General features: G+C 41.7%; 1 protein-coding gene across 1 annotated transcript; it reads right to left on the bottom strand.

Moving 5' to 3' along the window:
- Positions 1–13,949: 13,949 nt before the first annotated feature.
- On the bottom strand, positions 13,950–69,814 carry col13a1 (collagen, type XIII, alpha 1). Its single transcript, XM_069658950.1, has 40 exons — positions 69,794–69,814; positions 65,514–65,549; positions 62,824–62,850; positions 59,285–59,335; positions 57,380–57,415; positions 56,026–56,052; positions 55,723–55,749; positions 53,020–53,046; positions 52,901–52,927; positions 52,607–52,633; positions 49,959–50,000; positions 47,287–47,370; positions 45,490–45,531; positions 45,360–45,377; positions 44,800–44,826; positions 44,379–44,423; positions 40,562–40,588; positions 40,021–40,065; positions 34,920–34,955; positions 34,776–34,829; positions 32,689–32,775; positions 32,536–32,562; positions 32,384–32,419; positions 32,210–32,266; positions 32,100–32,123; positions 31,969–32,013; positions 30,589–30,633; positions 30,354–30,488; positions 28,920–28,991; positions 28,710–28,757; positions 28,541–28,591; positions 27,666–27,692; positions 27,446–27,532; positions 26,210–26,245; positions 24,862–24,915; positions 24,662–24,715; positions 23,567–23,602; positions 19,351–19,437; positions 15,934–15,972; positions 13,950–15,795 (listed from the first exon to the last, which is right to left on the bottom strand). The coding sequence occupies exons 2-40, from the start codon at positions 65,532–65,534 to the stop codon at positions 15,793–15,795; spliced, it is 1,740 nt and encodes a 579-aa protein (XP_069515051.1). The 5' UTR covers positions 65,535–65,549; positions 69,794–69,814; the 3' UTR covers positions 13,950–15,792.
- Between the last annotated feature and the right edge of the window lie 74,365 nt (positions 69,815–144,179).

The following is a 144,179-nucleotide window of genomic DNA, read 5'->3' on the forward strand; positions in this document are numbered from 1 at the left end:
AATGGGCAAATCTTTATTTGAACATGGTGGTCCTACTTATCTGACATTATTGTGATTATAATCCTGTTGCTAACATATTTGGTAAACAAAATATACCTATAGAGGCTCGAAGTTTAGCCAATATTATCTAAACTAACTTACTGATGCTATACTTCTTTTAAACCATCTTTTAAACTGATTATAAAATAAGTGTTGCTTTTTGCTATGCAATTCTTTCGTTCATTCTTATGTAAGGTCAGTCTCGCTAATTCTCTTTTCAGATGCCTGAAAACCCATTTCAATTTTTCAAGTCCAACGTTCAAATGCTAACGTAACCTAGTAACCATAGCTAGCGAGCCAGGCAGTAGCGCAGATTCTTCCTTTGTGACATTTAGTTACTATGTCAAGGAAGAAAGTCAAAAGACAAAAAATGAATGAGTTTTACAGGCGGCCAACAACTGGAAGGCATGAAAAAGAGATTGCCATCATTCACATCTCCATCCAGTAAACAACGTTAGCCCAGCCTCTGTTCAAGTAGGCACAGCAGTTGAGAACCTTGTCCGCGGTACAGTCAACACCCTTGTGTGCGGTTAAATTGGGCCAGGGCTATCCACGGTTAAGCCAAAGCTCTTCTGTGTCATCAGAGATTTCACGTGTTAATATTGCAAACAAAGATGCTACAACACATTTTCCTCATAGCTTTAGAGACTTGTTGGTCAGTCTGATAGCAAAGATGAAAGAGGGAGCGAAGAGTGAAGAGCATGGTAAATCGCTTAGCCAACAGGAGACTTAAAATCCGAACCAATAATTAATTGTAGTATGAACTTAAGCTGTAATGCATTGGATTGTGAGAAATCGAAAGCAGAAGGCTAAACAAGTCTTGACAAGAGACAGCTTATTTTGGGAACAGCAGCCATTGTGGTCAACTATTCATCAGCACAAATGGAGGTGAGATTTATGTGGCAAAAATAGTATGCTAGCTAATGTTAGCTTCAGGGGCTAGAATGTTTAGTACAAAGTACACCATGACTATGTTATTGAGGCAGTTTTATAGCTTAAACATTATTAAAATGAAAACACACATAAGTCTTTTTCATAGGAACAAGGCCTTGTTTAATTTTGGTTTATTAAGTGTTTTGACACTCACGTCAAAAGTTTAATTTTAAATTTAAACCCAGGACAAAGAAGCTTGAAGACTCTCCGAGAAAGTAAATCAGTCATCACTTCTGATACAGCTTACATAGATTTTACTGTCAGTAGCTGCAGTTTTGTAAACTGCTGACAGTATAGAATGATTTTGATTAGCACTTTAGTGTTCAGAGCAATGCTCTCTCGGCTTGTTATATTTTCAATTTTTGTACAGTTTGACAAAGTATCAATCAGATTTCCATAGTCTTTGTGCACACATGCACCCATGGCCACTCTAAACCCCCCATACATATACACATACACAACACATGACACACACATCTAACAAATACAAATTTAACTCCTGCTTGTTGCAACAAGTCTCACATTAAATAATTAGAAATAGAAAATTGTCCAATATTTACTTACAGAGCCGCTGAGAAATATGTCGAAAATGAATATCTCGATTGTCTGAAAGACTGAGTATATTACCATTGTTTTATCCTCCTTCTAGAAAAATCCACTGAGTCTTATTTGGTTGCTGTCTGCAGCAAAATGCCACTCATCTCTGCTGGGAGAGCTCTTTAACATTTCCACTTGTGTAAACAATAAGTGGCTCTGCTGATGAAATGGAAGTATCTGGCAACCCCTGGTGGCCTTGTGGTGTATGACATGATGAGAGACAGAGAGACAAAGAGAGAGACAGAAAGACTATCTTTAAGCTCCAATAATTCTAATAAACCTCAACTGCAAGGAGCAATGGTCAGTTTGCTTCTTAATGTTGGCTGAGGGATTTCCTAGACCTGCTTAACATTAGGAGAGTTTCACTGAAAGACTCTGATAAGGGTCTTATTTGGCACTGGGACGTTATCAGGAGAACATCCAGCTAAGGGGTGCATGCATATGATTATGTGCAAATGCAAGTGCATATGGTAGAATACAAGTGTTTGTATGGACATCAGTTCTTGGACATTAGTTCTTTGTTTGTGAAATAATTTACATATGAACGCATCCATGCATGTGGATGTAGTTGTGTAGTTGTGCATATGTCCATTTTACCAAGTCCAAGTTTTTGACAAGTATCCAACCATTCATGCACCACAAGCCTGCTCCCACAAATGCAAAACCTTGTCCTTGAAGAGATGTGATTTAAGCATTTGTAGGTCAGAGTGATGAAGTGGTATTTGGGACTTGAAGGGTGATTGGAGTCTGCATCCTATTCAAAGGCCTGTGATAAACGTTCACATTGTTCCTAACTGTAATGGAATTCATTCACCCTATACAAAAACACAAATGTATAAACTGACATTCACACACCTATGACCTGCACCTGAAGGAGCCAGGGATTGTACCACAAATCAGTTGATTAGAGGACGACCCACTCTACCGCCTAGCCAAAAGCGCCTATTAATGACATTCACTTGTCCCTCAGTGTCATCCTTTTTCTTTCATCTTTTTTTAGAAATATCAGCACTGATTTTGGTGGCCCACAACTGTTAAGATTTATTATTCTGTGTATCGGTGCGCATAAAGCTAAGGACCACAGGACCAAAGCCAAGGACCACAGGACTAAATGAACACAGACCCGTTGCCCTGACCTCTGTGGTAATGAAGTCTTTTGAGCGCCTTGTACTCTCAATCCTCAAGGACATCACAGACCCCCTCCTGGACCCCCTGCAGTTTCCCTACAGAGCCAACAGGTCTGTAGACGACACAGTCAACATGGCCCTCCACTTCATCCTCCAGCATCTGGACTGAGCAGGAACCTATGCCAAGATCCTATTTGTGGATTTCAGCTCTGACTTCAACATGATCGTCCCGGCTCTGCTTCAGGACAAGCTCTGACTTCCTGTCTGACAGAAGGCAACACATGAAGCTGGGGAAACACTTCTTTGACTCCAGGACCATCAACACTGGCTCCTCAAGGCTGTGTTCTTTCCCCACTGCTCTTCTCCCTGTACCAACAGCTGCACCTCCAGTCATCAGTCCGTTAAGCTTCTGAAGTTCGTGGATGACACCACCCTCATTGGACTAATTTCTGGTGGGGATTAGTCCACCTACAGATGGGAGATTGACCATCTGGTGACCTGGTGTGGTGAGAACAACCTGGAGCTTAATGCTCTAAAGACAGTGGAGATGGTTGTAGATTTTAAAAGGAGGAACGCAGCCACACTCGCCCACATCACCATCAGTGACTCCACTGTTTCCACTGTGGAGTCTTTCCGCTTCCTGGGGACCATCAACAGCCAGGACCTCAAGTGGGAGCTGAACATCGGCTCCCTCATCCAAAAGGGACAGCAGAGGATGTACTTCCTGCGGCAGCTGAAGAAGTTCAACCTGCTAAAGATAATGATGGTGCACTTCTACACCGCCATCATTGAGTCCATCCTCACTTGCTTCATCACCGTCCGGTGCCACTGCCAAGAATAAGGGCAGGCTGCAGCCTATCACCTATCTCTCCAGGACCTGTACACCTCCAGGATCCTGAGGCGCGCAGGTAAGATTGTGGGCGACCTCTCTCACCCCGCACTTGTTGGTAACAGAGAGCAGAGAGATGCTAAATAGGTAAAGTTTCCCAGAACTCAAGTCAATGCTTCAGTCTTAAATTCATTCTGTATCCATAAGCAAAACCACTCACTGGGGAGCACCGTCTTTGATGCAACTAGAAAGCTCCTGTTGCACACTTTCAGGAGCTAAAGCACACGCGAGAAAGGTATAAAATGCGCTGCTATGCAGTGTTCATTTTGGCAGCTGTTTTTGATTTAGTCTTAGTCTTCAGATGAAAATGCTTATTAGTTTTAGTCACTTTTTAGTCATTTCTATCCTTTATAGTTTTAGTCGATGAAAACATTTTAGTCCTGTTTTAGTCAATAAAAGTCATCACAATTTAGTCATTACTTTAAGTGAAAAAGTTTTCTCTCTTGTGCTCTTGTGTTCCTCTTCTCGTTTTTACCTGTTTGCTTCATGTAAAATTAAGACTTTAAATTCATTAAAGATCATCCATACAGTAAAGGAATGATGAGGACACAGCTTCTAAAGACAACTTTTCATCACCGCTGCTTAAACAGTCTGACTGAAGCAGACGGCCAACGATTGCGATGACATGTAAAACGCCCCTTTTTTCTGTGAGCGTGCACAGAGCCTGAAGCAGAAAGCCTGGGTTCCCTACCAGCTTCGTGATACCCGTAAGCCAGTGACAGGAATGAATTGCTTGTATTTTGACAGACTTATTAGACGCACACTGGGGGATAATATGCATGATAAATGTCTGACAAGCACACCAGTGTTGTTTTTATTATCAGCAATCTATTTTTAGCTCGTAAATGTCTCATCTTCATCATGGAAAAAAGATCGTGGACGAATATTTTTCGTCATTATTTTTGTTCACGAAATTAACACTGCTGCTATGAAACGGTTACCATAGTGACCAAGCGTAAACACTTAGCCTTGCAGCAATAAACTGAAAAGAAGACCCAAAAACAGGCTCTACTGAAATGATTAACTTACAATACCTGTTTTATCTTATCCATAATGTCTTTACATTATGTTTTGTTATATTGCGTAGAGAATTAAGAGTCTAGCGGTGAGTGTCTTATCGCAACCTTTTAGCAGAAGTAAGAAAAGCAATTCTTCATCACAACTACATTAAAAAGTGAGAAAGACACCACGTGTATCAATGGGATTACCTTTCTAAATAAAGGCTAAATCATACTCATAAAAAAATCTAACAACATAAAAGACACAAAAAAACAATTCCATTGAAAATAAGTTTCTTTATTTTGAGTCAGTGGCAAATTGTTTAAAAATGTTACTTATACTGAACAATGAATCTGTTTGGCAATCAGTGACGACAGCTGCCATTGGTAGATTATAAAAAGTAAAAATAAATTCTTTTGGAAAACAAAAACAATATTATAACTTTATAAACATTCAGTTCTGACACCCCACAAAACTCGCAGGTACTCAAGTGTAGATTGCAGTGAATACCTCACCTGTGGTTGGAAGTCACATTGAGTCTTGGAAAACAAACTTATACATCTCGGTTCAATTCTGTCATTGCACAGAAATCTGCAAGATGGTCACTCAGCTGGCAGATTTCTTTGTGCAGAAAAAAAACATCAAATGCATCTAATGTTCCATCACCAATTCAGGAAAAGAAGATAAAAACAAATACAAGTAGTGCTTTATAAGGCTAAACAATACCATGCAAATTCTGTATAATGCCCTCCTGTTCATTCTCAGATATTGCTCTAATCTGACAAGTACAGAATTTCAAACCAAACAAATTATACAAAATATACATCAATACCTCTACTTTGATCAAAATAAACAGGATAACTGTGTTTATGGACAGTTTTACTTCGTCTTCTTTATGTTCCAAATTGAAATAAAGACAATCCAAAGAAAAGACTGTGCAACTGTTGCTGTAAATAAAAAGCAGAAGATCTTAACACTTTACTTGTAGAACTCTGTTAGGCACGAGTACATCTGGTATTTTCCCCAGCTTGGAGAAATAATTAAATAAAACTTGGGTAATGGTTAGATTATTTTCTACCTGTTTATACATGGTGCTACAGTGAGGTCTGTTACCTAGTCTGACTCAGAGGATGCACACTGAACACAGTTATTTAGACAGAACTTTCCTGCCTGCTTTCTGCATGTTTCAGTTACAACATTTCTGTGTCTGTGTGAAAAAACAAAAACAAAAACTTTAGAGCTAGCAACCTAAACATGGTAAGTTTAAGGGAAAATTTGAATCTTGCAATAAAGCCACGTTTCCACCAAAAGTACCAGGGACTTTAGTCCTAGGAGCCTGTGCAAACACAAGAATGACTCTTATGAATACTGTGAGTACTCCAAATTCCCTGTATTTTCAGAAAGTACAGCCCCTCTGGCAGGAACCTTTTGGGGAGTTAAATAAAGTCCAAGGACTTTATGCATTTAAAGCTAAGTCCCTGCAGTCGAAACCCACTGAGTACGAACTAAAGTCCCCAGTCCTGTGGGAAAGTTTCTGTGGTGGAAACGCAGCTGAATAATTTTATTATTTTGTATCACACAGACAACATAAAACGTTTAATGTTTTATTCAGTTCAATGTTCCATGTGCACAACTCAAGATGGCTCTGATGAGACTGAAACTTTTACGTATGTAATTGACCCAGAGTCATATTGTTATTTTGCAACGTGGGAATTCAGACCGACAGGTCCAAGTATATATATATATATATATGTATATATACCTGTTTGAAAACACACATATATTAGCATCCTGAAGCTACATTAAAATGACAGAAAACTGAATAATCCTTCCAAATAAAAACCAACATAAAGTTGATGTCAAATTGAATTAAGAGAAACAAAAACACTGATGTATTATCAGGCTAATGGACTCAACCTCAGCGATTACATTAAAAATTGGAGTGCTTTTTGGCTAACCTGGAGAGCTCACAAGTAAAGGAAATAAAACATAGTTCACAGACTGGCATAAAAAGTCTGTCACATCTGCCAAATGTTGCACAGTTACGTTACAAAATCAAAGAATATATGCATACTCTGATGTAAAATGATTCAAATAATGCCTTTATGAGTTCACACAGATAGCTGATCAAAAGTAACATTCATTTATATTAACATCAAACTAAGATTCTGTTACCCAAATTCATGCAAAGTACGTTTTGTGATTTCTGCTTTGTTTGCAGTGTATAAATAAAGAGTCTAAAAGTAAATATAGTAAATGAACAAGTTGCTGTCTTTATAAAACTGTATACTTTCATTTTGTGCAAAATGGAAATGTGACGCAGAAACTACATAGAAACTTTCAGATAAAAAATGTTGCATTCTGTTAAAAAAACAAAACAATTATTTTGTGAATGCTTAAATGCCGGACAGGAAAACTGCTTCAACAAATCTTTCTTCAATGTTTCAATAAAATTTGATGTTCTAAATTAGGAATTTTGATCCTCTTTGCATGCTGACTGAGAGAGCTCAGGGCTGTGGAAATATACAAGTAGAAAGACAGATACAGGCAGATAGACAATCTAATTCAATATGAAACACCATATTACAAGACCAAAACATTACCTAATACACAAAACACAATCACACAGGGAAAACTGTGCTTTGTCTTTCTGCTTGTGTTTTCTGATCCTGCAGTCCTTTGAGCTCCTCTGACTACTCTACTTTTGCTATTGAGAGGTTTCTTTCACAAAGCTGATTGATTTAAAAAAACCCAAAACGTTTTAATAATAAACTTTTGTTGAGATGATGTAGTTTCCAGGCTATTTTCATTCACACATACGTTTCATCTCATATTTTAAAATGAACAGTAAGGGCAGCTAACCCAATACATACATAGTTACTGCACCTGTTGAAAAAATAAAACTTCATTGTTCTCTTTTTCCATTTCAAACTAAACTCAAACACTGGAAAAACAACAAATAAATAAAAGTGAAACACCATTTTGACCCAGGTCTGTTTACAAGGCAGCTGTCAAAATGACTTAAGGAATGCTTTTTGATTTTCAGTGAAACAGGAAAGGTTTGTCTTGTGTTTGTACAACGCGCAAACAGGCTTTTTTTTTTTTTTTTTTTCTTTTTTAGATTAGAATGACAATGCTGTAATTAATTTGAAAATCGCCTTTGTTGACGTTTTAGAAATCAAAAATTAGAAATACTTTATTTCCATGCAACAAACTTATTGCATGTGGTGGATATTTGATATATGGTGCATGCAAATGTGAAAATTACAATGCCGATATCGAGAAACAATAGTCAATCATCTGTATATAATGAGAGTGTGAATCCTGCTTTATGAGAATTGTGGTGCTCATTCCGCATGTAAAATCATGTTTCATCAAAGCAATCTATTTACAAAGACCTAGTACTTTTATACATACAATCCTTTGTCTTATATGATACAATAATTACAATTACAGCATTGAATCTGGTGTCATTTAACACCTCAATACAAAAATGCATTATCATAGAATCTCATACTGTATATGTGAACAGGCACGATGTGAGATGCTGGGTTTTTCCGACACAGCACAATCATGAAAAACATATGTCATAGCTGCAGGTAAAGGGATTTCTGAAATGGCAGTGAGTCAGATATTATCAAGAAGGAATCATCAAAAGGGTCTCCCTTTGTTTTTTGGTTTTTCATGGAAACACATGGCATCTATCTGCTCCTTGAGCTGCTCTGAATTCTTAATCACAGTAACAGTATTGATGTCACATCAAACACAACAAATAGCAAGTGCTAAAGTGTCCATGTCTCGCTTTCACTCTTTGACTTTGAGTTGAATAGATCACAGTCAACAGACACATCAGCGGGTTCAGGGTCTCCCTGTTTGTCCTGTCCAGAGAGCCTTCAATGACAAACTAAAGGATGGTTCATGTCTCTACTTTCCAGTCTTATTGGAGTTAATGTGCTCACTGCTGTCGACATTACTGGCCCTGTGTCCAGCCTCCTGGGAAAACGTTGAAATACCAACTCCAGGTTTGGATAAAAACTTAAAGATTTCTCCAAATGTCTTCAAGTTTCCTAACTGTGGCTTCATGGAGACGGCCTCTGGTAGCCCTACTTCTTAGCCAGTTGGAAAGGATGTTGACCCTTTAAACATGTGTGAATACATTTTAATTACTTCAGAAACATAAGCACAAGAAATCAGTCAACTACATTGTCATTAGACTTGGCATTAGAAAGATGCAGGTTACAGGCAATACTGCTTTTGAAACCAAGAGGCTACATCCACTCATGATAATGCCTTTTAAAGCAACAAATATTGCATTTTAAGTCATTAAAAGGTGCACACAAAATATTGTCATTCCATGCTGTGATGCACACACAAATTAATCTGAGATATGGTTAGCCTTCCATTTTAAAATTAAACCTACACTTGTTTACATAACATGTACAGTATATTCCTTATATATATATTGGTGTTACAACACAATTTTCTCTTGGACTTGTAGCTGTAGGTGAGTTCAGTGCACTTCTTTAATTTGTAATACAGAAAGAGAGGTTTATATAGTAGATCACAGATAGATGTAAATTACAAAGATATGGTGGCTTTTGGTGACTGTTGGGCTACTTGATTTTCAGGCCTGCTACCATTCCTATAGGCTCATAGTCACACTGCCATAGCTAACCTTAAAAAGGAGACTTTAATAGTAGCCATTTTAATGTTATTACCTCTGATTGTTTTTTCAGAATATTCCAAAATGTTTTTTGAGTCCAAAATAAAGTATGGCAGATGTGACACCCACCAAATCTTATTTGACAGATACATTAGTTTGAAACCTGAAAAGTATTGTCTTAGAAATCATACACACTAAAACACTTCTTCTTGGTGAAGACATCTGTCATAATACTATCCTCTGACATTTAGCTTCAGTTAAACCAAGTCTAAAGTGGTTTTCACTTACTATGGAAAAGGCCCCCCGTCCAACCCCTATTAATGGTAGAGCCCGCATTTCCCCTCTTCACCTGCCAATCAAGCACCCTACTTGCTCTGATGACCGATCACGTCTCACCGTGAATCCAGTGAATCAGATCATGAGGACTGTCCATGCTCTAGTGAACCCATTAGCCAGCCTTTGAGCCCTCCACGCTGGGCGGTAGTAGATCAGTGGGATCCCATCAAAGAAAAAGAATCAGAGGACAAATCCCTACGTCATCAAAACCAGAATCACCTCCTCGCAATTCAACGGTTGTCCAGGGATAGAGAAGACCTCTATAGAAGTGAGGATAAGATGAGGAGAGAGCGGATGGAACTGTGACTCAAAGCACATCAGTTGCCTTAGGTAATGAAAGCATTTAGATAGATGGAGCAGAAGATGAAGCAGCTGAAAGTTTCAAGGCAAGCACAGCAAGATTTCGATCCAGCCCAGATTCCTGTTCCGTAGCCACGGCACCGCACACAACAGAGAGCTAGAATGGGAGAAGAAGAAACCGACCTCTTAGTACCTATGTCACGGAGTGCGTCATCGGCCCCAGCTAGTAAGCAGGGTGTGCAACAGCCAGATCTGGAACCTGCAACTGTGTAGGATGAATGTTTTAAACAGAAGCAAAGGCCACTGTAACATATCCAAGCTCCAGTTGCAGTACCAAGGTGACCAACTACTGCCAGGTACTTGAGAGAAGATCTAGCAGACAAATATGATGAAGGTATGAACACCAGCCCAAAGCCAGCTATCAGCCCAACCAAAAGCAAGCTGATTTGAGGTCTGTCAGTTCGGCAGATGGTTACCTCAGCCCAGTGAGACGAGAACATCACTCACCTGAGTGTCATTATACCAGACTTGATTCAAGCCCCCACCTGTTTCAACCATCCCTGACTTAGTGCATCCAGATCCCAGGGAATATTCCTGGTTACGCGTTGCTCTTGACAATATTCTGCCTTCTGAGGCCACTGAACGCTTTAAGTTCCAGGTCGTCACCGACCACCTAAAGCTAGAGGAGGCTCAGCTTATTGTAGACTTGTACAGCAACTACCCTCCTCCGACACCATGGATGCTCTACACAAGCAGTATGGACAACTACTCCAACTCACCCTTGCAAGAATAGCAAAGCTCATGGATGGACCAAACATTCACAGTGGTGATGATAAAGCATTTCTGATGTTTGCTCTGCGATTGTGCTCATTGGTTGGCATGTTAGAGCAATCGGGCAGGGAAGGGAGTGTTGGGTTGCAATTTGGGTCACATGTCTCTTGACTGATTGGTAAGCTCTCACATAACCTAAGAAGCAGTTTCAGGAGAAGAGTGCATCCATTGAAGGTACCTATCCCTACACTACTTGACCTTTGCGACTGGTTGGCGTTCGAGATGCAAGCCCATGAGGATACCACCACGTTTGCTACAGCCAGGAAGGATGACACAATGAAAAGGGAGCAGTGGAAGGACAAGGGCAGCCAGTCAAGATGACATCTCTATATCTTGGGGCAGAGCAGTCCAAGGACATTAGGAGAGCTTAAGCATCATTACCATCCAGCAATGCCATATTTAAGGAAAAGGCAAGACCTTACAGTTCTCACTGTGACAACACCAACCATTTCCTGAATGGTTGTGTGAACTTCCAACAGCTCACCAGAGACCAGAAAGGAAGCTGGATAAAGAGCAACAACCGCTCTGTGGCCGAAGCCATCAGGCAGCAAAATGTAATCTGAAGGCGACCTGCAAGATGTGTGGCCATAGGCACCTCCTCATCTTACATGAGCTGAATGACAAGTTGCCGAAGATAGACAAGCTGTCTGAGAAACCAAATCCACCAGACCAATTGAGTCATGGTGAACTCTACACTCTATGGAAGGATGTCTGGACAGTTCATGAGGCTACGGTGTCCTTTGCCATCTCCCCGATGTCTCAGCCTACAAAGGTATACTGGTTTGAGGGAGCCTTCATGGCCAAGCCACTGGATGTAGCGGAGTACACGCAGCCCATCAGTACTCTTCAACTGATGTATAATCACCTACAAGGTCTCCCATTGCAGAAAATTGACACAGCGTGTCCTGTTTCGCTGATTGGATCAGACTTCCCTCATCTGATCACGCCGACAGAGTCTGTCTACCTAGGACCACCTGAGGCTAAGATGGTGAGAGTTTACATCAATGGAGTATCCCATTATGCCACTCCCCTCCTGCGAGTCAAGAACATGACCCACTTACTAGCCCCTAAGAAAACGACTCTGCCACTGCTCAGAAGCACAGAGAAACAGTTAACAAAGGATCTCACTCGCATGGCAGCGTATCCTCCTCCTACCAGGACCTATGCGCCTATGCACCGCTACAAAGTATTCGTGGGCACCAGAGTGTCCGAAATCCAGGAGTTGACAAACCCTGAGGACTGGTCCTACGTGGATGCGAATAGTAACCCTGCCCTGCCGATGCCGGCAAGACTCTGGTGGAGATGGCAAATCCAAGAAGAAGGGTGCATGGTCCACAAATCCTTTGGCTACCACCTTCAGAGTGGCCAGTGAGGCCCACCGATTTTCCTGCAGATAAGGAAGAGTAGATCAAGCGATCTACCTTCAGTGGTTTTACTGTCCAGTTTTAAAACATTGCTTTACCTGATGTAGGTCAATACCAGACATTGAGTAAACTCCTGGATGCAACTGCTACATCTCTTAATGGGGTGGCTGGGTCCACTGATAACCCTACAACTGTTGACTATCGACAGGCCGAAATGGTTATGCTTCATCAGGCTCTGCAGGATAGCTTCGCCACTGAGATCACCCAATTGAAGTCAGGCCAACAGATACACATCAGCAGTCGCCTGTGCACCTGCTCCACAATATCACTCTCACCTTCTCAAACAGGATACCATCCACCCTATAGTCCTTGACTCATGCCATTCAATCACCCAGTTGATCATCCAGGACTTTGATGAGCATCTACACCATCCAAGCCCAGAGATTGTGTTTGTCGAAGTGAGGCGCACATACTGGATTTTAAGTGGAAGAGAGGCTATTCATTGTCACTTTGTGAATGTGCCAATTGCAAGCGATGAAGAGGAAAATCTGATGTCCCAAGGATGGTGGACCTGCCTCCATCTTGTACTACTACACTGGAGTGGATTGTTTTGGATCGTACGTCATCAAGGTCACCGGATGGAATGAGAAGAGATTGGGTATCATGTTTAAATGCATGACCACTCAGGCAGTGCATGTGGATCTGCTAACTAACATCAATACTGACTCATTCCTGATGGGGCTGAGGCGCTTCATCCCTCGCTGAGGAACCTCTGCAACCTGAGCTCCAGGACCAGTTGGCCAGCCAACAGATTTGCTTTGAGTTTAACCCCCTGAGTTCGACCCACTTTGGAGGATGCTGGGAAAGGGAGATCAAGTCCCTCCAGTCAGCCCTTAATGTCACTCTGGGAGCTCAAGTCATTGCAGAGGAAGTCCTTTGGACTGTACTCGTGGAGGTGGAAGGGATACTTAACTCAAAACCTCTTGGGTACATCTTATCAGAGTCTGACCTCATATGCAGAAGGAGCTGGTGACAGTCAAGTATTGGCTAATCACTTCTGGAAGCACTTTGTCCGGTTTTACCAACCGGACTCCAGGCCCGCCAGAAGTGAGGCTGAAAACTTGCTAGTTGGAACCATCGTCATGATAGTCGACCCTCAGCTACCTCGAGCCCAGTGGCTGGTTGGACAAATCACTCTCGTCCCCCGGGTCTGATGCTAGGACCTGAACCACTAGGTGAAGGTGAATGACCGTCTGCTCTCCTAGACTGAATCTGTAGGGTTCTACTCTACACCCACAAAGGCTTCCCCCTCAATCCCTCTTATAGCCTTTCTATATACACATTTCCAAAGGAAAAGGAAATTTCCAAAGGAAATTTGGGGGAAGCTATGGAAAAGGCCCCCTGTCCAACCCCTATTGATAGAGCTTGGTAGAGCCCGTATTTCCCCTATGCTGATTGCCCCGTTCATCTGCCAATCAAGCACCCTACTCGCCCTGATGACCAATCACATCTCTACATTTTTGGGACTAATAGTCTTTCCAACTCTCTCCACTCGATGCCTGAAGAGTGAAGACCGGAGATCGTCAGAGAACTAGAGAAAACTTGACTACAGTATAAAACCACATTTACATAACAACAAGTGGAGTGGAGTAAGTTTACTGGTGGTGGCAATTTCTCAGACTTAACATGATACAATCAATTTATATTTGTTTATTTGATTTCTAAAATGTAGTTTCTTGTATCAAAAGGGATTTAACAATTATTAATAATAGAAAAGGTGTATAATTCTGTAATTTGTTGTGCTCTCTAGCCTCCAAATACGAGTAGGTTTAAAACATGTATTATGAGAACAAAACCAAAATCTTCAGAAATGTATATTTATTAATGATTGTCACTTTGAACACAATCAACATTTTGAACATTTCAGAACATACCTGTACATAAGTATTTATGATCAGTATGACAGCAAAATGAAGGCCAGCTAGTGACTAAGGCATGAGTTATTGTGAGGTACTGTGCAGCGACACGATGAATATTTTATTGCTGGCAGGGATCCAACAACAATCTCTCATGGCAACATCAAATCCAGGCGAGCAAAACACAAACAAAGCTTTGTCACAGAGCAGCAGCATAATGGACGAAGCTCCACTCCAACCAGTCCGTCCATTTCTTCAACACTGAGGCACTCGGTAGAGTTAATGAGGTTAGCTTAATGAGCACAGCAACTCCATAAAAATGCTTGTAGACTAAATATTTTATAGTTCTGGATTAAAAAATCTCCACTGTCCAGGCAGCTTAAATCTTTCTTCATAAAATGGACGAGACAATTTGACGATTGCAGCAGCATGCCTTAAGGGTGAGCAGCAATATTTCCATTCAACAATATGAGCTGTATACTGTGCCACAGATTAGAAGACAGACAAACAATCTACAAACACTACAGTTAATACACAGAGCCTGACAGCCATTAAGCAGGAAGTGGCTGCCTGTAAAATTTGGCATCAATATTTACAAAGAACTGAAACCAGAAGCTACAACATACAAGAAGCTAAAACATAGTGCTGTTGCTTTCCTGCCGTACAACTAAACATTTGGTTTTCAGGATCTTTCATGCCTGAACTTTAAAGCTTCAAATGGTTAAGAGATCTTGGTTGACGCTCTCCTCCAGGACAAAAGTGTTGGGTTTTAAGGATTAAATGTTTCCTCATGAACAATGAAAAATCAGACCTTAAAAACTGAATTTAAAAAACAATACTAATTGGGGCGCAGGTTTAGCTCAGTGGGTAGAGCTGGTGCCCCACATACAGAGGCGACAGTCCTCAACACAGCGGCCGCAGGTTTGACTCCCGCCCTCGGCCCTTTGCTGAATGTCACCCCCTACTCTCTTCTCCCCATACAATCTTTCTTTCTTCTGCTGTCCTATGTAATAAAGGCAAAATGGCCAAAAAAGAGAAATCTAAGGAATACCAATTAAAACCTGATATTACCTGTGTAGCATAAAATGTCAGTTTGTTCTGAGGATTGCACAAGCTCATCGATCATCCTCAGACAGTTTCTTCCTCTGTGGAGCATAACATGCTCATCAAAATTCAATCTGTTTATTAGCATATTTCTGCAGCATTAATTGGCAAAAATAAAATAAAATAAAAATCTCTCACTCTGGTCAGCCTTTAATCTGATCTTTTAGGTCTGCTCTGTTTGCCATGATCACATGACCAAAAATCCAAAGTAAAGACTTTACATAGCTTTCTGTCACCATGTGAACATTAAGTATAATTGAAACTAGTGTATGTGCAGTGCTTGTCCATGTCTAATTTGTAACACTTTATCCCAAAGAGAAGAGTTCAACCAAGACATTCCAAATGTTAACACATAATCTTTCCAGCCCCACAACTCAGTGCAGCATGGTCAATTACACAAGAACACAACAACATATTACAATAAGTTAATAGCCATTATCCACTTCACATTATGCACAAATATCATGCATATGTAGCCACATTATAATTTTTACTTATCTGATCATATTAAAATAATGCATAGATATAAAAATCCAATACATAAACACTATCATACGTATTAAAATAAACAATCTGTACAAACATTTTGCCATACATTTTTGAGAGTTTTTCATTTTTTTTCCACATATAACAGAGGTGAAGTAAAAAAATAAATATCCTATGTACAATCACACAAGCCATTCCAAAGTTATCGTCACTGCAAGGATAAAGCAAAAAGGCAAAATATTAAATGTTAGTTCAAACAAAATAATTCATGGTGACGTTAGCGTACAATCTGTGAGCTGCTGACAGCGGTGAGCAACAACACAACACGGGTTCAAACTCTCAAACTTACTTTATTCCAACATCCTGGTACAGGTAAGCCGTCGTCTCCCTGGAAGAAGAAAAACAAGATGTTTTGTGAAAAATGCTGTATGCTGCAGGTTTGAACAAAACTATCAGGCAAGTGTGAATCAACTAGATATGCAAAAGCAATTTACAATGACTTGGATGGATGTAGCCATTCAGGGTTCTGGAAGTAAAAATCCTGTACAATTTATTTGTTTTTTTTAATACTCAATATTATATTAGTTGGTTTGAATTTATATATATAACATCACTTACAGAAACTAAATGTTACTAAAAACAAGATGCTTTTTGTGAATGAATAGTGCAACAGGTCAAGCAGCTAAATCAACGTCTAAGCTGAGAGATATTTAGGGTTTGGTTTGGCTATTTTGAGAAACATTTCTAGCCCTGTGATTGACTGGCAATCAGTCCATGGTGTACCCCGCCTCTCACCCAATGACAGGTTGGATAGGCTCCATTCCCCTGCGACCCTGACCAGGATAAGTGGTATAGATAATGGATGGATGGATGGATGGATGGTTGACCTTTCTGCCAATCAGGAGTTACAGTCTGTGATTTGTTTGTTGAATAAGAGGTTGTATTGTTGAGCAATATGTAAATGTAACGCCTTCCATCATATCTCCCTTTTGAAAGGTTTACCTTTACAATAGATGTAATCCAACTTTGTTGTGAAAAATGTGAATCCACAAATAGTTTTTTATTAGTGTTATCGATGCCAGAATTGACACTGTGAGCATGCTCTGCTCATTGATAAAACTAATTGTAAAAACTGCATAGCACATTCATAGCACATAGTCATTAGTTCTGTTCACTTTCAAGAGTTTTGTTCACCATTGGAGTCGTGTTTTAAAATCAATTACAAAGACTTCTAAATTCGAGCGACTAACTGGCCTCATAAACATTGCCACAATCATGAGTATTGTAATATTTACAGCCATTTGCCATAAGAAATGACAGAATTTAAACTTGATTATCAATTCATCCAGGATTGTACCATGTTCTTATGTTATAGAACAAGTAAGATATTGTAAAAAACAGTTGGAAGTCGTTAAACTTCCAGAACCAGCTGATGTCCCAAATCTGCTCCATGCCGTATTTTAAAAATTCTGAATTTCAGTGAGAACATGCCCAAAAAGATTAGCAGTCTCTGTATTTAGAGAAGAACATATTTTCATTCATTTCAACAATCTTGCCGAAGTTTCATGCTTAAAGTTACATACATATTTTGCCAAAACTGTAAGATAAAACATTGCCCATGAAGAAGAAATCCAAAAATGAAAGTGTACTACACAATCAAAACTTTAACAATACCTGATTTAAGAACCATGACAAATCTGGAATGGACATGGTACTTACCAACACTAAATCTAACCACTTGCAAAGCTAGACTACATCTCACTTGTTGTTATTAATTTGGAAAATTCCAAGAAATTGACATTGGACCAAGAAGCAGCTTAGGGCTGGTGTTTTGAAAATTAAGTTACAGCAGTAACTGAAATGTGCCTTGAGTAGGGTCCATATTTATCTCTAGCCGCTCATTGCCAAAGCAAGCAGAGGACAGTGGAAACAAACAAACAAAAAGAATCATGCAGCGACGATGATATCCATGCTAATACTGGGACTTGCTTTGACCAGATACATGAATAGAGTTCCTATTGCCATTCATCCCATGTGGTATTTTGACCCCTTGAAGATGAAAATTGGTGCTCCATGCAAAAGATGGCTTAGTAAACAAGAGATTATGAATAAAGACTCGTATTCTTACAAACCAAACAATTTACATTTTAGATTATTTCTGTAATTAGTGGTATTAGACTCCATCATAGATCTATATGTGGACTTAACTTTGAAAGTTTTAGTAGTTGTAATGAAAAAGGTTGAATTAAACAAGAATTAGTTTTCAGAGGGAAAGACTTGTATAAGTTACTTCTAAGTGAGGTCAGTTTGAGAAGTTCTGGTCTTATTACTGGTTGAGTCAGCTACAGTAGTGATAGTAAGTTTTACTTCCATGCAAACATGCATGTTTTTGTTAATGCCAAGTAAGTTGTAAGTGTCCATTGTCAGGCATGTAGTTAAGGATAGCTTGAGGCATGCTGGGAAAAATGAAGGGAAAGAAAGAGCACCATACCACAGGGCAAGGGGCATCCAGCCCATCAAGGCCTGGCAAGCCTGGTTCACCTTTTTCCCCTTTAAAGCCTCGGAAACCCTGTTCATGAAATCAACCATTTAAAAAACAGGTTGCAGCTCGCGTGGAGCCGAGGAGTTCTTGTCCTCCTCTGCTGGACAGCAGGAGGTTCTCCACTTCCGTCCACTGGGGGACTTCAGGCAGGTTTCCTAGACATGCAGGCGACCTGGGACGGACAGGAACTGGGCCAACTGAGTTAAGTTAAAAGTTACACAAAGCTTTCAGGTGTTGATTTGAAATTATTTCTTTGATAACAAAGCAGAGGTTGGATCTGTACAGGTATGGATTTTATCTGGAGCTCTGCTACCAATCTGAACCCGAGGACTCTCAGATCTAAAGTTTTCGGTTTCGGATCAGGCTTGGGCCAGTTTTGGGTTAGGAGCAAGGTTGGGACATTGCTTCTTTGGGTCAAAAGGAACCAGCTGGGATTGTCCATCCAGAACTTCCTTTCAGAGGACAGGAGACTTTATGGAGGACCAATAACACGCTAGAATTACATAGGTGGCCTGGGAACATTTTGGAATCTCAGGATTGGACAATTTCAAGTATTATCAACTTTTTCCTTCTGCTCAGCACCCAGTGCCCAATGGGTAGAAGGTACGTAGACAATGATTGGCATTATCAATGGATGAACTAAGCTATAAGTTTTCAGGTCTGGTGTAGGTCCTACATTTGGAAGAGTCCATCGAATTTATTTGGGCTGGGTACTAAAGGCATGCTTTCAAGCAGGGTTTGGGTCAGTTTTTGGCCTGTGCAGATTGTCTCCAATTTGTTCATGGCAAAGGACTGCAAAAATGCAGGAAGGAGAAGGGTAATCGAGACAAAATAATTTGGTATCTGTCGAAACTCATCAGCAGTGGGTGCCTGGTTCCTGTCCGCCTGCTACCTGGAAAAAAGAAGTTCCTCAGGCAGAGTTGTGGTCTTTGGTCCATTCAAGTAATTTTTCACTTGTTCAACCTGTTTTCATCTGTTACTTCAACTGCTTCTTTGCGGTTTTGGATTTTTTTTTAGTTTAGGATCACGCCCATTCAATCAAATATGCTCTCATATCTCTGACAGGCTGCTGTGAACACTTGGACCAAACCCTTCCTGAGGTTGATTAGAACCACTTAATACCAGAGCCAAAAGGAAGCTGACTATCTTCTATCAGATTGTGTAGCTCTCTTAGATAGTGCTCCTTCCCTTTGCCTCTGGTTACACATCAGACTACTGACATACCAACGGACAGGGGGCATCTAATCCAGGTGCTCCTTGGTCTCCCTTATCCCCTTTGGCCCCCCTGTTGCCTTTCTTGCCCCTCTCTCCCTGCAAACAACAGCGTATTAAAAAGACAAACTTTAGTCCTCCTTATTAAGCCACACAAGAAGCAAATGTTTGTTTTTGTAGATTTCAAACTGTCAAATATACCGGTAGCCTATATAAGAAATACGTTATTAGACCTACTTATGTGTTCGGTTTGCCTTTTGCTTTTTTCAAAAGACAATATGATTCTTAAATGTACATTTAGTGGAAAGGGAAGGTAAGTAGAGGGAGTTAGGGAGAAGAGATTAAATCCAGTGCTGTTGGTGAGCAGGTTTCTTGAACTATATATGGAGGACTACCTACAAGCTACAGTTCAATAACAGTCGGTTTTGGAAGACTTGTTAGCAAGAAGTGAGATAGCTTGGTGAAACTGACAGCTTCCCAAAAGTGAAGCCAAAACACTTCCTTAATCTCCATCGCCCCCTGCTGACTGGCTGCAGTATAGGTCATAAAGCCCGCCTCCTCCATTCTACCAGACGGGAAATGAGTCAAAGTATAAATTCAACATACAGGTCAAATAATTTTTTCTCAAACATGGCATGACATCTGTCATTACAGCTAGTTATTATCATGCTGATTAGTGTCCAGGTGTTCATTTTTTTTATTCAATTAGTTATTTAATGCTATAAAATGGGATCTGACGCCATGATTGACAGCCCTAAAAATGTGTCTCCAGCAGTGTTCTGTTTCGGTGTTAGCAGAGTAGTGGAGGGAAGACAAGAGAAAACGTAACTAAAACAATAACTACAATAATTAAACTATTCATAAAAAGGGATTGTTCGGATTTTTTGAAGTGGGGTTGTATATGGTACTTTACTATAGTAAGTGTACTATGTACAGTAGATAACTGGCCGGAGTTCCTACATGGAAGCTAAGCTAAGCACCGCTGACGACGGGGTCAGGAGTACCACGTACGTTAGTCACTTAAAAGAGTCCTACATATAAACAAAGATTTCAGTTTAAGTGTACGCTGTATTTAACTTTTTGTCACCGCTTCACATTGACGTCAGACAGCCCTTTCCCTCGGCACTATGTCTTACTCTGCACAACGGCACTGTATACCTACGCATGCAACGCACGGTATCGGATCAGCTGCTCGGGTCAGCGGTTTGTAGAAGAGACAACAATAAAAGAAAATACAATATTATGGAAACGACGAAGTGCCGTTCAAGGTGGGGAGTAGAGGACATTGTTTTCCTATACCTGTCGTGACGTGTATTTTGTCGTATGTCAGCTGTTCGGGTCAGCTAGCACAGACTGAAATCAAACTTTGTTATTGTTTTCACTTGTTTTTTTCCGGACTGTAACCTAACCTAACCAAGTAGTTTTGGTGCCTTTAAACTTACTAAACCTGAACCATAGTGGCAGTTGGTCAAACTGATTGGGACATCAAATGATGCTGAATGCTAAATTTAAAAGGCAATGACAAATGAATAAAATATTTTCGTACTCCAATGGGAGGTGACTTGGTGTCACTTGGGGCTGAGGCCCGAGAGTTTAACAAAGACAATAATCTTAGGATGTAGAGTTTATTAAAGTCAGCTTATCAGACCTCTACTTGCTGTTTCCAGCATAATGTGCCCAAATCTGTTTGTGGAGTTACTCAACGGTTTGTGAACACCCCCTTTCGAAGCCTTGAGTTCTGCATTCTGGCTGCCGCCATCTTGGTTATTTGGAACCAGAAGTAACCGAATTTGAAAGATGGAGTAGATATGGATCACTACTCACATATCCTGGTTGGCTGGTCACCGTGTTAGCGGCTTATCAATCATAGGTAGCCACGCCCTAAAGCATACCCTGCTGTATCATCTATTTTACTCTCAATGGGACCATAAGTCATGAAATGAACATCATGCTGTAGTGAATACTTGAAGACAAGAGGTTTATTACAGAGACTTTACTGAGTTAGACATAGGTCATTTTGCCATCTGGTTTCGCATCATCAGACTCGATTTTGCAACCAGTTGAGTCTTCCCCCTGCTGGCCATTAGAAAGAATGCAGGTTAAGGCACTTCTGCATTGGCTTCACTTTTGAAACCGGAAATCAAGTTGCATTGTAGGTAATGTAGGCACCAGGTTTGAGCAGGGAAGAGCAACACATGAAGTAAAAAGACAACACCTCTCGTCAGCATTAATCCTTTTTGCTTTGAACCGTCTGTCATGAGTGTTAAAGGAGTGCAATGCTAAATTGGTGTAGCGCACTTTTCAGTTTGAAGTAGAGCAGATACAAACGGGTAAAACTGAACCATAGCTTCATCACTATATTAACAGAAGACCTGCTCACCAAGATAAAAGGCTGTAAGCGATAATAAACATTATTTTTAGGGACTGCAGTAACAGGAACAATAATATGCTGCCTTCCTGCAGTGTTCTCCCATGACTGCTTTAGCATCACCGACTAAACTGCGTCTGTTTTCATTTATTTTCTTCTGGTTATCTCCTGTCTTGAATGACTTAAATGCTTTTGACTTGAACACAAAGCCCCCTGTGAGTGCTGCTAACAGAAGAGGCTCAGAGTCAGAAAAACGATTAACACAGTCAGCGCTATAGCTAATAAATAAGGCAAATAATTATTGACACCTGACTCTAACAAACCAAACTCTCATAGGAATGATTCACTCTGAAGTGAGCACAATGCTAGATGCTCTACAATCTCAATATAACGTACATTTTTACAGTTATGGGAGAGCACTGCGTAAAAACTTGGGCATGAATAAGGAGTCAGGGGTTGGAGGGAGTGCATGAAGGCTTGCAAGAATGAGGTTCTGTTAAATAGGAAGGTAGTAGCAGGTGAATAAGGTGAATTAGAAAGGAGGTGTAAGAGGAGGAAGATTAACCCAGGACTACATTAGAATGCAGGAGGAAGAGGAGGAGCAGGAGGCCAAAGTTTGTGAGAGGGAGAGAGGGCAACCCCGGCAATAAAAAGAGCCACAGGTCACAGAGCAAGGTGGAGGGAGGTAAAAGGGGATAGGAAGACCTGCGGAAACAAAGGAACAAAGGAACAAAGAGTAAAAAAACACCAACACTATCCCATAGCTTTGTCTTCAGCACCTTTAACTGGACAGCCACATTCAGGTCTGCTTATCACAGCTGTATTGATTTGGTTTCTGTGGCTGTAAATATATCTTCTTTTGACTAGAAGCCAGTTGAAAGTGCTGAGAGAGCTTATGAAATGTGAAGACTGAAAAGATGGGAGTGGAAATATTACAGGAGGCACAGGTTAATGGGAGGGAAACATTCTCTTAGAGGAAGGGTGTGTGGACATTACAAACAGAGTGTCTGATACACTTTAACCTTTAACACAGTATCGTTTTGCAGGGCTGTTTTGATACTCAGGCCAATTAATGAATTCATACTTTTTTTTTTCTTATTTCAGAGAGAGCAGAAGTCAGGACGTGGAAAATATATCTGGCTTTTTGCTAACTCCTTCCTGTCTGCTGGGCGGGTCGTGTAAAGTGTTTTTTTCAGTAAAAAAAAAAGCTCCTACTTTTGCCAGAAAGAAAGCTATAAGAGCGGAGAAAGTGGGCCAAGACATTAAAGTTGAGACTGTAAACAACAACAAGCTGAAAGATAAAAATGTTCTATGGAAGGTGGAGATACTGTTTTTATCCATTTCCAAACTGAATCATCATTATATGTTACAGAATAGACAATGAATCAAAAGACAAATGGATGTCTCCAAGGTCACTTATGAACATTAGCATCTTATTACTTTTATAAAAATGCATCTGTGACCCGAAGATTCAAAACAAAGCCTATGCAAAACAAAGACACCTCGATGTGAATTATTCAGGATTATTAAGAAGAAATCAAAGCAAACTATGTGACTCATCTGGCCCTCTTTTAATGTCCGATATCAAAGAGAACATCCCATTTATTAATATTCAGCTCTTTAATTCTCGTCTCCTCCTTGAGAGTCTTTGAAGTGGTCACAAGTCTGCTCAGGTGACCTGTTAAGGCCCCACAAAGAGGTTGAATAAGGATGCGGAGGTGGCGAATTTAATGAGCATAGACGTGACCTTGTCTGATGTGTGTATTCATATTAAATCTAACGTGTCGTGTAGCCAGAAACGTTTTCTTTCTTTTCTTCTGTTCTCTTAATAACTGGAAAACATTACAGGTGGCAGCTTACCCGGTTCCCTTTGAATCCTTGTGGTCCTACTAAACCCTGTAAAAAGAAAGAAGAAGTAAAATTAGTGGACGTGAACATTTGTCCAACTTTAATCAGACAAACATTTTGAGGAATATGCTGTTTTGTTTGTATGCATTTTGGGCCGTGGTGACTTAGCACTGTGAAAAAAAAGGCAGTTTTGCCTGAATAACAACATATTCAACAACCTTTATGTGGATGACTTTGTGATGTGAGTAAAATAAAGTTTAACTTGATTTGTGTCTCCTGAACATGGGGCCGCTGGTGAGGTATCCCTTATTGTTGTATATATATTTCGTAACAGGGCTGCATGGTGGTGCAGCGGTTAGCACCGTCGCCTCACATCTAGAAGGCTTTAAATCCCTGTTCGGACGAAGTGGGCCTTTCTGTGTGCACTTTGCAAATTCTCCCCGTGCCTGCATCCCACAGTCTAAAGATATGCTTGTTAACAGGTGACTCTAGATTGCCTGTAATTGTGAAAGTGAGCCAGTCAGCCCTGCGAGTGTACCCTGCCTCTCGCCCAATGACAGCTGGGATAGGCTGCAGGATAAGCGGTACACTGTAGATAATGGATGGATGGATGTTTGTGCAAGAGCCTCTCATGGTTGCGTTGCTTAACTTTTGCAGTAATTCTAAACATGCTTTTGGTCCACTAAAGTTAGACACAATGACAGATGAATTAACCCCAGCTTTGTTTATCTTGACTGCCATCTTGTCTGTACGGCAACTGGGAGGGACAATTGAGTGAGTTAACACGTTTTGTAATCGTCTTTGTAGTTGCAGAGAAATAAAGGCATTACCTGCACTGTCTGATTAAACCAGTGCTGACTTTACTGAATTTATGCAATTTTGGGTTAGGGTTAGAAACCAACAATGTCGTATCTGTTAGACGCCCTAGTTTTGCAATAATTTAATGACAGAATTCTGGCCTCTCTTATGAGTATTATTATCAGCCTGTCATCATGCCAAACTGAATTCCGGTTTATATGCTATAAATAGCTTATATGGCCATACACAGTCTGGTTTTATTGATGTTCCCAGTCGTAAGGAATATCTAACGTGGACTGCAAGACTTACTGGGATGCCTTGAGGCCCAGTTGGTCCTGGTAGTCCTGCGTCTCCTTTTTCACCCTGCAGTGATGAGACAACATGTGAATGGTATAGTCTCTAAAGCTTTATGTAAATGTGTTTGTGTATTTTCATTATTGGAATACAAATTGGAGACACACACACACAAACACACACACACACACACACACACACACAACCATACTTACTCTCTCTCCCTTTGGTCCTGCTGGCCCTGAAACACCTGCTGGTCCTATTAGACCCTTTACAGAACAGAGACAGTAAACAGCTGTTAGCTGACACAAACAGAGAATAGTACTATTCAACACTTCATCATGAAATACCTAAAATCAGTAAATCAACAAGCTTTCTGGTGGACATGAATAGATGCAACAAAAAGTCATTTTTATTGATTGAATGACAAACTTTCAGTTTAATTTTCTGTTTCAACATCTGTCACTGACACACCAAGCTTGTTGACCTACTGTCCAAACCGTTAAAAAGGAGGGAAAGAGAATAAGATGTCATAAACAGCTGCAGATCTCTGTCTGATTAGCAGTCAGGCTTGGAGAGGATGACCTTGCATCTCAGGCATATTCAGTATGTATTGTGCTGTATGAATAACAGATGTCCAGATGCACTGTATGACATGTCAACATGCAGCGTGGGCACCTCTGCATGCTGCTTTAGGATAGATTTTAGCAAAGGCTACTTCACAGCCCGCTGCTGGTACACGATCATGAGGCAGGAGACTGTTGAGGCAGGATTGAGGACTGAGGATTTACACTGTTGTGGCATGGAATATAAGAAGCCGTAGACAACTTTGCACTTTAGTGAATTAGCCTGAAGTAATAACACTTACATGTACAAACCAAAGTTGCTTATATTTTGCATTGTGTACATGTCCAAGGCATTAACTGTTATTATTACGACAAAGTCACAATTTTGTTATTTTGAGTTTTTCTTAAAACAGAAATATTGTGTGCCGCTTTAGCACCGATGCTACAGCCCTCGATGTGGCGGCCCCAGGCTCAACTCTCACCCTTGGCCCCTCGCCACGTATAATCACCCACTCTCTTCCCCTGTTTCCGACACTATCCACTGTCCTCTCACTTACTAAAGGCATAAAAGGCCAAAAAAATGATCTTCGAAATGACCTTTTATTTATTTATTTATTTTTAAAAATTTTTTAGTACTACCATAAATATATATTTCCTACACATACAAGCTTAAATGGCTGTGGTCTTTACATGAGTCATTTAACCCTGGTGGCACAGGGGTGATAAACACTGCAGAGTTGCCACGTTTGCCATCAAAAGGAGGTTCTTCATGCCTGTGCCTCCTCAGAACCCAACCCTGAACAGTCCTGTCCTCACACAGCTAATTCAGGAGGAAAAAAAGAGACAGGACGAGCATGGGAAGCAGAAAAGCAAGCGGACATGACAAGCAGACATGGCAGACATCAAGCAAGCTGTAGCAAGGGGGGGTGGAGGAGGAGGAGGAGGAGAAAGAGGAGGAGAAGGGTGAGGGGACCGGAACAGGACTTGCACCACTCACCACAGGACCCGGTCTGCCGTCTAACCCATGAGCCCCCTGTATAGCGTTGTACATAGTTAGAGAGCAGAGATGATGGGGGAGATGGTGGGAGGAAGGTGGGGGAGGGGTGGAGGGGGTGGGTGGGGGAGTGAGTGAAGCTGTGACTCAAGTGACATATAAAACATATTCAGATGATGACAAATGAAGGGTGATGGAAGTGGCGGAGGGAGAGTTAAAGTAAGTGACAGTAATTGTGAGTAACTCCTTCTACTGGTCATAGCGTTTGGGGCCATGTTGTTGCTCACAGTCTTTGCCATTATATAGTATTATATTTATAGATGTAGGAATACTATACATACTGAACCAGCTGCGACGGGTGGAAGTAAAAGAAAACAATGTAGAATTGGCGGGATGGCCTAAAAATACTTAAGTTCAGTTAGTTCCAATCAATTCATCTTACTGGACAAGAGGCTTTGATAAGTGCTGATACAGAGTATAAAAATGTCCCAGTTGGGAATATAATATGAAAATTGATGTAGTTGGTGTCTTGCAACAACCAAAGGCTATTTTAAATTGGATGTATAGTCTCTGTCCTTGCCTAAATTGCAAACTAGCTACAAAACTATGCTACAAACACAAAGGGATGAGGCATCGGAATGAGTTCTCTTTTACACCTTATATTTAATTGAGTTGTGTTTACTCTTTCCACTGGTGGTCAGCTGGTTAGTATGTACTTCTTCAGTCTTGTCCAAAATGAAATATAACTGTATTATAGTTCTAATACAATGTAGCATTCAACATGATCCATAGTTCGACATAAAAAGACTGTCATTCAAGATGCAACACGTATCTCTATCCAGTAGCTTTGGAGTGGCTATACCAAGTTTGCCATACCTTGGTCCTTTGATAGATTTCAAAGCCCAAGGGACAAATGTATGGCCAGAAAAGCATGGTTTTTACCTTATATTGATAATAAATAATAAATTGATAATGATTTTAAATGTGAGAGTAATTTTAATACGATAAAGACGACATAAATGCATCATCTTTGACATGAAAAATCAGTCAGCAACGAAGGCCTAAACTGAGGTTAAAGCAATGTGTTTTTTTCAGCAAATGCGGTTTAATGCTAATAATTCTGTGGAGGCTGTGATAGAAATAAATAGAAGTAATGAGATTGGGTAAAAGAGATGGACAAAAGATAGCAGTCAAAGAATTCTAAAGTCGGGGAATAGACAGGAAGTCCGGTGTACTTACAGGGAGTCCAAGATGGCCTCTATCTCCTTTGTCACCCTTCAGACCTGTTGCTCCCTTCTCTCCTCTGATGCCTATGCCTGGTTCTCCCTGAGTCAGGTTAAAATAGAACCACATTTTTACATATTCTCATATATAGAATGGCTATGACTGAGTAAAATATACATAGGGGCAAATTAAATATAACAAGTGGTGGTTTGATATTATTCTAAAACATTCTTACCTTAGGCCCTGAAGGTCCTTGAGATCCCTGCAGGAAACAAAAACAGTGGGACATTACTGACACAATCCATCTGGAATCCATATTGTTGCCCGGAAACACCTCCAGTGTGTATGAGTAGCAGCAAGGGTTACATAGTACAAATACAATATTGGCATGTTTAGCAACTTGTATTAGAGGGCTTCAGTTAATGAGCAATTTATTATTTATAATGTGTTTTATTTATTTTGATTACATCTTTGTTTTCTACAAACAGAGATGACTGCTAATTGTTGAAAACCCTTTAAACACTTTGTGGTAGTATGTGGTGTAAGGTATATATAATTATAATATAAAATACAAAATGTCATTATACGCAGACGATGGTACTCTATTCGTGTCGAATGACAAGTATGATCTAGGATTAATTAAAGGGGGGGTGGTATTGTGCAAATTTCAAGCTTCATATTTCACTCTGTGATACCAGTGGAGTAGCTTAGCATAATTTACAGTTAAAAAAATGCATCATTTTTCTCACAATGGTGCTCTGTGCAGGCCCTCATATAGCCTCTGCCTGAAACAACTCAGTCAGCTCTGTTCCTTTAATAAACCCCACCTCTACAAGCCCACTTTCTCTTGATTGCCCTGGTGAGGCTGCACTTTGTGACGTCACAAAGTGCAGCGTGTAGAAAAAACTGTGTGAAACCTGGCGTTCACAGCAGCCTGCAGACTGAGTTGAGAAGACTGGGGATTACTCCAACATACTTTTACATAACTTTTACATTCTCATTGCACACAATGATACATCAGTTTCTACATTAATGGCCTCTTTGGGGCTCAAAGTTTCTAAGCCTGACCTGATCTTGACATTCTGTTGTTTGATGGAATATTTGACTTACTGCTGGGCCAACTGGTCCTGGAGGTCCCTGAGGCCCTGGAGGACCATATATCTAAATAGACACACACAAACAAAAGCAACAATTCAATTTAAACATGTTGCTCATACAACATGCTGTTCTTTATTTCACTATAAAGAACAATAATCAGTCCGAGGGGTTTATGACTGACCCTTACCATCTCTGACCTTCCTCCTTCTCCAGGTGCACCTTTATGACCCTGTGACACAGATGGACACAAAGTTCACGGTATATATTTCCATCCGAAAAATGATTAAGTGAATATAAAATGAAACAACGCAACACTTTCACAGTGCACTGCATTCCAGTGCCCCCCCTTGCCAGGTCAGAGAGATGCAGCCTGAGGGGCACCATTGCGTACCATTGAACCAGGTAATCCAATAGAGCCAGGGGCCCCGTTAGCCCCCTTTTCACCAGTAGGGCCATCTAAACCCTACGGGACAAGGAAGGGGAGATAGACATCACAATAACGGCAGAGTGTTTCAATTTAGGGACTGATGCATTGATCTTCATGCCAATCAAAGAAAAAAGGATATTGGGAAAGTTTTATTTTTATCCAGTCTTAGTATTCATGATTTAATCTTTAAACCAATCAGCACCAGGCGCAGAATAGCTCCAATTATTGGTCTCTTTTTCTGTATTTGAAAGAAAAAATGAAACATGATTATATTTTTTGCTTTTGTGTCAGCAATGGCAAAAGGTTCCCAATGCTGTTAAGCAAAAGCCTTCACTTTTACCTGTACCATGTGGTTTCAAATTTTGTTTCTCCACTTTGATCTGTTTCCAAGGCCCATCCCATACGGCCCCACCATGCCCATTATGCCCATTTCATGTTTTACTTGTGTGGGTAACTGGTTTCTGGGGTTAAGTCCAAATGTGGAGGAGAGTACACCAACTGTATCCAAGCACCAGGCTATGCCCAGCCCCTCCCCTGCACAGCTGCTGCCTTGGACCAAGGTCCATTAATAGACCTCCATCACTGATGACTTGTTCTGTTAGACTCTATTAGACAAATAATAGGTGCTTGTACTTTACTACAGTATTTCTGTTTGCCCTACATAAAAAAATGTATTGTTCTACTTCTGAATGTAGAATGGATGGAGTATTTTTATATCGTTGTGTATGTACTTTTTAACTAGGTATCACACTTTAGTAATACATGATAAGACCATATGAGGTTGGCCTTTGAATACATTTCCAAATAAAACCGAGCATCAAACTGTCATTATAGAGCATTCACTTCACATTTTAAACATATGGTGCAAGTATGTACAAATGCTAATTTGTTTTGTCAGTTTTTTTCATTTCAAATACAAAAACCAATTACACAATTGTTGCCAACCACTGCTACCTAATGACGGTCCTTTTTCAACAGCTCAAGCTTCAATTTCTTCGCTCTATGGAGATGCTGCATTCAGGGACGCAATGCTGCCCATCCTATCTCATACACAAACAAGCGAAGTAAGATGTATAAGTCGATTTCTCTTTCAATAGTTAATAGTTAGCTGTCACACATACACAGTATTTACTAAAGGCTCTCCCAAGTAACACTGGGCTACAAATAACTTAAACTGGGGAACATTTGGGACCCACACCACACAGAATTAAAAGTTAAACTCAGTGTCAGTCCTGGGTCTTGTCCAATCTACAGAGTCTCTAATTAGATAATAAGAGGGAAGCTGGGAAACCAAGGTCTTCCTTCTGCATAATTACAGATGGTGAACTCTGCTCGTGGTTGCAGAGCCCCACGCAGTGATGTCATGTGGTGTGGTTTGGACTGCAAACAGTCACTTACAGGTGATCCAGATTGACCCGTGTCTCCCTTGTCTCCTTTGGGTCCTGGGAAGCCCATTACACCGCCCTCTCCTCTGGGACCTTCAGGGCCGGCTGGGCCTGCGGGACCTTGCTCTCCAGGCTTCCCTCGAGGCCCCTGAAAACACAAGAGGTCAGTGTCACCATTTAGCATCACAATTAACCAAATGTTATCATAATATATGAAACATTTAAAGTGCCTGGTAACTGATTATTACCTTCTCTCCGTCCAGTCCAGGGGGACCTGGTAGACCAACTTCACCCTGAGGACACAGCGAGGCCGGATTACTTAACAGGTTCCTACCACAGGGTTTCAGACCCGAGCATGTTTTTACACTTTCAAATCTACTTTATGTAAATACAGAGAATGTATGTTAGAGTCCTCAGCTGGTCATGAATGGTCATAAACCCCAGGGCTTCCAGAATGCTACTTAACTACAACTCACTTCCGGGCCTAAATAAATGGTAAATGGACTGTACTTATATAGCGCTTTTCTTGTCTTTGCGACCACTCACGATGCTTTTACACTACATGTCACATTCACCCATTCACACACACATTCACACACTGATGGCAGAGGCTGCTACGTAAAGTGCCCAACACATTATCACATTCATACCCGTTGGCTATGCCACCGGGAGCAATTTGGGGTTCAGTGTCTTGCCAGAGGACACTTCGACATGTGACAGTAGCAGTCAGGGATCGAACCCCCAACCTTCCGATCGAAAGACAACCGACTCTACCCCAGATGCATCTGTTGTAGACACACATTGAGCACTAAGGCCCCGATCAGACAGAGCACATTTTGCAGGTTGTAGAACGCGAGGCGCACCGCACTGCCTTTTCTGTTGAAGCCTACGGTTAAAAAAAGCTTGTTGTGCCTTTTTTTTTTTACTGTTGTTAAGGCAACAACCAAATCATTAGCTGTCAATAACCTAACCGTTATTTTGTAAACTGACAGAAGGCCCGCCTCTCCTTTCATCCGATTGGACAATGAGAAAAAACGGCAATGACGTCGGGCGCTTTTCTGCTTTGAGTTGAAGTTTTTTCTCCTCGAGGCGCTCAGAGCGTTTCCTCAAAAATGCGAGTGGAAAAACGCGCGCACAAAAAGTGTCCCTCTCATTGAAAACAATGACAGAAAAGCCGCCCCCAGCTGCTAAAACACGCTCTGTCTAATCGGGCCCTAAAGCTGCTGCTCTGCTGAACTGCCGCTCACTCTGTGCAGACCTGGTGCTGGGAAATTTGCACCACTAAAGAACAGTATGAACTCATTTAACCCCTATTAATAACAATATCTGTTATCTCCATAACTTGAGATATGGACCTCTGTGGAGTCAAGTCTTGTTTTAACACCATCATTTCAGTTTTTATACTCAAACTGAGCATAATCCTGAATACATCTCAACCAAATGATCATTTAAAGCTTCCGGCCATTATATCCAGCATTGGGAATAGATGTCCAACAGCTATGTTTTGCCTCCCACAGACCCTAACAGGTAAATCTGGCTGTGGGATACACATAGCATTAAGGCAAAAACGAACTGTATGTTTGTTTTCTGAATGTGGGGATGGTCATTTATTCTAAAATGCCTCCTACCTTGGTACCAGAAGGCCCTGGAGGTCCAGGTAATCCAGGGGGGCCCTAAGAGGAGAAGAGTTTCATCATTCAATCGAATGTCTTAAAGCACTGTGTTTTCTCATGTCCTGATAATACTGGCAAGTACTTACCATCAGGGGTATGTTGCGGATATCCTGTGGAGGATTATCGTATATTAGCAATCGATGTATTTTAGTCTTCAGGTTTCTACATCTGAGAAGAGTGAACAACAATAACTTACATTTTCATTGTTTTGGATTTCAGCCTTCCCTGGTTCCCCGGTTGGGCCTGGAGGACCCTATAAGGAGAAAAAGACCATTTGTAAACTTCATCACGAACAGAATGTACTATGTGTACATCATAAGTATGTTAATAGTTGCAATATGTTGTTATGAGTCTACAGGTCATGACTTACTCTTGGTCCAGCTGCCCCTTCAGGGCCTACTTCCCCCTAGAGGTTAAATAAAAGTTAGTATCAAACCCTTTGTATCACTATACATATCCTCATCTTGTGTTTGTATTTGGAGAGTTGTCTTCTCTTTAAAATAAATTTAGCTTTTTTCTTACCGTGTCTCCCTGGTCACCTTTGTCCCCCTGTAAGTAGAATATCATACAGTGATTTCTGTGAGCACAAGCTTTCCTTGAAGTCTTTGTATAATCTTGATGTAGGCATCGCTTTAAGTGCAGATATCTATTCACTAATCAAACTACTTCCTATACCTTATGTCCCATGAGGCCCGGCAGTCCTGGCGATCCCGGTTCTCCTTTAATTCCCTGGGCTGTTGTGGTCGGCTGTCCCTTCTCACCCTGCATACAAAGAGATTCAAGTCTTAGCTGAATTGAGTGCAACTTATTACTCTTAACCAGATAGAAAATTAACAAAAAGGTCTTGACTGATGAATGCAGATTGTCAATGTCAAATATAATAATGTTCATCTACTGGCTATTGATGTTTTCAAGTTGCCATTGAGTGGTATTTTTGTGTCAGTAGTCTTTATATCTCAATTTTCAATCCCTAAGATAAAAAACATTTTGGGACAAAACAACTCTGATAAATGGGCTACCTTTAAATCAGGTATTTACTGACCACACATTACTGAACAATGCAATGCATGAATAAATATGAAAGGAAAAAACACGATTATAGAAGTCATAAGCAGGAAACAGTTGTATTAAAGAAATGATACAACTTGCTAGTATTTTCTGCAACTTTCACCTGCATCTCACGGTCTTCATCAGCAATTTAAGTTTGCTCAGTTGTCATGGAGACAGCTCAGTTGTCATCATGTATCATATGGTTGAAATTTGGTTGGGGGTTGTATAGTATAATTATAAGGGGGGAGATTGTGACTGTTTCTGTATAAGAGGTGTTCTGCTGAATGTCATCCAAGACCTATCTCCACAGCCTGATAGTTGATGACCTATGACCTCTTCCCATTGGATGCTGTGAGTGGTTTTGTCCTTGTTATTTTACTAATGCTTTGAACGTCACACGGTCAAATGTGATGTCATAACCCTCGACTGGGTAGCTTCTTGTGATCCCTGATGAGTTAGCAGTTGCTCTCTTGGTCTAAAGTCACATGGGATTTCATCAACCAATCAATGTATGATTATTGATGGCCTGGAGTGACCCCCTTGACCTGCTGTACCTCCAATCTCCTATCTTTCTCCTCACTGATAGCAGGTTTTGCTCAAAGTAGAAGTGTATTCACAATTTACCATATTCACACTGCAGCAGTTTTTTTCTCTTACCACACGCTCAGGGTGGGAAGCTCAAGTGCTTTTATAATGTTGTAGGCTAATGCTGCTGGAAAGATAGTGAGTACTGAAAATCACGACGGACAGTGAGCCATATTTCAAGGTAAAATAACATTTGGTAACTCATTAGATAATGAGAGCTAAGTCACAACAGCTGATGTTAGCTTAAACCAATTGCGAACAAAGATCAGCTTTAGCTAACTAGCAATACTGCTAGCTAACATTACGGTTTATAAGCTGTCCTATTATATCCAGTTACACCATCACACAATAATGTTAGCTAGATAGTCATTGAATGCTAATCTTAGCTATTGTCTGATGCCTGCTAAAGGTTTTACATAATACTTTAAATATGGCCTGATGTCCCTCTTGATTTTAGCTTTATCATTTTATCTGCTAATCAATTGAGAAGTGGTAAAATGATTTGTCAGGTCCTCTGTATTTGTGAACCTGGAACAACTCAGTACAACATTATAAGAGCATTTTAGCTTCCAATCCCGAGTGCGACGTCAGAGGAGAGTGGCCTGAGTGAACACGGTGACTGGACAAGAGAAGTTATCTTGTCATTTTCTTGATAACTGAGCACACTCAATCTGCTGATGGAGACTATGATATTGAGTTGAAAGGTCTAGAACAAAGTAAGTCAGTCAGTGGTTAGATTAGGCCTTTTTTTGTACAGTACCACAGATCTCACAGCACATCTAAGAATGAGTTCTGGCAATCCATTATTCTTTGATTCAGAAAGAATCAAAGGATGCATGTATGAGTGTTGTTAGCGATGACAAATGGTGTGACAGAGTTTGCACTGGGCAATATGAGTCATTAGAGCTGGGTACTGACCACTATAAAGACCACAGCACTCCAACAAACGCCAAGTACAGCACAGCTAACATCACACTGAGACGTATTTGGAGCTGATGCAACTCACAAACATAAAACACTGATGTAATGAATATCGGACTTGACAGATGACCAGTTTCTATAGTAAGACACATGACTGACAGAAGCACAACCAATCAGTTAAGATGCTCAGTCCATTCCAGGCCTACCCTGTAGCCCCTCTTGCCAGGGATGCCAGGGGTACCAGGGACGCCAGCCTGGCCCTTATGGTGGATGAAAGACATTCATGACCAGCTGATTTCATTGGGTTTGTAATACAGGCCACACACACACTGATCGGAAAATGACTTTACCTTAAACCCAGGAGTGCCTGGGAAACCTGGTTCTCCCTACAATGTCAGAATGACACAAAAGAAGAAAAGGAAAACTATTGATGTAAATCGCTTCGTCAAGATGTTAAAAATGCATGCCGACACATCTGGAAGGAAATTATTCATGCAGTTACATGGGTAGATAGCTGAATGGGCTTACTCAGCACACGCCAAGGGCCCAAGTCATTGTGAGACTTTGGACTGTAATTTCTTGTCGAAAACTCAACTATTAGACCTAAAAGACCAGAAACGCACGCAGAATGACCATGAAGAGATGCAAAACTCTACATAGGGCATCTCTCTCCTTGTGGGTGTCCTTCCTGTGTAGGATGGATAGGGGTCAGGGCATATGGTCTAAAAACTCTGTCCATGTAAAGGCATACAGAGCAATTAAAATCTGTGACAGATTAGCATCTGACAAGTGCTCGCCGCAGCATGGTGAACCCTCTGAAATTGCTTGTTAAAAATAGAAAGGAAGCATGCATGAGTCATTAGTTCATCTGTGTTGTTGCTCCTCCTTTCAGATTAATGAGTAGAGGGTTTGAAGATGATCTACAATCACAGCTGTGACCACACGAGCACAGACATAGCGGGCTGGTAAAGGGAGTTCCTACAATCTCGTTTCCCCCAGCGGAATAGGCATGATAGTTGTAGATAGAGAATAACAAGTAACCTTTGAAGGTTTAATCCTAGAGGACTCTGAAATGCTCTGCATAGCAACATGCAAACGGGAAACGGGTGATGCAGAAGTCTTTTCAACAAGCTGCTTCAAATACACTTCAAAAGAGTTAAAAAAGAAAAGTTAAATATGTTATTATTTTGGGTGCTCTAATCAAAACCATCCTTGTCTTGCCACGCCAGGCTGTGGCTGGGCAGATAAAAATCATTAATATCTAAGGGTTCCCCACATAATTATACATTGTGAATCACCCATAAACCCTGTGCAGAAAAGGACCGTTTGTGTTGTCAGAGGGATATATGGATGTAAATTGCTTAATTACAGAATACAAACTATCTAGAACATATAAACAAAAAATTACCCAACGAAAAACCAATAACCCACTACTTAGTGGAAATTGTTGTAGTGACAGATAAAGAATTCAAGAACCAGAGAGACCAGAGAGCATATGAGCGTATTTGAACCAAACTTCTGCCAGGAAGTTGCATCAGGAAGCTTGTTTGGCATGTAGATTTACATGACAATACAATTTACAGTACAATTCTCCAGGTACAGCTACTGAAACAAATCCAAACCCTGCTACTACCTGCCTCCAACCAACCCAGCAACTGTTCAGACAATATAACAACCATCCATTCTCTGGTATTAACCTTAAGGTGTCACTAGGACTGCTCTCTTCAAACCCATGGGTCAGTTGGGCAGGGGGAGATGTGAGGGACCGCATAAAGACAGAGTGTCTGCTAGCGCTAGAGTTTGTGGTCAGATGAAAGCATTGCTGGACCTCCATCATCCCTGCTGCCCTCAGGAGTACCCTGGTGGTGACGGCTCTAAATGCACAGAGGGGTTCATAACAGACACTCCCCAACAACCGACTGCCCCCAACAGGAAACAACATCTTCCTTTGATGTCTGAATGCTCCAATCAGCTTTGAGCATTCCCTGGGTTGCCTCAAAAGTTTGTCCATCATCCACCACCTTGTTTCTATTTTAACATCTTTCTTTGAAATACGTCAGTGTAGTTCCGCATGGATTTGTCACATTGGCATGCCGTCTCATGATTTATCGATATGCTAATCTCTTCGTTAAAGCCGTCCAGCCACAGGCTTTCCACTTCAGAGAAGTTCAAGGAAGGGATGAGTTCAGACCAATCAGTCACCAGCACATTAAAAAGGAAATGCAATAATCTTCCAATGAGGCTGTAGGATCACTTGTGTTCATTCTGTTTGTGCCATAGCCAAGTCATCCTGTCACACTCCGTTTCAGAGGAAGGACATGGACACGCACATACCCACTGCCAGGGTTTCCCTAATGACTTGCGAGTGCACTATCCATGTGTACTCTAAACAGTAAAGCTTGGTAACAGATGGACAGGATTAGGCTTAGACTATGATATCAGCGTGCTGGTGCAGTGCTTTAATAATATTAAGACCTCTTAATCTTACCAGTGTCCAATTCATTAGCTTGCGAATGAGTGTTAACTGTATTTTCAACAGAATGAGATTCTATTTGGGATGACTTAAGAAGCAAAGAGAGAGCCAAGCAGACCCTCTGTTGGATGGCTACACACTACAAGATAATCAGGCCGATTTTGGGCCTGATTACCCCCTTCCAACAAAAGACCTGATTTTTTGATGGTTCTAAAGATGATCTTGCTTTCCTGTGGTGTGAGGTTTGTTAAGAATGATTTGACTTCCCCCGATCTGCTCGGATAACCTGTTGTTTGGGAGGAACCCCGAGGACAGCCGGGCATGAACTCTGTGGATTGTCACATGGAACAAAACGATAGCCAATTGGGAAGCAAGCTGACTGAAGAAGGAAGCACAACTCCAGCTTTAACATGTACAGATTGCAATTTTTTCTTTTTCCTTGGTGTCTTTCAATTAAAAAGTAGTCCAAAAAGTCAATTCTTCCTGCCTTTCATCCGCCATGTTTGTTTACTCTAAAGTCACGTTTGATTGCGAGAGGGTGTCAGTGAATGAAATCTGTCAGTGTGTGGTGTGCTGTTTTGGTCATATCGTTGCTCTCCACACACTATAGGAACAAAACTACTATATCGATCATTATTTAGCGTCATGTGTGGCGTCTCTCACATTTTCAACATCTGTTAAGAATGTGGCAGTGTGGGCCAGGCCTTACATTTCTGTAGGGAGAGCAAGAGGCAGGTAAACGGCACATGACACATGGCACATTAAGATTGCCGTCTACTCATTACTAAAGGCAGCTTTGCTCTGTGCAGGGAAAAGCAGCTTTTAGCCTTAATATAATTTAAACAGGCGAGTAATAAAAAGATAACCCCTGTAAAGTTTTCATGATAACAGAAATGAACTATTGTAAACTGTTTTTTAAAACCAGGCTGTAAACGTGTTTAATTCTGCTGTTAAGTCAGGTATTTTAATAAGGGGCCTAATGGGGATTGACTCGCTTTTGGAGCCAGCCTCAAGTGGCCACTTGAGGAACTGCAATTTTTGGCACCTACAAGTTGACTTAATTTCTACATCCCCGAGGTTGAGACTGCCTCTTAATCTCCCCCTTATACAGTTCTTTAACGGATTATCAGTGTTTCTTTACCATTATACTAGCCGTTCCTGCATTTGTCATAGTTACTGCAGCCACTAGAGGTCGCCACACATCAATAAACGTAAATATGAGTCATTATCAACCGATTGAACAGACAGCCTGCACTGTGTAATTGTGGAGAATAATAGAATGAGGTGGATGATTGGGAAATTGAATGGCTGTCTTCCTCTCTGCTCATAAGATTTCCTCCAGCTGGGCAGCTCATTGCTTCTTGTTTTCAGTGAAAGGAAAAAGGGCAGGGACCTTTTTCTTCAGTCAAAGACGTGCGACTGTTGGCATACACTCTCCTTTGTCATGAAATCCAATCTCTCTGCCCCTCTCAGTTCCCACACTTAAAGTAAAATCAAAGCTGCTTTAAAAGACAGGGATTATTGGATCGGTCTGACGCAAAGTAGTATTTCATCACAGTGACAGACGGGACAAGGTCCTGCAGTGGTAGCTGTGTCTGCTTCCTCTATGGCTAGACGTGGGGCTGTTGCCTGCTGAGATCCCTGGAACGGAAGCTGTTGAGTCTACTGGAGACGTCATTTGTGGTAAGCACCATGCAGATAATGGCGGTTATTGTATACACCACAAAATCTCTGCAATGGCATATTTGATTCCACTCAGCCAAGATTACACCTGAGACAGATTCCCCCTGGGAAGATGGAAGCCTCAACCACTCTGACATTCACTTTCCTTTTATTTTTAAGCAGTATAAGCCGCTCCAGATAGCTGCTTCCTGTCAGTACCAATGGATATGCACTTTGCTTGAAGTATTCTGCTTTTTACCTTTCCCCCATCTGTCTATCTTTGAGGCTTAATGTGGAAAACACACATGCTGTGACTGCTACTGCCTTGCTAGCATGGCCAAAGAAGAGCTACGGCAAGTGCGGGTCATGGAGGACTTCTGGGGTGCTGGAGTCCATCGGAGAAGGAGTGCAGAAATAAAGGAAATAAGGTCACTAATAGATTTAGAGACTAATATTTTTACTGACTTTGAGACTGTTGTCAACAGTTGTTTGGTACTGTTGTGGAAACATGAGAAACGTATCCTACCAATAAATCACTAAAAACAACTTCAAAAGTCTAGATAATCGATGGCCCAGTTGTTTCCCCAACATAAAACCATTAAGCTCTGTGATTGACTGGTGATCAGTCCAGGGTGTACCGTGTCTCTCGCCCAATGACAGCTGGGATAGGCTCCAAACCTCTGTGACCCTGAAAAGGATACGTGGAACAGATAATGGGGGCGGCTGTGGCTCAGTGGTAGAGTCGGTCGTCTTTCAATCGGAAGGTCGGGCGTTCGATCCCCAGCTCCCTCAGGCTACATGTGTAAGTGTCCTTGGGCAAGACACTGAACCCCAAATTGGTATGAATGTGATAACCGGTTGACAGTTGGGCACTTTATGTAGCAGCCTCTGCCATCAGTGTATGAATGTGATATGTAGTGTAAAAGCAGCTTTGAGTGGTCGCAAAGACTAGAAAAGCGCTATATAAGTACAGTCCATTTACCATTTACCATAATGGATGGATGGAACCATTGAGGGGAGCACACAACAATAAGTAAATTAATAAGAAGATCCTGAGTTGGTCTCTCTTGGCATATAGTACAACTGACCACCATTGCAGTATAACCCCATGTCCTCACAAACTGATTTATGTTCATGATGAATTTCATGACTTTTGTGTTGAACCGCGAACAGCAGCTTCCCCCAATAAAAGTAAAATGAAATGCCCTTGAACTTCAATCATCCAGACTCTGGCGACTACGTCTGTGATCCCACCATGCATAAATTCACCTCGACATGCCACACACACGCAGCTCCATGCTAGCCTGTCACTCTACCTTCTCTCCCCTCTCTCCTGGGAAACCACGTTTTCCTTCATCTCCCTACAGAGTGGATGGAAACATCAGCTCAGAGAAGCAGTGGGACAGTAAACATTTCAACCGAAGGAACATCAAAAGATGAGCAAGGCTCAGAGGAAAAAGGGAGAGCTCCTTCTTTAAGTGGACCTGACAGGAGAGGATCTAAATCAGTGGAGATGAAACCAGGGGCCTTCTATCATGATGGTCCCTGGACACATATGCATAGCAAGTGGTTTCTATATAAACAAACAGAAGCGGGCCAGAGCTACAACTGATGACAACAAGGCAGGGCCTGTCTGGAGGGTGGCATCAACACTCTTCATATTTGCCTTATTTGCACACCACTCACTAACTTTGACACAGTGATGTCCTGCTTTTGTGCGTGAAAAGAGTCTATGGTGGGGTCAGGATAGAGGGTTCTAAGAGGGTTCTCAGGAGGGTCTAGAACAGCTCTATGTAATGGAAGCTGTTCCCCAAAGTTTTTGACACTTCAGAAATATGAGATGATAAAATATCTTACCTTAATTCCTTGGTCTCCCATGCCTCCCTGTAAAAACAAACACAGATATTGTAAATGTAGGAACTATCACTCCAGTCCACTAGATGGTGCACAAGATCCTCTATGAGCATGACAATTAGCGCTGAAGACTGGGTCCAGGGCCTCACAGAAAACTGAAAAACAGTTTGTATTTCATCTAAGAAGTTATCTAATCCCTGCTGTGCATCCTCTGGGAAACAAAATCCAGATACAGGCCCTGTGAAGGCCTCTCCTCTGACCTCTTAGTGACCTTTAACTCAGAAGCCTGATGTGCTCAAAGAGCTAATGCCAGAAAACAGAAACAGGATTTGGGGACGATTTCATGTGAAAACAAAGTGAGATGAAAGAAAGGTCGAAGTGGAAGTTTACAAGGCAGTAATCTGCACAGAGGCTCAGAGCAACACAGTGAATCCAGCGATCTCAGCCTCAGTAAAGCTGCAGTATAAAGTTCAGAGGGACGCCATGTTTTCAATGTGACCCTTATAGTCAGAGTGAAAACACAGTGGCATCAGGAGAAATCACTTTCACAGATGGCCATGTTAGATATCTGCTGAGGTTTTGTTGTGACAGCAGCTGCCAAACTGTTTGATTACACCCAGACCTTTTAGCATTACAATGAAATCATGGGATGAGCCTTTAAAGCTCCACGCGTCCTTGTTTTACTTTACATCAACAACCAAATTAAACAACTTTCACTCTAGGTGTCACTATTGTAATGATGAAACCAAAAAGGTTCATAATAATAGTGTTGCATGTGGCAGTAGACACATTTCACCCGTCACTGCTGGATGACATGTTACATGTCCATTTTTTGATGACTACAGTTCGGTTTGGACGGCACGGGAAAATCAAACAAACACTCCGACGGAACGGCAGGACGGCCAAACGAAACATGCGTGACGAGATGTTGCTATGGTAATGACAAAGTTATGTCATTGTTATGTTGAATAAACTACATAATTTATTTATTTATTTTGTATCATCATTCCATGTAATTATTCTTATATATGTTGCCATAAATGCAGCTTTCTCTTGATATTCTATGACAAACATAAAATTATTGTTAGATTTCGCTCAAAATGTAAGCTCATTCATTAGTTTCCAGTATGGATAATGAAAGGAGAACTGCATTTGGTGTATCCGCTGTTTCTTCATCTTTTCGTGTGATGTCTGTGTAGGAGTTTTCTTGTTGTGTGAGGGAGGTACATAACATCCGGTTGTAAGTTCCGTTGTGGAGGACGGCAAAACGTTGTTTTAGATGGCAGTGCCATCTACCGTTACCGTTGCTGGTAGGGCAAGGTTTAAAAAAACAAATTTTCCCTTTGAATTGATTCTCATTTGAATAACCCAATATCAATTAATAAATCCCGAGATCGATCTTTAAAATTATGTATAAAAATGTGTCTCATCACTCACGTTTCTGAGTGCTTCTGAGCACGACTCAACGCATCCCCCCGAAACACGGCAGTGAGGGAGTCATGCCCGGACTCGTTTACTGCACCTACTACAGAAACATCAGTGATCGCTGTCGGACTCTTTTTATCGTGTGTGCGTCCATGAATATATAAGTTAATTTTGCACTGATGTTTATGCTACTCTCTGTTAGCTTAGGCCACGAGTGTATTTTCAGCATTTTGTTATACAATATGCCTTTCCCCATAACTCTTAGTCTAGTGTGGTTTTGTTCTTCACGCTATGAGATCTCGTGGCCAAATCTCGCACAAGTTGAACCCAGTTCGTTTAATCAAAACCATGAGCCACATTTTCGGACTAAAAATCAGAAACTGGACAAAGAGTTCATAAGCTGTCTAATTCATAAAATATTGTGCTGACTGCTGTGTGTTGGTCATGTTAAATAAAAAGTACATGATGTAACTTCTTTGGGGTCATTTCTTATAGTAAATATTAAAAATGTTGATAATGCACCAGGTTAGAGGTGTATTGATATTGTAACTGAAATACCCCTAACAAAAAGCGATATCAAATTGAATCGGATCGGAAACCGAATCGAATTGAGAAATTATTTTTCGATACCCAGCCCTAGTTGCTGGCAATCTTTGCCAGCCTCACCACATTTTACCGTCCTGCTCTCGGGCCCCTAAAATGATATCCACTTTGCCGTCTAACGTCTTAGACGTCTTAACATCTTAACTTCCATTAGCCATATTAGCATTACAAGGTGTTTCCTGATGTTTCTTTTAGTTTGTTCCACTGCCCATTATTATCTACACATATTTATAAATCTTTAGAGTAGATCAATATTATTTGCGCTAAACAATGGCCTCTACAAATCATGCACAAGCCCTCCTTCCTGTTATGCTTTTATTTAACTTCCTTTAGCTAACCTTATCTTTACTGTATACTCCCTCTGCCTTGTTTTTGATTTTATTTTTTCTTCATATTTTTAGCATCTATAATGACATCTTTGTCATCTATAATGCCACAAAACTTAATTCCCTATTAATGCCAGATAATGGCCTAGATAAGTGTGGATCAGTTGCTGTGTACATGCACATGTGCCCGTGTGTGTCCTCTAGAGGAAGTCTGTTAAGCCATGGAAAAGGGTAGAAGGACAAGCACGTGGAGAGTGCAGCAGGCATTGCTCATTCTGCCCCCCACAAAACTTCAAAGCCAAGGTTAAATCCTTTAGCCCACTGTCCACACACTGAGTTTGTGTCAGTGTGTGTGCACACGTGTGTATGCTTTGTACATCTCTGTTTATTCAATACTAAGGTGACTATTATGCAATAACCCAACAAACATTTTCCACTGAACAAATGTCAAAACCATAAATGTGGGAGCAGATGTTACCTGAATCATTTTGTGAGGTCAGCGCCGCAGTATTCATACAACAACAGTTCCAAACAACTCTCAAAGCCTCATTTAAGACCTTTTTTTTACAATTTAATATAAATCGTTACAGGGTTCTTGCTAGAAACGGCCAGATGTTGCAACTAAGCAGCGTACTGTCCTCACTACATGCACAAACTCATCCTTGAGCCTGTATTTGGCTTCAGCAGTCTGAGTGAGGCGTGTCTAGGGGGTGCCTTCCAAAGTTACTGTTGGACAGTAACTATTTATCTGTCTTCCAACTCACCCCTCAACCCACACAGCAGTTCATACCCAAGCTGCAACCACCTAATCGTAAAAAGAAGCCATCGCTGAAGTGCCAAAAACTGCAGTTCCTCAAATGGCCACTTGAGGCAGCTCCAATAGTGAGTCAATTCTCATAGACTCCAGTGAGTGAAGGTCTACTTTTACTAAATTAAGCACTAAGTAGCAGGTAGGGTGTCTGCAATCACTACACATGGTTAAGGGCTGAACTTGTTCACTATCTCATTAGCCACGTAATTTATTTGCCTTGTTCATTACTGTATAACTTATAAATTAGCATTTGCTAACACCTCAGTCCTCTCCAGCATTCATCCTCTCGTCTTAAACAGGGCTCCTTCGGCAACAGCTTTGATGTCAAACTCAAGGCTTAAAATCATTGTCCACAAACCTATAGTTGGGGGCTACCTCCACTTTTTATACAGTCTAGTCTCACACCCTATGTTTTAATAGCCCTAACATCAAACAAGAAGAGTAACTGGAAAGAGAAAACTTATTTATAACTCAGCCACCAGTGAAATTTGATTGATCATTCCAACTCAAAAAACTGATTGGTAAAAGCTGAGCTTATTTATTATATATATATAGTTATATTTAGTTTCATTCTAAAGTTCTTATTATGAGCCATACATAAAACATAAAGTTAAACATAAAAAGTACATGGTATACTGGTAGGAGAAAGACATACCTTTGGGCCTTCAGGACCCACTGTGCCGACATCACCGCGATCACCCTGTGGGAGAGTGGAAGGGACAGGAAGATACATATTAACATGTGTAAATAATAATATTAAAACCATTGTCTCCTAAGGCGATCATCTCTGTCCATTATCAACTTTCCTTCTAAAACATCAGATACTTTTCATGCAGAGGCAAACTAAACTAAACTGGATGTTTCTCTGCTGAAGAAAAGCAACAAGAAACATCCTTCATGAAGTTAAAAGTTGACTGTGGAAAATCAATAGCTAGTTATAGCTCTCTGGTCTCAATGAAAAATCCATTTATTTCTCAATGGGCGATGTGAACTGTAGGATTTTGTACTGGAACAAGTATTTTGAGCCAATCTAGCCACATGTTGGATTCTAATAACCAGATAGTTTTCAGACTCACCTTTTGTCCTGGCACACCTGGCTCACCCTGGAGAAATAAAACAAAGTATTTAAATGCCTAGCCAGAGTAACAAATTCAGTGTTTTATATTGACAGATAAACAGGTGGCTGAGGGTTTAAAGTTTAAACTATTCCAACCACATGCTTCAGCAGTTCAGCCATAACGGCTCAGCTCACAAGTGATAAGCTCTTGTGTGAGATTGAGCTTGTTTTCCATAGCTGAAGGCGTTTACAGGACTCTGAACGCCTCTCTGACCCTTCAATCTACATTCCTTCTCTTAAATAATCCGTGATGCAATTAATGCATCATGTGGAGATCTACTCATCCAATCCAGAGGAAGCGTGTAGTGTTGTGTAGGCGAGGTTGAATTTCAGAGCAGCTGCACGGAGACCAAGTGGAAACATCTTGACTTGATCCCTGCTTCATGTGGCTTGTTGTGTTTGGACCTGAGTGTGTTTGTCTCTAATAACGCTGGAGTCATCATGAGAGTTACAGTGATGCTAATCAAGCTTCGCAGAACAGTCATTCTGCTGTTTGGACAAGAACAGAAACGTGTTTACCTTCAGTCCCAGTAAAAGCTGCAGAAACAAAGCAGAGAACACAAAACGGTTAATGTCGCAGAAACAAACTTTCACCCATGACAAGGTTCTGGAAAATCAAAGGCAGAGGACGCTCTGAACCAAAGCTTACCCTCGGATCTTTTCCGGGTTTACCAGGTTCACCGGGCTTACCCTGTAAGAAGAGAACACACATGCTTCATAGAAGATCAACAAAACTGTGCACAATATAGACAACTGTACCAAATGAGGATGCAGTAAAAGCTTGATGGTCAATTCTACATTTTTTCCCATTTACTTAATAAAGTCAAAGTAGCACAATAGTTAATCAAAACTCAACTTGAACTTAAAACATTTGAATATTGAACAGCTCTAGTTTTATGTTCTTATGTTGCAACATGGAATTGATGTCAGTTCTGGAACAGCAGCATGTCAGGTTTTAGGGCCTATGTCCACTAACGCCGTTTTTTGTGCTGGCAGCGCCCACAACCTTAATGTCAGAGCGCTCTCATCGGTGCTTACTGTTGCTAGGTTATGAAAGTTGTCTGGCTGCACTTCCGTTTCCCTTGGTTGTGACCGTTAAGGGCCTGTGTCCACTAACGCCTTTTAATACAAAACCAATGCAGTAATACAAAACCAATGCAGCGTTTTCAAGGCTCAACATCATCAGCGCAAAAACCTCCTCGACAACAGCTGTTTATTGTCGCTGAGCTCTCAGTTGAAAATAGTTCAACTTTTGGAAAACTGCCGTGCTTATCAATGTCACTTCTCCCTCACCGACCAATAAAAATCTAGAAGGGGCGGGACTTCAGACATCAACTTTGTCATCAACAATGACAGCGGTGAAGTGGATCATTTCATTTTTGCAAGGCTACAATTTCCAAGTGTAGAGCTGCTGCTAACGCCAGGAAATAATTCCTTTCTATTGTTTTTATGTTTTCTTTGTAAAATTTCATTAAAAATAAAGCAAATATTTAGCACACAGAGCAATTTTAAACAGAAGTCATCACTAACGAGTGAAGCAGAAATACTGCCAGACAACTATTGTAACCAAGTAACAGTAAGCCCCAGTGAGATGCGCTTGTAAATTGAGGTCGTGGGCGCTGCCAGCGCAAAAGGCAACGTTAGTGGACACAGGCCCTGAGTCTGTTTAAATTGCTCTGTATGCCTAATATTTGCTTTATGTTTTTGTTTAAATTTTACAACGAAAACATAAAAACAATGGAAGGGAATCGTGACCTGGCATTAGCAGAAGCTCTGCACCTGGAAATTGTACCCTTGTAAAAGGGGAAGGATGAATTAGCTCCTCCTCCACCATTGTTATTGACAAAGTTATTAAATGAAGACCCGCCCCTTCCTGATTTTGATTGGTCGGTGAGGGAGAAGTGACATTGACAAGCAAGGCGGTGTTCCAAAAGTTGAATTATTTTAAAGTAGCGCTGTGAGAGCAGCGACAAAAAACAGCCAATGCCAAGTGGCGAATGCTGAACTTCATTGGTTTTGTACAGAAAATAGGCGCTGCTAGCGCAAAACACACAGTTGGTGGACACAGGCCCTTAATGGTGTCCCCAAGCAAAGTGATCCTAAATGTAATATTCTTACTATGCTTTCACTTCTCTTAGTCTGACTATTTATAGTACCAGTGCTGTGTTCACTTCACTGACATGATGTATTTCATGGGTTATGAGATATCCCTAGTTTCATACATTTTACTTTGGACACTGATGCAGTGCAGGGTCCATTTTTTTTGCACGGGAAGCAAAGATTTGTGGTTGCCAGAGCAGGGAAGTCAGAATGTATTGATGAAGACTCATAAACTTGCTAATGATGGGTATCTTCCAAACAACTTCTGTTGTCTGTGCAAAGCTGAGGTGTTTCTTAAGGTGCCAAATGAACAGTTGTGAAAACTAAACTCCTGCCTGGAACTCACCGGTGGGCCACTGGCTCCGTTCAGGCCTGGGGGTCCGGGGGGCCCAGGAGGTCCTGGGGGTCCCTGCGCTCCAGGCTCGCCCTGCTGAGAGACCTTGAGTTACAACCTGCCATGCTGGACTTTGCCAAACAGGCCATGCTTAAACAACAACCTCACACTACACCTCAAACAAGTGCAGCGAGGGGGTGCAGAGAGGAAGGTTAGCTGGGGAGCAAGCCAAGCGGTTACAATGAGTACAAGATTCATTCCTGACCTCAGTAAGTCTTATCTGCTCTAGGATATTCTAAGCTTAAGGTTTACTTATTGGCTTTTAAAGGGCTTTCCCTGGTCTTCTTCTGACTTTAAGCCCTTCACTGTCAATGAGGAGAGTAACCAGAGTCCTCCTTGCAGGTACTACTGGAGCTTGGTTAGGTCCTGGAAACCAGGCAGTGTATTGAGGGCCATTTAAACGTCAAATATTGGCACTGGTTCCCAGGAGAAAGATTGAGGAGGACTTCGTCGTATAATGCCAGAGTCCATACTTGAGCAAAGAGAGGAGTTAGAATTGCTAACTGCTATTTTACCAAAGTGGGGTCCTTCACATGATGTCAGATAATGACACCTGACCAAGTTCCAACAAAGAACCCCGAAGTTTTGAAACTCCAGAGAAGGCCGGCTGTAAATGCACCTTCAGGTCATAATCTTTTCTCCCGCTGTGGTTATAATGCTGTTTTTTCTCTCAGTGCCTTGTCTTTATTTGGATAGCAAGGTAAGGTTTGAAAAGCCACAAAAAATTGAGGCTATTTGTCCTGGATCTCATTTTGCAGGTTGTCAAAGATACTCCATCTTTAGAGTTTAGCTCTATATTCTGATTTCTCATGGGAAAAGAGTTGCATCATCTCTGACTGCATAAATTATTGCTGTTTGTATTTGAAATGAATTAATGCAACTTTGTGATTGATCTTTCCTGTAGCTTCTATGATATAGACAGCTTCATTGAACTGAGAACTGGAAACTTTCTGAAACCAAACAAAACCAAATAAAGAAAATGTACAATGAGCTCAGGATATGAAGAGAATAAATATCTGACTATAACATGTCCTGAATCTGTCCTCCTTTGTTTTAAACAAAAGTAATTTCCGCTTCTCATCTTTTAGAACTCAAAAAATCAATTTCCTGATTGCTACAGGCTCAATATTTTAAAGAGAAGACGCCTCCGTATAGAAATATCCATTTCATAGAGGGCAACAAGTTTGCATGGCAGGACGTTTAATGGATTATGCAGGAGCACATTATTTATTTGCACATGTGGTCCGACTTAGGGAAGTTCCTAACACGAAGCATTGGCCGTACTTCAGTCACTCAGCAATCACTGTGTTACTGAAGAACACACATTGTACAGTAGCTCAGGACTGCAGAGTGCTGCCAAGCTCCTGAGATAATGGAGAACATATCCAACCACATGAGATGCATGTTTTATCATCCATCTTCTGCTCTGCAGGGCCGAATATGTCCATGTATGATTCATGTGTCTGAACATGTAAGGCCGTTTTCATACACACGTATGGATGGACTTACTGCTGCCAATAGATGATGGTTAAATGTGCTGTTCTGCAGTTTGACCACATGTAGCGTGTCCTGGATCAGAGCAGACTACACGCCCAGGATAACAGAGACACAAGACGCCAATTCAGCTAACCTGTGCCAGAGTACCACATGAACCACAGGACAGCGCACTGAGGCTCTTACTGTCTTCTAATGGGTAAATTCATGGTTTCATTGCATCCTAAAGAAAAGAGTTCATTACCTCGACCATGGAGGTTGTGTTGTTGTTCGTATGGGTGTCTGATTGTATGTTTGTCAAAAGGATTGTAGAGAAAACTGATTGCCCGCTTAATGAAACTTTGTGGAAGAGCTTAGCAAAATTCAGCATTTTGTTTGACATCCTGTCCAGTGGTATAGACAGAAAAGACCTTGAGCCTTGGAAATGACTAAACATTGAGAAGCAGTAGCAGCCAAAAGTTGGTTAATTACAGCACGGTGGCGGAGGAGGGCGGGGGCGGTCGGCATCCACATTGCGGGCAAAGAGAAAGGGGCGAGTAGGGGGCAGAGAGAGTTGTACCTTGAGGCGTTTTAGGATTAGAGGGCTTATTGAGGGCATGTTGCGCACGGTGATGGGCAACATCTGCCGGGGGCAGTCACAAAGCACAGGTGGCCAGCGGTGCAAAAAGGTCACAGGGCAAAGGTCACCAGGAGGCCAGAGAAAGGAAACAAGGTAGAACATGGAGAACGAGGGAAGAGGGTTGAGGGAAATGGAGGGAGAAGAGAAATAGAACATTAGAGTAAAAAGCAAGGAAATGGGAAGGCCAAGGAGAGAAAAAAAGGAAACAAGGTCGAAGAAAGGAAAGATAAACGAGGCACCAGCAGAGCAAACTACAGGCCTGGAGTGGTGGAGGGGATGGTTGATGTACAGTGATGCTTCTTTATACGAAAAGAATGTAACAACAATTTCTGACACACTGTCAGAGTCTATCGTTTGGAAATCATCAAGCATCCCCTGTTCAGGATTATTGTGCATCAATGTCCCCTTTAGCACCAAGCCAGGCCTTTAGATTGCAGCCGAGCAGAGGTGGGCGCCAGTCTTGCCACAAAGAGAGTACAGCAGCACAGTTATATAGCAGGTCGAGACTTACTGTGGCCAACTGTCCAACACAGGGCTGTACAATACGCCGCTTCTGTTGAGACGACCAGCATGATCAGATAGAGGTTTAGGAGAGGGTTGTAAAAGTATGATCTATTATTCCATTGATAGTTACATCCCCCAACTAACCCCAAGTAGAACCAGCAGCTTGCAACTTGCCTTCTTTTTACAAAGCGTACATATTTCCACAACTATAACCTTGAAAGCAAAGACTTCCCCCGATACTCTGAATCCAAAAACAGAATTCAATGCTATTTACTATAAAATATTTCTGTTGTTAAAAGTCAATTTAGGAAAGAACTACCTCTCATTGTGTGATCAGTCACACTCTTGTTAAACAGTTCATTTATAAAACAAAAATAACAATATAAGCATAATTTCTATGGAAATATATACAGCATGTTATGATTAAATATAAGTAGGGGTATAATTGTTGTAAAAGTAGGCAAGTGTGCAGCTTCCCCCCTCACCGTTTCCAGCTATCCACCACAAGTTGAAACAGGTTTAAAAGTATAGAAGTCAAAGGATGCCAAAATTAGAATGAAATATTTTAATCAAATTCAAATGTTATTTTGAAAAAAATATCCAATTCAGATTAAAAATTAATACAAACTATAAATAGAAAATGGCAAATTTATAAGTAGGTTACAAAAACAGCTACATTGTTTCTTTATACGGCATTATTTTTGGTCTGTAAACGATCTTTATGCTTGTACCATCTGTTACTGATCTTTTTCTTTTGTCAATAATTGCTATAATAATAATAATAATAATTTATTTGTCGGATGATTTTATGGTTCTTACTTTAGAATTTCTTTGTGTCATTTCTTACAGACCAAACGTTACTTTCATTTTTATTTTCCAAACAGTTTTGGCATACACAATATTCACACATATGGAAATAAGAGAATTTAATTCAATGATTTCATTTGAAGATTGGCATCCTGTGCTTTGACATTATGCACAATTAACCTTAATTCCAGAAACAATTTAAAGAGATATTAACTGCATGAACCAAACCCGTAGAAACATTGCTATCCCATTTATCTTTATACTTTCGGGTGGAGAGCAGAGGGTTGAAGAGTGCCTTGGCTCTATGGCAGTGGCTCTCTTTGCGGCACGACTTGGTGTCACCCCCACTGAGGGTTATCTATCTGGGTGTTTGAGGCACCCACAAACCTTTAACGTCAGAGCCTGACTGGAGCGCAAGGCAGCCAGGGTTTTCAGAGGCAGATCCTGCACAAAGAGGCCCTACACACCAGGGAAGTGGTCATTTCAGTCAGTGCTGGTAATGGTTGCAACAAGCCCCTTACCAACCACACAAAAAGTCATGTTTTGTAAAGTCTGACTTAAGATGATTTTAGTTTCAAGGAACAGCTCCAGAAGTTGATTGCTATTCTCTCAGAGAGTGAGATGTTCAGATGTTTCTAAACAGAGCTTAAGTTATGATGTGGTTAGCCTAGCTTAGCATAAGTCTCTACTTACAAATCTAACATATACTAAATCTCTCAGTGGATGGTTTTGATTTTGGACTTATTGGGGCTATAATTTGACCAACCCACACTACAGTGAAAAATAGTGGTTAATGGTTAATAATAATAATGTTTTTTCAAAAAATACTTATAGTAGTTAGAGTTATTCATAACTACATCTTAAACACTGAATCCTTACACAATTTTCCTGCAGGTTGAAATGTGCCACATAGATGAAGCTGCCTTGCCTTGCTGCTGAAATACCCATTACACAGATATTTGCTGATCTTGCTAGCTTTGTTCTGAAAGGCAAACTCTCTAAACACAGAACTGTTTACCTCCCCCTACAGAAACCCCCCAACCCCCAGGGGTCTCACTATAGTACTGAGGCCCTTAGAGTGAGCAGACACTGGGAATGGACCTCCCATGCAGGCTGCTGCAGGGAGCTCTGAGGTGTGAATGGAAAACAAATTCGACAAGCATACAGTTTGTTAGAAAAGAGGGACTCGGCCTAAATCAGCCAACTCAACATCCTCTCTGGGTCTTTGTTCCTCTCAACTTCCCATTCTGAAATGTTTGTAGCCTGATGCATTTGCTGTCCAGAGATTTATATCACAATATGATGCATTATAGATAAAATATCATAAAACAATGTGAGTATGCATTGTAATGTTATTCTGGGGACCTTTTAAGGAGCAGAAACAGGTAACAAATGTTTGATCATCTTAGTAGGAGGTTGAATTATTCTGGAAATGGACTTAGCTATCTGAAAAATCCCCCTTTACACAGGAGACACTTATTCTTGGCAACTCCACACACAGGCTCTTATCACGTCCGACTGCGTGCTCCAGCAGGCTGCTGGTAATTGCTTTGTTTTTCCCTCAACTAGGCAGACCCCAGAGACGAGGGGCCGAAGAAGTGCTCGGCTCTGCATGTGCTACCCATCATTGTGCTACTCGCAATTTGCCTGTCCAGCTTCTGCAGAAGTTTCTCCCCTTCCAACTTCAGATTTCTGACATTACAACACTGTACATACAGATAATGTTATACGCTGTGGGATAGAGTACAGGTAAAGGTTCAGTTCAGTCAATGAAAATAACATTTATATTGCACTGTAAACAGCAGATTCAAATAATGTTGGGGATCAGTCCCAAAAGCATTTTCTTACCCGGTGTGTGTAGTCTCCACAAACGCCCTGGAGAGAAGAGAAATAGTTGAATCAGAATAAAGAGAACACAAAGAGTCAACTAATGGTGTTAGGGATTAAAAATCAGAACATCTCAACTTCTGCTGCTTTGATTTTGAACTTTCTTTATAAACCTCTCTTTGTGCAGTACTGTAACTTTATGGAATTGCAACACAAGTTTGCTGGAGTAACCCTTAGGTCAAGTGTCTACTACTCCTGGCTGGTAAGCTATAGAATGTGCTCCTCGCTGTCAAACTAGTGCAAACCATGTCTCACCTTCTCCCCTTTGGGTCCGGTTTCCCCCTAAAAGGTGAAACAACACAGGTTAATGGGATACAGAAGGTGAGGGGTTAAGCTGTTCGCAGGTTATTATCTCAGCACTGACTCTGACTTACCGTGACTCCTTTAGGACCACGCTGACCCTGAAAGACAACAGCAACACATTCAGTCTTTAATGGGATTCAGGAACTGACTTACAGCTTGTACAATAAATTCAACATGACTCAGCACAAATTCTTTAACATGAGTGAAATGAGGAAACATGTCAAGGGATCAATCAAACTAATGAATTAGCTGTTGCAGGAGTCTATTCCAATTACTCGTTGAGACCGAAGGTACTCAGTTTGACTTCCCATCAGGCCCTGGGGTGTGCCCAGTGTAAGAAGCTGTCAGAGCTCAGCGACCGGTTGATTAATGAACTCAGGGAGACGACCCAGTAGGACACATCCAGCGCACCCCACGCCGGTGACCTCGCAGAGTCAGCAGCTCTAAAGCCACTTTGTGAAGGCAACAGCACCTCTATACATTTACCAGACAACCCCTCAAAGCCCTTTTCAATACAAGCTGACATTTCTCAGGAAGGAGACGAAGAAACAGGAGCTCATTACGGGGCCATTAATCAACATTAAACGTTATTTCAACAGTATCCAACCCCACTTGGCTTCCTGGAAAGTTTGTCATTTGTGCTGGCACTGGAGCTGGACGCAGAAGGTGCAGGTCCCCCACTTCTAAAAACAAACCCAAGCATGATGACTTCCCCCCCGTCTGGCCAGGAGTAATGGTCCACAAGCAGAGGCCTGAGAGACGCTACTGAAATCAGCAGTTAGCAGTATAAAAGCCAGAGCATCAAAGTAAGCTGGACAGAATAAACTCTAATGTCCTGCTAATCTGTATTAAAGCTGATCATAAATCCAGAGGAGGATTTAAATAATCGAGGAAAATGGCCAGTTAAGGAAACTCGAATGGTCAGAGTCAGATGTGTTTCCCAACACCATCACCAGGGCATTGATACTGCCCAATGTAACAATGTCTTTTATCTTCCATAGAAATTGATTTCACTGTTATTTTCGTTAATGAAAACTGTGACGATAAAAGTGTCAAAAATGACAGATGGTACAACAAGCGTAAAGATCTTGTACAGGCACAATAGTGCAGTATGAAGAAGCAACTGCTTTTCAAAGATGTAAAATATTTGTAGTAAATTTACCATTTATATTTATAGTTTGTATTCTTTTTTTAATCTGAATTGGATTTAATGTTTGTCTAAAAATAGATTGTTGACAATAAAATCTCTGATGACACGTACGTTTTGTTTTCGTTAACGAGACGAGACGGGACTTAAATGTTGGTGGTGGGCTGTCACACATTTAAAATCCATAATATTTTCCATAACTGTGCGTCTAATCTGTCTGTCGAAATACAAGCAATGAAGTCCTGTAACCGTCTGAATTGGTTTAGGGGCATGAGCAGATCCCCCTGAATCTGACCCAGACATACAGGTGATGATGTCCCAAAGCGGCAGCTTGACAACGCCATCAATGCACTGTAGTAACGAGAGACAGAGAGACGCCCTGTGGCTGCAAATTAGGTGGGAACAATCAAGTGGGAGAGTCTAGGCTAGATTATCCAACTAACGTAAGGAATCCGGATATTACACGAGTAAAAGTGTAAAGAGAGTGAAATGTTGCTTTACAGATTTAAACACTTGATACAATCTGTCACCTTGATACCTATCTCTGATACCTGTATTAGGCTGATTGAATTAGTTTAAAGAAAGAAAATGTTTTTACTAAAAGTAATGATATAATATAATATTGACAAATTTGACTAAAATGTTTTAAGTTGTCGTCGACTAAAACTAGACTAAAAGTATAAATGGATTAAAAAAATCCAATCCAAAACAAAATGACTAAAACTAATAAGCATTCTCGTTTTAAGACTAAGACTAAATCTCTATCTAAAATAGCTGCCAAAATTAACCCAGATTGATTCATTAAACTCACATTTTAACATACTTACACATGGTGGTATACTTAAGGGCACAGAAGGATCACAGTTATACCAAATAAACTGGTATAGTAAAGGTTAGGCCACCAAAACCCTTTGAGAATGCTCCACACCCATCCATAACCCCATCTCCACGACTTCATTTTCCACCTTCAAAGACATAAAGGTCGCTCCACTTTCTGAACTGAAATTGAACATAAACTTTAACTGCCTGTGAAAGCTGAAGATCTGCTCACTTGCTTTTGCTCTTTAACAGCTCAGAGTCAGCCAGAGTCAGTCGTCTTCAGATCATTACTTATGAGCACTGAAATGGACAAAACCTGGTCCTGCTTTCACTATATGGATAATAAGGAATCAATGATTTGGAATACAAATAGCAAATGTTGAGGCATTGAATGTTCCAAATCCTTTTAAAGCACAGGCTTACATCCTTTAATGCCCATTTCAGTTTGGAGGAGTTTCGCCCCTCAATCCAGAGTGAAGGCAAGAGAGCAGCTAACAGCCCCCATCTGTCTCGACCCTTGAGCTGCTGCATGCAGCCCACTGTTTGTCCACTACTGTGTTTCATAAATCACACCAACGCTCTGTTATCATTATAACTTAGAGGGTACAAAAGAAACACACAGCTGAAGTGGCCTTAACGGAAAAAGAAACATTCGTCACAATCATTTTGTGTTTTCTTTGGCTTGTTGGTTGTAAATTTTCATTTCACATGCCCAACATGTTCGTCCAATATGGGCTGAAATTAAAGATTTATGTTAGTGATGGTATTCTTGTGCTACTATGAAAATCAGGATTGAAGGAATGCTTACCATGTCTCCTTTCGGCCCGTTCTGTCCCTGTGTGCACATTACAACAGTAAACAGAGGTGGCCAAAGAGTTCAATCAATTCAAACAGAAGCTCCTCTTGATTTCATTGGGTATATTCATAGCATGTTTAACCCCACCCTATAATAACAGTAATGACACTAATAGGCATTTTATTACAATAATGATGATAATTATTCTCAGCTTAATTATGCTCATTATCATCACAGATAATCACAGCTCTGGCACTGCAGGAGCGCTAAATTACACAGTTATTTCACTTTTGACAGGAATGTGGGGAAACTCACAGCCTTGCCATCCAACCCAATTGGACCCTTGAATAAAGAAGAGAAAGAGATGTTTGAGCGCATATAGAGTTACATCGCCAAGTTTCTGCACCAACAGCTGGAAACCCTCCAAACATCAGTTGGAAAACAGGCTGCGTGCACAAATACAGTGAAAACACATGATACAAGTCGAATGCTTTGACAGGTTGTGTGGGTGTAGATGAATTAAATCATGTAGTAAAATGAATTCCAGTTAGGATTAGCCCTGATTCAGGATTGTCATACTGTGTATCATGAGCCTGGGCAGGCCTCTCACTGAACTCAGAATTATTAGTCGCTCAGGACCTCGTAAATTTGGTCACAGGAGGACTGTTGAAAGTATTTCTTTAAGATGGAAGAAAAAGAGATTGTGTGAGTCGGAAGTAACACAAAATGTTTTGAGCACTGTTTGGCTGCAACTGGTGGCTAAAAGCTACGTTTTTCAGACATAGAAATAATTATAATAGTGGTGTCATTTATAAATCTTCTGGTCATTAATCTGAGTGAACTCGTGTCAGTGAGTCATCTCTGACTTTACATGGCTTGTAGTGACTTTAATAGAAACCACCTGTATCTTTTGGGATGATCGTTTTTGTCACTTTACAATGTGAACCAGACTTTAAAAGTCAAGACAAGATTGTCTCCAATCCAGTGAGTTTATATTCTCAAATAGGTACAGAATCATATGAGTGTCTGAAATGTTCCTATCTAGGACTGTGTATGACCTCCATCAGGGCTGCGTTATAATGTCTTGTTTTAAGCTAACTAGTCTTTAATAGGCTTTAAGATCATGGCTTGTTACTTCCTCATTGCCTGTTAAGTAATTATTATTTTATGTACTGTAATTTTATGTTGCAGGTTTTTGCCTTATCAAAACATTAGTTACGGTTCAGTGTTTTCAGCGCTCAGCATCCTCGGTGCAAAAACGCCCTCGACGTCAGCAGTTTTTTGTCGCTGCGCTCACAGCGCTATATGTTGAAAATAGTTCAACTTTTGGAACACCGCCACGCTGGTCGATGTCACTCCTCCCTTACCGACGTATCAAATTCAAAAAGGGGCAGTACTTCTGACATCAACATCATCAACAACAATGGCAGAGGAGAAGCTAATCCTTGTGGGGGGTTTTTGAGGGTACAATATCAGGTCTAGAGCAGCTGCTGATTCCAGGACATGATTCATTCCATTGTTTTTATATTATATTATGTTTTGTTTTATATTATATTTTTACAACTTTCACAACCTAGCAACGGTAAGCACTGGTGAGAACGTCGTGAGCACCGTAAGTGGACTCAGGCCCTCACCCTGACAGACCTTACAAACAATAGTCATGACTTACCGGAAAGCCTGGAAATCCTCTTGTTCCAGGTTGTCCCTAAAGAGAAACAGAAAAAAACATTCACTGTGTTTGTTAAACTGAAGAATCACTGACATTAAAATATGCAAGCAGTGTAAGAAGATACAGTTTTCTCCCCCAATCCCTCCATAGAGGTATTTAGTGATTTAGTGAAATTGATTTTGACTCAAAGAGTGATTCTGTCGAGTCTTGGGAATACAATAAACATGTGTTCGTGCGTTCTCTCTGCACAGGAGGAATTTAGACGCTGAAATGGAACGCCTTAAAGAACAAGGAGCTTTAATCTAATACACTTGTACAACTACTGAGAGAAGGTGAATGAGCTCAATGAGTGTGTGTCAATAACAATTAGCCTGATACTCTGATGGTGGCCTGTTGGAGCTTTTCTACACTGCTTGTTGAACTGGTAGAAGACATTTAATATCCCCGGGAAAAACAGTAAAGGAAAAATACAGACATGGGGGAAGACTATTATCAGGAAACGGCGAACGTGACTAATGAAACCGATTGTAGAGACTAGTCACGTCCAACTGTTGAGCCAACATGAACAAAAGGTGCTCAGAAACCATCCATCTGCAGATGAAGACCACAGGACACTTAAAAGCTCTTGGAGAAGCTTGTAACCATACCTTCTGCACTATACTTCTATATAAATACTATAATAACATTTCTAAAGTCGAGAATTAACTATCGCTGCTTAGCCCTTCAGCCAACACAAATGACTTCTAAAAGTGCTCAGAAAAATGGAGACATCCATCTGCTGATGAAGACCAGATGTGCTTGTGTGTTATTTCCCTTCAAACAATTTCTTGCATGTATTTAAGAGGTCATTGTGCATGTGCTATAAAATATCATGTCTCTAAAATATGACTCCTTTGCAGCCCATAGTCGAGCTGTTAAGTTGAAAACCTTCCTCTAAGTGGAAAATATCTTCACACTCATCCATCTTACGCGATGAAATGACAATGTGGCGAAGAAGCCGAGGCTGCTGGCTGGCCTAAGCTGTCATTTCCTCTAGTTCTCACCTCTCTCTTGAATCAACTCCCTTGTTCCATCAAAGGTCACGACTGGAGTCTCTTATGTCAATCTCGCCTGCTGGGGTAAACTAACTTCTAAGTGTTTCTGACTGACTGGCCCTCGACGTTCAGGGCTTGGCTTCTTCTGCACAGGGCTTCCTCCACAGCCTGTTATTCATCAGAAATGCCTATTACCATCCAGGAAGAGTGGGCACACATGGATAGAGGTTGTAATAACCATCAATTAGAAAAACAGATGTGTGCACCACTTAAGTCAGCTAGACCCCATGGTTATGCCATCTTTCTCTCTCTCTTTTTGGGTTATTTATGTAGCCACATTGTTCTCCTGAAAACTAAAAAAGAAGAAGAAGAAACCCTGAACTGTTTTCGCCTCCCAAGACTTTGGATTACAACAAGAGGATCCATTAAGACCAGGACCTGGTGCCTGGATAGCTAACACTGAGCCCATTTGGACCAGGATAGAGTTTCTTGCTTGTATTATTGATAAAACAAGCATGACTAATGAGGTCATTTATGGAAAAACCACAGTTTCGCCTCTCTTGAACAATGCAGCTGTATCCACAGTCTGCTATTATATAACACTTGTCTCTTGCTTGTGGTTCATTCGTCCAGTCTTGATTAAAGTCGGCGTTGCTAAGCTAACACCCGCCCAAGCCAAGTAACCCAAAAGCCTGGAAGGAACAAATCTCTTCAATTGTCTGGTTTAATCAACAGAACTTAAAAGTCTGTTGGTGTCTTAGAACTTAATGTCTTAAACAGAGGTCTGCTAAAAATGGCTAGTAGCTAATAAAAAAAGCTTGGCGTTAAGATCAGATGTTTATTAGGTGTAGGGAGAGGTGAAGACACTTACAGGAGGTCCTCTTGGTCCAATGATGGACAGACCTGGCTCGCCTGGTGCTCCCTATTGACAAATGGAAAGAAAGGGAGAAAACAGCTTAGATGTGCAGGGAATTCCACTCTTTTCCAGTCACCTCTACCATTTATAAGAAAAATGTAGCACACTGATGCATTCCTCAGAGGGTAAACAGCTCCAGCCACTAGCATCTGCTCGTCTTATTCCAACCAATACATACCTCCTCTCAGAGAACTCTTGTGGACATGCACAAAGCTCATGTCCACTGGGACGTAACGTGACTATTGGTAGGGTTAGTTGGGAAACAGCTTAAGCTAGCAGCTAACATGCTAGCCAACCTTAAACATGCTAAAGCTTTTCTGTTGCAATGGCTATCCAAGATGGCTCCCTTTTTTTTTTGTTAGCTTGGAACAATCAGCCAAATAGGCACCCAACCAATACTATACTTGATGATGTGAGAGTTATGTCATCTATAAAGAGAAATCTATAAACCTGTGTTACAAGCTGAACGTCATGGTGTTTGAAAGATGTGGGCTTTAGCCAGGTACAGAGGTTCAAAGGATGCTTTATGATGCTTAATCGCAAATGTGGGAACCATCATTTTTGGAGCTGGACCCACACTAAGGTATCTACTCCACTGCTACATTGGTTTTGATCATTGTTTAATCTGTATTGACTGTATTGAACAATTTAGGATGACTTGTCTCATTGTCCAATCAGCATTTGCCATGTATAACGTGTAATACAATAACGCGCAAACCATATTTCATGACCATCCATGAGACCATTGGGCTAGCCAAGTATCAATTAAGAAAAATAATCAAATAATGGGATGATTTTTTTCAAGAAAAAAATAGCTTAATGCACATGTGTCCACTTGGAAGGGGCCCTTTCTGCTTGGTGGTGTCTGATAGTCCCAGCCATCAATCAAAGACAAAGGCCATTCTAAATATTTCTGAACAAATGTCTACTTTAGGAGGCCAAGAATTTGTTTCTCACTCTTGGTTTGATGACAGATAAATCCCTTAGGGGCCAGAGGCAAAGGTAATGACGGAGTAAGAAGGTTTATGTCAGATGAGGCAGTTTTCGGTTTCTTCTTTGGTTTTCTACAGGTTTACTACATTAGACAGGTGAAGATCTGCAGATACACTCAGGCAGAGATTGGATTACTTAACTTGTAAGAGGTCAAGGTCACAAGGAAAAGTTAGAATCACAACTTAAACCAGGACCCACTCTAAGAAAACACACATAAAACCAATTTCTGTGGAATCACAGAGACAAAGCTACATAGATCTCATTTCCTTCCAATTTAAGTGTTCTCAAGTGGAGTGTCCATCTGCTATGGCTCTTGGTTGTGTGTTTTTCTGCAAACCAATCCATCATGTCCAACTGTTTTTCTTTCAGCCTTGCTCAGTTTGCCAGTCGCTTGCCCAAAACTCTCTCCCACAGAACCCACAAAAGCCTTTTGTCTGACGAGTGCAGTGTTCTGGAAAAGGCAGCTCACACTTCTGCTCTTATTCACTTCAAATTAAGTATCATGAGTCTGCCCCACTCTTCCTGCCTAAGGAAGACACTTCCTTTTGAGAGATGATCTACAGCCAAGTCTGCTGAGTGTAAATCCTGGATTTCTTCATCCTCTCTGTTCTGGCAGCTACTGTGAGACACTATGGGCCAAATCTCAATCACTCTATTACAATAAGTTCCCTGCCTAGAAATAAAAAGAAAGCCTGTAGATTATTTTGGATGTTGATCCGAAGAGTGTTCCAAATATCCGCCACTGAGTTGTCTGCTTCTCCGCTTACCGTCTTGGTGGTCAGGTTACTATTTCTGTTCTCTAACAAGTCAGGCAAAGGCTAAAACAACTTTTGCTATAAATGACCGTATCAAAGATGGCTGGCTGACAAACAGCTATCACGGTGGTATGGCTGTCAACAATGCGCTCTCCCCTTTCATTGCAAATAATGATGTGTTTGAACAAATCTGTTAATCTGCTGTTTCTGGCTTTGATACAGCTGATAGATGGGGACATTACGATTGTTTTACCATTTTGCCATAACCGTTATGATCGTTTATGGATTGTTTTTTCAGTAGGCTACAAATACAACATGCAACATGTTGACTTTGAACAAGAGGCACCTACTACAGGACAGTTTATTACGTGTAATTGTAAGCCATCTTGCTTCTTCCTGCAGACTTGAACCTTCACCCACGTTTAGTCTGGACATCCAACATTATAACATTATATACATGTCTTAAATTGTGAAACAGCATATGACCCCCTCTTTAAGATAAACAGGGCTAAAAGACTCAGTAGCGCTAAAGGGGACTGCAAAGTTACTTACAAAACTACATATATTATTATTAAAGTCAATATTAATATGAAAAAGATTTATTAGTGCAGATGAAAAAATGCATCTTAGCCACATAGCACAAAATATGAATAAGTGATCTATTTTTAGTGATATATGTTTAGCTAGCACTTTAAAGATGCCCTGTAGAGCTTTCTTGCTAACAAAGTTTCTATTAAGTCCAACCAAACTGTCAAATATGTTGCTCCAAAGTGCTTATTAAAACCTCCACAGAGTAACTTTTAGCAGTTAACAGCTCCAAATTAAACTTGATGTTACTTCTACATATGAGTTTGTTTTCATTGATGAACTTCAATTCAACCTTGACTTAACCGCAGCAGACACCACATCCTCTCTGTGGGTAGCCTTCATCATGGCCATGTGAATAAAAATGATTATGTTGATTTATGTGTTCCTGCACTGCTGTCATTGGCAGATTGACTGAATGTTCACAGTCTCTGTTGACACACTTTTGCAATTCATGAAGCCAAGTGGGAGAATTCAGAGCCTCCAGTAAAATTTGTGTTACATGTAATTTCCACCTCGAGGCCAATATCAATCATTGCTGTCCCAGCTGGCAGCTCATATTTATGGTAACTTCAGTGTGACAGAGAGCTAGGATTTAACTCTTACACAACACACCAGTAACAATATTTAGTTATATCAATGTATAACTCTATTCACTGTAAGGTCTCTTTGAGAATCTCCTCATGTACTCCGCTGTGGCCTCTATAAATGTCTCTCCACTTTCTTTGGGGAGTCTTAAATTAGAACTTTCAGACGGTTAAATGACAAACTGTTACTATTGTGTTTCATGGTGTAAAAGTTCAGGTAATCCAACCAGGGTGGGAAACCATTTACAGAATGTGTCCCTTATACTGTTTGAAAATACAGACCTGAGTCCTTGATATAAATCACATGCTACCTGTACTCACAACACACTGCACAGCTGGACACTTCCAACCACCAACGCCACCCAGTAAGTTACATTTAGCAACATATCAACTGACAGCCTTTTCATATTTCACAGGCTTTCTACAACTCATCCCTGCTGTGATGCAAGCAGAACGGGTAGACCAAAGACAAACAAGAACAACAAACAAAAGCCAGAAAATTAAAGGACAAATTTGCATTTTTTTTCTGCTACTTGTTTGACATAATCCATTTGGCACAAGCTCCTAAACTTACCTTCTCCCCTGCTTGTCCTTTTAAGCCCTGGGATCAGTCACAGCAGACACAGTCGCATGCAAAGGGGTGTGAAGAGGAGAGAGACACAAGAGAGAGAGGAACCAGTGTTAAAGACATGGAGAGGGTTCAGGGTTCATGCAGCATCCTCAGGACTAGTGGTGGGGAGGTGATGAAAGAGCTAAGGGAAGTTACTGTATGGGTATGTTAAGCGCTAAGTGGAATCTTAAGGCCTCAGTGTGCTTGAAACAAATTGATTGACAGATCGTTTAAAAGTATCTGAACCATCCTTTCTTACGCTGGGATCAAGGGTCTGCTATATATTCGTTTTGAAGTGGTTAATTTGACATAAATGCCAATTTTATGAGGCGTTTTCTATTATATATGCAGTCTGTTCATCACTAGAAATGTTCCAATACTGATTCCAGTTTTATCCTTTCCTATACCAACTCTGACACCTGGACTTGAGAACCCAAATACCCCTCTGATAATTGGGGGATCAAAAAAATATATACATATTACTGGTGGAAAAACACTGATGCTACATTTTGCTAGCTTTGACTAACATTAGACTCTCTGCTAGCACCGCACTGTTGTTGTTGTTTGTTGTTTGTAATGTGATAATCTACCTGACACCAAGTGTTTTTGGGAGGCTAACTGTTTATTACACAATACTTGATACAGCAGCAGCTGTATTCAACACTTATTAAGTGTAGAAGCAAGTGCAACAGAGTGATTGCTTTTTAGGGGAGACTGTTAAAATGTTATCCCCAGTTACATAACTCATCACGATATTACAAGGACTCTACGAGACAGAGAGAGTGTGAGAGTTCTTTCGCTCCAAGCATACTGAGACCTTAAGGATTGTCTGTGATAAGGAGCTACATGGATCCTTAAGGCGAAAAAGCAACGTCAAGATAAACCCCTCTAAAGAACACTGACTAAGGGTTGAACATCTTCATTTCCTCTATTATATCTCTAAGAGTCACTTCACCAGTACTGGCTTTATATTTTAAATGAGACTTAAAGTGGTCAGTTGTGTACACATGTGCTGTATTAGCTGTCATCATTAGATACTTTCATATTTATTGTAAAGGGTAATCTATTGTTAACTGAATTGTTTGTCATCTTTAGCCTTTCTGGCTCTTTTCAACATGAATATAGGAAGCTCACTTAGCTACTATTAGAAGGTCGGGCTTAATCCAAACATTTTAATTCAAATATGGCCGTATCCCGAGCCAAAAGAAATGTTCTAAACTAAGCCAGTGAATTGTGTGGTGATTCCTGTACGTTACTGGCTGTTAAGTGCAAAGTAATGTCTGGATGTGACCAAAGTAAGAAATATTTTGCAGTACGTGGCTGCACTGTTAGCAACAGACTGGGTGGGCTTAAATGGACATCAATCACAAGCTGTCAAACAACACAGCAGAAGTATATATATTATTTGACTGACAGTCTCACGTGTGTTTGAACTCTGCTTTGCCATTTAAGGCGGCATTGACAGTTGGCTTTGACAATACAAGCTCATTTTGTTGTAATATCCTGCTGTATGGTGGCCTAGAGCAGCCGTGAGAGGCAAGTGAAAGTTTTATTTCCTGTGTTTATGAGTTAAGAGCAGGTGGAAAAAAATCTTCTTACAGTTAATAATGACTGTATTAAGAGAATACATTTGTTTTACAACTTCAAAAAAAGTGCCGAATCTTTTTCTTTACCTGTTTTAACAGATGAAAAATAAGAAACTCAGAGAAATGATCCAAGAAAAAACCTTTTCTTTTCTTTTGGGAACAAGTTTTTTTCCCTTGATCTGATTTATAGATGGAAAAAAACAAGGGGCTTGAAGAAAATAATGATTTTAGCCACCTGTTGTTAAGTCATACACACGTGGGAGGAAGAATTTAGATCAGACTGAGAAAATGGATAACAATGTTTTTTTCTCTCTGAGGCCTCTCTCTGCTGCTTTAACATGTACAGCTTATTTTATTATTATTATCTCCGTAGCCTAACACATTTGAAGTTCAAAAGTCCAACAGACTTTAATGAAATTAAGATAATAGCTGGTGTCTGAAGCAAAATTAGAGATTGTATGTTATAACCAGTAGCTGATAATCACTGATTCATGATTGGTGCTCATATTGATTCATTAATTGGGTATTTCCTAACATCACAGTATCAATAAAGGTCTGCTTTGTTAACTTTGTTATCTCTGTAAGGATGAAACAATGTGGTGAGTTATTGTGTGCTGACAGATTCAAAAGTGAAAAGGTGGGAATAATTAAACTACCACTATATGTCACATAACATACTGTTAGCGTATCTGTTGTACGAGTAATAATTCAATTTCATATTTGTATAATGTCACAATGAAATAATTAAAGTCGTACATCACTTTTAATAATGTGGCAACATCAGCAATTCTATAGTCAATATAATTCTACCCCTGACAAATGGTTAACAAGTTCAATACTGCACTTTTGATATTCCTATTATTAATGATACATTTAATAAAAGAACTCAAACACCCACCACAGATATGTTCAGTGGGGTTCAATAAAGGTTTACACAATCTTTAAGAATAAATAAATAGAATAAATACATCCCATGCTTTCCTTAAAGCTGATATACTGCTTTGGCCATGTCATCATGAATGCACCCGCTACTATAGTGCACTTGATGCACAAGCCCAAGTCACTCACCATTCTCCCAGGAATTCCCATACTTCCTTTGTCACCCTATTGACCAATGCAAATTCAGAAGGAACAAGTGTCAATGAGAAGGTTAGACTGAGGACTGAAGTGAGCTCTTAAAGGGACACCTTGACATGTAGACTTTCCGGCTTTTAATCATTGAAGTACATCACGTTTAGCCAAGAACATCTGATCAGAAACAGTCTATGTTTAAGTACAATTACACAGACGTATACATCACTGACATTGATTTATATCGTTTATCATTGTATATAAGTATTACTACTAAGAGATGCTTACACTAGATGTGAATAGATGTAAATAAAAAGTCCCGATGCCATGGTATCCATTTAAGGCAGAGAATATTTGTGTTAGTCAGTTAACCATGCTACATCTAATGTTGAGGCTAGAGACAAGCAATCTATGACATAGTGAAAAAAACACACAGGATGCAGTCATGCCCAACCCAAGACTCCTGGTAAATCTGATTTGTTTGAAATAATAAGGCAAAGTGGAATATTCATTATCAGTGGTTGGTGGCCATGACAAAAATACTCTTCTCTGTCGATTATCCCCTTTAAGACCCTTCAGTGTAGCTTTACGCACATTTGTCCATCCTGCTGAGCTCTAACTGGCTACATCCTGTCTCTGTGCAGATGTTGCGCAGGTCCATAGGTCATATCATTTACTGTTTTACCGTCCAACATCCCATGCCAGGAGGCATATCATCGATATTATAGCATGATTTTAGAAGTGCATGATTGATTATTTCCCAAAAAATTGATAAGAAACCTTTTTTCTTAGGTGAGAAAAGATTAGACAGATCCAAAAACAAACACCAGTGACTGTCCGGTCTGATGAGGGAACTACAATTGTTCCAATATGATACCCCTATTGGTATTGGCCTCCAATACTATCTAAAATGTGGGATCGAGTCAGTGCATCAATCCGACACCATAACTTAGTAGCCCCCTAAAAATGGCCCTTTTTGACGGAAATCATCATGTGACTATAACAAAGTAGAACACTCCAGTGTTAGCAGTGAATTTAATGTTGGTCAAAGCTAGCATAATGTTAGCAATCAGTGTATTTCCACCAATAATATGTACAGCATAGAATCAGAGGGATACTCTGTACTGGCTAATGCTAAAGTCTAGATACTGAAATTAGCACCGGGAAGGTTTCAGAACATCTCTAGTTAGAAGAGGTCATGTCAGTGTCTGAATGACGTGTAAAAACTTCAGCTATAGCAATAAACCCATAGATTTGTGCCAAATAAGGTCTAGTGTTGCCGGGTGAACAGGCCAACAGTAACCATCAGTGCCGCCTTTCACATTTTAATCAAACCAACGCCACCTCATCTCTTTTAACTGGACATATATTTAGCTGTTTTCAGTCCTGGTACATCAGATGTGCTGGTATCTCTGTCATTAGTTTGCGGCATATTTTTAAAAGCCTTTAAATATCCGCCTACAGCTGGGCTCTTTGAAGCCCTGTCCAAGGTCCTGATTTAAACCAAGGCCTTTGGGAGAGGCCGACACCACCAAAAATGGTTTTAATCCAGAGCTGGGGGCTTTACGCAGCTCCTAACTTGATTATTTGCTGTGACCACAAAATACAACCTGCACTTAAGTAGGTTTTATAGCCGTAGAGATGAATTGAGTGTTTTGTAAAACCTCATTCAGTTCATGTGTTGCATCACAGTCCAGAGAAACCTGATCTCCGCTGCACTACTCCTGCTGCTGTATGTCCCCGACATGTCTCTAATCGTTTTTGTCTTGTCCCCCGCCCCCCACCCACACACACACTTGTACCCACTCCTGTGTTGTGAGATACCAAACACTATCATTAGTCCTTTAGCTGACAAGTGTCAAAAGGATTTATGCAGTTCCTGAGTGGTGCAAGTTTGAGGTCTCTAATGCATATTTACAGGCAGAATTAGCCTCCACCGGACCCTAGACTAAGGCCAAACATGCACACACACACACACACACACACACACACACACACACACACACATAATCATGGCAAATATTTGCTATAAGGTGTTATTGATTATGAGTGAGTTATATATTCTTGAATTGCACGTTAGCTGCCAAGAGGTTAGCCGGAATGATTTAGAATACTGCACACTGTGAGCTCGGTCTACCTGCATGTGGAAAAATGTAAGTTGTGTGTGTTTGTGTGTGTGTGTGTGTGTGTGTGTGTGTGTGTGTGTGTGTGTGTGTGTGTGAGGAGGAGGGGAACAATGCATTTATGATCCATCCATCATATCAGTGAGGTTGGTTATAAAGATTTACGTTGTCACATTCCTAAATAACCACATTCTATGGAAAACACGACTCCCTCATTTTCAATTCTTACAGGTCCTCTTTCCAAAAACCACAGCTTTCCGCCCTCATCATTCAAACACCGCTCCTGATTCAATTTCCCGCTGCGTGACAGCTGTAATCAATCACAAATCCTGGAAGCAATATCATCCTCGCTTTGACACAAAATGTCAGCAGAACTCTGGCAGTGGAACAAAACACAGGGCCAGTTTTATGGACCAGGTACACTGGTGCGCTTGTCAGAACAGAACGGGGGGTTTGATGGTTGTAAGTGAGAACCAGGACGTGGGTCAGATACTAGATGGCCACCTGCCGTCATGATAGAAACCATGTGGGTTTGACATGTTAAGGCCGCTGGTTCAGCAGAAAGAGGAGGAGAGGGTTAGACTGAAGAGAAGACACAGCAAGAGATGATAAAACAGAAGCAGAATTTGAGATATTATAAAAGCATTGCATTCAAAGTGTAGCAGAAATAGGAGGGAATTTTATTTAAGAAAACTCAGAGGCCATGACACCACCCAGCCGAAAGTTTGTACATGTTATGAAAAGATAGTGTTAAAGCTACACACCCACTCACACTGCTGTACTGACATCTCTTAGCTTTCTCAACTGAGGAGGGATCATCTTGGACAAGATTTTGGACTTATTCTTACTGAAAGTATCTCTACACATTGGAGCTCGATAACAGGCTTTGATGGATTGTAAGTTTTGTCCTGTTTCCTTAAAAAAGCAGCTGCACATTAACTAATGATCTCTTTCTGCCTTTCTGTCGAAGTATCTTTTTATCAATTGATTTTTTTTTTATCCCTTTTTGCCTACAGTATCTTTGTACATACTCTGTTAATTATGTATGTGTGTGCAGGTATGTATCATCTGTGTTGACACCGATCAGCCATAACATTATGACCACCTGCCTAATATTGTGTAGGAGTCCCTTTTGCATCCAAGACAGCCCTGACCCATCGAGGCACGGAACACCCCTCAAGAGCTGCAGTTTTGGAGATTCTCTGACACAGTCATCTAGCCATCACAATTTGGCCCTTGACAAAGTCGCTCAACTCTTATGGTGTTCCCCGGATGTAGTATTTCTGATTCTGATACAGTCTAACTCCAAATTCAAAAACATATAGCAGCTTAGTCAGTGGCCCTATGCCTTAGCTCTAGGTATCACTCTAGTGTCAGTTGGGCAGATTCAACATTCAACATAGCAGGAACAAATATGTAATGTCTTGTTAGAGTTTGATAATAAAGCTTTCTGAGAGATATTTTTTTTGTTTTGTATGTGTAAGGAAACCACTTGGCTAGGTTTTGGAAAAAGTTCACGGTTTGGGTTTAAATAAGTGCTAACATACATATGTTATTTTAGTGACTAACACATTCAATGTTTCTAATGTAGCATATGTGAAAAAGGCAATGTTTTAGAAGTCAACAATGACCATACTGTATGTTTTACTCTGGAATCGAACCCTAGTCTCATAGATGAGAATACTGTGTTTGCTTTACTAATCCAATGACCTTGATTGCAACCCCATGTGAACTTTGGTGCTCTTTGTACTGTTTCACCTTACTTTGACAGCACATTAAAACCAACAAAATGTCTATAGAACACATAGTCCAGAAATTATACTTGTGGGTTACCTAGAGAGTCTTATTTTGAAGCCTTGCTCACTGACCCAGCTGCTGTACTTGATGATTTTGGAGTGAGAACGGGCAGTTATCTAAGAAGTCTGTGTTTCATGTACATAAGCTGCTTATGCTTTTTGTGCATTTAATTACACCAATATATACTGTTTAATTTCACTGTATCTATTATCATGGAAGCTCATTCAAAAGTGTGAATAAAGACAAAATAATATTCAGTAGAGAGCAGGCTGAGAGATCAATACTGCAGTGGTTACTATTCAGACATGCAAATGTTGTTCAGAGACACACAAAGACACAAGTTACAAAGACAGTTACCGGAAAGCCTGCTCGTCCAGGAGGACCCTGAAAAAGGGGTGAGAGAAAATTGGTACAAAAAGGAAAGAGTACATTTTACACATAATGAAAGATACTTGCACTGAACAAGGCCAGAATCAAATGAATTGAAGAGACTATTAGAAGGAACTATCTTGTATGAATATGTTCTTTTAGCTCAGTGACAGCTCACAGAAAGAACACTGCTGTTGCAGGAGCATGCCTCTTTAAATACATGAAACAGGCACTCAGTACATACAATTTTCACAGTTTTTTCTGAACATAAGAAGAACAAACAGTTTCTAGAGTTCACTACAAAGACTCATGCAAAGATTTGGTTTCAGGAGAACACATGCTGAGAGTCCGTACGGTTCTGCGTAACAAACCCTATTCAGACCTCCTAAATGACTTCATCCTACTTGAATACCGTGCTAATGCGGATATGACAACATGTCAGGATGGTGAACTCCGTCCGAAACAAATCACAAAGAGCCAGAATACAATGGCTTTCAATTATGTCCATGAAGGAGCATATTGTCAGAAGTCAAGTGTGTTTTGTTTTCGAGCAGGACACAACACAGCGGCTCTTCAGAAAAGGATGGAGCGCTAATTGGTAGGAAGTCAAAACAGGAACTCTTGAAATTTTCTAAAACCTACTGAGGCATTGACGCTTCACGGAGGAGAATGATAACTGCCGGCTCTTGAATGCTGGCATGTCATCAATATCCCTCCATGAGGACTCCAGTGAGAGTGCTGCACTTCCCAGAGAGTTATGTTGTGTTAATGTGTGTGCGTGGGCGACTGCTGGCCGACAGCAAGAGAGGGGAAGTCATTACTCTCACATCCGTAATCCTGGATGGAAGATATGTCAAACATTTATCTGAGCTCTTCTTTATTGAGTTTGTTTATTGAGCTTAAGTGTCTATTAAATGCTGTGCTGTTTTGTATTTGTTTTGTTAAGTGGCAATTTGTTAATATTCTTAATGCTACTTTAACATTACTTTAACCTATTTGGAGAAAGTGACATCTTTGAAGACTGGGATGCAGCTGAGTCACATCACGAGGTCAGCTTTCCAGTGTTAGCCGCTATTAATGAAACTGATCTTGCAGCCTTTCCTTCATAGTTAGGTGTTTAATGTGGTGGTAAAAAATCAAGGTAGTTTTGAGTGGTTGACAGTATCATCATCAATGTGTATTTTCAAATAAGAAATGAAATGGAAAAAGAACACGAGAGCATTGTTTGGGTTAAAAAGGGAACCAGCCGAGTGGTAGACCTCATGGCGCGATGCCAAGACACCCTTGGTTGTGATGCAGAATTAATCCTAAGGCCTTGGCATTTTAATTCAGGCTTTATTTAAGCACCTAACGGAAGTTGGAAATTTCCAATTAACTAAAGGATTAAAACACTCTGCCAAGCATTGAACCTGGCTTTCAGGGATTTGGGGCCTTGGGGCATTTTCCTGGTTGGTAATCCAGCCTTGTGTGCACCCTTTGTTTTTAGTTACACTGAGGAACTAAGTTTGAATGATTGGAAGATACAGAACATACATATATATGGACAGTAAAGAATGGTGCAGCATAATTGTTTCATCCATAATTGGTTGATCCATTCAGCCATACTTCTAGCCTCCTGGTGGTTAACTGTCCCAACGCCAGCCAGTTCCTGTCAAATCCTAACAATCCCTGTGATCCGTGATCCACTCACTCACTCACTCCGAGCCAGCAATAACTCCTTTGAGCCATTTCCATCACCAGACCTTCCCTTTCCCTATTTTAACTAGCAGTAATTACACTGGCCCATTTCCACTAATTCACTGCCAGTTAGTTCACATCCAGCTCTCCAGCATTTGTTTTGACTGATTACCTGGTTTTGACTCCTGCCTGTTTTTGGACTTAAGTACTTTTTATTCTGACTGTGTGACTTTGTTGTGCTTTTGGGTTACAGGCTGATGAACTTTTTGACCTCTGAGCCATTAGAGTCAATATTGGATAGTGAAAAGATTTCCAATGGAGTATCCTTTCATACTTTCCTGCAGAAGTTATGGATCACTTCGTAGCTTTTTGTTTAGTATGTTTTGCACAGATAACAGAGAAACAAAGGCTTATCTAACCCTGCATTCATGTTGTTTTGGAATAATTGGAAAACAGTGCCTGCCTACGAATCATTCACACCACATAGCGAAGGTTGGAAAACTGGAGAAAATCTGGTACACGACTTGACGAATTGACAGACTTGATGTCACACAATATAGAAACATGGTAGACGTTAATGTTGGGTTTTGGTGTCACTGTTGGGTTTGTTGTCAGGAACTTTTATAGTCATAGGTTGTAACTGTTAGTTGCTAGTCATGTGGGGTGACCAAGACGAGTTCTAAGCAATCAAGTACAACACATCTTCTTTCTAGCTCATAAATAACTGAAGGATGTTTCACTGAAACTTTACATAGAGTAAGAAAAGGGAATTGGGACAGAGCTAGAAAAGTAAACTATAACTTTGTTAGGCAATCTGCAGCGTGAGCCAATGTAGACCCAATTTAGCAGCTCTTAGGTACAGATCCAAAAGAGTGCAACTACGTCCCTACTGAACTCTGATCCCAAACCACTAACTCAAAGGGTTTTACTTTTATTCTATGCTCTCATCCATATAATTCAAATGTACTTGCACTTTAGCGGTATGGATAATGGGTCAGTGTGGCTGGTCCTTGGCTCATCAGTTTAGAACTATTCCTATTAAACAGGAGGCTGGCAGTGCATGAAGGTGAATTCACAGGTGCTGAGTGTGAACATGCTGCACGTAGGTGCCTGCCAGTTAGCTACTGGGTCTTCAGGGGCCGTCTGAAGGGCCAAAGGTCACCCGCTGCCGGAAGGAACCCTTCACTTGAATTACACAGTTACCCTCCAACATGTGGCTCCCATTTGGCAAAGTGCTGCTGATTGAATGAGAGGGCAGGGAGGGGGTGGTGGGAGCGGGGTTGGGGCTATCTGGCTATTGTACGTGGGATGTATGGTCCCCTGGGTGCTCCTGCGCAATAAGAAGTGAGGTGGGATGTATAGGAGGGAGGATTGATTTACTCTATACTTATTGGTGTTTTTTTTAGCCAGAAGCTGACTTTAGTGTTACCCATTCAACTGACCTTGAACACACATGCACAAAAGAAAGATTAGCATAAACTGTCAGCTCTCAGAGGTAGATAGATTAAATATCTGTTTCAATCGGATATTATAAATTGTGATTCAGTGTTTTGAGCTTCTGACAGACAGTGTGTGAAGGATCCTTGGTGGTATCCTGTCAGCTTCATCTGAGTCAGACCGTGTTTTGCATCATCTCTGACTATTTTAAATTGTGTTACATGCCCAAGATCCATTTATAGGTCAAAGGGCCAAGCCCCTGAGATATGACCTGTGGACAGTCATGATCATTTCATGGATCGCCAGATGAGACTTGAGAGTATCATAACGGCTAAAACATTTTAGGAGTGTTCTTGATGAAACTGTCTTGCTAGAAGGATTACAAAGAGTGGAACACTAACTGTTTTTATCCAAAAGTAATCCCCCCTTCCTATTATTGATATTAAGACTTAACTGATAATGAATTAGCTGACTGGTTGGGTCAGAGCATCTGTCCAAACTGTGTTACATCCATTACTCTGTTAGGCTTTCCTGCTTATTTCAGAAGAAGTTTCTTTCTTTTACGATCCTTCATTTTCAGTCTTTCACCTCTGTTTGACATTTTTGGTACTTTTGAGGAAAAATTGATCAAAACCTAGAATACGGAGCTTATAAAAGTGTCAGTGTTTCTTTACTATGAGTGAAGCAAAACGTAAGACACTATGAAATCTGACCATGTCTTGAGGTTCAGATCCTGTGGAGGTATAAGTGTAGTGAGAGTGGAAAACCCGCCTCGCTGTTTGACCTTCCTCTGGAGGAACCATCCCTCAAACTTTCCAGGGAGGGATACTTGGCAGAGGTGATTTTAACACTGACGCAACTGTACAAAAGTCAAACTCATAGTGGCCAGATGTTCTGAGCAGTGTTCCTACACCTTGTGCCATCAACGCCTGGGAGTGAGAAGGCTTTCCCTTTGACCAAAACCTGCAAACATGTAATCTGCTCATCCTGTGCGGAGTTGCATTGGGCTGAAGCCTTTAACTCTACGTGTGATGGAGGCGGGGTACACATTCAGGAGGTCACTGATCACATGACAACATTCACAGTCACACCTACAGGCAGTTTAGAGCCTCTCATTTAGGAGGAAACCCAAGTAGACATAGGGAGAACATGCAAACCCCACAGTCTGCCAGCAAATGTAATCACTTCTCTGCGTAGAGGTGCAGATTGTGCTTACTACTGCTTGCCATACATTTTTTAATAATATTTCAGGCAAGGGAAATAATGTATCCAAAACACTTCCTCTAGGACAGAAATAACAGCCATGTGATAAAGAAATGTATAAATTATCACTACAACCAGACATGGCTGTATTTCGGCAACAGTTATGTTGGAGCAGACTTCATCAACTTCACACCAAAGTGCAAAAAACCCAAAACAGTTACTTTACCACATGCAGGTCACACAAGGGGTCTGGTGTACTTACTGGAGGTCCTGTAAGACAGAGAGAGACAGAGAAAACATTTAGATTCAGAATGCATGACAACAAACATTCAATACAAACAGTCTGAACGCCTCAAATGTCCTGTTTATGGTTCATAATGAGCTGTGAGCTCCTGTTCCTGACAGACGTTTGAGCATGCTCAGCAGCTTCTATGTTTTCTTTTATTCAAGAGGAAAGCAGAAATGTAAACTTGTCAAAAATTACATTTCAAAGACATATATTTCTTATACCCTCGACACAGCCAGTCCAGGCCAACTTTTCAAAGACATGTCATGTCCAATCATTGAAGTATAAACCACAGTATCAGTTTCAGGGCTCTCGATCATCATGCACTCGAGCAGCTTCATGTGTGGTCCCCTGGGACTGCCACAGTGAGCCCTGAAACCTGAAAACATTTCACTACCCTGGCAGGGTTGGAAATAGTCCGCCTACCAATCAGTCCTGGGATGGATGGAAGGAAAGAGACAGCGAGGGAGAAGCCAGATGATACATCATCATGTGTAGCCGGTGAGCAGTACCGTCCCTCCAAGACTTTCCACCACACCCAGTCCGAATGAATGCTCGACTCTTGGCCTGAGCGGGGAGACCTTTTCATTCAGTCGTACGGTACAACTCCCAGGAGTTTTGTCCGCCTGAATGCAGCCTGAGCAAGACATTCCTAGGCAGGACACAAGTTGCAAAGAACACTACACTGATCAGATCCTCTTCCTCTTTCGACCATTTTTATGTCAGTCTATTATGCCTGTTGCTTCTGTCTTTTATTGTAAGGTTCTTTGTGATACTGCGATGAAGCTAATGCAGCAAATACAACATCTACCTGAGATTTAACAGTTGAAATATCCCTTTTCCTTGAACCCTTACATTTGCAAGTACATTTATTGAGTATCTCTGTTTTATTAGTACAGACAGAGAGACCTTATCAAATTGTATACCACTGTTTGGCAGTTCAGGTTGTACGAGGCTCAAAAACTCCCATCAGAAGCACATGAAAGTGCCAGACCATGACTCACACAGCCCCGTAAAATAGACCTTTCAAACACTCTATCTGGCTCCGCCTTGACCTTATCACAAGCGCAGCGAGAGATACGGCAGTCGTCTGACAAAATCAATTACTGCTGAATGCAGACGGGGGTCACAAAGGGAGTTGTTACGTCAATCACAGCAAGGTGGAGGAAATCACTAATGACAAATCTCTTCTTGAAATGTCAGATCAAATCCCTGCTTTTCAGCATGGTTATTCTATCTGCTCCGTAGCCTGGAAGCCTGTTATCAGCCCGATCTGTTCACTTTGTTTTCACATAGAGGGAAAATCAGACACCTCAGGGGAAGAAGAAAGGGTTTGATGGAAAACTCAATGTAAAATCTTGGTAAGATTAAGAACTAAATATGGGTTCAGCATCTTAGTGTCTCCACAAAACAGCATGGAAACTACAGGTGAAGTTAAATTGCAGTTTTTTTAAGACAATACATGTGTTCCCTAGCTGATACTGTTTGACTTAACTTGTCAGAATCCCAGACTAAAGCCGCATTTCCACAAAATGTACATGTGGTACAAGGAGTCAAAGGAGCTTCTTGCTTTAGGTTCCTCTACAGCCCATTGTTGTCTCCCTTTCTACCAAAGTCTGAGAGCTGTGAACATTTGGCCAATTAGTGGTAAAAGCCACCTGTACTCAACCAGTACTTGCTCAGAGCCTCAGGGCCCAACAAAAAGTCCCTGCACCTTTGGAAAGTCCAAGCCCCAGAGCAGGGACTGGTATTTAGACCCTTGCCCCTTTTGTTGCTGACGTACATAGTCCCTGATGAAAGTTACTATGATGGAAACACAGCTTAATACTGATATAACACTTAACAATATTGGGCTGTCAGCTCTGGCCCTCAAGCCGGGGCTCCGGTACTCCATCTTCAGACTGTTATTTTATTAATGTTTCAAAAACTCTTCTAATCTTATACATTTTTAATGGACCTTACACAATGGGAAGTTGTAACCTCTATCCATTTGATATAAAAAGCCTGATGGTTGCTTTGCCTCACAGCCTGGCAGCTTCATCAACTTTGCTGCCACTGCTCCTACAGTTAAGCTCTGCCTGGGTTTTCCTGTTTAACATGTCTTTAGCCTGGGAACCAGACGAATCTGTGAGCTCATGTTTCATTTTGTCTTGCAGACACGTCTGGCACCCTCCTGTTCAGTCAAATTTCCATTCGGCCCTTTTCAGGTCTTTCTTATTCAGTCACAATCGTTTATCTAACAAGGGGCAAGTTTGATACGATGACTTACAGAGCAAAACTTTCAAGGCCTTTTTCTAAACAACCAAGATGGCTGCCACTGATGACGAACGCTCTCTTGAATTCACAGTTGAGTCATATAAATCAAACTAGACAGTAGCTTACATACATTTAGTGTTTGCTCATAAATGATGTCATGCAAAATGTCTCTTTATAATGTTGAACTCATTTGAACTGCGTGTTCGAACTAGCTCACTATTCACATCAGATGTTTAGTCGCTCTGATTAAGAGGAGCTCTGATTGAGCAATGCCAGGCAACATTTCTTTACTACCGGCCAGACTGACTGAAGTTTGATATGGATATTGGCAAATGGTAAATTTTCCCCCAGGAATTTTCACGATATTCAACCCCATTGACAATTTGAATCCAAATTGCCCAGACAGTGTAGTACTCCATATTGGATGACATCGTCCTTCTTTGTAGTCTTTGTGAAAATCACGCGCCACAAAGAATCCTCTCAGCCCATGTTTAATCCTGCTGTACTGTGCATTGTGTCAGAAGTGCAACATACCGTTATATTTCCTACAGTGCATGTTTGCTGCTTCCTGTGGTCAACACACGTCTCATTTCAGTCAGAACTGTGAGCCCTGCTTTAATTAAATGCACCAGAGGTCCTGAAATCTTACTGACTATAACTCTAAAACTAACAAGTGCCAACTCAGTCACACACTATAACCACCTACGAGTTGTGATTTGTAAAGTTTCTGTTATGAGATGGTTTCAACGTCATGGGGGCTCAGTTACAGCGGGGCATGGCTGCTCCAGTCATTCCTGCAGTTGTCATCCACTCCCTAAAGGGTAAACTTAGATCTCCTATGCATGCAAGCGCGGGGAAAGCAAACATGGACGCCGGATTCCTGTTGCATTCTGGGCCTGCCATCACATCCTGTTGGCTGGAGCTCCTCGCCCAAGAGTCATACATACTGCAGAGAACCTTGATCCAAAGGCACTTTGGGAGGCCTCGGGGAAGGGGGTTCAAATATAGTGCATGAAGTGGCGCCTGACGAGGGGCCACTGAGGCAACAGCTTTACATGCAACAAGCAGCGGGCACAACATGAAACAAACCTTACACTCATAAACACACGCACACACTAAAAGGGAATCTGCTCGACTGCATTGATATCATGTATTCCAAGCCTTCTCCTCTCCTGGGCTTAGCTGTCTAACTATGGCTGACACCTGTTGTTGCTCCTTATGTAAGGGCACTGGTAAGATATGACCGGAAATGGAGATCTAAAATTGCATGCCAACATGCAAAGTCATGGGTGTTCCCCCTTTCCTTCTCCTATTAGAGTCAGTCATTAACTCAACACTGGCTTTTGCTAGTTTTTAAAGCAAACGTACAACCACATGTCTGGGACACTTTGCTGTAAGACCAAATAATGACTCTACTCCAAATGACCCTACAATGTAAAGGCTTTCAATTCTGCATCAACAATGATTCCAAACCTTCAAACTGACTCTCGTATTGTCCCCTCCATTCCCAGCTTACTTGACCTTTTGTGTTTCAAAGAGTAAACTGGTGCAGTGGGCAGGTGGTCTGCCTTCTTGAGACTATCTCTGTCCCAGCATATGTGGAATTTCAGTTCTGAAAATATCCAGATCCGAAAACCAAGCACAGCGTCCCGGTCGTCCCCTGCTCTCTCAGATTCCCTGCTTCTCCAGTTGCCCCTGTAAACACACAGCAGCAGCCGGCGCTAATGTTTTGGCTGTCAGGCTTCCATTTGGTGAGCTCCAGAGAGAGATCCGAGGAAATCTGTCAGACTGCGCTGGAAGACGATCGAAAGATAGGGCATCAGAAAGCAAACAGTGCAAGTTTTAGTGCTGGCAGATAAATGTGAAGGCTTGCTGAGAATGTCCACAGGAGGGCGTCACTGTGCCTGCTTCAAACACTGACACCAGATTGCTGAGATGAGACTTCAGGCTCAAACAGACACGGTGTAGATCACATTTCAAAGATTGAATTTAGTTGGATCAAACAAGTCCTCACACCTACGCACTAAAATATGTAATTTATCACTGCCTTCCAAAACAACACATACGAGAGCTCCGAATATAACTTGCATGCTTTCAGACCTGGTGATAAGTAGCACAATGTCATCACTGCTCTGAACGAGTATGCCATGCTGCGTGTGATCTATGCACGTTTGGAGAACCTGGTGAAGTTTGAAGTTGTAGGTCGGATGTTAATATCTACCTAGAGATACTAAGATCATCTCAAAGTCTGACCATAAGGAAGAGGAGGAGACTTGAACTCTTACTGAGGAGGGCTTCAGCCTTAAACTTACAGAACTTTGGGGCGGGGTTGCTCCCCCTGCCCCTCCCCTGAGTACACCACTGTGCAGAACCATGAAAAACAGTTAAGAACTCCCAAACAGGCATGATTGCGCAATGGCCAGTCGCTCTGATCAGCTACTAATTCATTCATTCGTCACTGACACTTAAAACCATAACGGTGGCTCTGGAAGGTTAAGGCATATTTAAGTTTGGGCAAATCACAACTCTTGGTTAGGGGTAGGGGAAGATCATTCTGACGATTCAAAGATTCCATGCAGGCTAAGCCCTTCAGCCCAGCCAAGCCGAAACTCTCAACTCTCCTTGGGGATGCCACGGCCAGATGGGGTACACTGGATACCCCACCCTCTGCACCCCAGACATGCACGCAGTACCCTGAAGGCACTATGATCAAATGCTACCATCTCCAATGACTGTCAAATGGAAAACATCCAATGAAGTAGGACTTTGGCATATTTACACATCCTCTGGCAGTCCACAATTGAAGGTGGGGCAACAATCCTGTTGTTGGAGATTCTTCCTGAGTGTATCCAACTGCTTCCCCAGTGTCTGTCAAAGGATTAGGTGTTTTTTGAGTCTGATGAGGACTTTTTTAACGGCACTCTAAGGCCCTTAAGGCTGCATAAAAACAATGATATAACAGTTTCAATAATATCTCAAACATATTGGTTCTTTGTCTGTATTTACAGTTACAAAACCAATAAAGAAATGCAGTCTTGCTGCCTTTTTGCAGACATTTCTTCAGTCAAGGTTTAAGCTCTGATGGTCTCCAGCACTGTTTTATTTAGGATTTAGTGAGACTTTTCATTGTAAATCAGACCGATTGCACCAATAAGGAGCTTGATGAATTGTGCAGGTGGCGTGTGGTGAGTTTGAGATCTTATTCTGCGTCATGCAAAAACTCAATCCAGCCTGACGTCAAAGGCTTCATTTAAAGAAAATCTGACGGGACAGCGGGAAGCCTGTTTGCATTGTCAGCAGAGCGTGTCCAATCACCTTCACAGCCACGCATTAATCACTTACACCGTTCAAATTTGCAGATTTTTAGTGGAAAGGAATACTGCGCCATGCAAATTCACTTTCACACTTAGAGGATTTTCAGCTGCAGTTGTGCAAACAGTGGAGGGGATTTACAGAGGGGTGTGTATCTATCAAAGGATAAAACTAAGTGAACTCTTGCACTCCTCTGTCATGGCGAGGGAAAAAAGCGCCTCCAACCCTAATTGAGACCTGGAAAAATATTATTTTTTTCAGATTTCATGCTTTTTCACCATTGGTTGCACATTTCCTCTCTCAAACATAAAGGTTTTGAGTTTCCACATGAAAAAGGAGGCGACCAAAGTTAGTCGACTGTGTTGAAAAAATGAAATCATACAGACCTCACTCACAGCCCTAAAGCCACAATCCTTCCAGCATCAATATTAGGTTGAGAGCCCGCCATAAAAAAATCTCATTGAGACAAATTAACACTTCATCAGACACCATTTCCTGTGTTCATTTTGACTCAGCGCCGTAAACAAAAAAGAGATGAAACGTCCTGAGCTGCAGAGAGCTCAGCAGAGGGAGTCAGGACAAAGACTCCCATTCTCCGGCCTCATCCTCGGCATATTAACTATATTAAGACACTTCCGCCTTTCCCATGGAGCCCTTATAGCTTTGTTGCCTTGTAAAACATGAAGTCATTGATTTAAAGACACCTCTGACTTTTTTGGCGTCATGCTAACTTGATGTCATGCTGTGAAAATATGACAAATGTGAAGAAAAAGGGAGGCACGCTAATGTGGAAATACATTCTCTTATGCTGCTGTAAACTCCAGGCTTTAACATGCACATCCTTTAAAATGTCTTACTTATTTCCTTTTATTTTGAAGAGGGAGATTCATGGCCAAAAGGTCTCATATGAGAAAAGGATTCTGGGCCTCTGTGGGATGTGACACCTTCAGAGCTCCGAGTTAGGAGCCAATATGCTTCGGGGTTGCTGTTGGAGCTGATGAAATATCCATGTGCAGACTGTAAAAGCACCATTTATTGCCACTGGAAGTTCAGCAGGATATCTAATGCATTAAATCAATTAGAGGCAAAATTGCCCCGTATTATTCAAACAGCATCTTATGTCATTAAACCCTCCTCTGCCTTTTCATGTCGTGCCATTCATGTCCATTGTGATGTCCTCTCCATGCCAAATCCTTTAGCAGAGAGGGAGAAATACTTTCCAACAGGCATTAGACCACAAAAAACAAAGCTTAGCTCGAGATTAAATAAATACACAGCAGCTCTTACAGCAGGTCACCACAATGACGACATTGTATCTTTGCCAGAAAAGCCACCATTAACCTGCCTCGGTCATTATTCCCTGAAGTTACGCTCAGGAGGAGGAAAAGGCATTTATTAAAAAAGCTTCCACTGCTGCGTTCCAGTCTGCACAGAAGAAACGCTTCCTAATGCTGCTTATGGCAGTAAGTATAGGTGCATAAATCATACCTTTGTTTTCCTATTCACTTTTTTTTTTCTGTTCTATTCATATTTTTCTTTGACCTCTTCAGGGAAGCAGAACAAGCTGAAAACACATTTGACATCTTGACCCCTTCTCATTTATCAGTTGGTACTTCCTTTATGTGTAATTGCTCAGTTTTTTGAGGCATGCACATCCTTTGCTTCTGACCTGTCTGTTGAAAGTGGCAAAGCTGCATCAGCTGTCGATTGTTTTGTTTGGCATTTTGTTCTTTTCTGCAAAGGCTAAACCTGATGTGAATACATGCTCGTAGCTTCTCCCGTGAGCCTTCTCGCTCCTTGTGATGCATTTTAGGAATCAAAACTTTCCTTTAAGATTGTGCAGAGATCAATTTCTGAGTCACAGGCAGAAGGACTGAGGACAGAGGAGACGAGGAGAAAAAAGATAAGAGCTGTTGGTGAACGTGCAGAATTTCAAATCCAACAGACAATGACTTCGTGACTACAAAGTATTTTTTTACCACTGTATTGGTAGCTGTCAGTCATGGGCTAATCCGAAAGGATAGCTGAAGTTTTGAGGTTCCTAGCATCTCAAGCTAGCAAAAGCCTAGCTAATATCTTTCTTCAAACCTTGCTAGCCTAGCAAACTAGGTTTGGAGGAACTGTAACATTAGTGAAGTCTGTGATATTTGCACTTAAGCTAATTCATATTGATATTAAAAACAAGTTGGATCATTCTTTGTACTAGCAAAACAGTTCATTTTCCAAGTAGCTTTCGGTCTTTACCTGACTTTAAGCTTTTCTTACAGATGTTACTTTTATCTTCATCTAATAAAAAACTAAAAACACATAAAACACAAACCTATTTGCTTCTTTGTGGCAGCAAAAGAAGACTCCTTTTACCTGTTAGATGTTTTATTTTCTTTACAAGCTATGAGCTCACTTGGTCTACAGTGAAGTGATTGTTCCCGGTTTAAACACAGGTAAAGAATAAATGTCAAAGTCAAATGAGTTCAGATGAGTTGAGAAGTTTCCAGAGTGTGTTTGAATTCACTCTGGGTGAAAGGTAGTGAAGCTTTCTGAGCGATGTGCGGCATATACAGAGCAGGCTGTGTGGATTAGCCTGCAGAGCGATGAAAGACATAGCCTACTATATTTACTACACATATATGTCCTTTAAATCCTGTTTGACTGAATTAGTTCCATGTTCCCATGCAACAAACACTTCACCACGAACTCGGGAAGTTAATAAAGCCCAGGGTCTGTCATTAGGAAATTAGACTAAACATCGGTGCCCTGAACACAAGGTTACATTTCCCTGACGCTAATTCATCTAACCACTAGAAGTGCACAGTCGGGGCCTTTTCGCAGTAGGCCAGAGCTTTTAACGAGCCTGAAGCCCCGGCTCCCCTTTCATTGACTTAATGGTGGGGTTGCATTCAGGCACTGATGGTTTGTTTTAGTTTTGATTTTGTACGAGGTGAATTGTTGTTAGACCTTAGGGCAGGAATTAGCGAGAGACAAAAGCTCTGTGGAAGGAAAAGAAATGAGACTTTCCAGGAAGAGACGTCAGTGGTTTAGGAAACTGACAGAGGTGAGCTGAGTGCCAGCAGAAGTTAGGCTTTACCAAGGAAAATCTAGGTGAACAAATAAGCAAAAAAAAACACATAGGACAACCGAATGAGAGACATTCTCTTCCCATAGTGGAAAAAAAAATCTAAATGTAAAGGATTTCACCATCAGAGCCTCCGGAAAGGGCCCTCTTCTCACCGCCTTTGGCTAGGATGCGCCCACCTCCCACTCTGTAACCCAAGAGAGGCCCCTTTACTGTTAAATAACCTTCAGAAGTCCACTCGCCCCTGTCATGAAAACCAATATGTCATCCAGCTTGCACTTCCTCTGCCCGATGTCACCAGCTGAAGGAAACAGTGGAGCTGTAGGACGTCACGGTCATCTGCTGTTTGTTTTTTTTAAACACTGAAGTGATGCGTGCGGAGTAAGATCTATTTAATGGAGACAAGGTTTAATTCAGATACTATACTGTAGCATGCAAGCCTTTGGAAAGCCAGGCCAGCAAAATGTAAACAGACATGAGATAGATTGGAAATGGATGCCAAGTGTCTGTCTTAATTTCCTATTGTCTGCTATGACTAATATGTGTGGATTATTTGTGATGTGTATTCCTCTAAATGGATAAAGCAGCCTTTGCGTGAAGTGTGATGTACAGGAAAGAGATAGTCGGACATTTGGGGAAATGACTCGCTCTCTCTTTCTACGAGGAGAAATCAAACCCATTAAAAAAAAAAAAAAGTACTTAAGTGTTAAGTGTAACATCCACAAATGTTATATAATGTGAAATGAAAACGTCTACAATAGATAATACATAATGTTTCCAGCCTAATGACTAATTTCCTTGTGTATTTCCAGACGTTAACTGTGTTGCAACCCAGCCCTTGCACCATATCAGTCTATATTTAGCACATGATAACACTATTCTCAATCATCCATTGAAGGCACTTTTTAATAACAGGCCGAGCACGTGGCAGCTCTTTCCAGGCGCCACTCTCTTCCTGTCAGCCTCACACTAACAAGAGAGCGTGGCAGTCATGGGAGGGGAAACCCCACCTCTGCCTGACCCTGCAGCACATTACTTATAGGCCAGACAAACGGCATCTCGGCAAAGGTTAAAACAACAAATGCACCGAGGTAAACCCTCGGAGTGTTTTATGTATGGGTTAAGACAACAGCTTACACATTGTGCAGGCCGCACCGTTGCCCTTCCTCCATCTCTTGACCCTTCATGTGCGTATATCCATGTTCTATATAAAGAGTCTTATCAGAATAGTTGTTTTCAGAAGCTGATTCATAAATTATCAGTGAAGTCTTACAAAAACATTTCTTTTAAAACAAACACGATGAGAGGACACCAGTGCATAAGATCAGAGTATTCCCTCTACAATTCATTCAATTAGCAGCCTTTTTTCAACAAAAAAGGGCTCATCAACTTTCAAGTATGGGTAGACGGTAGCTCAGTCTGTAGGGACTTGGCTTGGGAACTGGAGGGTGTGCCGATTCAAGTCCCGGTATGGACCAATCGTGGAATTGGGCTGGTAGCTGGAGAGGTGCCGGCTCCTTTCCTGGGCTCCGTCGAGGTGTCCTTGAGCAAGACAACAATTCCCCCACCGCTCGGGGCACATGTCCACGTGCAGCCCCCTCACTTTGACATCTCTCCATTAGCACATGTGCATGGAGTCCTGTTTGTGCATGTGTGTATTTCAGGCCCATGTGTGTGTAGCATGTTTATACTAACAGAGTGAAAAAATTTAATTTCCCCTCGGGAATAAATAAAGTATCACTTCTTCTCTTAAGAATGTAAATGTAACGGTAGCTGGGATTACCCAATCAGTGGATACATAGAGTGTGAATAAACTACACTGCTACTGTACGCACGTCAGAGGACACCCATGTCCTTCAAAATAAAAGCGCTGCATAGACTTTTGTTTTTCAAGAACACATCTGCAACCCACTGAAAACAGCTCCGTGACCCACTTTGTGGTCCCGACCCACCAGTTTAGAACCACGGTCTTGGACTATATTGAACTTTCCACAATTATAACCAACATATCAGGTGCACTCAATTTCAACTTGACCTTTAACTTGACCTCCTTTTTCAGTTTTAATAATAAGTAAAAAATATGACATTATGTTCATACAATATTGTGGATCAATATGTGTGACATAGAAAGAATATAAGGTAAAAAGGTGATGATAAAGTGTTTAACATTGCAAAGCAGCTGAAATGAATAACTTTAAGTTTGACTTACAGTTTGAGATGAATTCAAACAGACACATTTGGAACACGAGGAGTGTTGTCTGGCTTTTTTTTTTTCTAAATGGCATCTGTGTTTTTCATTAAATCAACATATGTATGAGTTCAACACTTGCACCACGAATAATTGTCTTTAGCTGAAGCAAAATAACAATTGTTTTCTATTTGGATACATGCAAATGTAAAAGGTATTCAGGGCAGCCATCTGCAAGTTCTTGAAGTGCATGTAATTGATATGTCAGTTTTCCCATGTCAGATGTGTTCATTTTATTAGCATTAAATGGTAGAATTGACGGACCAAGCTATGAAAGTAAGAGTGAAGTTGTAATTAACTGGAATGCTCCTGAAACCAGAGGTGTTGAGGTCTATAATACTGCTGTCTCCTCTTATTTCATAAAGTCTCAGTTAGTTCAAATCATGAAAAAGCCGCAGGGTCGTGTGTTTTGATGGCTGTCTCCACATCAACAATGAGCTGCAGGTATTTTAATGTGCATTTTCAGTGTAATTCATCAGGGGGCCACTGACTAACATCATCATTTTCAGAGGAATGCAATCACAGCATGCATTTTAAATAGCAATAAGTCACTTTCCTGACACCTGCGGCCTTAAAACAACCCAAACACACTGGTTTGGTCTGCTCAGGTCCCCTATGTGTACTCTGCTCTGTCATCTTACTGAGGGGAGCGAGGCTAATACTTTTCGTCCAGCTTTGTCACATTGCAGACGTCAGATCTCCTGGAGGAGCAGCGGGGCTGGGACCTCGATGCCCCATGTGACTTCATCAGGCGGTCCTGTGCCAAGTTTAAGAATGAGGTGCTGTGAGGATTTAAAGAGGCGATTCTTTCTTAAATGGACTTACCAGGCAGGAGAAATGGTAGCCGACACACTACGCTATGCAAGCTATTAAAACAGAAGCTCAGACAGAGAGAGAGAGGGAGAGAGATTGGTGAAAAAAAAAAGAACATAAAGTCAATGTTTTTACCATGTGTGCTGGAGGAGTTTGGCTTTTGTCCAGCTTCCACTCTCAGTGTTAATATGAAGGCTCTCGCTCTAATAGCTCTCGCCTGAAAGTCTGATAACAAAAGCAGAACCACCAACGTAAACATCAAGTGTTACGTGTTGGAGGGGACCGAGGGGGTCTGGCTCTAATCAGACAGGGTTAAGCCAAACTGTAAAGACGGAAGTGAAAGGCAATACAGGAGGAAAACACACTGCGAAAGCCCCAAATATTTGACCGTTTCTAGATGCTATCATGAAATCCTTTGATAAGTGAAGGGGGAAGATTAGATTTGGGCCTGAAGTCACAGACTGACAGGAAACCTGAGGCCCCCAGCACCTCTCCAAGCCCTCCCTGTGCATTTTATTAATAGTTGGCCACCAAAGTACCTCCAAGTCCTTGAAGTGTTTCTGTGGCTCCACGAAGCCGAAAGCTGAGCTCGAGATTCAAGCTTCGACCCCCCCTCCGTGCAGTCTGATGATGGGACCACAGCAAAGCTTGGATTTCATCTTCTCTAAACACCCAGGCAAGAGACCATGCAGCCAAGCCCACATCACCCACTGCCCACTCTGATTCCGTCTAATTCCTTCCACAGAGCAGCGCTTTGGGTTTCTAGAGGCCAGTGTGGTTTCCAATGAATCTGGAGTGGAGCCAGAAGAATGATTTAGCATTCTTTGTTTTTCAGAGAGCTGGATTCCTTTAATTATCAGGTAGATGGTAACCGCAGCGACATGACTACACAAACTTTAAAACTGGCCAAAAATCCCAAGCTACACTACACGCATCTAAACGGTTGTAAAGATCAACCTAATGTAAGACTATACCACAGCACTGCCTCTTAAAAGCTTTATTTATACTACATGTAAATGGACGACACTGACCCAGTAACCAAAGCTAAAAAACATTAGCTATTTGCGTTGGTGCATTAAAAAAGGGACTCTCCTTAAGACTAGCTTAAAGTTCCAATGAAACGATAAGCAGAGAGACCTTTGACTCTTCGTATTTAAGTGTTTCTTTTTAAAAAAAACAGGAAGCTGTTCTGTTTTTGAGGACATGAAAAACTTATTATTATGTCATTCATGTTTCCTGAAAAACTTCTTTTGCCATTTTGGGACAAAAACACTCAAACAGGCCTTCAGACTACAAATCAAAAGTTCAATTTTTTTCATACTTGGGTTAGGGTTCCCTAACCCCCTAACCCTAATTTAAAAGAGATGCTGTGTACAACACTAACATGATAGTTTGGTTCAAACTTCCAAGTTTGAACCAAAGTTCAAGTCATGTTTGAATTTGCAAAGAACAGAGCAGGCCGAGGAACAGCCTCCGTCATCATCATATGTAAGTGTGCTGTTTGTCATTAGCAGGGACACTTGAATGTCAAAAGGCCAGGCTCAGAATGGGAGCTGTCATCACAGACATTAGTCAGCTGGACGCCCCCCGTCCAAAACAAATGAATCAAGCTCATATGGAGCCATGATGGGTGTAAACAATCATTTTAAAATAGCACACAGGAACTCTATATTTGCCTTCAGGTGAAAAGTGAAACTCGTATTTACACTGTCGGAGCAGAGATAAATAAAAAACAGAAACTGTTTATGGGACCAGGAAATGCAATGGTTTTAGTGGTCGCCAAATTCACACAGTTTAGACTGATGTGTTTTCCTCTGGAGCCACAAGGAAGAAAGTTGACAAGAGAAATATACTTCAACTGTCACAAATGTAATCTGTTTATGCAACACAATATGTGAGCAGGGAGAAACCAGTTCAGCCTGCTGTTTGGGTCCCACTGAAGGACATAGCAAGTCTCAAGTACTGTACATTTATATAGGAAGAAGAAGACATACTTTATTAATCTCTCCTGCAAGGTGCCCAGAGCAGCCCCTTGTGTTCAAGACTGATCAGTGCTGGACTTGAACACACCACGGTTCCAAAGCCAAGGCTCCAAGGACTGAGTTTCTGCTCCCTATTCCCTATTCTGACATGCTTGTATTTTAAGTAGAATTCTCTCACATCTCATTGTTGGTCTCTTTGCCGGTGACCTATGATGACCAGTAGACATTGCAGGTATGTTTAAGGACCTTACTCAACAGAGCCAAAGTGAGCCACTAAGGGATTTGATCATCTGAACACAGCACCTCCACGTTCTCTCTCTAGTGGACCAACCGCTGCTGGGTGATGCACGCAGCTTGATTTTACTAGTAATCTGTTCTCGACACCTATTTTGTTATACTACGATGCAAAAGCTTTCATCAGTGGGCCTTCAGCTCAATCACCATTTTTTAAATGGATTTGGGAAAAGATAGTGGCTGAACTTTTATACCTGGAAATCTTCCTGCAGATTTATGAAGCACACATGATGCAAACTTTCTTTTTGATGATTTTCAGCATGACAGATGTGTATCACCAGCAGGCGTGTAGTGAATGAGGATCTGAACCATACAGGGGGCCTTTGTAATTCCTGTGGTGAACCTTCAGGTCAATTCTCTGAGGATTGTCTCGCTCTCCTTCCCAAACATCCTATCAAAATAAATAGTAACAACTGGTGAGGGATGGCATGTCTGCTGCAAAGACAAACAAAATGAAAAGCTCAATCACACGATGGGATCGGGTTTCGTACATCGCAGCCCATAATGAGAAAAGCAGGCCCGGCCACAAAAACGGCAGTTTACCTCCAGCTTGGCAGAGTTATGACTGACAAGACATTCTCGCATTCCTTCATCACACCACCAGCAGCCCCTTCTGTCCGTCCTTGTTTCTTAGCCCTCCACTGTACAGAAAAGAACATGCTGTGCAGAGTGGGGCACCACAAACATTTCACTGCCCTACATCAACACACTGTGCATGCACTGTTGACTATATACAGTACTGAGCATAGATACCTTTCCGTGTGTTGGTAAAGAGGAAATTAAAACCTCAGAGGGTTGCTGGAGGGAAAGTCAAGGGGGCCACCAAAAACACAAGGAACTATCCTCCAAGGACCATGAAAGCCCAAATAGAAAGCATGGCGATCTGTCCGGTACTTGTTGAAAGTGTAAAAAATCTTAGACTGCTCAGGATTCTTCTTCTGGGCACCTAGATATCCAATGTTTTAGCAATCGTTTCAATAGCTAAATGTGAGTCATTACAGAAAATGTCAAATTCATGATGGACTGTAAAGAAGTCAGTCGTATCCATCCTGATCAATAAATATCTTTACAGAATTCTATGCAATCCATGCTTAACAGTGTTTCAGATGTTCCGTTCCAGACTTAAGTGGTGGACCCTGCCTCACTGCTAGCTTGGCTTAAATCTTGCCATAACTTGGATTCAATGAAAACTTTTTGGCCTTGATAGCCCATTAATAACTGAACCCCAATAAAAAGTACTTTCCACAACATCCGCTCCAACACTTGATTGTGATTTTAGAGATGTGACAGAAAATGGGGGAAAGACAGGAGGAACCATTTGGTTTCTTGGCTGCCTTTTTAAAGCTCCTGTGAGGTACTTTTGGTTTGTGTTGATTTTGGCGCCCCCTGTGGACATAGCCGTACCTCTTATCTCTTTGCTGCTTTTGTCCTGTACATGCTTAAGTCGCAATCACTTCGTCTGACACCTACCCCCCCCGCCAGCAGTTTCAGGCATTAAAAATAACTATATAGAAATAATCAATCTTGTCGCTGATGGACTGGTTTGCTTTTGCAGCTCATATAGAGTCATCAGAATTAATTTCAGTTTGTTTCATAACCAGCCAAAAACTCCTCACAGGAGCTTTAAGCCTGGAGTTTGGTATATTGGCAGTTGCTACGCTGGTTTCTTCGAGCCAGAAGTGACCATATTTGGTGGGGAGGGTAAAAAAATTAACCACCCTCAGTTGTCATGAACAGAGTAATTAGCAATAGAGAGCAATGAATTTTGTTGCACCAGGCCTCAAACATGTTTAATATGGGGCCAAATGAGGACTGACTCACTTTTGAAGCCAGCCTCATGTGGACAACTGAGGTACTACAATGTTTTGGTCATTTCTCAGCCCTGGATGTTGCTGCTTGGGTGGGACGTTGTCACAATTACAGTGTCAGCATCACGAGCCCTTTGTCCAGGATGATGCCCCAGGATTTTTGTTCCTAAAGATCTCGTCCCCTGAATAATCGGTTTTAAAGGTGTTTTCCTTGCATCATCCCTTCATCTCTATCTGTTTTCCTTCCTTCAGCGGTCTATCTTTTCTCTTCCTACCTTTCTCTTTCACATAAACATACGAGTTCTCTGTGTATCTGTTTCCAGATGTCTTCTGCACATCCACACAGGATCTTGGGATTTCCTACACATCTGCCTATCAGATCTACACTCAGACACACGCACACACACACACACACGTAAGCACCTCTGCATGCCACCCAGGTTCTAAACCTAGACTACCCAGAAATCCAAGTCGAGCTACAGCTGGGAATCAACTTCAGAGTGTTCATTAAAAAATGTATTACATTACAATTAAATGGAAGAAATTCACAGTTTCTTTGACGTTATTATTCAGTACATCTTCCCTCCCATGAATTACACTTTGTGATGTTTATATTAACTTCTAATCCGGGGGTTTAATTATCTTGTTAAATGGAAGATATGAGAAGCGTAGTGCTCTGTTCTGCTCTGGGACTCTAGGATGGACTCTATGAGTCATTATCTTCCATCAATAAATAAGTAACAGGTTTCAGGTTTCCTTAGTCCCTTTTCAGAGAGCGAGATGTGACTTCCAGACAGCATCTTCTACCTGAGCAGAAAAAACGATCTCTGTAAACTCATATTTCATCGTGTCTTAGAGGCAGAACGAGTATAAGATGGTAGGATTTGTCGGTTGTAAACACAACATTCAGAGTTGGCACCTCCTGCCCTGCTCCATGACACCAGTGGTTTCCTCTCGGATGCGTGCTTACGATCTGGCACCTGGTCGCTACGTTTTTATGGAGTCCTTTCTCGCACCCTGCATGCGTACCCACTGCCCAAAGGTTGACACCCAAAAAGGTCCCAAACAAAGCGAAGTAAGAAGGTCCAAACATCGGGTTTCATATGTGATAATTGAGGGGGGATCTTTTTGAATCCATACATTTCTTCATTTCCTTTTCACAATATCTCATATCCACTCAAATACAGCAGTTTTTGGGGCCTAAACAAACACAGCAAAATGTTGTTCTAATGTAAAAACCTCATGTCTTTGTGTGTGTGCCTGTTTGTGGCCATGTATCTGAATATGCGATTAAGAGCAGGAGGTGGTCACTACTCATGCACTTCCAGACATCAAAGCTTTCAGAAAGCAGACCCCAGTCCTGCCATAAAATACAATTAAACAAACCCAAATTTCTGCCATCTCCTCCGGGCCGATATAAAACATAACTCCAGGGTTTCCGGACAAGGGAAGCTAGGGGACATGAGCACGGGGCCTCCGCTCGGTGCTGACCACATCGGTCCAGATCAGCCATCTGTTATTCAATTGTTACCTGAAGAACAAAAACTGAGGACGCGGTTTGTCTCTGTGTCTCAGATCAGCAGAGTAGAACCTTTGAGCAAACAGGCCTTCAGTCACCCTGTGGGACCACTGACACAGCGCTGCAGGCAGGGGAGCTGTGGGGCCCATTTTGGCTCGCTGGAGCGAGACTGAGACACTGGGGAGAGAGACTGGTTGTCCGAACGCCCCTTCAGTGGCATCAGGCCTCATAATCCGGAGTATCCATGTCATCACGCGTGAGCAAGCACAAGAGGGTCAACCGTGACAGCAAATACTGGGGCCCAGCGCAAATGAGAAGAACATATTTAAAGCTCTGATTCAGGGAACTTAAAGGTGCAGGGTAGGATAAGGGTGTGTGGTTGGGCTCTGCTTTGACAGGGCAGCAGGTCAGTTAGAGATGATTTGTGTTACATCACAGTGATACTGATTTGAATTCCAACAGGGTCCTAAACATCCAGTCATCCAGAACAAGGCCCTGCGCCCACGAAAAAGGCAGCTAAAGATGCTGTTCATCTTACGGCAACAAGCCCCCAAGACAGAATACCCCCCCACTCTGAGCTTGCTGACTGAACCTTACTAACTTCATCCCTACTTGCATGTTCCTGTATCATGGGACAGGACCACAAGCCACACGTGTTTCAAAGCTTCAAAGCTTCAAAGTTCATCCTGAGTTCAGAGCTGCAGAAGAACTCACCGAGTGTCCAACATGGAAAGGGTTCACCTTCTGGGAGCATGAGTGTGCTCAGTGACTCACACCCTAATCCACTAATATAGATTGCTTGTACACATGTGGAAAAAGCTGGTCAAAAGGTTGCAGTAAAACAACAATAATTGACTAGCCAGAAAATATGGAATCTATCTCCGACAGGGTGTGAGCTGTTCTCTGACTGCCAGAACTCAGCGAACCTGGAAAACAGGGGTGTGTAACTCAGGATGTGAGGAGATGTTGGACCGGGAAGCTGGATCATCCTTTGATTGCCCTCCGAAGCTTAAGCTTGATGACAGCATTCTGGGCTACTTTAGTGGATGATCATCTGGGGACGCATAGAAGTCTGTGTGTATGATCTCACCAGTTCACTGCGAAGGTGTGCCTGTGTGTCGAGGTTTGTTTGGAAAGGTTTTTTTCAGCGTTGACTGTCCCTGTCTTGTACAGGGATCGCGGTGAATCCAACTCTATCTAATGTGTGTCCGACTGGATAGTTAGAGCAGAGTGAATTTGTGGGTGCTGATGCATATACTTTGCGTTGTTGTCAGAATTTTCTTCTAAATGTCTGTCCATTCAATGACCCAACATTTGGGCTCCAGCCTTAAAATCAGTAGACTTTATGTGGGCACATTTGCACCAAAGGATCTACCCTGAAGCGATCTACTGGAGCGATTCCGAGACCTTTGAACCTGTTCAAACATGTTCAGTCATTTACACCCAAAAATGTTTACAAAAAGGTTTGAAAGTACTTGATTTACTAAATAGGAGAATATATATTTACAAATGACAAAGTATTACAGCATACAAACACCACATGAAACAGGGACGCCACATGATTTGGTGTACCGTGGGAGAGGGAGCATCAGTGTTGTTCTCGCACGCTGCCTCTCTGGATTAGTCTCAGTCATCACCTCCCTGCTGAGCTGGTGTTGACAAAGGTAAATAATAAGAACAACACACACACAAACATAACTTCCCCCCTCTGACCCCGCGTGACCTCTCTGTCACACACACAGATAAAAGGGGGGGATTAGATCCTGGAATACTATAAAGGGGATCTTGATGAGCTTAGAGCGCTGTGCTGATCAGCCCACCATCAGCACCAGCCTCACTTATACTGGCTGCTTTGAAAGCCTGTCTTAACCTCATGCAAGCACACACACACACACACACAGACACACACATATAACTAGTAGGTGGACTCCAGTAGTAAATAATGCTATCAGGTTATGGTGGCTGTAAGCACAATGTACCATGACTGCTTCTTCTGTCTGTATGAAGGTTGAAAGGATCAATAGCACAAAAATAAGAATGTTAAATGTTTCAGTGTTTTCAAAGGAGGGGCAATTACAGGTGAAGATTAGACCTGCATTTCATGATGCATTTTAACCTCAAATGTTTTCTTAAAAGGCTTCCGACCTTCCTTAATATCATTTGTGATTACAGTAAAATTCTGAGTATAAGACGCACTTTTAATACATTTTTTTGACCTAAAAAGTGGGGTGCGGAGAGAGGCATTTTATTGTGTTACGGTATTTTACACAGATGATGGCGCGATAATCTAGCTAAAGCTTCGTCACAGGCATGCCCATCACGATCGCCAGTGCAGCTGCTACCCTCACAACAATCATTGCCGTAGGCTGAGCTCGACTACCGCACAGGTAGCTAGCAGGTTTGCAAACTCGACATGGAGAAAACACATGGTAGGCTGTAACTTGTATGTGTTTTAATAACTTTTTTATTAATACATAGAAACCCTTTTTCTCTCTGGTATATCCCCCAAAACAGACTGTTTTATATTCTGGTGTGACTTATATTCCAGATTTGACAGATGTTTTAACCTGCCTTTTCCTGAATAATCTTTCCTTTTGATGGTGATGTTAAATTGTGCTTTCATACGTGCTTGATCAGGTGAGTTAATAAGTTGATAAGGGCAAAATTTGCACCTGTCTCACCACCATAATTAAAATGATTTGTAGTGAATTAAATCCAATGAAAAGTAACAGAAATAGCAACAAATCATATTTTAACTGTGATCTCAGCAAGTCAAGCAGTGTAAACCGGTCAAGATAGAAAACACACAGAAAACAGTCGCACACAGATTGTTGTCAACACAGAGTAACAAGTCAGAAGTGCTCCAATGCACCTTCAGCTGCTAAATACCAACAGTGGAGCATTGTGGTCGTTCTGTGTCCGTGTGAATGTTGTTGGAAAACAGCATGGTGCGCTGTCCACTTTCCCTGAGTAAACACACTGACAAACAAATAAAAAACACATTGGCCTGGCAACTCACTGGGGGGGGTGTCAGTATAGAGCCAGAGAGAGTCTTGGTCCCCCCCACTCCTCCTCACTGCCTCCTTCTGCCCTGTAAATAACCCTGTTTATGTTTGCAACATCAAAAGGCTGCTTAACAGCTAGATGAGCAAACCAACTGTTGTAGCAGCACACAGCGCTCTCTCATTTAACAGCTGGGGAAGTCATCGCACACAGACGCACGGTGTCATCATCTGCCTTCACACACAAACACACACGGACAGCCCAGGGGGGGTGCCAGCAACAGGTTTGACCTCCGACCTGTATAGTTAAGAGGCCTGCTAACTAGAGATCCTTCGCCAGGTTAGTTTACCTCCGTTAGCCACAGAAAATTGATTTTCATAAACCTGATGTAAATCAGTCTTTTTTTCAGAAATATAAAGAATTAGTCATTGGATGAAAAATCTAAACAAAATCCAAACCATCTAAAAACTTTAGACACTTTTTCAGCACAAGGTTATAAAGTTTTGAGGGGGTGGGGATGTTGTGATTTCATGTGGGAAGGGTATGAACAAGACCCTGTATAGGTTTTATAGTCCTTGTTTTCAGTATGAAGTAAACTTGGAAATTGGAATGGTCTTTTAGTTAAAAGAATGGGGGTCATTTCACATCGCGCAACCTGCCAATGATGTATCCTGCCTATCGGCAAATGTCAGCTGGGTTCACCTCCCACCTTCAGCAACCCTCTGAGGAAGCAATAAAGCTCATTCATTCATAATCTTTAGTTGTGAATTGTCATTTAACAAAGTTAAACCTCAAATATGCACAAGTGAAAAATTGTCATCACTGATGTACACAAATATAAAAGTCAGCTGTAAATGCTAACATTAAGGATGTTTAAACTGCCGAGCTTCTTTAATGACTCCACTGAAATGGTACTAATATGCAACGTGACTTGTTCGCTAGCATTAGCAAATAATCATGTTATAATAAAAACAATGTCTCCATGATAGACAGAAGACTTAGAAACTGAGTGATGACTGATACAGGCTTTAGCATGCTATGCTAAATGGCATGTATGCGGGAAGCAAGTTGCTCCATAGTCTGACTGACGCGCTGCAGAGAAACACTTAACTTTTCCTAGATGGGGGGCTTTACAGCAGCTGTAATTGATAAGTGTGTTGCTGACGTTTGGGAGAGTTTAGCGTCAGTTCTGGAGAAAAGCTTAACCTAACTGCAGCCTCAGTCTCCAGTGATGTGTGTTCCCAGATCTTACAGGTAGTAAAGCCAACTTCTTCAGCTTTTCAGATGGGTTGCTTTAGTGCTTGTGACCGGGAAATCAGAGAGAAAGATGAATGAACTGGTGCGCGGAAGACCACACCAGAGGTGACTTTTGCAAGCCCTTTAGATGATAGATCTGTGTGACTGCTTGCGAGGTAAGAGCCCAGCTGAACTTTCCATCTTTGTGCATTCTTAAATCAAATCTATACAGTTTCTGGAGTGTCAAATGACAATGCAGCCTGAGTGCTTCGATACAGCCTATTTCACTTCTCACTTCTTCAAAATAAAAGAAGGATTGCTCCAGTCATCGTCAGGTCCGTTGCTCTGAGCTTCTGGCTGACTGGTGCAGGAGTTAGCGTCTCTGGTAAACCCATAGAGCTCCTGTTGCATTCTTCAGCTCACCTCAGAGACCTGACACGCTAACGTCTTTACAAGACAACAAGGAGCAAAGAAGTAGCTCCTATGTGGGAGCACGGCACATTCTCGGGCTACTGACAGGAATCTCAGGCACTTTGGGTCCAGGTCCAAATTTACACAACAACAAAGATTTTCTGTTGAATGGATGGCAAAAAGGAAATGAACTGAAGAGGAATAGACTAAGGAAATGCCATTAATCATGAGTGTTTGTTTTCAGAGCATCATACCCTCGCAATGAGTGATGTCAAAGGGCTTTTCCTTCCTCTCTCGTGTCCAAGAAAATCCTCCAGGTTAAGTAGCTGAGATAAGAGTGATTAAGAAAAATACATCTAGAAGAAATATGACCACGGGCAAGTCGTCTCAAAAAAGGAAACAATAAATTCAAAAATAATGACCAAGTGCCAAATAAAGACGGGTCTCTAATTAATGGCTGGACAGTGGTTGGAGGTACCTTTTTGTGTCTTCAGCCTAACCTTTGCTGTTGTATAACATTGCCGTTAATGTGCATCATCCTGAATGTAGATGTGTCAAAGTTTTGTTCTAACCTAAAGTAATAGTGCTCCATACCGCCATAAAACTTAGACATGCCAATGCCAGCCAGACTTCCTAACACAGAGAGAGAGACAGTGTCCATCATCGTGTCTCAAGTGTACTTATTCTCAGATTATCACACGCAATTTTAGGGTCAGTGCGTGGGTGGGTGGTTGGGGGTCAGAGGTCAAAATGACCCCTTGCAGAGTCTCTGGAGCCTGTAATGGATCCTCCTTGACCGGGCTGCTTCTGATGTAACACTTTTTCAACCTCACCTCCCACCCTGCTCAGCCCCTCCACCACTGTTCCATCTATAGTCCTCAGTGAGGCCTATAAAAGGATAGAGTGGGATCCTTGTTATAGACCAGGCAGAGGTCGAGGTAAAGAGGAACAGGGGCTGATGGGAGATCCAATATTTTGTCAAAGCATCATACATTGAAAAAATGAATTGCTGTATCTCCATCAAGATTGAGTGAGCAGCTGATACAAATACTAAGTGAAGTTTGGCAATGACAACTCGCGCTGGAACCAGAAAAACCTGAGAGCTCATATTTTATTTGGTCTGGCTGATGCTTCGGTCGCCCGACTGTTCAGATAGATCTCAAGCCCACCTGGCCCTGACCGCTAACCGCTCATCTGGCTGATTTAATTGGGTTTAATGAAGCTTAGTGTGAAGATTAGTACAGAGGAGCATTTTGTAAACAACCAGGATGGCTGCAGCTGATGATGAACCGTCTAAATCTGCTATCACGTCTGTGGTAACCAAGTTGGACAATAGTTTCTGTTTCTGACAATTGGTAAGTGTTGGCTACTAAACTACAAGGAAGCTACTGGCTGTGTAATCAGTGTATTTGGATGAACTAGAAGCTTTATGATTTGGATGTTGGAACCAGTTACGTAGCCTAGCAGCCTGCCGCTAGTCACGCCCCCCATTGCTCTAAATGGTTTTGGGGCATTTGAGTCTGCAACCAGTGATAACACCTTTTGAAAATCTGATTCTGATAAAATAGCATAATTTAGATTAGTAACAAATTCAGACAAATTATCAAAGCGATGCATTCTTCTGACTGTCATTAGACTCTCACTCTTCAGTTCTTGCTAAGTGACTCTACCAAGGGACTACAGATGCGAATTAGCTTAAAGCTATAATCTGGTACGGTGCATCAAATGGTGACATTTATGTTTTAAACTGTACATGGTCCCTTTTAAATAAAATACAATAAATAAATAATAAAATAAATTGTTATCATGGTGCCTAAAGTGAAAAAAAAAGTGAATTGTGTGATCTGAAAAAACAACTTCTTCGCTGTTACCTGTGTCTGGTTTGAATATTTTAAGTTGGCAGAAAACAAAAAATAAAAAGCAGTTGTAAAGTCAAGTAGATGGAGCCAATTCACAAGGAACTAAACTTGGCTATGGATCAAACGTAGATAGTAAAAACATTGGACATTTCTCAACAGACAATGTAAGAATAAAGGACATTGTATTGAATGTCTATGTCAGGCCTGACTTTTAACTGGCATACATTTTAATATGACTTCACTGGCTTGAATGGTGGATACAGAGAACAAAGAGATGTTAAAATCCCAGCCAGGAGAGACTGACCTTCGATCCAGGCCCCTTAACTCAGTTTCATCTCAAATTTAATGCATGGAATTTCAACAGAGATAATAAAGATTGCATTTGAACAGTAACAAAAGTCTACAAAATAAATCAGATCAGAGACCAAACGACTTTGAGAGGTAGTAGCTGAGACAAGAAGCAGCCGATAATCACACCAGTCAAATAAGGTCACCGTGGCCCCTGCATGTTCCATTCTAGGAAACAATTAGACATTATTATTGTAAAAGTCTGCATTAGTACCAGTCAATCTGAGGGCAAAGTTATAGAGCGGGCCCCCAACCCTGTGGCTTACGGCCTCATATGAAAAGTCCATTGAGCGTGAGGGGAAATGGAATAAGCTCAGCCTCAAGGCCGAGCGGACAAATCAGAGCCGTATGTCGGACACAAAAGGTAAAGCATCCACTGGTGGAGCTTCTCATACTGTGAGCATCTGGAAAAGTCCTTGTTGGTATAAAGGCAGCATGAAAGTAGAGTTTAATTCACAATGACTGATATGTGCACTGATTTGGCCTTTGCAATGTGGGACACAATACTTCTCTTAGATGTGAACAAACACCATTACCCAAACCTCTTGGCACTCCTTGTGAAAGTTGTGGTCCTTTATATTAAACCACATAGAAAAATAACATGGTGATCCTAGTGGTTTAGTCTCCAAGTTGTGGCTCATATAAGAAATAAAATCATCTTAACTCAAGGTCCATTTTTAGTTTCACCTGAATCTCAGGTCATCATCAGCGTATGGAGAAGGCTTAGGTGTCACTGAGTGATCTAAATGTTGGGTTTTTTCTCTTTGGCAATTTTGACAATTGTGCACATGATGATTTACATCCAGTGCCTTTATTGTTTGCCAATGCAGGAAGTAGGTTGTATTTATACAGCAAGGGAGGAAGTAAAGAAAGGGCTGTACGTATTGTTTCAGTCTGTCAAGCTTGAGGGCAGAGTTTGAATGTTCACACACCTACAGTTATAATCTCTTTGAACAGATTCTACATGTGAATACAGAATCTGTAGGCAACGGACGAGATTTGGGTTGTTGGACGTGTTCTGGTTTCTGCTTGTAGTAGTCAAGCAGAAACCATTGTCAACTGGTATTTTGGCGGCCAGTGGCCGTACGCAGGAAATCAGTCCATGTAGAGAGCAAAAGAGGGGGAAACATCGTCTGTACTGTAATACTGAACCCATTGGCTCTCTTCTGATGACGAGTTAGCTTTTTATAGATCTCCATAAAAAGGTATCCTTATATCTATGCAGATAACAATCTGATGATAGTCATGTCTATCAGCTCCAACTAAATTCTTGCTTCTCAAGTTGCTCGTCGCACTGCAAACAAAGTCAACACACGGAAAGGGAAGCTTTGGCCTGGAAATCCCTAATCGACCACTGGCTACACTGGAAGCCACCATCGATTCACCATTGCTCCTTGTCAGATGACTCTTTCTCTAACAATTTCAAGAAACAACCAAGCTAGAAGTTGCCTAACCCCAAACCCACATTAAGCTTGACCATAAGGTAGTGAAAGTTAAAAGTGAGAGATGAGTTGTTTTGACCTTTGTATTCTTGGTATTACTTGTATGTCTTAATGTTTGCATACAAGGACAAATTGATCGCAAGATCACATGAATAACTGATGCAAACACATGGTTGAAACCTAAAGACCGTGGTCATGAGGTGCTTCACTGATACAGAGTCTAACAGTGATCTGGGTGATGAGATTTCTTTCACCTGTCTGGCAGACGTTTGCTGCTGCCAGAGCTCCACTCAGAAGAATACAGCTCTTCTTTAGCCATGTTTGGCTCCGCTCCTCTTCCTGTAGTCCAGGTTGTAGGTTTCAGCTTTCCACATTCCTCCACTCTTTTTCAAAGCCAAATATGTAGAACTGGTTCTCCAGCCACCAACTTTAAATGCAGAGTGGAGTAGCATCTCGGCTGAAGTCCAACAACAGAGAGAAATCTACATCCTCAGCAAACCCAAGCGCCGGGCCAATAATGAAACCACAGAATGAATACAAACACTACAGTCAGCTTTTATTCGGCACACAGGCCTCGAGTTAGATTCATGCTATTAGCTGACAAGACGTGTCAGAAGCAGAAACAGCCTGTGAAAAACTGCTCCACTGTTCGACAGCGATGGCAAACATTCATCAACGTCACCACGGCAAATAAACTTTTTCCTCCTGAGCTGACTGCTGATGTTACAGCTGGACAGAGAGAGGAAAACACTGCAGGACCAGGGACCGTAGACAGGGAGACGTTTTTACACTCGGCTATATTATCCAAGGCTTCAACCTTGTGGACAATCAGACTGAGATACACAGCAGATGCCCGGTCTCTATAAACATCAGTGTTCTTTTTTTGACAAAATGTTATCTTGTAGCTTCAGAATTGTACTTTGAGTTGGAGGAAACAGTCTGTCTGTAAAGAGATTATTATCTAAGAAGAAAGAGAAGCATTGCATAACCTGCCTCTCAAAGTGTCTTATTAGCTACAAGTATACATTTCTTCTTCGCCCATTCTGTTTCAGAATAACCAGGGCTGTCTGAAAGTAAGGAAACATCTGATATGAACACTTGTAGCCAAGATTTATGCAAGGAATGCTGCAAGGGAGCAGCACTGGAGTGAGCACCAGAACTGGAGCCGGGCTTGTGGACGACAGGACTCAGCAGCCGGAGCAGCAATGAACACAGTCTTTGAGACTGACAGCGGCCACCTTAGTAAAAATCCTAAACCTAACTGTATTTTTGAGAGACAGCTATCTTGTATGCTACGGTAATCTGTGTGAAGTCTGTCCATAAACTACAAGGAAGGCTGGAGAGGGGCCTTATGTTACTATAATTTATGACTGAGAACAGCAGCAGTTTGAATAAAACATCCATCCATATCTATACCGCTTATCCTGTTCAGGGTCGCGGCGGGGCTGGAGCCTATCCCAGCTGTCATTGGGCGAGAGTAGGGGTACACCCTGGACTGACGGACAACCTTTCATGTGTACTCAAACCCGAAGGGAATTATAGAGTCACCAATGAACCTAACCAGCATGTCTTTGGACTGTGGGAGGAAGCCGGAGTACCCGGAAAGGGAACCCACGCATGCACAGGGAGAACATACAAACTCCACACAGATAGGCCCACTTTGTCCAAACCAGGAACCTTCAAGCTGTGAGGCAATAGCGCTAACCGTTGCACCACCGTGCAGCCCTTGATTACATTAGTTATAGTAAGTACAGTAATAGTTGCCAATTTATCTCATGTCGATTGAATAATCAGTTATCGACTAATCAGCTCTCACATCTTATAGGGTTGAGTATTTTGGTGATTTCCCCCGTGTCATGTTTCAGTGACACAGAACTATTTTCTGTATAAATCTATAATTAGATATTTAAGGGTTTTTTTGCTAAATCTTGACTTTGCACGGTTGTATTTTTAGACTTTCACTCAGATATTTTAATAATTGCTTAAAGATGTTGATTCCCTTGTTGGTCAGTAGCTGACACCATATGTTGAAGAGCCCTGTGTGTGTATGTGTGTGTGTGTGTGTGTGTGTTTTCCCTTTGGCCCACTCTTTCAAGTGCCCCTAATTACAACTGACCTTTGAAGGTGATGCTTGACCTTTTGCAAATGAGCTACTGCAATTTTAACTACCATTCCTTTTTGCAGCCAGCTCAAGAAAAAAAAAAACCAAGTGATTCTCGACTCCATCCGTAAGAATGCCTCTGAAACGTGCTGTTGTTGGCAGGCGGCCCAGGACTGTTAACATAAGAGCACGCTCCCTGTGGGTTTGCTAAATCGCTCTGATACCCACAGGATGTCTGGAGCGGAGTAACGCAGGCCTCACAGACTGTATGCCAAACTGGGAGTTTGTGTGTGTATGCGTGTGTGTGTGTGTGTGTGTGTGTGTGTGTGTGTGTGTGTGTGAGGCAGTCTTAGTCACGGAGCTGTGTGTATTCCACCCTCTTGACAGCTTACAGTATGTGAATTTTGGCGTTCTGTTCCCTGTAAGCAGTCATTATTGAATACATGTATCTTAATGAGTCCCATTAGCTGAGCAGCACTGATAGTGACACAGTAGCGTGGTGTTTTTCCTGCACAGTGGGTGTTTGTCAGAGGAAGAAAAAGGTGCTGATCACAACCCACTTTATGTATTTCAATATGTTTCCATCTCCCAAACAAATTGGGAGTATCATTCAGGAAATTTTTTTTTTTTTACGGCCATTCATCAGTGTTCCAAGCATCTGAAAACTAATCAATGAAAAAGGGATGGATGATTTAGATGTTGATTTGTGTTGATCATTCAGTTTGGGTAGAATCAATTTAATTCTTATTACCATCATAATATCATGCATATTGCCAAACTGATAAACCTGATCATTTTTATGCAGTACATTTTCTATAAAGTCAATTTTGTGGGTAACAAAATATCTTAGTCGTAGCTAATCCTTTGCCTTTAAAAAAAGAAAAAGTTTTCATTTTCATTTTTTCTGCGGTTTAAAGAACGGTTGCTAAATGTAACTTTATGAATATCTGGTCAACCTCGGGATATCCCTGGAGGAGCTGGAAACTGTTGCTAGGGAGAGGGACGCCCGGGCTAACTTGCTTAGCCTGCTGCCACCGCGACCTGACCCTGGATAAGCCTGAGAAACTGGATGGATGGATGATCAACCTCTTACTTCTGAATGTGGACCCCCAGAAAGAAGAGCTTGTAACTCTCATGTAAGGTAATAGTGGCATCAACTAATTATTTCATCATTCAGCTACAGTGAGATTTGATGCTGCTCATCCTCAGGTTGAAGCTTCAGGTTTTAAACATACATTGGGTTGCCATTCGAAACTGTTTCTTTCCTATCAGACAACGACCATAGATTTTAAACCTACTACGAGGAGAATTTACTGCTTATGAAACAGTCAGTTTAATACTGAATACAATGTGCTCTCTAATGCGTTAAGAAACACTTTGGGCTTTTGGGGCAGTGCTGTGTCTCTGCAGTGTTTGGTGGAAACAGTTCGGCATTGAGAGAACAGTGCACCTTTAAATATGTTTTGATGCAGGATCCGCTCACGAAGTGGCTTTAAGGGTTTTACAGGCTGTCGCTACAGTAGTAACAGTGAGAAATCACAAGTGTGATCTTCACACAGGGACTAATTAACGCTGTTAAAAAAAGGCTGAAATGTGTGAACATGAGCGACGTGTCAGAGACGTGTGAAGTCAACAAACACATTTGGTTTGGAATAGGATGACATGTCCAACAAAGCTGTTACCTTCCCACTCTCAGGCTGCACATTTGTGCTTGCAGCCAAGACAGAATTGCTTACTAACCAGAAGACCGCTAATACCATAATGTGAACAATCATACTGGCTAAACATCAAGTCAACCAGCGCCGATGTTAGCACTGAAACCTGCAAGTTGTTTTGTTGGGAATTTTGGGACCATCTGGAAAACTGCTCAGCTGTCCATGAGAATAACATCTGACTTTAAACATAAAGCTGACGTTCATGTGTGTTTGGTGGTTTCCATCCAACGCAATCAAATGTTGTTTTGCATCTACATACTTTCATTCTTGGTTCCCTGGCTGCATTTTATGAGGAAGCTTTCAGCCAAATCTCACAAAACAGGAGTTAAAATGTGGCCTCATTTTCTTCCCAAGGTATAACTCAACGTGCATATTTTACACTTTTAGCTGTTATTCCTTTTTTGTAACAACAGTGTTTGCACCGAGTTAATGGTTGAGGTCTGAATGTCTGACATGTCAAGAAGCAGTTAGATAACCTGGTTGTAAAAAATCCTCAAGTCTATCAAATCTAATTTGGTCGACCAAACCGAGTCAAAAAGTTAAAAATGACCATGTTACGGTTATTAGACCAATTACAGCCCCACTTCCTGTTTTGACCTACTGTACTTGCTGTAGTTGTGTACATGTCATCCTGGAGCCTATCCCAGCTGTAATTGGGCAAGAGGTGGGGTACACCTTGGACAGGTCGCCAGTCACTTTCACGCATCAAGCAACTCAGGAGAATGTCTTTGGACTGTGGGAGAAAGCCGTAGTACCCGGAGGGAACCCACGCATGCACGTGGAGAACATGCAAACTCCACACAGAAAGGCCCACTTTGTCCGAACCGGGTTTCGAACCAGCACTAATCACTGTGCAGCCCCAGAACCATAAAAATGATCTGTTTAATTCCACATATTCTTCTTTCTCGCCAAAACAGGACGCCTACATTACCCACTATCCAACTCAACCACTAAGAGTTTGGTTCTGTTATGCTAGTAACTAATGTATATGCTTAAGCCTTTCAACCTTTAGCAGAGATGAGCAACGAGCTACAGAGGGCTGGTGAGCTTACAGGTTTCTACCTCCACAACCCAAAATACCTGAACCCCAACCAACACTGACTTTATACAGCTTTTTCACCTATGCTGAAGTCCTCCCAACACATGAGAACACGATGATGTGTGATATTGTAAGGGTTCCTTGTTGAGCTAAGTTCCTCTTGCAAACTATAACACAGCTTCTGTGTCCACTGAGAATGACGTTGATGGGATAAATTCATGTGTCAACTGAACATATCAAGACTGATAAACCCAAAACAAACTTGTAATAGTGTAACAGCAAATATTCAACCAACCATCTCTTTTCCACAATCCAATCTGCATCCCTGATCTGCTGCTGTCCATGTGTTTAACTCCAACAATTCTACTTTGACCCGTTTTCCCACAGCGGAAGAGTAATTGTTCTTTGGGGGGTTGGTTTGCTCAAGGGGGTGGTCAGCTTCAATTACACCTAATTTCACCGCACTGCATTCACTGCCATGTCTTTACATGGAACAACCCAAATAGCTGCTACTTTGCGGTAAGTTCTTGCTCGATTTTCCGAAAATCAAGTTCACACAAACATGCACTGAACGGGCCAAGAAGGAAGGGGATACAGGGGATTCTTGCTTTGGAGTATAGGTCATTCAATAGTGTCAGAAGAGCCCATAATCTTTGACGAAGGGAAGTCTCACTCATGTGGTGCATCATGATCAATTCTCCTGTCATGAATCGATTTCTAAATGTGAACATGTTTAATTAATGCCATCCACAGACAAAGAGACATTCCTTCCCTGTTTTAGATTTAATTCTGACGAGACGGAGCACAGGACGCCAAATGGCCCGTTCTCTCTCAGTTGGCTGTGAACACTTTTCAAACAAGATGCTAACAAGTTTATGACGTGAGCGGTGTTGCTGGGTGTGTGTGTGTGTTGTGTTCAGGCTGGAACATTGGGAGAGAGAGGAGATCAGGTGGCTGAAAGCTCACTACAACATGTATTATGAGGAAACCAGATGGTAGCTTTTCCTCACTCACCTACTGCAAACACCTTGTCAGGCTCCCTTTTAACTGTACATGTGATTTGGACAACAAACCGCTCATTGTTGATGCATATAAATTAAATGAATGTGGCAAATTGTAAGACGCCGACCTTCAAAGGTCAACGTTTAAAACATGAATTGGTTTGCGTCCACTGTGGGGTTGTTTAATCACAGCCAACATCTGGTCAGAAGTGCGACACAAAAGCTGGCCGAATCCTTATTTTATCGTTGGAAAGCCTTCTGACAACATAAATACAGCTTAAAGCTTCTGTGAGGAGTCTGTGAAAGGTTATGAAACAGTCTCAATTTAATATTGACGCCAATATAACCAGCAAAAGTAAACCAGACCATGAGGGTGTCATTTGGGTTGGAGTAGACTAAACAAATACGGCCCTTAGACTGGAAGAGCTCCCAACAAAGTTTCACTCCGTGTAGTACGTTTGCGGAAAACACTGCGTGGCTTATAAAGTAACTCAAGTCATTTATGTAGCCCTTGCTAGAAGACATAACTCTACCATTAAGGGGCGGCTGTGGCTCAGTGTTAGAGTCCGTCGTCTCCCAATCGGAAGGTTGGCGGCTCGATCCCTGACTGCTACATTCTACATGTCGAAGTGTCCTTGAACAAGACACTGAACCCCAAATTGCTCCTAAAGGCATAGCCTTCAGTGTATGAATGTAGTTAGATCCTGATTGGAGATTGGCACTTTGCATAGCAGGCTTTACCATCAGTGTGTGGATGTGTGTGTGAAAGGGTGAATGTGGCATGAAGTGTAAAAACGCTTTGAGTGGTCTGAAGACGAGAAAGGCGCTATATGAGTACAGTCCATTTATTATAACTTTAGCTTTCTTAACCAAATCACTACTGCCGATCAACCAAATGTGTCAGCTGTAGGCTCAACTAGTTGTAAATGGTAAATGGACTGCACTTATAAAGGTGCCTTTCTAGTCTTCTGATCACTCAAGGCAGTTTTACACTACATGTCGTATTCACCCATTCACACTCACATTCACACACTGATGACCATGCCATGTCAGGCCACTCATCAGCTAATCATCCACACTGATTCACACACAGCAGTCTATACCTCCAGGAGCAATTTGGGGCTCATTATCTTTCGACAGTTAGACTGAAGGGGCTGGGTTCGAACCGCCAACCTTCCGATTCGAGGGCGACCAACTCTACCTGTGTTGTGTTTTGTAAGGGTCACATGACAGTAAATCTTAAATACTCATGTAAAGTTACATTGCCTCGGAGCTATTCATCGTGCAAACAGAAGTTTTGCCTTTGCTTTCTTTACAACACTTACTGATTTACTCTACGCGGGCCACCAACAGCCACTTCACAGAGGAAGGAAGGGATTCTGCTTCTGTTCCATTCCTTTTAACACCCACTGGTTTCTACACAGATATCATCTTAGTAAAGTACAAAAAACATCTATGCTTGATGAACAGCCTAAAATATTTGGGGCTTAAGCCCTGTGAGCCAGCCCTTCTGATGGAAGTATAACAACAGCATCCAGGACCAATTTAACCAGTGTTTGTCTATTTAAGCTGCATGTGTGTGTTTGTCAGTGCTGGAAAATTCAATGGATGGAACTAGTTTGTGTGAAGTAGTTTTCACAAATGGCCACAAATAAGAGACTGTTGCTTATTGCCCCTTCATGCAAGATGCATCCACTACTGTTTAAATAAGTCAGGCCAGACTCTACAACATTTAACAGAATGCAAATAAATTTGTTCCGCTCTTCTTTTACCCATTCCTCGTCCTCCTCTGTTGTCTATATAACTCGCTCGGTACCCCGTCTTTTCCCTCTTCCTTCCTCTGGCTGCAACATTCCCCCATGTATGGCCACAGACGGGCAGCTGCACTGTGAACTTAGACTATCACCAGCAAAGAAAGGGGATCTACCGTGCTCTCTTCCTGTCAGCACAGATGTCAAGGTGAACTTGGGGGACTTAAATAACCAGCTCGGCGACCCTGGGACCCTCCGGCCCCCCTGTCAGCTGCACAGATTAGAAGGAGCCTCTTGTTTACAAGGGCATCCTGGGGTTTCTGTTTTAGCTGCAGCCATATTTACAGCAGAGAGAAAATGTACCCAGGGTAAAAAAAAACGCAAGGCCTCTGGGTTACGTTACACTGTGATTTAATTACAAGTAAATATGATTCAAGCTGAACTTCAACTGAATGAGCTCCTTAAGATTTGAGTCAAGATTTAAAAGATCAGTGAAAATCAAAGTTAGAGTTCTAGAACAGTTTTGGGAAGATAGTTTTCTTTCAAAAGCCAAGGTTGGAGGATACTCTCAGGAAGAATAAAGACGGTGATGATATTATATCAAGAAATATGAATAATTTACAGATACTAATAAAGATTTGATATCCAAACACTACTGAACTGGAAAATTGAAATGAAAAAGGATCAAACAGGGAGGCATGGGGTGAGACACATGACGACATCTTATCTTTGTGGAAAGTATATGGATCCTTAAACCGATCCATCTGCATTATAGAAGGCATTGTGCAACCAAAATAAAACAATGTTCTACATCCAAAATAGTTAAAGTTGCACACTGTTTACAGGCAAGTGTCCATGGAGCATTGATAGTCGATGCAAACATGAACAGTTGTTGCATTGGGCTAGTTTTGGTTTGGAGCTAGGTTCCCATCTATGTTGGCCAGGAAGGCTTCAGGAACACAATCGATAGCCACCTGGCCGTGTAGTATCAACACACACCTCACAATGGAGTCCTCTACAATGAGTGTCTTCAAGTGATTCCACCACATGAAGAGGTGAAGCAACTGTGATGGGCCACCTGGTAGTAGCAAAGGCCAGGGGATGTGTCAGCTCCAGGGACAGAGTTTGATCACTGGTCAGGATTGTTGTTTAGCAGGGGGGAGGCAGTTTGAGGCGGAGAGGCTGATTTAATTAAGAACCATAATACAGATGGTTTTTCTTCTAGTTCTGATAGCTACTTCTGTCGAGGTAGAATGAGGAAGTTCTTTCGGCTTTTTATCTTAACACTTTTTTTCAGGAACCTGATGCTTAGCATAGCTAGCTAGCTGGAGAGGAGCACATCGCACTCACTGACAGGAAATATTACAACCAATCAGTTTTTGACAGCAGTACAAGATTCACTTGGTTTTGATTTATGGTAGCGTATCAATATCAAACACGCACACACACGCACTAAAGCTTGCAGCTCTCTTTGATCCGGGGCCGTGAGCAGCAGTGGTCCGTCAGCAGACATACTGCTAGGAATACTCTGAGTGCCCACAGATCCAGTCGCCCTCTAGTTGCACCACCATCCTGGCAGCCATGTTGGCACCTGAGCCTCCCAATCCAGGGTTTATATCTTTGAGCAATAAAAAAGTCACATTGTTTCTGCATAGCTCGGTCTACACAGGTTGCCCTCCTGTCCTAACCGGAGTTCTATTTACATCTCACGGATACAAGCACAGCTAAGCTCCTCTGCATGACATGGCTGAGTGTACAGCCAGTTCTGCTGGTGACGGTTTTAGACTTGCTTTAATGGGAAAAATATTATCGATCGACCCAGGGCAGGTGTCCAATTTGCCCAATTGGTAATTTAGCTATTGAGAGGATTCAAACTGAGTAAATAGAACAAATCTTACTTAGTGGGGATTCTTTTTCCTGCTTCAGCCCAGATAAATAAAGAAACATCAAGCTGAATGTCAGTAACCTGTAAATATGCCCACAACAGATCACCTTCTGTGTGTTTATTGGGTGAGTAACAAGTCTGAATGGGGGAGGGCTGAATTATGCTAACCATGCCAGGCTGCCAAGCAATGCGATTGTCAGGGGGAGGGGGTTGTGGGTAGCGAAGGGTCACGGCAGAGGGGTCAGATTACATGGCTCTGTTCTGCCGTCATGACTTCCCCTGGGAACTGAGCCAGGTAAACTGTCAAAGCCCACTTCCTCCCCTAGATATGTCAGGCTTTAAAGGGCCTTAAACCCGTCCAGTAACCCCTCTGTCCCTGTCTGACTAAACCCCAAACTCACTCTGCTTTTACCCGGGACGAATCAACCATCGCAACCCCACCATGTTTCATCCAAGCCAGTTTGGACTGAGTTCATGGTGTTGGTCAATGTTCTTTAGAGATGGATCAGGAGAGTTAATTATAAGCTTCCTCAAAGTTACAAGTGTGGTCATGAGCATTTATAAACTGTGGATTTTAATTACTGTCGGTTTGAAAAATAAATTGTAGCCTGGGCGTCAGTTTCACAGCTTTTGTTATGGTTTTCCAACAATTACATTAAACTCACTAAAGAATTTGATGAGATGTGGAAACAATAAAACATTGCTACAATTAAGTCTGACCACAAAAAAGCCACAAGATGGCAGATGATTAGCAAAGCCAATAGTTAGCTAAACTATTTAAACCACTTTATTTGGAGGTCAAACCAAAGAATGTGTAAAGAATGGAAGTAGCCACCGTGATGTCACCCACTGGTTTTTCCAACCCCCCTTCTGAAGCTCTGATTTCGGCATTTTGGCTGTTGCACCAGAAGCGACCATACTTGGACAACAGGGTGGATCACACCGTTAGGTCTTCATACTGGTTGACAGGTCGCTGTGGTGGTGACATGTCAATCACAGGTAGCCACGCCCATTTTCCGTGGTCTGTTTCTCTTTAAATGGGACCGTGATTTTAAAAATAAACATCGTGTTGACAGGAAGATTACTCAAAAGTATTTTTTAAGACTATAAACTAATTTGGAAAATGTTTACTGATGTATTAAATCAACTGAAAAGGAGGATCATTTTTCCCTTCTGGTTACATACAATCAGACTTTTTTGTAATCGCCCCCTGCTGGCCATTGAAGAACACCAGGTTTACGGTGCATTCACATTGTTGAAAATAGAGGCTACATCCACTTCTTATATATAATCTATAGGTCAATTATGGATTGTAAGTAAAGCAGATCAAAAATAATCTTACATGATCTGATCTTACATATTCTGGTGAGTCCAGTGTTTTTGTAACTTTAATGAATGATGGGTGAAAGTATTAAAAAAGGGCCTGAGTTGTGCACTACACAAACACTAGAGTTGCTCAAAATAAATAAAAGAAAAATAATAATAATAATCACAAAAGATTTTCCAGCTGTTGTATTGAGCCACATATTTCCAGACTTGAGCGCATCACCTAATATAGATCAACACTCAGAGCTAGCTTTGACCTGACGACCTGCTAACTTGTACTCACATGGCTCGTTTAAACAGATATGACCTTGGGCTTGTTTTGCTCAGGAATCATCACGAGAGGGATTTGTCATTTGGCTCTGTGTGCGGTGTTCTAAATAAGAATGCAAACATTGTAAATCACTGTGTAATGTATACAAACTGTATCCTCTGTCCTGAAATACAACAATGGCCTGATCTCATCGCCGAACATAGAAACAAGGACACACACGATCTGTTTATGTGATGATGAGGTGAACTTCCTGTGATGGTTACTGAGCCAATCTTCAAAGCTTGTTTTAGGTTGCAAAAGCCATTATTTAGTGTTCTGTAATGCAACATGATGTTACTGTCACTTCAAATAACCTTTGTAGAAAAAGATTGATCCCAACATTACTATTAGCTTACGGCCCACGCTAATGTGTTTATGACAAGAGAGTAACACTTTCCTTACACGCAGCATGTTGCTCTCTGTAACCCCAAAACCCCAAACTGGGAGTGGATACCTGGGTCATCACTGATAATCTCTTATCCAGTCCCTTAAACTGTAAATCCTAATGAAACCCTAAATTTGGATGTAGATTACCTAATTTGTCCCAAAATGAAGAAGGCGAGTATGTTATTAACAAGTCGTTAAAAGCAGAAGTATGGAGGTCATTACATCAAACAAACCTGACAAATCATGCTCTGGCTGCCAATGAAAACAAAAGCTCTGCCCAATCGTCTCATCATCAGAGGAGGATCTTTATTCTTAGCTGTGGGCATGGATACTGAGTGAGAGGTGACACATACAGTACATAGTTTAATCGTCCAGTCAGCCAGACCATGTTGTTCTGTAGAGACGGAGGTATGGCGGGTATATGGAAAGTTTTTACAAAAGACTAGAAGTCTAATTAGTTAAAATACAGATATATGAATACAGAGTTTGTCAGTTCAATGTTTAGTGTGCATGCTCTCAAACGTTCCATCCCCTAACTTCAGATGTACTATGCATTGTGGGAATCAGGGCCTTCAGGTGCTTGCTGAGAAGGAAGTGGGGCTAATTTTTCAGGCTAAAAGCGCTTATATATAATCCACTTAAAAATTGCTTATAGCTGTGGCTCAGGCGGCATTGTTCAAAGTCTTGTTAGGGTACTTAGTGCGTGGCTTTGCACTGCAATTGCCTTTGTGGGCCACCGTACTATTGGTCTTTTGACGATTGTTATGTTTTTTCACCTCACATACTAATACACTGCCCCCACAGTTTATGGACAGCACATTGTTAACACAGCCTCTAGCTTTAAACTTTAAAGGTGCAAGTGTTTCAGTGGTGTGCATCTGGGATATACGGATTAGCCCTTTATCTATAAGCAAGTATAAGAGCTGGAAGGAAACAGCAGCAGTGAAAATGAAGCCCTGACAGCTTAAACACAACATCTTACAAGAGTGAGTTGGACATGTGATGAAGAGTGTAATATGTAACATGTGCGTGTCAGAGCCCTCCAGCTGTCTGCCTGAACCAGCTCATTGCTTCATTATGATTGTCCCTCGTCCTGGTCGAACCCTAATAGGGCCATGTGGTGATTGTTGCATACACAACATACCCAGACTGTTGATATGAGGCCCACTCAGCCATAAGCAATGTGTCTGACGATCCATCTCCGTCCACTTACACCAACAAGCATGTTACACATATTTTTAGGCCCGTTGCTTTGTTTCATGGACCTGATAAACATTTGAAAGACAACAGACTCTGTGGCACCTTTGAGGCCTGAAGTGTCTCATATTCTCCAGCTCCGCTTTTAGCAACTTACAGAGTTCATTTTTCACAGGCTGCTCCGAAACATGTCAGGCTCAGAATAATACTCAGTGCCCTTCAAGTAAGCAGAGACAAACACATGACAGTCAAACACACGCAGAACTACAACAGCTTTGTTCTTAGAACTAGACGAGGGGGAAAATATTTACATTAACTTCTGGCAAAAGGTTATCGAGTCATTAAAATCCAAATGTTTATGTCATGGGCATTTCATTTTCTCAATACGGCCCCGCCCTGCAACTAATGTGTGTATTTACACACAAGCAATGTATCCAGGGTGTTCGTCATCAAGACTCGTATGAGTTAATCATTGGTTTTTCACATCTGAATTTGCTGTGGGCTATCCACCTTCTGTAATTTGTCTCTTATTAAAAACACGATGATTAATCTGCACTGTCTCCCTCCACGTGTGAGTTCTGCCCACTCAGTCACCTGGCACTGTTAATAATCAAATGCACGGCAAGCATGTGAACATATTTGGTTAGTCCTGACTGGCAGGCACCAGGTGGGCGCTGTGATGACTACATGAATTCATCACACATTTTACGACAGCAAGGAGAGGCCTGCTAAATGGACGAGGTGACGAAATGAGCAGATTGTTCAGTCATTATGGCTTTCCAATAAAAAAGTGTAATCCACTTCTATTATGAGTAATATTATATCATAAATTAATCAATATGATGATTGTTGACTTCAGCTCCTGAAAGTCAAAATTATAATAAGACTTAAAAGTGTATCCATGAGTATCTATAGAGTCCTATTTATGGGAGAGTTCTAGTGTTTCACGGACTTGATAATGTTCAAAATATTTCTATGGAGATCAAAAGTGGTCAATACAAAAAAACAACAACAATAAATCATTGAATTAATACAGTAAAAAAATATAAATATATATGATACAATTATAAAATAATCTCATCCTGCTTCTTTATGAATGGATCACTTGATGGCCAAAAGGAATGGGAGGAAATGTTTCAAAGCTTATACCGGCACTGGACTATTGCTTTAAGACAAACTTTAAAAAGTGTTTACCTAATCATTTAAATAGGTTTTGCTGAATATTCACCACCGACAAAAAAAAACCATGTTGCTTTCTGGTGGTTTCAGTTTGGGCTGACAAGTCCCCAGTACAGAAATATCCTTTTCTCACACTCTCTTTCACTCAGTCCTGAAACACAGAAAGTCACACAGAGCTGTAAAAGTTTCCGACCATCTGGCGGCTCGGAGTTGAAAGACTTCCACACCTGCAGCGACGAGACAAACCTCCTGTGAAGTTGCGAGTAAACCGCCACCTTAACGTGCGTTCACGGGCCATCCCACAGACACTTACCGCCATGTTAAAATACTAACATCCTATTGACGAGACCAATTAGCACTAATGTGTGGTGACGGGCGCCTCCCCCTGTTCTCACAGGTCTAGACACTGACACACAGACAGGCTAACTGACGGCCAGCATGTTTGGGGTTTGCTGGAATTGTTCCGAGCTATTTCTGATATTATAGACAAATAAAAAATCTTACACCTCGCAGTTTTCAATTTTAATCTCAGAGTAGAGAGTACATTTTTTAATGAGAATTTACACTTTCTACCAGATATATATACCCCCTCACCTGGCTTAGTCATTTTTTAACACATTTTTTCTTGACCTACAATGACCTACAACACACCATCGAACAGTAAAGACTGAGTTCCATGAATTCCATTCACCCCTCCGGACAATCAGGGAGGCAATCTGGTTTGGGCCCTTGGTGTTGCATGGGCCGTCCAGGTCAGATCAAACATATTCAATAATGAGGGTTTAAAACCTGGGTGATTACATCAGAGCACAGTTTCCAAGCAACAGTTAATATTGTAGCCCGTGTGGCTAACGTTAGCATGCTACTGTTGACAGAAAACAAGCAGGTACATCTCACCTCTAGTTATCGCTAATGAATGTGCTTCATTCTGTCTCTTTTGTCATTTCTCATTCTAACAGCAGTTTGCTTTATATCTGCTTATCTATGAAAATAACTTTTCCTGACAGCTCTATATTCCCTACTCCTTTAAGATGTGCATATCTAAATGAAAGCAAATACATGATGTTGTGTGTCTATGCAAAGTATTTTTAAGCCTCGCACCAGCAACTCTGCAATTCAAAGCTCTTTTCGATGACAAAGATACTCACAAACATGGGGCTCTCTCTCTACCATCCATCCCATGTGTCGTGAACGCAGCAGAGTCAACACACACTCACACACACACACAGGCACACCCCCTGTTTAACTGATGGCTTAATGAGCACCACCTGGGGCTGCAGCAGAGAAACAGGTGGCCTCAGACACTGAAGGATTTTCTCAGCCGATCTCGGCAATTCAGCTGCTCGAACTTTGGGGTGCAAATCTGAAACAGTTAAAGTGTATTTTCAATCTCCTTTAAGTTTTAGCGCTTTAACTTATTTCTGCCTGAGAAGGACAATGAATCAAACAGAGAGGCTGCCTGGCCTCAGACTGCTGTCATGTTGGCCACAGTCCATGCTCATTTCTCAGAACGCAGGACACAGTGATGCAGTAAGTTATCCACAGATGCCTCATCTTATCTCACAAGCTTGCATCCTGACCTAATATGACACAAATTGTCCCTGACTGCCAGCCGAGCAGGAAACACACTTCAGCTTGTCATCATGTCTGAATGAGCGGAGCAGCACGAGTGCATCTAAGCCCAGCAGCTGGCAGATACAACAGATAGTACATCAGTAAACCAGACTCAGTTGCTCTCTTCTGATTCTATAAGTGAGAATGAGGCTAAGATCCCTATAGCAGGGACATGTGTGAAGCTAACCTTGCAGACTGGCAGACTTGCATTTTGTGCTCATTGCTGATGACCAAACCTTTTTGCAAAATGCAGCTTCCCATATATGTTTAGTGTCCCGTGTCCCTCATGTGTGAAGTCACATCACTCAGTCAGAGAAGGTGAGGACTATATAGATGATGGGTGATGGGTGAGAGGGGAGGGGGGGAGACTTACCTGGCGGACACATGCAGCTGTGGGGAGCTTCCCTCGCCTCCCGTGTCTTTGGTAGTCGCGCTGCAAGTTTCTGTGTGAGAGAGAGGTGACAGAAGGAGAGTGTTAGACTGCTGTGACATTTTAACATGAAATATGTCCTCCCAAAGTTAGCAAATTCTTAAAATGTTCACTGGGACTCTGCAACGTAACTTTTTGTTATATTATTTAGAGAGACTTGTCATTAATCCACCATGAGCAAGCACTTGGTAACAGTGGCAAGGAGTTTTTTAACAGGCAGAACCTGATTTACACAGCAATCTGCTATGACTTGCAAGGTTGAGAAAAGGTTAATAAAGATGATAACAACAGCATTACATGTTCAATAGAAGTATACATTTTATATTTGGGATTGACAATGAACAAGTTATGTTTATGATTGTATTACATGTTTTTTATGAGCTTCCTGTCTCTGCTGGAAGATCAAAAAGGACAGAGGAACTGTTTCAGTCTCGAGGTTTTGGTGCCTTCAAACCATCACCAGCAACATGTAGAACATATAAACAGCAGGTAAACATCTTTTCAACTCTGAGATGTAAATAATCAAATTGCAGGTTACAGTTCCGTCATGAACACGTGTGACTGTTGACCTCATTAGATCAACAAAAGCGTGCATGTGATTCGGCCCTGAACAGAGTCCAGAACCATCCAAGTACATTCTCCACAGCATAGCGCCCAGTCCCGCTGCTGGTGCTTACAAGCAGAGGAATGCCGGCGCAGGCTGTTTAGAGGCCTGCAACAGATGCTGAAGGGGATGTCATGAAAGCACCGTCATTTTGAGCACTGCCGGAGTATTCTGGGTAATGCCTGACCCGGTGTTTGGTAGGGCAGCTATGGACCGAACCTGGGATCAATGAGGGAAAATGTGCAGCATTTGCTTGATTTGGACACGTCTTAAGACTGAAAAACGTCTCTTTTTTAAAGCATTCTTGGTGCTCATATCCTTTCTTTTCATGTCCTTAAACCTGGCCAGTTTCTGCACAGAAGTGGCACAACATTTTGCCAAAATTGTTGGATGAAACTTAAACCCAGTTTCACAAGTGGTTTTAGACGCTGTTTGATGATCCAAGAAGCGTTTTGTTTTCAGCATATTGAGGCCTAAAGACACATAAAGACTGCAAGCTGTAAAAGTGTAAGAACAACTAAAGTACATGTATGTTCTACAGGCCTTCTGTGAGTATTTTGTTCCACAGTACGGGGTCAGCTATGAAACGCACTCTTTAAAATTTGCCTTTCAAATGGGATTCCAAAGTTCCGCAGTTAAGTGCCCCCGTCATTCAAGAGTCTCATGCGGAATCAATTGTCAGACGGCACTCTCAGACACAAATTTCCCTTAACCCACTTTATATTATTCATGAATACTTCCAGGAATTTATTTGGTTGATACTGGCGGACCCCACGAACAACTGGAGAAGTCTTTAGTAAGACTAATCCGGAGAGCCATGCCGCCAAAAGCTCGCTACGGCCCAACTTCAAGCAACATTATCGAAAGACACATTCTCCAGACGAGACGATGGAGATAATGCAGGGTCCATTTGTGGTGATGAGTTCCAACAGAAAACTGCACCTATAACAACATCAAAGCTCACAATAGAAGCAGAGGCTGCCCTAGGGAGAGAAATGAAGGCCTAATGACCATACTTCAAACACTGTCATCAGCCTGTAACTCATGTCTGCACATACACATTATCCTACAGTGACTAATGAGCGTGCTACAAAGAGCCAAAGTGCTGGTATTTAACGCAAAAGTTAGCAAGCAGGAAATGTGACTGTCAAAGAAGCAACAGTGTATTTATCCTGAACTTTTTCTCAACCAATTGCCAACTGATTTTGACTAAAGCCTACTTCTCAAGCTGGAAAAGTTAGTAAGATAGCATGTGCTCATTGGCATTGTTGCTGCTCAAGCTAACAGAAGCTAACTAGCTTTGTTGTTGAATTTGACTCACCAGCTAATCGAATTGTTGGTTCATTTGTTTAGACCAGAATAAGCTTTTTAAAAAACCTGTGTTTAAAAATATGTCTGTCTCATATCTGAGAGCAATCTTTCTCCAAAGTTCTAAAACAAATGTATGAGTGTTTATCTGCGATGGAAATCTGATATACCATTACTGGAGAGTGAGTGGCTGTTTCCAGGACTTTGTGTATGACCAATGTATGGATTTAACTGTGTGATTAATCGAAGAAAAAGGGATGCAAATACCATGAAGAGCAGCTGCAGTGCTCAGTCTGTTTGCAGAGGTGTGTGAGCGTGTGTGTGTGTGTGTGTGTGTGTGTGTGTGTGTGTGTGTGCGTGTGTGTGTGTGTGTGTGTGTGTGTGTGTGTGTGTGAGTGTGTGTAACCCAATGCCTTTTTGACAGGGTTTAAACATTCTATTTTAAAAGGATGACAAACCCCTCGTCTATCCTGTCGTCTGATTAACATTAAGGTCTGGCACTGCTGCTGTACTCACTTCCTGTTAGGATGTTCTCTGTCCTGGGCGTTACTTAGCTTCTTATAGGCGGGCTAAAGGGAAGCAAATATTTCTGGTAATGTTCCAGAAGTAAAAGGAAAATTTGTATTATTGCAACTACTGTGCTCCCTAGAAAATATGCATCAAAATACCCTTATTAATTATTATTAATTATGCCACAACATCATAATGAGTTTACGTCACCAGCTGATGTTTAACTGAGGTTTGTTAAATACAACCTTTTCATCAAATTTATTTTTCGAGGGGGGTTGTGACTCAGAGGTAGAGAAGGTCGTCTCTATATTGGAAGGTTGGCGGTTTGATACCTGGCTGCAGTTTACATGTGAAAGTGTACTTGAGCAAGACATTGAAGCCCACATTGCTGCCGAAAGGTGAGAAAATAATCTGGATGGGCAGACTTTGCATAGCAGCCTCGAACATCAGTGTATGAATGTGTGACGGTGTGTTTGTGAGAGGGTGTATGTGACATGTAGTGTAAAAGCGCTTTGAGTGGTCTGAAGACTAAAAAAGCGCTTTATAAGTGCAGTCCATTTACCATTTAAGTGTGTGTGCGTTCTGTAATTCTGTAAATCAATTCTTCCTTGAAACTACAACTTTTTTCAGAAACCTGTCAGAAGTTGGTCATCATTAAAATGAATATAGAAAAGGCTGTTTGCACTATATTACCTTTATGAATTGAATGAGCTAGAGTTGGTATAATTATTCAAATGCAAAGAGTACATTTTTGTAACCTTTCAGTTGCATATTATGTAAAAAAAAATCTTGAGGAACTTTGGGTTTGTGTTGATTTTGGCGCCCCCTGTGGACAAAGCCGCACCTCTTATCTTTTTGCTGATTTTGTCCTATACATGCTTAAGTGGTGGTTTTTAACAAAACATACCATCCTGCTTTCTTTAACAGTCATATGTATCACTCTCTAAATTGTTGCCCTGGAAAATGTAAACAAAAGCAGCGTGCAGTTAATCTCTTCGTCTGACACCTACCCCCCCGCCAGCAGTTTCAGGCATTAAAAATAACTATATAGAAATCATCAATCTTGTCGCTGATGGTCTGGTTTGCTTTTGTAGCTCACATAGAGTAATCTGAATTAATTTGAGCCTGTTTCATAACCAGCGAAAAAACTCACAGGAGCTTTAAGTCAATCAATTTATGTTATTATGGCGTTGTATGTAATACATGAAAACATTCAAAAATATCAGCTTGATTTGATTATTCCGTTACACAAATACTTTTAAAACTAGATTATGGTGCATCGCTGCCACAAACTGGAATTTAGTATTATTATAAATGTGTGCGACCGGTCCCGCTCCACAGCTGTCAGCGGAGCACAAGAAGTATGTCAGAGCCTGTGTGCCGTATATCATGACTATATCTACAATCATCAGCAGGCCTGTTTAGTCTCAATCTCAACTGTAATGTATCATTCAGGTCAGCTTAAAGAAGTGACTCGAAGTGTGTGTTTACATGTGTGTGTGCGTGTGCATTGAAACTGTGCTCTGACGAAGTGCAGAGGTGACTCGGCCCTTCTACTTGAGTGTGCTATTTGCATTAAGCTGTCTGATTAGCACATGGGCCATTTCTTCTCCCACACACACACACACACTCATCATAGAAGATGATGACATGTATATGTATGTATTTGTGTTTGTGGTGTGTGAATGTACGTGTAGACCTCACAGTGTATTGGGTGACAGCTCTGTGGGGAGCAGAGTGAGGAAACCGGGGCAGGAGGGGACTATATTTTTCTGTTTCTACACCTCACAATGTGGCCTCCAGCTCCCATCATGCCTCTGCACTCACTATGTGCACCAGGCTTGTACAACAGGTCTGCGGAGAGCACTTCTAGGTCAATTGTAAATGTTAAAGGGGCCGTGTTCAGGCGAGATAATGACGAGTGAGGTGGAGGTCAGGGCAGTCAGGCTGTTTTCAGGGTACTGCAGTTATTTTGGGAGAGCTACGACTGAATTCAAGGACCTCACAGAGCTTATTCTTAACCTGGACACCTGTTTTCTGTTATGATGATAAGTGAACCTCCATGCATGCTATTTTTTTTTTTACCATACAGAGAAATTGTTTGTACTCTGGTGGTATGATGAATACAGCTTAGTATTTTGTAAAACCTGCAGTTACACTTGTCTCACTCTGCTTTAAAGCTGCCCATCCACAAATGTTATGTGACACCAATGATTGTATATAAAGATGGACAACACGTCTCCATCTGCTCTCATTGTACTAAATTGAAGCCAAAATACCTCCTGTGACGGGCGCTGTCATCTTGCGCTGGTGACGTCATTTGGGGCCAGAGCTGCGCAGTAGTGATCGGCGGGTGGTGCCGCCATAGCCACTTCCGCTAACCAAAACACACACTTAACTAACGAAAAAAACAGCAAGGAGCCCGCACGCTGGCATATTTAACAGCAGAACAGCTTCTTTGTGTTGGTCTGAGGTTAACGTTCACAGATATGTAAACTTCAATGACTGTAGTGATTGTTTAAGTTACATCTCCTCTCACCGATCCTCCTTTACTCAAAGCATTGGTCAACAGAGCTGTCAATCACCCTTTTTACAGCATCAAATAACTCATTAAAATCTATATATATACTTGTCAGAAAAATTAAGACTTAAATCAGCATGATAAGAACTTACTATTATGACAGAAACCATGTTTGAGAAAAATGTATTTAACGTGTATTTTGATTTTATACTGTAACTCATGTCCCACCTGTTAACATGGAGGAGGCGGGCTTTATGGCCTATACTGCAGCCAGTCAGCAGGGGGCGCTAGAGATGTTATGGCTTCACTTTTAGGGAGCTGTCATGTCTCCATCTTTTTATACAATCTTTGTGTGACACCGAAAAGATTATCACAAATCTCTGAATGTCTGTGAATTAAATATACAGCTGGAACCAGAACATGGTTAGCCTAGCTTAGCATAAAGCTAGGCAAAAGGTGCAGAAGGACCACAGAGACACAACAACTGCAAAGAGTATCTACAAAGATTTAGAATATAACTACACAAATATGCCAAACAACCCCAAAGAGAAGCAAATGAACCACAAGGACACACAAAGATGCAACTGTCAACTACTCATTATCCACCAGATCACAAACCTTACACAGCCTCACAAGGCACAAAGACGACTAAAAACTACACCAGAAACATTACTCAATAATGGATTCATCTGTGATCCATATCTGACTGGAAGAATAATAATAACTGTGAAGCTGGAACAGGGCACATTTTCCATCAGAGAGGAAACTGCTCATGGTTGAAGCAGACGGGGAGGTGGATTCTGGACAGCGTTTGGGTGAAAGTATCACAGATGTCTCTCTCTCTGCCACATCTGCGCCTGTGTCCCATTTATAATGACTATTTATACACACAGAGCTAAACAAAGAGGCAAAGAGGCGGGCTGCATCGCCCTGGGCCCGTCTGGAGATGAAGATGGAGAGATCCTCCTCAACAGGCCCCGCGGAGGAGCTCCAGAGCGGGGCACTTAAAGCCTATCTCCATCTCCTGTAGTGCATCAACTGTAGTGTAGAACACATGGAGCACATATTTATAATGTATTCAATCTGAATTTTTCTGCTCATAGCTGATGTGGGCTTGGCATCATAAAAGGTTTTGAGGAATAGTTAAAGATCGCGTCCTTGTGTAGAGCCGGCCCTCTCCTGAGCTGGAATCAGTACGTGGTTAGCTTAGCTTAGCATAAAGACAGGAAGCAGGGGGAACCAGGTAGTCTGGCTCAATCCAAAGTTTAAAATGATAACTTCCAGCAGCTCTTACACTCACTCATTGGTATGTTGCTTCACATTTGTTTAATGCGTACACTAACAGAACTTTAACAGTGTTGTTTAAGCTGTTTTCTCAGTGGACAATATTCAGCTCTGTGACTTTGTGCGTTTTCACCACAGACAGTACACCAGGTTTGGTATGGCTGTTCCTGAGCAGAGACCAAAATCAAAGCCTTTGATTCCCACCCATATCTGGCAACCTGGCCTAAACAGATGCAATGGACAGAGGTGCAGGGCAGATTGATACTGAGTTTTTTAAGACATTTAATTCTGCAAATACTGCTTAAAATCGCCATGAAACAGCAAGTCCAGTGCAATTTGACATATTTACATGTTTCAGGGCAGGAAAATCAGAAGGATTAGCGAGCATCAGATGCTAACCCTGCTAGCTAGCTCCTGCGTTCCAGATGGTAACTGGAAGCACTTATGCTCATATATATTCAAGAGAGCATTTCATTTGGATGTTTTTCATTGGATGGTAAATTTGGAACGCCAACAGATGCAGGATGAGTCATCAAAATTTATAGTGTTTTCCAGGAAATTACTGACTCTAAAATATCCTCAAGATTTACTACAAAACAACCTTTTCTTTTGTTGATCCATGAGGCAATGAATGCAAGACATGTACGATAATAAATAAAACATCTAGTTTGATTTAATGGGAACTATAAATCGTGGCTAAAGCCTTGAACGCATCCTGATTTAACCTCTGAGAGATCTTCTTATCCAATAAAAACACATGTTATTCTAATAGTTTTGTACTGTTCCTTTAAAGTGTCTCAATGAATCATCTTTCTTTGTCCTGGTAAAGTCTGAGACAGGCCGACATATGGAGGGACTGCATGCAAAAGCAACCTCCCCAGCAGGCACCCTGCATGTGTTTTCTTCTCCTTGTAAGTGCGCTATACTACTCCTAGTGAAAGGGGTGATGGTGGTGGTGGTGGAGTGTGTGTGTGTGTGTGTGGGGGGGGGGGGGTGATAAAAGTTAGCTAAAGCAAAACGGAGGAAGGGAAAACAGAGCCCCTGCGGGACTTCAATCACTGTGGAGGAGCTTATTAGTGTAGCTGTGGAAGTGGTCAATGAAAGGGCAGCATGGAGGCGACCTCAGGAGCAACAGATGTGAAGGAGCAGGCAGGGCTCCTCACACGTTATCTCACTCCATCTTTCTCAGCGAGGAAGCACATGTGATGTTTACAACAGATGGACAACTGGCTGAGCGACGGTCTGATGAAGAGATGTGCTGGAATATCGTTTTGTTTGTCCACCTTTGACGAAAGATTTCTGGTATTTTATGATACCTGCTGCAGATATGTGAGCAACCAAACACCAGGAATAAATAAACCTCCATAAATGTCATTAAAATCCTGTTTCCTTTGACCCTAAATAAAGAACAGTGGTTTAATTGTGGAATTATTTTCCTCTATCCATCTGACATTTTCAAAGTGACATGAACTACAGCTCACAATCCCATATGAAGTTAAAGCATGCAGCGTACCTGTTTATTGTTTATTTAATGGGCTTTTCAAGGGGAAACATGTCTCCAATCTCAAATAAGGTTGAAATAGGTCCAAATACAGTTATGCCTTAAATCTAGTACAAATTATAGTCACTTCTGTTCCCTCAATCTGACTGACATCTTATTAAATACTGAATAAGAATCCCTGAAAGTATAATTTAAAGGGTTTGTCACACATTTCAAAAGAGGAACCTTTAGGAATTTATTAGGGACTTTTATTTATATGTTTTCAATGGTCTTGTTATTCCAAAATAAGAGCAAAGTTAAGGGAACTGTGTATAAGTCAGTTGTGTTTACAAGGGGAACCTAAGGATGAATTTAGGACACTTTAAGGGGCTCTAGAGAATGAACACACACTGCACTGAAAGGCAATTAATCGTTGAATCATGATGAAGACAAATTATTCCTGTCGTTGAATAAACATTTTTCCGTCTTATCTCTGTTTCTCAAACGTTTGTATTGACTAAGCAAAGCGCTCACCTCCTCCAGGATCTGGTCCAGTCGGCGCAGGATAACGGGCTCCACCTGCTCCACAGACAACATCCACGCGGAGAGCTGCTGCTCCTCCAGACTTACTATCCTGGACTGCAACTCCGAGGTGCGCACAAAAACCACAATGCAAACTCCAAGGCACAAAAGTGATACTGCGATGCAAATCGTTACGCCGCACAAATCTCTCCAATTTCTCCACTGCGGCTGTTTGGATGGTTGTTTCTTCTTCTTCTGCTGCTGCTGCTGCTTGCCCTGCGTCCTCCCGTCTTCCCCCGCTTCACCAGCAAGTCCCCACTTTTGATCCTCCTCCATTTTAATCATCTAACTCTGCTTTTGTCCACACGAAAATCCCTTTATTCTCCAGCTTCTTCAGGCAGAGGAGGAATCCTGACGACCTGCAACTTTGGAGCTAATGAGCGGCTGTCCAACTCTTCAGAGGAAAAGTTTTTACCTTCTTCAAACTGTCTCCAACCCGCCCTGCTGCACTCAGATGAGCACCTATATCAAAGTATATATACTAGACATTGTGTAGATTATCATCATTCAGTCAGTGATGTTCCTTATTCACAGGGACAGATTCCTAGTCCTCGGCGTTCCGCTCCGTTTGTCCCATTCGCTGCGTCTCCTCTGAGCGCTCCCTCTCTGGCGCAGGTCAGCTGCAGTCAGTGCGCGTCTCTGAAACCCGAGCCAGCGTCTCTCTCTCTCCTCTGCGCAGCTCTGGATGCCGCGGGCCCTTTGCTCTCAGTGCATGCTCCTCCTCTGAAAGGCTTTAGGTTAAATGCTGGGGCGGGATTCATGGCGGTGTTGCTCCCCCCTTTGATCCGCGCACTTGGCGAGAGGATATTTTTAGGGTGCGCAAAGCAAAGCGCTCAGTCACACAGGCGGTACACTGACGGCCTGCTGACAGAACTGCTCGGCTCCAGACCAAAACAACGCAGCACTCTGCTGTCCTCAGTCCAGATCCGTGTCTGTTTGTTAGAGGATCTGCTGGATTCAGTGAACCTGCTGCGCGCGCTGGGCAGAAAGAACGGAAACTCATGCGAACCAGAGCCAGCGTGGATGCCTAAAGATTACACACCAACACTAGGCCTATTATCTGTTCCTTTAATGTGTGAAGCAAATCAACATGTTATCTTTGCACTTTAAAATAAAAAGTGACCAACACTATGTTAGGATCAGAAGGTCAAATTATGGTGAAACATGCAAGTGCAACTTTATTATCCAGCTACACATTGTGTGCATTCAAAAATACTGTGCATCATTTGGAGTTTCTTCTACTTTAGTGTCATTTCATACTTTATTCTTCTTGTCAAACTTACTCTCAACTTACTCTGGCAGCTGTAGTTACCAGTGACTTTCTATATTAACATTTTTACATTTTGATACACCCAACAAGTTGAGGAGCAGTCTTAAAGATTACAGCAGTGGTTCTTAACGTTGTGTCTTGTGTAGCCTCACAGGGAAGCCGTGTGTAATCGAGGCTCATTGTCACATTTCAAATGTCAGGAGTTCCACCAAAGAGAGAATCCATCAACTTCAGTGGTTTCAAGGCCCCAAAAAGGAAAATTATTCAACACTTCGCAACAATGCAGTAATTACAGAACAGTCCTAATACGTGACATTAAGGTTGTGTTTTTTCACCCTGGTGGTGGAGCTGTGAGGTGTTTCTAACATTCTGCCCCTCTCATGTAGGTAAAAGTCTAAGGAACACCTTGTGAAATATAAGCGATCAGTTCATCTCCTCTGCAAACCACAACTTCAACAAAAAAGACATAGTTAAGGCTCTGGTTTAGCTCAGTTGGTAGAGCAGGCGCCCTATTAGCAAAACCCTCAATGCAGCGCCCGCAGGCTTGACTCCCGCAGGCTTGACTCCCGCAGGCTTGACTCCCGCCCTCTGTCCTTTGCTGCACTCTCTTCCCAACCTTCTCCTGATATTCCCCGTCTCTCCTCAGCTGTCCTATCTGACAAAGGTAAAATGGCCCAAAAAAAAATCTTAAAACGAAAGACACTATTATTTGTTAAGGCATAATTTATAGTAGAGTATTGATCACATTAGATTGCACAAGTATGCAAATTGATAAGTTGGTACACTTACTTAAAGTCCTTTTTTCCTGGTTCGCACTTTGTTCAGCGCTGGTTGGACCCCTGCTGACCTCTGTAGAGACCCCCTCTTTGTCCCCTGTCCCCTCAAAGCTCCCATCAAGTGCAGAAAAAACAGACCCCAGAAATATCCACCACTGCTGGAACAAATGGCCTCAGGTTTGTTTCTGTCTGCAATTTAGTTTATCAATGGAATTTATTTGAATCCAACTCAGTTTAAAGCAGCTTTATTGGCAAGTTACAAAAACAATATTGCCATAGCATCAAAATACAATTTGTCCATATATCGGACAGTACACAATAGCAGTTATAAAGTGTATTCTGTGTGTCTGTGTGTGAGTGCGTGCGTGTGTGTATGCTGTGTTGGTTTGTTGGTAGGAGGATGGGGCCTCATAATTCCTGCTTTATTCCATCTTCATATCAAGGATCCCACTTAAAAGACTTTATGATTTCATCCTTCCAATTGGTAGACATCATCAAATTATTATTTGAGAAGCAAAATAGTTCTATTTAATATTTAATATTGTACGTTCCTGTTGAAAGACCGTAGGAATGGTCAAAGTTAGAGGTTGAGGTTGAGATAACCTGACTGTTAGTCCCTGGCATGGTTCAAGCTGCAATACACTGGATCCTATATTTCCCATAATGACCCTCCATATATTGTTTTATGACACCCTCCTTGAATCAGCAAAGCCAAGCTGAGATTACCCCGATTACATCACTGTGACATCATCAGGGCCTCAGAGGACATTATACTGGTTGCACAGGCTGAGTACAAACAGTATCTAGTAAACAGATATTCATGTGTAAAATCTGTGGATGTTCCTAAACATTTCTGGTTTAAAGACAACCCTTTAACTCATGACTTTACTTTTACCAGAATTACAACATGGAAGCTATGAATGCTAACCTGCTCTGTCTCCTGCAGCTCACAAAGAGAGCAGCCCCTGGACGGAGCTGCTCACTTCGTGCTCCGTCTCTGCCGCTGTCCACAGTCTGGGGGTGAATTCCTTCTCTTCCTGGTTGCTGGTCCTCAGAGGGTACGGGCCGGTCAGGAGGAGAAAACAAACTGATTAGTTTGCTGCCGTTGTTTCACCCACAGTTAAACAGTGTTCAGGTCAGCTCTGTGGCCTTTGAAGTCCTCCTCTCCCGGGCCATTAAAAACAGGCTGCTGACTCCATTTGTTCCACTCTGTAGATCCAACACATCTGACTCAAGCTGTTTGGAAGAGTTTCTGTTTGCTTCTTTAACACTTCCATGATAAGCTGAATTTTAAATGTAACAGTATTAGACAATAAAATATCAGTGATGGCCCTTAAACAAATGCTTGGACCCCTTACTGCCGTATGTGTCAGTGAATGTCTCGTTCTTCTATGACTCGTGTCTCGTGACTTCTATCAGTGTTAACAAAAAAAGATTGAATGCTTTATAGATCAGTATTAACTATTATAAAGAGTCACTTTTGAGTCACCAGGTTGTTCCCCCATCATTCCCCCCAGATGGCAGTTCGGTAGTGGCAGCAGAAGCAATGCCCTTATCACCCTTTTTTTCGAAACATATAAGATTATTTTTCCATACTATGTTTTTTCTTGCATTTCTATACATTCTGTTTATAGGACAGCTGAAGAGAAACAGGAAATATGGGTAAAAGAGAGTGGGGGGGTGACATGCAGCAAAGAGCCGAGGGCGGGAGTCCAATCTGCCGCCGCCGCATCGAGGACTGTAGCCTCTGTATTTGCCTGCTCTACCGACTAGTGTTGTGACATTCGCGAATGATCCGATTCTTTTGAACCGCCCTTTGGTGTGAAGGACGGGAGCCGAGTCGTAGGTGAGAGCTGTTCTTTTTGTAGTTTTGCCCAAATTTCACTGCCACGCGAGATCCACTCCCCTAAATGCTGAATTACCACAGGCAGCTTTTTTTTTAACTGCAACTCCGCTATACGAGGTCATGTGCAGCGTAATCACGTCACCTGCTCCAGCATATTACCTGCACATGTGCACCCAACTACTTTATAACATCCCTGGTGTAGAGTTATGTGTGTTTTTCGCTGTCAGAGAGTCCGCATCTCGTTTCACTAGGAAGGACCACAGACAACTTTAATGCATTTATTGAGGAGGGGTAAAGGCGTTATTCTACCTGAGCTGATTTCAGCCCAGGCTAGGATAGAGAGATGGGAGGAGCATTCATCAGGTTGAATAGGAAGGGATGAGGAAGGAGGGTGAATGGATGAAGGGAAGGGGAGAGAAGGGAGGGTGGGTCGAAGAATCTGAGACAGAGTGGACTGGGTTAACTGGGTGTAAGTAGTCCAGTCAGGTGATTATAGTTTTGGGTGATGCATGATCCCATGGAAGCCCGAAGCGGACGTGCATCTATTCATTTTATTGACTCAGTTTTCCCGTGATAATGAGTAACAACAGATAGAATAATAGATCTTGCTGGTTTTCCCATTATAACAGATTAATCAAGAAAACAAACAATAGGCCGCCCACTTTGTGCTTTTGCATGTCCGCTTAGGGCTTCCGTATGATCCTGCTCCCGAAACCAAGTTAAAAAATGAATTATATTTCTGATGTAAAACAGAAGAGGTCGCTGTTTCAGAGCGTCCATTGCTGAATATAAATTACAGTGAGTTAATAGTTTGAGCATGTGTCTGTGGTCCTCAGAGCCTGCACATGCTGTAGAGGTTTGATGCCTGTCCATTGACCATTAAAAAGCAACTTTTAAATTTACAACCGTTCTGTTTTTATGTGGTTGCTTCCTCATGAAACCACATCGATTAATCCCAGAATCGACGCTCCATCCATCCAGCGTTTGTCAGTCTCCTACTCGGCCATAAGACGACTGTTCAGTTGAAGATGCTGGACCTTGTGTGTTGGTTTTTCTAATCGCATTCATGAAAAGGCGCATGGGTGGTTTTCTTTACGACCTCAGGCCACCACAGAAGGCCTTTAAAAACGCTAATAAAGAATTTCCTTCCTTGTGTCTCCGCGCTGTAATTGCAGTGAAACCAAGAGATGTCCCCTTCACTGTCAGCCACATCTTAGGACGCCGTGCGCCTGCATGGGTTTATGGCGACAGTTGAACCACGACTACGTAATGACTCCATGTGCGAGTCCGTGCAATTACAGCGTGGCTCGGTGCGGCCAGCTGGCTTTGTCATTCTGAGCTGAAAAAACACACTTTGAACGCGATCCACAAAATGAAAGGTGCATTTATTGCAATCATGGGATTCTTTCAGATTCAAAGTGACTAATCCTGATGTTTGACAGCTGTTGTAGAGATTGGAGTTGTATTCTAAAGTTGTATTCTTTTAAATTGGTGCAGTGAAGCTTCTGTCTTGAGTTTCCATCACCCCTGGACAATCGTGCTGATAATGTCTGTCAATGTTTCATTGGATGGATGTGTTGAAGACTTTTGCAATGATCCACCCTCACTAAATGGTATGGGTGACAATATGTCGTCATCCCCTCTTCTCCGCCCCTCACTGATCACCCTCCTCTGAAGCAAAGTGTTTAAAAGTCGTGGACATTTAGCTTCTCCACAATGGATGTGCCTGTGAGGGCCCATCATGATGGGTCACTCTGTGAACAGTCTTAGTGCTGTCTACAAATCCAACAGAAACAGGTCTATCACTTATTTAAGCCATACAGCAAAATAAGTCCAATATGTTAGACACAGCACACTTAACCACTGAATAGTGAGTGACATGGTTAAAGTCGTGGGTGGTGGACATGTAATTTATGGAGGCCCGTTTCATTCCAAACCCCACTGGGTGGAGAGGTGGTGTCTGGTAAATGTATAAGCAGTTTGGGTGGTTGGTGTCTGTGAACTCGATAGGTGGTGTGCAGTTTGGGTGGTGGGTGTTTAATTGAGTTTTAGGAGAGGCGTGTCTTCTTGTCTGGTTACAAAGAGAGACTGTATATAATTGATAATCAGGTTCATACACGAAGATATGTAACAATACCTTCAAAATAAATGGAATTCATTGTTTGTTTGGATATAGATCCACAGCTAAAGGAAGCAACACTTAGCTGTTAGAAGCTCTTAGCTGTTAGTTTTTCTTTTGCATGTGTGTTCTGGTTTTGTGTGTTTTTGATATTGCACCAATTCTGTATTTGTAGCGTGTTTGATTGCATTTATTTCGGCTCTTTGCAGGGCATTTCAGTCATTGCACGTCTTTTGGGCTTTTACAAGTGTTTTTGAATTGGCATAGTTTCTGAATCTGCAACCATTTGGGACGTTGCAGAGTGATTGCCCTTGTCGGCCACCACAGTAAACAGTGACACAAAAGAGTGTGAATGTGTAGAAATTTCAGTGTGTGACCAATCTCAGAACCATCAGCTATCATCTGACAACCATAAAGCCTTGGAGTGACAGCCAACTTTTCGGGGCTTACAGTTCAGGCAGCAGTTAGTGATAAAGGACTTCCGGCCATGACTTCCTGTTCCAAGCACTTCATAGTTTAAAGTCCGACTAGCAACTTGAGAAGCGAGAATGAATTTCAATAGCATTAAGTAGCTGCACTTTCATGCAGATATCTGTTTATAGAGGTTAATAAAAATCGAAATCGTCGTTGGATAACTGCAGATGGAAGCGTTGCAACCTAAGCCTGTGATTGGTCAAAAGTACCAGAACACTTCTAATACCAAAATCCAGTCCCATGCCTACAGATTCTACATCTTTATACTGAATCTGCAAATAGAAATTGAGACAAATTTCTTTATTTGAATTACTGTTACCGTCAAGATTTAATGGTGGTGTTATTGATGAAGCTGTTGCCCTGGGTGGATGGGTGAGCTTGTTTCCCTGCATCAAATGCCCAATTGCTGCAATCTGTCTTGAGCTTTAGACGTACGGGAAATGTCCCAGGGTCAGAGGGATGTTCGCAGCCCTGGAGGCGAAACACTACTAATCATGTGAAGAGGCCTGTCCTGCTAAAGTGGACACATGTGTCCACACCGAGCTCTACACTGAGACTGAGAGGGAGCTAACAGATCTTTGATTGGACCACCATGAACACGACTCAATCAATCACTGAAAACTTTGATTTTAGGGGCTAACGGTTTTCACTCTGTAATTTTAGTCATAAATCAGGTTCAATTAAGGTAGTCACACATGGTTGAATGGACCGGCACTTAGCAAGTGCATGTGTAGTCTGCTTCAAGAAGGTAGCGTGGAAGCAGACAGAAGGCTTATGCTCTACAGAGACTGTTCTGTCACCTTAAGTTTGCTATAACAGCTTCATGCAGAGCAGAGAATCATTCAAAGGCTGGAGTTGTGACAGGTATTTTTTTAATGATATTTTTGCACCATAGAATAATAGGAGTAATAAGTAGATGGGCCATAGCTTGGTGGTCTAACTAACTGCCTATAATGTCCAACTTGATCATTCTTTTCAGGCATGACAGCACAGCCAAGTTAGCGTATTTAATGTCAAACAAATGGCTCTCTAATACAGAATACATTTGTCTGTAATCATGGCTGGTTGCCCAGTGATGACCACAGACTGCAGGTCCATCTGTGAATGCCCCGTCAAGACCACAAGAAGAGCATTATCATTCTCTTTTCATTCATTTGTCTTTAATCAGCTTCACTCAAACCAAATGAGATGAGCAGCTCAAGGACTCACAGGACATGAGGCACCTTCCAGAAGAACTTCAACATGGTTTTCATCTTTTCCTCCATAACCGCAATATCAACCAGCTGTGGCTTTTCAATGTCATAATTACAGCCTCTCTCCTCTGGCACCGTGTTATTATACAGTAGAGGAGTCACGGGCTATACTTGTTCAAAGAGACACACAGGCCTGCATGGACTCTAATAAGGACACGCTGAGGTTCCTCTCTCTGTGCTTGTTTTCCAGGCTAATGGTTCCACTGTAGATCACTTCACTCTTCACTTATGTATCTCTTCCACCTCTCCATGTTAAGTTTTGCCTTTCTTTCTTTGTTTCTTTCTCTCTAAACCACCTTTGAATGGATTGCATGACATTTTACCAGGCTTTTCCTCATGCACCACCATCAGATTGATATTGGTTTGGAACGGTGTCTAAAACCTTTATCTGATTTGCTACAAGCCTGTTATGCTACACACTGTATATCTGGGTCATCCACAGGCAGGGGTGGATTATTCCACTGGGTAGTCCCCATCCCATTTAGCCCATAATTCCAGAAACCAAACTGTATTTCTATCATTCTGGAGATGCTCTAACTCTTCGGCTAGAGCTATCATCTCATCCGATTGTTGTTTGTTTGTTGCCTCGAATGTTGATGACCAAATGGCTGCAAAACTGATTACATTCCCATCAGCCTCATTTGTGTTGGGTGATGCAACTGATAAAGGGTGGGACAAAATATTGATAGGGCAATATATCGTCGCCATGACTCATGCTATACAATTATCATTAGAAATAAGAAGTGTACCGCGTGCTCATGGAAGGACGCGTCGAAGGAGGGAAGCCACTGGGCTTTTTCAGGCTAGCTCGCACCGAGTCGAGGATGTAGTTTAAAATGCCTTTTTGAATCAGAGCATCTCTCGCATGAAACATCAATATCAAAGAAATAAACGCCGACCGGTTTCGCCCCTCATTGGGTCTTCCTCAGGGCGTAAGCTAGGAATCGATATTTTAATCTACAAATATATGGCTCACAGCGTCACCACTTCATGACTCCCCACGCGGGCGCTTATGACATGAATGATGGTACAGACATTGACTGGCTGAAGAAGAAGTTAATCAGATATCGTGATGTTTCATTATATGATTGTCTTGCAATATATCAGTTATCACAGTATCGCTGTATCGTGATATTATCTTTATCGTGGGCCACGTATCGTATTGTGAGTTACCCTGCGACTGCCACCCCTACAACTGATTCATTATTCAGTTTACATGTCATAAGAAGTAAACGTGTCTCTATTCAAACTTTTGTAATGTTCTGTTACAGAATAAAATCAATCTTTACATCAACGACTCTTAATATAGTCAGAGACTGTGAAGGAGAGATTTATTACTGCCAACCTGCTCAGAATGTACTATTAGAGAACAAAGTGTTGAATTGGAGTCTAGTCACCATCTGTTTGCACTTTTAATCTTGTTTGTGTCTCTCTTGCTCTCGGCCTCCGTCTCTAAAGCTGAAAAACACAGAGACACCCTTAATCGCTCCAACAACACAAAACGAGGCTGATCTATGGAACATACTGGTCCTAACTGGTCTGAGTCCTCACCCCAGACCTCTGATGGTTTGCATGGTTTTCTCACTCGTCTATAATTACTCACTCGCTCCACCCTTCATGTTATTTTCTTTTCAGATATTAAAGTATTGCTTACATCCTCGCCAAATAAATTAAAGGCTCCAGTGGAGTTCTGGTCAGGTCGTTCAGCTTCTCTGTGAGCTGGACACCTAACCAGCACCGAAGCACCTGCCAGACCAGGGCAGGACTTTAACTCTACATCTGCTGAGGAAATCATCTGCACATTTAAGATGTAGAAACAATATGTATACGATTCTGTTTCCTGTGTTTATTGACACAGGATATCATGTGACCTGCAATACCAACTGTGACCACCTCAGCAGCCTTCAGTTTGACTTGGATAATCAAATCTCATCAGTAAATCCGCTTAGACTTCAAAAGGACAGCAGTGTAATGAATTATTTGACCTATGCTGTATTGGTTGGCTTGTATCTATAGATGTATTAGCCTGTATCTGCAGCATCACGTAAAGGGGCCACAAGATATTTAAACAAAATGTGGCACAGAAAAAGGGGAACAGGGGTTGCAACTCCAGACTGCCAGACGGAATGTTGATATTGGAGGAGTCGGCTAATTTCAATGAATCTTTATTCTGTCTTAAGTATTGGCACACGGCTTGTTGGAATCAATCCAGGAATATCATTTTGGTTGATGAGCAATGGTAACGGGATCGTTAATGTTGAAACTTTAGTAACACTTTCTCTGAAGGGGTGTGCATACGACTGACATGACGACTTCATAACCATGACATGACACCTGTCATGAGCATGAAAGAGTCTTTATCAATGTTCATGACTGTTGTCATTAAGTGTCATTCTGTCAGTTATGTAATTTTTAATGCAAAGTTGATCTCACTTTGATCTCGAACATTATCAACTTGTCAAACATTACATAACATAAGGACTCATTCATGTTCATGACAGGTGTCATGGTTATGAAGGTGTCATGTCAGTGTTATGCACACCCCTTAAGAGAAAGTGTTACCGAAACGTTTGATTAGCCCTGTATTCAAGATGTGTTGGAATAATTGGATAGTTCCCCACTGGGGAAATTCTCCTGAAGTCTGACACCACTTTCAACTTTTGTACACCACTTCAAGGAAAACTCATCTATTTTGCTCTCATTTTTCCCATGGTTCAAGGTTTTATACGCCATGCTGTCCATGTAGAGTGACCTAGATATGCTGGAAAGTGCCAATTTTAGAGGTTTTAGGTAATGTACTTATGCAGCAAAATTCTGGGACACAATCACTGATGTACTGTACCTGTTTCAGTTTACAGGGATAGACACACAAATCTTAAATGGGATGCAAATCTCAGCCAAACCGTCATTCTGAGTAAATAAGTAAAGCTTTATTTATGTAACAATGTGTAGAACAGCTACAAAGTGCTCTACACACATATGAACAAAACAATGAAAAAAAATCACAATGTAAAACACAGCTTAATGACAGACAAATCCAAAATGAAGTCTTTAAAGCGACTGAAAAATTAAACAGAGTAAGGATGTACAATGAGAAGAAGATTGGTCCGAGTACAGAGCCCTGAGGGACTTCACTGAGCAGAGGAGCCGAGGAGGATACCATTGTTGGTAGATTTTAAAATATCTATTAAGACACGTGAAATATCCATGTAGTAAAAAAAAGTTATGCTATGTGTCAAGTAAAATAAATTTACCCTAATATTGATTGACTTTCCCCTAAAGAGACCATAACATTGATTGTCCCTGTAAAAGCTGACTAAAATGCCAAACTTGGCTTAATCTTTAAAGGGATTACTCAACAAACATCCTCCTTGCTAAATGCTCCCACATGCATAGCACAGACCAAGTGCTTATTAAATGCCTTTGGTGTCATCCTCCACCCAGCCACCCCTTGTCTCCCTGTCCCTCCTCCCCTGCCGTTGTACCAGATGCACTTTGAGGCTGGTAAGGTTAATAACTTGTAAGGGATGACAAATTAGAACCTGAGGTTTCACTGTAGAAAGTGGGGAGTTGTTTCAGGCACATGTTGAGCAAAGATCTCTCATGGAGAAAAACAGGAGAAAGGCAGGCAGAGGGAAAAACACGTGGGTGCTTGCTGATCACTGGAGCTGGGTTTGCAGAGAAAAGCTGATACCAAAACAGAATATCACTCCGTAAAAACTTAACTTTACACGATCATGGGATCAAGCATTACCATCATTAATGAGAAGTTCCTGCAGGCTATTTCTGGACTCTGGTAATAGAATTCTAAATAATCCACAGCTGCGTGGTTTAATTAGCCGAACCACAACGGTGTGAGCTCATGGACGGAGGTTTACTTTGGGAGACATGAATAGTGCTGCTTCAGCACCTCCTCCTGCTCGCTGGGGTTTGAAACCACTTTTGTTTGGTCATGGCCGCTGGCTGCAGGCTACGTACTCAGAGCCTGGTCAGAGGACTGATTTAGATTCTGGGGTTTGGCCTGCACCAAGCCTGGACCTAACCCAGTACAGTTTAGATGATCCAAATCCAATAACACACACTTGGTCTGTGGTTGGTCAAGATGTCAAACCTTGAAACAGATGATGGCTGACTGCATCTGCAAGTGAGTTTTTTTTAAAGCTTTTTATTATAAACAATGCACGTCACCAAGGTTTCTGCCAGTGCACTAAGCTGACCCCCTGTCGGCCTAAGCTCCTGGGATTTAATAAATAACTTAGTTAAATGCGTTTACATAAACACAGAGTTTGAAACATGAACACACTAAAGGACGTCAGCAGATCTGGGATCTGTGTTCTTTACCCCTGTTGTAAAGTGACGTTCAACATTTCACGCTTACAACTTTCATAAGCTAATGTTACTGCTAGCTAGTAAAACAGATAAGGTAAAAGTTTAACAACCATGGACAACCAAATACTGGAATTGATGGTGATGAGGACCATTCGTGTCTCGGGTAAACAAAGCAACAGTGAGCACCTCCTCCTCGGGACAGCTGAGCATCTTGTCTTTGGTAAGGCTGTTAGATAGTAAATGGACTAATGGATATTCACACACTGATGGCAGAGGCCTGTCACGTTTGAGCTTTTAGTACAACAAGTGAGTGAACCCAGTTGCAGACTTTGAGAAGATTTTAATAAACAAGAAGGGTTACTTTTGGAGAGTCCAAGGGGAGCAGGTAAAAATAAAAGTTACAAGGTCCACAAAAACTCTGGAGGAACCACGAGGAGAAAACACACAAGGGTTAACAGGTTGACAAAAAACTAACTGGCACAGACGGGAGGGAGCACAGAGACTAAATACACACGGGGTAATCAGACACAGGTGAGATTAACTAGACACAGGTGAAAACAATAGGGGAGGGGCACACAACCACAAAGGCGGGAAAACACACAAAAGCAGAAAGTGCAGCACCACCAGAGGGAAGTTTGAAAGACAAAAAGACCCCAATTAAATAAATTTAAAACCAAACAAGAATACTACGTGGCAAGGCTGCTATGCCAATCTACCAACCAGGATCTACCTAACACTTACGCACTCCGATGGTATGCCTTTGGGAGCAGTTTGGCTTCAGCATCTTGCCCAAGGACACTTCGAAATGTAGGCCACAGCAGCCAGGGATCGAACCGCCAACTTTCTGATTGAAAGACAACCGGCTATACCGCTAAGCCACAGCCGCCTGCAAAGAATGCCAAAAGTCACAAAAAGTAATGGCCCCATCTCATTAGTGTATATTTAAGTCTTTTCCTTCATGAGCGCTGATCTAAATAGAAACTGATGGCTTTCACTTCAGCGTTCATGAAGGAGGCGATGCAGTTATGAGCAAATGGAATGCAGTGCTAGGCTGTAACATGAAGTGTGCTCTGTGAGAACTGGAGACATATTGTTCAGTTCTCCTCAGCTTTGTGGAGCGTTTTATGGGTTTTCTTTCAACAGCCTTGGACTTCACTTTTTAGTCTAACTTCTGTCATTACTGTGGATCCAAGGAGCACCACGCAGCGGTTTTTAATGAAAAAGCTCTGATAAACCCACAGTAAGCAACTCGTCCAGCAAGTAACACGAGTTAGACAAAGTTAGTCATGAGTATGGAGGAGCATTTGATGCTTTTTCAGGAGTTAGTGGAGATCACTACAGGGCTATTGTGAATACTAGACAGTTTAATAAGGTGATAATGTGTCATTGCTGAGTTAACAAGAGGCCAATAAATCAGTAAACGCTGCTTTGAGCTATTAAACGTGCAAAAACTTACCAGCTAATTAGCCTAGCGCAAACTCACATTAGCAGCCTAGCTTTCCTCTGTAGATAATGTAGGACCCATCCCATATTATATGTCATTGCCATGTTAAGTGTAAAAAATAAAATGCCTTATATTCAGTAATACTGCGTATTAAGTCCCTGTGTGCATGTGCTGTTTCCCCTGAGCCTGATGAGCTCTAATTAGCAAGGAGGTTCATTTCAGTGAAGCTCAACAGGTGGGAGTGCAGGGCGTACTGCAGGGTATACATGATACAGTCAGCAGCTCGACCATCCAGGAAAACTGCAACCGGCACCCCTTCCTCTTCCTCTTTCCCACTGGCTCATTTTGGCAATTTAAGTGGAAAAGAAATTACATGAATTTGCAACCTCAGGCAAAAGCAATTACACGGGTGTCATTTCATATTGTGGACAGCATATAACACTGACATACTGTGGGATACTTTGGGGAAATTCATCGCCCAATACCAGCTGCTCTTTTCCTCAGTTCATTAGCGTGATTTAAACAGACTTTTTATAACAGTAGATGACAATAGTTTAGAAAGCTCTAGAGAAATTCAGAACTATGAGCTAGTGCTGTCGTAATGTCAGCAAGGCACTGCCAAACTGAACCACTCGTCAGGATGTGTAGAAATGTGGGGAAAGGAGATGTTACAGCTAAGTTAGAGGAAGGGCCTGTGTCCACTCAGGGCGCTTTTTGCACTGGCAGCGCCCACGACCTCAATTTCAGAGCACTTCTCATCGCTGCTTAATGTTGCTAGGTTACGAAAGTTGTTTGGTGGCACTTCGGTTTCCGTTGGTAGTGACCAAGTCTGTTTTAAATCGCTCTGTATGTTTAATATTTGCTTCTACTTAAAGACAATTTTACAAAGAAAACATAAAAACTATGTAAAGGAATCGTGTCCTGGCGTTAGCAGCAGCTCTACACCTGGAAATTGTACCCTCCAAAAAAATGAAAGGATTAGCTTTTCCTCCGGCATTGTTGTTGACAAAGTTGATATCAGAAGTCCCGCCCCTTCTAGATTCAGATAAGTCTGTGAGGGAGAAGTGACATTGACGAGCCCGGTGGTGCTCCAAAAGTTGAACTATTTTCGACTGAGAGTGCTGTGAGCAGAGACAAAAAACAGCTGACGCCGAGGGAGTCTTTGCGTTGAGGACGCTGAGTGCTGAAAACGCTGAACTGCATTGGTTTTACATTGAAAATAGGTGCTGCCAGGTCCTAACACATCAGCCCTAAAACTTCCCCATGATGAAGTTGATACACACCTCTTAAACCGCATGTTAAATAGATATACAGGTATACAGCAGTGGTTCCCAACCTGGGGTCCGGGCCCCCCCTCAAGGGGGCGCCAAAGATCGCTGGGGGTGCGCGAGGCTTTGTCTGTACTGTGATTGTCAAGATTAGATTTGCACATGTTAAATAAAATCATTAAAAAAGCACTTACTTGATAATCAAAAGTCTGTTGAACTATTGAAAAGATATATTCATCCATACATACACATGTATGCACAGTTGCACACAGATATATGTTTGACATGCATTCATACATGCATGCAGAAATGCCCACATCCACATATTTAAATGTAAATAAAGTGGTGTTTATTATAATAACTAAAGATAACTATGATTAACTAAAATGACAAAGAACTACAGGCTGGTGTTCATTTTGCCATTAAAGATTTGGAATGAATCACTTTATTGTTTAGGTGTTCGTGTGTGCGGGCTCGGGGGGGTCAGCCTGTCTTAGATACAAGCAGGGGGGGCTCCAAGGAAAAAAGGTTGGGGACCACTGGTATACAGCATGTGTGTGCGCGCCTGATATCTTTGGCTTTTATATTAAAAGAGAGGCCATCATGCCATCATGCCATCATTGGCATTTTGACACATACACAGTTTTTCAGGACTTCAGGCAGATTCTAATACATTCAGTTGCCTGCTCTGTTTTCTTAGTCAGAATACAGTGTGTTCTGTCTGTGAGAGATGTCTAACTGTCAAATCATCATTTGACTTCAGACTTTTTGGCCCTAGCATTGAAACACAGAGGTTGAGTCCCCTCCATCTCTATCTGGTTTGCTGCTTCCTGTCTGGTGCTAGACAGAGTGCATCCATTGGACGATGCCCAATGCTGTCATTGAACTTCACTATTTACATGGGTTACAACAAATAAAACTCTGATAAAAAAACACGTTGAATTTCTTGAAATGTCAAGTACAAAAAAAGACTGACTTAAGACGGACTTAGTTTAAAGACCACCTTACACAAATCAATGGAGGCGACAGCTAAACTCTAATTTTATTCCAACATTGAAAAATTGTTTGCTACAATTAAATTGCTTGTAAAGTACTTTGTTGTAAGGCCGGCATAAAGACATTAAATATATCAGAAGTCAGACAGCGTGTGTAAAAATAGTCACACCGGATGTCAGTGTTGATCATTTGATGATTAAAGTTTTGTAAAAGAACACGTAGGCCTATTTCCTGTTGCTCGCCCAGAACTCAGACAAAGTTATGTCCACTCCAAATTTACAGGCAGTCATGTAGCAGCGTCTCCTGCTCTCAGCTCAGCTTGGACGTCACAAATGTGGAGCGACAGCCTGCTGAGGCGCTCTGGGAATGTGAGAGCGGCAGAACACTTTGCTGCCTTCTTGAGATGAAGCCAGAAAGTGTTGGACAGCGGAGCAGCCGCACCCTGCACCACTGCCCGCCGTACCAGCTGCCTGCTGACTGTGCCAGGGGAGCTGGGAGGGCAGATCCCTGACTGAGGGAGGTAAATGAAACCAGGCAAAGCCCCTCATCTCCTCTGACTCGTCAAATATGCTGCTCAGTAGGCCAGCAGTGATGACACCGATACCTCCCTGTGGAGCGTATTCTCTTACTCCTGTCGTCCAGACACACGCTCAGCTCTGGTGGAGGATGTGTTACACAAGTTGTTGCTGGGTTTCCGTAATTTTTCTTTCATCTCTGAGTTCCAATACTTTCTGAGGCTCAAGCTTTGATACCATTTTTGATCTAAGTGCATAAAAAAGATGCTTTTTATCAAAATATATTACAGGAAAATTAAAACTCCATGGAGTTATTTTGTGGTGTTATTACTCGGAAGAAAAGAAAAGAAGATTTTATTCTGGGAGAATAACACTAGAAAATGTATTTAACTGGAGCTACAGGTAATATTTAGATGTTATGTGATGTCAAAACAACTTTTTAAAACTGATTTAAAGTGGTTTAGGATTTCCCTTTATGTTCCCGCCGAGAGCAAACTTACCAGATATCTTACATGTTAGTTGCAACACCGTAAATTAAGCAACAAGTAAAACCAGCAGGCCCTGGTATGAGATCCATGGCCTGAACATTCAGCGGGATATTTATAGATATTTGGCAGGACAGTTTGACTTTAACAAAGAGACCTCTGGGCGGTTAGCTTCCAGCAGACTCCCTGAGCTCTCTGGTTTGGACACTGATCCAGGAAGCTGGGATTTATTGGGAGACGGAGGACTGATCGTAGTGAGACAAAACTCTACCCATGCAATTACCGTTATGATCGACTGTTAATGTTTATGTGGAGTCTATAAAGTGTGCATGAGGGCAAAGGCTGGAGGAGAGTTCATATTTGTAAATGGTCAGTGGAGCTCTGCTTAGTTTTCCTTGAATCCAAATGTATAGTAATATAGACTCTGCTCTGTCTAAGGTCAGTACACCATCTACTGGAAACAGGAAGTGCTATGTAAAGTCACCCTGCACAGGTTAGGTGTCTCTCACTGGGACATTTAGACCTTAAGAAAGACCTTTCCTGTATGTCTATAAAGTGCGTAGAGGCTCAACAGGAAACTACACACAGTGTGGGCATCCTGGAGAGTATGCATGCATGTTTAAACATGCATTATGAATATGCCAAAATACAAATTAAAATGCATAACGATGAGATGCTCCATACACAGCCAAAGCTGACTCTTTTTTTTTTTTTACCAAAGTAGCCAAGTAAGTTTTATTAATATCCCTGCTGGTGCCGTCCCAGGCGGCAGCCTGCAGAGTCGCTCCTCGTCGTCTTGTGTCTTTTATTTATTGTATTGGAGCTATATGGCACTATCATTTCCTTCAGACTTAATAAAGACGTTATCTTTTTGTTGGTCCTAGTCAATGAACTTCATCAATTTAATGGTGGTTAGTTTACATCTTAGATTTTTCTTAATTAACCACAGCAAAATACATTAGCAAAAAATGTTTTACCTACGCACCAAAACCATATATTTTCTTTATCATCCCTGTTGTGTGAATAGGGGGTTTAAGATATTATCTCATCACTCCTCAATTTCTGCATGTAAAATAAATCAGCGAGGAGTGATGAGGTCGGAGCCTAGACGCCAAACAAGCTATGTTCTGCTGCTGCAATAGACATTTCAAACTAAAACAACGTGAGTTGTCTGACTGAAATGGTATTCAGGGCTGGTGTGCAGGGAGCACATACAAGTTGTAGCAGCTGCAGCTCTGACCATCGAGCACAGACTGTTTGGCTCCAGGAACTATGGCAGAGTCCGTAAATGTGGACATTGAGTCTGCTGTTTAAAGAGCAGGTAAAGTTTGGACATAACATGGTTCCTGGGTCAGTGGAAAAGTACTTGTGGTGGAAACAGTCAATTCCAGTTGAACCTCTTGACCTCCTGCTCCAGCTCAGGCTCTTCATCCCCAAAGAGACCCCGGCTCCACCTGTGCCCTTTGTCTTTTAGAAGAAGCCCTCAGATCCTAACACTGCCTTGAAGTTAAATTGTGTTAATTTAATGTTTAGTAAAAGTAAATGTGGTTAAGATGACAAACATTGGGCCTGTGATGATGAAATGTCTTGTGCTGAAACGTAAGAAAAAGAGGAAACATAGACACGAGTGCAAGAGTCCGGTGGAGTTTGGAGCATGGCAATCGATGTTCCACCTCAGCCATCAGTCATGACCTGTGAGCTCCGTGCAGGAAGTTGTCTGCTCATGCTCCCAGCAGCGTGACCGCTGCCTCCCTTGTGCCCATCTTCTCCTGCTGGAGAAGAAAGAAGGAAGTGCTTTGATGCTCCTGTGGGTGCTTTCCATCTCATCACCTCCCCCCTCCTCCCCCATCTCCGCTCCTCCATCTGCTTACATGGCTCATGTGTAATGGCCAACTACACGAAAAGGATTATCACTGCTTTTTAAAATTCTTCGCAGGCCTCACATCACCATCTGTCTGTGACAGCTTAAGTTGACTGCAACTGAGGAGAGAAAGTTCTTAAACAACATCACTCAAATCAGCTTTTGCATGGTGGTCAGGGAGACAATTTAGGGAGGGAAGTTTATCTGCTGTGTGGAGTTTGATTCATTTTGACACAGTGAGTAATATTGCAACTATAGCAACTTGACATACACTTGTTTCCAGTTGCCAGATAAGCTTTATTTAAAGGGAAGAGAGGCTAGAACAGGACTTATGCTCCCCATTCCTGGAACCAGCAATAAGCCTGGCTGCAGCATTTGGGACAACCTGCAGATGGGACATGGATGACAGGCTGATCCTAGAACACAGGGAGTTACAATAATTAACCCGGGAAGAGATGAAAGCATGGAAAAGATTTTCTGAGACACAAAATGAGAGGAAAGGTTTTAATTTAGAAATGGTTTGAAGTAGATTTTTACTACTGTCTGAGCCTGAATGTCAAATGTAAAGACAGTGTCAGACATCACTCCTAGGTTCAAAGCATGGGGCAGAGGACATTTGACCTAAGCTGTTTGAGATCTCTTTGATAGAATCTGGGGAGGGGCATACTGCTATGGGAGAGTATAGGAGATCTTGTGCTTTTGAAAAAGTTTACCCTATAGGAGTAAGCATGTAGATGGAAAAGACAATAGGACCTAGGATGGAGCCCTGTGGGACCCACAGGACAGATTGACTCAGGAGGAAGAGATAAATAGGAGATGAACCAACTCAGTACTACCAACACTAACTTCATGCTTGAGACGTTGAACCAAGAAAAAGTGATTAACAGTGTTGAATGAGGCGTTCAAATGAGGGATTCAACTATGAGGATTCCATATCTGACCAAATGGCAACACTGGCCACATTGGAGGAACAGGTTCTCAGCCCAAAGCCCAAAGACTCACCTCTTACTGTACATCATGAGGTGCTTTGATGGGTTTGTCAAAACCCTCATCACCTGCTCTCCTCCCAAATCCCTGGATCCACTACGTTTTACGTAAAGGACAAACAAGACCAAGGAGGACGCCATGGTCCTGGCCCTTCGCTATGTCCTCTCCTACCTGGACCAGAGATACACATATGAGAGAATTCTGTTTGTTCAGCATCTGATACCTTCGAGACGACCATGCACAGAGAACAAGGACTCAGCATGGCTGTATGTGACGATCCTGAGCTTGGTAATGGGCTGAACCCCGGCCATACAGACAAG

This window comes from Semicossyphus pulcher, unplaced genomic scaffold (assembly GCF_022749685.1).
Source record: "Semicossyphus pulcher isolate SPU_LCO1_2020_fin unplaced genomic scaffold, fSemPul1.0.p SCAF_12, whole genome shotgun sequence".
NCBI lineage: Eukaryota > Metazoa > Chordata > Actinopteri > Labriformes > Labridae > Semicossyphus > Semicossyphus pulcher.

Bases quoted from the DNA above. Each gene is read 5' to 3' on its own strand.
- col13a1 (XM_069658950.1), bottom strand. From the start codon at position 65,534: ATGGGAATTCCTGGGAGAATG. The intron at 32,420-32,535 runs GTAAGAAAAAAG...TTTAACCTCTAG, and splicing joins AAGGTGACCAGGGAGACACG to GGGGAAGTAGGCCCTGAAGG. The intron at 32,014-32,099 runs GTAAGTACTTGC...TTCTCCTCTTAG, and splicing joins TCCGCAACATACCCCTGATG to GGCCCCCCTGGATTACCTGG.